This window comes from Cibotium barometz, chromosome 41 (genome assembly GCF_041138505.1).
Source record: "Cibotium barometz isolate CiBa-2024 chromosome 41, ASM4113850v1, whole genome shotgun sequence".
Taxonomy (NCBI): Eukaryota; Viridiplantae; Streptophyta; class Polypodiopsida; order Cyatheales; family Cibotiaceae; genus Cibotium; species Cibotium barometz.
Genome location: NC_141086.1, coordinates 17,814,590 through 17,958,768, shown reverse-complemented (window position 1 = coordinate 17,958,768; position 144,179 = coordinate 17,814,590).

The following is a 144,179-nucleotide window of genomic DNA, read 5'->3' as shown; positions in this document are numbered from 1 at the left end:
GGGATCTCAAAAATTCCACAATTTTAAGGATTTCTTAAGCAACGAAAATGGTGGGACCATACCTACCCTAAACCCCCTACTTTTTTAAAGGGACAAGTGAAATTATTAGTACTGAAAGCCTAGTCTCCCTCCCTATAGCCTAGTCTCCCTCCTATATTCAAAGGAGACCAAATGTGCACAATCCTCTATTCCTATTTTGCTGAGATGTTTAATAAGCCTTTACAAGTGGAGACAATTTTGGATCAGCATCCAGAGTACCTATCAAAACACAGGGAGAGTTTCAAAAAATTAGTATCCAAAGGAAGGCTACTGCTAAACAATCAAGCTTATGTGCATTTTGCTGGATTGTGCACTAAGCAAGAAGGCAAAGAGTTTTCTATATAAGAAGTACCAAGAACTCCCATCTTCCTACAAGCCTTCTTGGTGTACCTTGCACTTAACTGCTGCAGCCTGTTATATGAGCCATTTGGATTCCTCTGCTACCTGTAGTGCCTCTATAAAGAGCTTCCTGAAAAGGGTGAAGAACTACTATATGAAGGTACTATTCAAGATGAAATTTTCCAAGAAGATAGGTTACCCTCCGAGCAGGCAAAACATGAGGAAGAGATTGAGTTAGTACAGGGGAGAGGAAGAGGAGGTGAAGTCGATGGATATTGTTGCTCTTAAGATGTCAACAATACAGAGACCTTTGGATGTAGATCTCTTCAAAGTGGACGAGTGTGGTCTACTATTGCCAGTGCTGCTAGAATTCGTTGTTTGATAACAAACGTTATGTAGTGTTGGCTAACATTTAGAATATTTTCAGCCTTAGAGAAGATCTCGCTTTATGTGCTAGTGCTAATTATCAGGAAGAGGGTAGTGGTTTTGTCTCAGAAGATGATCCAGATGACTTAGCATTGGAGGAAAATTATAATAGTAAAGAGTGTCTCAGTAGTTGTTAGGGCAAAGCATAAAAATTCAAAGAGGATGGATTTGTGCCAGATGATAAAACCTTCATGGAAGTGCAGGCCAAATATGGCTTTGATAAGTTGAATGACTCCACAAGGGTGAAAGTATGTATAGGTGGTACCACTTTTTTCACCTTTTGGTGGTACCACCAATAGCCCCTAAAAGGAGGGAAGTTTAGTGTTTTTAAAATTATGTATATGGAAAATAGTGGGCCATCATAATATTAATTGGGCCCCCCTCTTCAAAGCATGCAATGATTTTGCGCCCCCCTTCTCTTAATATGGAAAATAGTGGGCCATCATGAAAAAGAAAACGGGCCACCCTCCTTTAAGCATGCATTGATTTGGCCTGTCGTGCACGCCCACCTTCTCCCTCTACTCCGTTCCTGCATTCCCTCTCACCAAGCGAGCTTCCTACCCATTCATCCCTCTGCTGCCTCGCATCACTCACGGTTTCACCGTTCACGGCCATGTGTGCAGAGATGAGTGATCCCACCCCCAAGAAGAACACCCCCTCTAGGAGGTGCAAGAGACCCTTTGCGGATGCTGATTCAGTCGTGCAGACCCCTTCACCGATGCCAGAGCAAGGTGAAGCTTCCCAGACAACATGCGGCCCCCCAACAGAAAAGTCCGCTCGGAAAGGTATTGTGCTCCTCTTACGTGTCTACTGCATGCACATATCCTTCTTACACATCTCCTCCATTAGCTTTTGTTTGCACATTGTTTCCCTGTCAATGCATGCTCCCCTTGACAACTAACGTTTGCTTGTTCTCTTATTGACAACGTCATCTGAGTACGTAAAGCTCTCTCATTTTTGCTACTCAATAACTGAGTTGCATGCTGAGTATGGCTTGATGAGCATGGAGGGCAAGCTGCCCAAAGACCTTACTGTCAAGGATTGGCCACCTGAGGAGTGGCTGACTGTCTTCAAAGTTCCCGAAAAGAAAAAGACAAAGGTCTTCTTGCATATGGTGCAGGATCACCTATATGACACTTGTGGTCTTTTGTATCAGAAAGTGTACCAGGCTACCCCCTCTAATGGGGAACTAATGATAAAGTTTGCTAGGGGGTTTACCTTTGAGAATTGTGCAACTGCTAAAGCTCAACCCGAAAGTCACAAGATTGCATGGGCTGTGGTGGTGGGTGGTATGGTCTTGGAGAATGTGAAGGCTCAACGAGGAGGTTTGAATCGCAAAGTGAGAAAGTTCATGTCCGATTACGGTGTTTCCATGTTATATAGACAAAGAGAGTATGTTGTTGACTCCTACGCCTTGATAGTGTCTAATCACCCTGCAAAACCGACTGAGGTTGAATCCCAGCCCCTATACATAGAATGGTTAGGTAGAATTGTTGAAGATCTTGATGGGCAGGCCCATATTGCAAAAGTGACGGTTGGTTCTGCTAAATTGGTCTTAGCAGAGAGGAGGGATTTGTGGCTACGCAAAACGAAGGCACCTTTTCGGCCATGCCCCGATTATAGTAGAGATGGAGAGACTTAAAGAAGACGTGGAGATATTAAAAGCATCTCCCCTAGAAAATGAAGCTCTCATTTTGAAGAAGGAAGCTGAGATAGGAGTGCTGGAGAGGGTGGTCTCAGTGGCTTCTGGTGCTGTGACGTCTGCTACTACAGAGATGAAGGAGGAGGTGTCCACTATGCAGGTACTTTTGAGAACTCAAGCATTTTTCTATCCTTTAAGTAGTGGTCCAAGCACTTGCAAGTGATATATGCACTTGCAAGTGATTTAAGCACTTAAAAGTGCTCATATATTTACACTACTTGCAAGTGTTTGTTTTACTTGCAAGTGCTTAGAGGTCATCGAGTTCATAGAACACTCATAAGTATTGAGACCACTTGCAAGTGCTGTGACCACTTGCAAGTGTTTATACCACTATAAGTGCTAATATCACTAGAGCAAGTGCATAGATATCATGCAAGTTCTTAGAAGTTTAACAAGTGCTTAGACAACTTGAAGGTGCTAAGACCACTTGCAAGTGGTCATATCTTTTGTAAGTGGTCATACCACTTGCAAGTGCTAAGGCCACTTGTAAGTGTTCATGCCTTTTGTTGCAAGTTCCTTGCAAGTGCTAAGGCCACTTGTAAGTGTTCATGCCTTTTGTTACAAGTTCTAAGACCACTTGCAAGTGTTCATACCACTTTGCAAGTGCCTAGGCCACTAGCAAAGTTCAAGACCACTTGCAAGTGTTCATACTGCTTTCAAGTGCTCATACCACTTGCAAGTGCTTAGACCACTAGAAGGTGCTAAGACCACTTGCAAGTTGTCATACCACTTGCAAATGCTAAGGCCACTTGTAAGTGTTCATGCCTTTTGCAAGTCCTAAGACCACTTGCAAGTGTTCATACCACTTGCAAGTGCCTAGGCCACTAGCGAAGTTCAGACCACTTGCAAGTGTTCATACCGCTTTCAAGTGCTCATACCACTTGCAAGTGCTTAGTCCACTTGAAGGTGCTAAGACCACTTGCAAGTGGTCATATCACTTGCAAGTGCTAAGGCCACTTGTAAGTGTTCATGCCTTTTGCAAGTTCTAAGACCACTTTGCAAGTGTTCATACCACTTGCAAGTGCCTATACCACTAGCAAAGTTTAATACCACTTGAAAGTGTTCATACCGCTTTCAAAGGCTCATACCACTTGCAAGTGCTTAAAACACTAGCAAAAGCACAAAGCACATACAATTTCTAAGACTTTTAACAAGTGCTTAGAACACTTGGAAGAGCCACTTGCAAGTGGTTGCATCATTTGCAAGTGCTTAGACCACTTTCAAGTGCTTAGACCACTCACTGGTGTGCTTAGACCTTAGGGCACTACACACACCACTGACAGGTGCTCAAACCACTTATACATGCTTGAAAGTTCTGATGGCTGGTTGTTTTTCATTATGTGCAGGCTTCGATTGAGGAAATGGAGCATGTGTTATGTGAGCTAAGGAGACATGCCTCCTTCGTGAAGGAGGCATGCACTTTCTTGAAGAGAGAGGGGAGAGCCCTTCTAGTGCCTACCCCGCCTGCCAATTCTGTCCTAGGTGCTGACACTGTCCTCATTGGTGGATCCTGTGTGGCCTGTGGCTAGCTGCTATCAAGCAAACATGCGGTCGGCATGTATTATCTGCCATGTGCCCACAAGTACCACCCCTTTTGCTTTTCCATTGTCTGTGTGCGACTGAGCCCAAGTGCAGTTTTCCGAACTGGTCGTGGGAGATACCACTTGTAGCAAGATGTTGGGCACTTGGGAATGCATATGAGGAGTCCATAGGTAAGGCATGACTCTTTCATAGGACAGGATTCATGCTACTTTTGATATGTACAGTAATTGTTTGTTATGTAGTCTCAGGTGAGCCAGAGACTGGCGAGGGGCTGGACCCAGCCGCTTCCACCTCATCCATGCATGATGTGGACGCCCCCTTCGACCTAGATGCCTTGATGATGAAATACAGAAACATGGTGGGTGGTTGTAGTCTGTCTGCTGAAAAAATTGATGTGCTTGGTGATGGAGGCATCCTGAGGGAGACACCTGGTTTTGAGATCACACAAGGTAATTTTGGTTGCTGTAACATGTTATTCTCAAACATTATTATCCATGATCATTGTGATCATATTAACTACTTGTGCTCCTAACTTGATTTCCTATTGCTATCCCAGGTACTGATGTCATTAAGACATTAAGTCATGTTAGTGCTCCAACTGGAGAGCCAAGCCACATCGACAAAGGTGTACATACTGAAGAGGAGTTGGACCCAGATATGGAAGAGACCCTCTAATTTGTTTTGCAGGAGAGCTGTGGAAGAAGAAGAAAAGGCACGTGGAGGATGGGCCTCTTTGGGACCCCAAGAAAAGTACTACCCCAATTTTCTTCCCCAAAGCCGAAGCATGCAAGAAGCTTTAGCTTCTTGCAACTTTGTAGCTTTTTGCTCATGCAAGCCGCATTATTTTGTGGCAATCTTATATATAAGTCCTTTGTCTCAGTGTCTGCGTGTCCTGACCATCTTAATTGTTGTGCATGTAGTTAAAATTCAAGTTGGCTCGAAAACCCTACCACCCACCACTGATGAGGTAGAGCACATTGAGCACTATCCTCCACGCTATCAGTTTCGACGCTTCAATGACTCTCGAGACCTGGCAGTCATTGTTGACTTCAATAAGGTTCTTTTGTGCGTGCACGATAAGCGCAGGACAGAGATTCCCCCAAACGTCTCAACGCTGTACTTTTCCAAAGTTCGTGAGGATGAGAACATCACCTATTACGTATGACAGGATGCAAAGGTGTTCTTACTTGCGTTGAGTCAGGTTGCAGAGGTATTTGTGTGGACCTCCCACAATGGCAGGGAATTGGAGATAGCCATGGATAAGTGCCTGCCTCAAGTCAAGAAATGCATGAGTGGATGGCTATCGCAAACCGCTTGCCATGTTTGCACTTGGCGCTTTGATATTCCTCCTAGGTCAATGTTCTTGAAAAACCTAGATACCTTATGGCATCTTTTTCCAAAATTCAATAAGACAAATACACTTGTGCTAGATGACTCATTGTATAAAATGTACTCTAATGATCCTGCATGCTATGTGATCCTTCTTGAAGTGGAGAAGCAGACTGAGGGGTAGTGGGAAAATTTTCTAAAATAGGATGTGGCTGACTTTGTGTTGCAGTGGGCAGAGAGTGCTGACAGAGCAAAAACTATCAAAGGGTGTCCTTTTGATGTCAGGGATGATGCCTTGCAATGGTCGAATTGGAGAATCGTGCGGAACAATGTTGAGGAAATGAAAGAAATTGAAGCCCCCAACCTGGATCCTAAAGAAAGAAAGTATAAGCATCCAAAGAGTAAAACAGCAAATTAGAAGTGCTTTTGCAGGCATTTTTTCCATTGTACAGAGGGCTACCTGTAGCCCCTTCACTACCATGACACCATGCCCTTACTATGTAGCTTAATGTGCTCTGACACCGTGCCTTTATTGTGTGGCTAACTTCCAACACTCGTTGACATATATACAAACAAAAATGGTTTTGACATTGGAACGATTTTGTGTCGATCTGGTGTCATTTTCTTTAGTTTATATTGTGGTTGCATTTTGTGGACTCTTAAGAAAGTGATGGTTTGAAAGTGCTTGTTAGAGAGACGAAAAACTCTCTCACTTGTAGCAAGAGTAGTATGATCCACATGTAGCTCAATCCAATGGGATTTGCATCCCTTTCGGAGCTAGGGATTCGACCCGTACCGGTGCACAAAAGCTTATCCATTTGATGGAGAGAATGCTAAGAATACTACTACTATTGACATAGACTTAACACACACACAAGCTCAATCTTACTATTGCTCACTCACTCATCATCCCACTCATCCATGCATCCAAACAAGAAGAAAGCTTAGCTATTGCATACACAAGATCAAAGCATTCTTCATTCTCAAATACTCATTTCCCTAGCATGCACACAAACCTTAAAGCTATCAATAAGAAACATGCACACTAGAGAATTGACATGAGAAGAGAGACAAATATCAACTCATTGCATTGAATTAACAAAAATAGAACTTACAACAATGTAGATGAGGAGAGAGAAGAGCTTGTACCTCTATGGGAAAAGAGGGAGAGCTAGTCTCGAGAGAGCTCAAACATGAGTTTGCCCAATGTGTACATAAGCTCTCAAATGAGCCACTTTTTATACAAAACTTCCAAAACTCCCAAAAGTTCCCATGTGGGATTATTGTCAAGCCCACTCCCACACTCATCTACAACTTGGAACTCTTTACAAGAGCCCTAAGTATCTTTTTGTTGCATCCTTGCATTGATCTTCACTCGTCACGCAACACTCCCCCCTTCCTATTTTGCGCACGTCCTCAAGCGCGGTAGAAGCAAGAGCTGCAAAAAACAATGGATACAAGTAAAGCCTTTTATTGAAAAAAAGAAAAGAAAAGAAAAGAAAAAAACCAGCAATGACAATTTCACACGTGAGCATACAAGCGAAAGGCTGATTAGAGTTTTAAAGAGTACTAAAATAGGTGAGTAAAGACTAGTCAAAGTGAGACTAAGTGGTAGATAGTGCTATGCAAAGGCAAGTGTGCTTGCACACCACAGGTTATGACCGCAGTCTCAATGTCCGACAAGTATTTAAGTTATTCCTAAGTGGCAAACCTACTCCTAAATATGAGCAATGGTGATTGGACCTCTTCTTCTTATCTCCCTTTTTGTTTTGTGTGTGTAAAAGATGAATAAAGAGGAAGGTTCTATCCCAAACAATGAGACCCAAGCAATGGCCAAGAGACCTCCGCCAAGAGAATCTAAAGGCCGCTAAGTATCTCAAAGGCGACAGACCCTTTTCTTTCTTTTTGTCATAAGGAGTATCCCATGAAGATGAGGGCATCGGTCTCGAGAGCCCATAATGTACCCCAGCGTCCTACCAACATCTATCAAGGCGATAGTGTCCTTGAAGATTTTTCTTAATCTTTTAGACGTCAGTGTTCACCCCATGGAAACCAAGGCATCGGCCCCAAGGTGCTAAGACAACCTCAGGTCCTACCAAGCATTCCACATGGCTGTAGACACATCATGTCTCGATTCACTTGTATATATTTTTTAAGGCATATTTTTGGTAAATTTCTTTATTAATCCTAGCACCTAGCCCATACCTAAGAGATAGCTACCACTAGGGATAAGTAATATACTTCGAAAGCATAAGAACTTGGCATACTCCATTGGTATATATCCTACACTGTCTTTAAATAGAAATATCTTCTACTAAGTCCTCTAAGAATCTAGAAATCACTCACCATATTTTAACAACTAATCTAAAACTTAAACCATCCAACTGTGTGTGAACATGCAAACAATGTATCCAAAAGTTAAAAGCACATAAAGAACAAAAGATTATGATTTGAATACACCTGTTGTAGTGCTCGTTGTTGATGTTGTGCAGATTGCTTCTCTTTGCTCTTTGTAGGCGTTGCATGTCTCCCCCCTTCCTAATTTGTGTGCACGGTAGGTGGACTATTGGGGTGTGGTTGTATGCTCTTGTTTAGATGAGATCTCTGCAAAATGTTTATTAACAAACAAGAAAAGAAAAGAAAGGAATAAAATTTGCTATTGGTGCCAATCACCGAATATAGCCGAGGGAAAAAACCCAATGGGAGAAAAGTGTCCTAGCTTGTTGATCTTATTGTGGAGTCACTGAGCTTACCCTTGCGCTGGTGGTGGATCCGTGTCCACGTCTGCTGGAAAGATGGTATCAATTTCTTCAGGATGGAGGGACAACCCTTCACAAAAACCGGCCTCTGGAGAAGGTGGTAGAGGAAGGAGTGCTTCCTCGCTAAAATATGGCATTGGTTCTATGGGAAGGTTAACCAGACAATTTCGATTTTGAAACTGCGCAATATAGGTACTCATATTGATCCAATATTGACATGTTGAGGCTTGGGGAAGGAGGGCTTGCAAGATAGGTGGTTGCAAGTCATTTAAGCATGTATCCCTCCATTGTTGTGCTTGAACCTCCTCAGGTAATCTACGTTGATTTGGTCCTCTCTCTGGTATTCTCACATTAAGAAGATTATGGCATTGGGGTGTAATTCCCACAATTTGTTTCATTAAGCCCGTGCCATATCGTCTAAAGTAAGAGCGGCATATCCAACAAATGTGTGAAGCTTCTCCTAATACGAGTCGTGCACACTCTTGACAATGTGAAAATGGGTGATGCTGTTGATAGAATAACGTGACAAAGTGATGCCCAGAGCAATTTTCACCTAAGGGAGCATAGAAGTACCTAGAATGAGTTTGAAAAGGAGGAGCACTATAACCCCCGTGATGTTCAGGTCGAGTACTATCGGGGTCAATGCATGGTGGACATGTATCTTGCCAACAGGAGTTATCTGGACATATAACAATGAAATTTAGAACACTCATATCCATCATTACAATCCCAATCAAAAACATTGTAGACAAGATTATCTCAAAAAGAACACAATCCTCTAAAGACATAAGGAACCACACTATTCAAACATTGATCTACCAAAGAGCTTCAATTGTAGTGTTAATGCCTTATCTTTGGTTTTGGGTATGTCCTTCTTAAGAGGTGGAAAGGTTAGCAATTGTCGAGGAATTTGAGCAAGATAAGAGGATTTAGGCATTGAAGTGCTTGAATCTATGCTCAAAGGAGACTCATGTAAAGTTGGACTTATCTTAGGTACACAAGTTGATGGTGGAATTGTGTAACAAGGAGAAATTGGGACAACTGGTGATTCAATTTTGCACAGGATCTCTACCTGTGCTATTACATAGGGCATTATCGCTTGGGCCACTGAGGCTAAGGTTGTCATGGCTTATGAGAGGAGGAAGGTGGGCTAGTCCTTCAGGTCTCTCACCTTTGCATTTCGTCAGTGCTAGTCCCAACTCCATGTAGGACTCCGGGTTCATGCCAGAGATGGGAGATTTATAGCAGCATTGCAGCATGGTACATCTGGAGAGCTCGATGCAGCAAAGTCATTAAAGACACCCACACTCTACCTGCAGAGTCCATTAGGAGCATCTGGCTCGACATCATTCATATCCTTTGCTGTCACATGCACTCTACACTGTAGTGCATGGTGACAAGATGGCTCATCATCAGTGCTTCATTGTATAGCAGTAGGACCCTTTAGGATATGATATTGTCGTATGCTCTGGTCCGATTGTAATCCTTTATATCTGTTTGTGAATATGCTCATCGACATGTTCGTGTGCATGTTTCTCTACGTTTCTTTTCGTTTGCATGTTTCCTTGTGATCGTTTGTACATCTTTTCTGAACATCCATGATTGTATCTGTTTGTGAATATGCTTCGTGTGCACGTTTCTCTGCTTTTCTCATTTCTTCTACTTCTAAGCAGGGAGTTCAGAAACCTCGTGTGCTACAACAAAGAGGAAAAAGAGTGCAAATACTGTTGGCCCCCCTACTGTACACCTAACCGAGCCATCCACAGTATGTCCTCAGTATCCTACTCCGAACAATCTAAAGATGTTTGAGGTATCAATCACCATTGGAATTGGAAATGATGATGTGAACATCTCTTTGTGGGATAATCTTGTGGAGTTTGTATGTCAAGAGTGCACTTAGGCTATGTTCTCGCTTGAGAGAGGTGGAACTCTGCACCACCTTCATTTCGAGATGGTCACTCGCATACTGTCAACCTCTATAATATCAATAGGTAAAATTGTGAGGCGTTATTTGATGTGGAATGTTAATAAGCTGCCGGGGGCTATTGTCATGTGCCGTGCATTGCACCAGATAAAGATGCATACGTTTGAAGGAATGGTAGGTTATTGTCTCAAAGACTTGCATAAACCTCACTTTCGCTTTCATACACACAATGTTTCTGCTAAAGAAATCTCCCGAGGCTGAACACTGTATGCACAATTTGGGCAGGGTGACTTGAAAAATAGGATTTGTCTCACGCCACTGAATGTTTTTGAGAGGGCTTTTGTATACATGGAAAACTATATACTCAACAAATGGACAATGACCCTTAGTGTTACTCTTCTAAAAATGATGAGAAGTGGAAAATATTTCCCTAGTACTCAATGGATCATTCTGAAGGCAGGCAATGGAATGGATTCTAGCAGAGCTCGTGCGGTGTGGAAGTGCTTGAAGACTCCTAAGCTCACTGACATCTTTGACATAAGAAAAGTGTTCTTCAGAGATCACTACATCGAAGGTGAGTCTGCCAAGTATTTTCTCTCGAAGCCATGTGAAGCATAGCAAGAAGATGATCCAAAAGCCTTCCTGCAGAGTGAAGAGGATGGAGTTCCACTTGGTGGCTGCAATAATCCAATCATCATGGAGGACAACCCTCCTGATGTCAACCTTGCAGAGCCATACATAAATTCCTTTGAAGAGAAAACTGCAGAGTTCCTCAGAGCCATCAGTGAGGGAGATGAGTTCATCTCAGTATCGCCAAAGCTTGGCCTTAGTGGAGAAGCCTTCGCTTTCCTTGTAATGTCCTGCTGGATATTTATGTACACAAATAAAACTTCTGGTGGATCAATAAAACAAAGTTTGCTTTCTTTTTCGTCTTTTCTATTTAAAATATCTTAAATTTCCCGCTGGATTAAGTAACGTGCCAAGTCAGTACATGATATTCAGTATCCTAAGGTACCTGCTAGAAAATAATTCTAAAAAATGCACCAATCACAAAAATCTCAATATATGCCTTTGTCTATGTTATTTATAAGTCTCTTTCTACATATGCGTATTTCTAAAACGCTCTAAATGTATATTTTCTATAGTTGCTTGTGTTCACATTTGTCACCTTATAAGCGTTAATTTTTAGCCCTGGTGATATGGTTTAGTTTCTAAAAGTCATACTTGAGAAGGATGTATCTTTTTTTTTCTCCTTTCTTTGCCTTGGTTTCCTCAATTTCTCGTTTGGGAGTAGCTTTTGTACATTTGTTTCTTTAATGTGAGTTACCACTTAAGAGTTTTCTTGTCTTTCTACATATGTGTGTTTCTAAAACACTCTAAATGCATATTTTCCATAGTTGCTTGTGTGCACATTTGCCGCGTTGTAAGCATTAATTTTTAGCCTTGGTGATATGGTTTAGTTTCTCAAGGTCATACTTGAGAAGGACTTATCTGTTTTTTTTTTCCTTTCTATGCCTTGGTTTCCTCAATTTCTCGTTTGGGAGTAGCTTTTGTACATTTGTTTCTTGAATGTGAGTTACCATTTAAGAGTTTTCTTGTTCTAATTAGGGATTCTGTCTATGATATTACTGCCATTTAAGAGTTTTCCTGTTCTAATTAGGGATTCTACTCTTGGTAGAGTACTAACTTCTGTTTATCCTAAATTTCACTTTCTCAAAATTGGTATAAATATCAAAGTTTATCTTCTTTGGAAGATGGGATAGACTTGTATTGCTTTTCTAGATTTTGATCTGGATAATGTAGGTTGCTAGAGACAAGTTGACAACCTTTGGAGTTTTTGTTATTTCTCCATGGTTGGTATGGTTCGAAGATAGGCCTTAAGGCTGGAGCTTGTCCATCTAAGTTGAGAAACCCCACTTCATCAAGGAAAAATAAGATGTGGGAAAGCATTGATCATCAAAAGTGTTGATAGATATACAAGAAAAAGTGGCTTATAGAGGCCTTTTCACTATGTGAGGATCTCCGATTCACTCTTTTCAATTAATTAATTTTTGTCACGGTCTCTTATTGAAATCAAGTCTAAGGTTCCAAATAAAGTGTAAGGTTTTATTGCGAAGGTTTATATGTAATCACAATTCACTCAAATCATATCATTCAAATCCTTATCACAATAATGGTCCATTAGCCCTGAAATTTCCATCTGAATAGTCCTCCATGGGAATTTCAATTATACAGATTTTTAATTTGTCATCCCTTAACTTGATCCACTGGGTCAAGTGTTAACAATAGTAATCTGCTAGCACAATCCACTAATCTCATAGTGATTTGCTAAAGTCATTATCGTCATTCCAGTTACGAACATCATCACAGGCTCGCCCCATTCATCCTCATAGTGGTTTTGCTCAGCTTATTACATTTTAACCAAAATTCAAGAATCATCATTTTTCAATCAGAATCCAAATCAACTCATCAATTCTCAACCAGAATTTAAAAATCTTATCAACCACATTTGAATTCATCATCTAGATAGCATTTATGCTTCTAATTTCAAGGTCTTAGATCTACTCGTATATACTACCAGTAAAGAGCTATGGTTATACCCTCGGTATATACGGGTAGTCATAGTCCTTGGAACTATAAGGTAAATACCATCATGTCTAGGCCTCAAGCAAGTCAGGGATTCCATATAATTGCAGTACTTCCATCCGAAGAAATAACTAGTTTATGAATTTCAGTCTGAATATCAATTTGTATGAATTTTATTACACAATTACAACCTTTTACTGCTACTTCATAAATTTTTGACATTTTTGGCTTCTCGATTGATCCACATTAGCCAATTTTCTCCGATACCAGTTGAAAGATCCCTATCCCCCCACCACGCAACGAATTCAGGGGTGCTAGTAGCGGAAGTAGCACTTCTTGCTCTGCACGGCAGGGTCCCTCACTCGGGGCCTCGCCCCCACGGATATCTGGACAATAGACTAATCCATCGGTTCTTCCAAAACTGAACCTGGAAAAACTTCCCTTGCCCGAAAAGCACGGGCGATTCCTCGAGGATAATTTTACTCTAATGCAGTCAAAAGCCTTAATTAATTGAATAGATCTGACCAAACTCGTAAGTCCCATAGTCAGATCAAGGAAAAGATTGCACTTGGATCATAGAGACCAACACTTTTTTCCTCATTGAGGGGCACAGCCGTTGATTGTTTTCCATAGAAAATTTTTTATCTGGGATTTACTTCATCCATCGTACCATAACAGAATTGAGTCTCAATTTAGGGATCCATCAGTCAACAAGCCTAGTCCCGTGGGTTAGCCAACCACCCAACAACTGTAATGATGGGATCCATTTAAGAATTTAGTTAGGTTTAGTCCGGGGTACCAGGGAAAAGAGTTCCGAGGCCCCCTAGCCGGATATTCAAGCAAATTAAAACTAGTCACTCCACTTACACACCCAATATGAAATTGCCTTTTTCACAGAATCAGCTGTCTTTAAAACAATCATTTAATGAAACCATAGAGTCACTGATCATAATCCTCAAAATCTCTGATTGAATCCTTAATTCCAATCATTCCTCTGTCGGTGTACCTATGGCATCATTGGCAATTATAACGCTCACCACGTGTCCAGTAAGGGGTTCTTTTGATGGTTCCTAGCTCATAGTACTCCGTAGTATATTCACATATCAAAATGGAATCTCCGTTGAAGATCAGCAAGATCAACCAAGGGATCCATATAAAAGAGCAATGGACTCATCCGTTGAGGACCAGCAAGGTCAATCAACTAGATCCATGCCCGAATTCAGAAAGCAACTCTTACTCCTTGTTGCAATATCTTCCTCGACGCATGCGTGGGTATCGTCAAAACGACCCAGAGCTCGAGCACTGTATGGTCAGCACCCTCTAGGATCCTTCGTAGGTGACCTAGTGCTTCACTCATAGGTTGCTTCCTTGGTCCCTCATCCACCGTACCGGAAGCTCACCATTTTAATCGAACCGAGGCTGGTCAAGACCTCGGCCAAACCTTGCTACGCGAGACGTCCTCCAATGACTCTCAGGTCAGCAGCTCTTGTAACTTTAACAGATTAGGTCTCCACGACCTCATTCATAAGACGGTCAAAATGCTTTCCCAACATTCTTGACATAAAACAGTCATTTAAAAACATGTCATAAATACAGTTTCTATAATGAACTCTCATCTTTCCACATTGTTTCACATCAATCCACATTATTTAAATTACATCCATTTCATATGTATTTCCATTCTCATCACATCGTTTTCTATCTTTTCTCATTTATCCGCATCAGATCTCATCCACTCGCATCTACCCATATCCACATCTCATCACATCATATTCGTTCACATCACACATCACATCACATTCATTCATATCCATCACATTTATTCGTTCATATCCACCACATACATTCTCATAACCATCCCATAACATACATTCTATCCACATTATCTCACATCACTTCTATCCACATCATTTCTCCTTCATACACATCTCATCTCATTCACCCACACTGTCTATCTAATCGTTCACAGGTACGACTTCTCATTCTTTCACATACACATCCACATCCATTCTTTCACATACACATCCACATCCATTCTTTCACATATATCCACATCCATTCTTCACATATACCTTCACATCCATTCTTCACTTAAACATTCACATCCATTCTTCACTTCTACATTCACATCCATTTTCATCACATATCATCCACTCATATCCCATATCATTCATTTACATCCTGATTCACATGATATCACATCCCATCCATTCATTCACATCTATCTGATTCTCATCACATCTCATCACCTCTATTCACATCACATCTATCCATCCATTCATTCTCATCTATCTGATTCTCATCACAACTATCCATCCATTCATTCACATCTATCCATCCATTCATTCTCATCACAACTATCCATCCATTCATTCTCATCTATTTGATTCTCATCACAACTCATCACATCTATTCACCTCACATCTCATCACCTCTATTCACATCACATCCATCCATCCATTCATTCACATCTATCTAATTCTCATCACATCTATTCACCTCACATCTCATTACCTCTATTCACATCACATCCATCCATCCATTCATTCACACCTATCTGATTCTCATCACATCTCATTACATTTATTCACCTCACATCTCATCACCTCTATTCACATCACATCCACCCATCCATTCATTCACACCTATCTCATTCTCATTACATTTCATTACATCTATTCACCTCAAATCTCATTACCTCTATTCATATCACATCCATCCATCCATTCATTCACACATATCTGATTCTCATCACATCTCATTACATCTATTCACCTCAAATCTTATCACCTCTATTCACATCACATCCACCCATCCATTCATTCACACCTATCTGATTCTCATTACATCTATTCACCTCATATCTCATCACCTCTATTCACATCACATCCACCCATCCATTCATTCAGACCTATCTGATTCTTATCACATCTCATTACATCTATTCACCTCACATCTCATCACCTCTATTCACATCACATCCATTCATAGAGTTTAAACATAGAATTCAGGAGAATTCTAATTTTTGATATAAAGATTCTTTACGCATCCATTTATGCATAAAAATCAACTTCAGTGAGAATAACACTTTTATAAAAATCTTTTTACGCATCTATTTATGCATAAATTTAAATTTAAGAAAAATAACACTTTTGAAATAAAATTAAATCCTTTATGCATCTTTCTATGCATAAAATCAATTTTAATGAAAAATACACTTTTCAAATAAAAAAAATCCTTTATGCATCTTTCTATGCATAAAATCAATTTTAATAAGAATAACACTTTTGAAAAAAAAAATCTTTTATGCATCTTTCTATGCACATAAAATCAATTTTAATGAAAGTAACACTTTTGAAATAAAAATAAATCCTTTATGCATCTTTCTATGCATAAAATCAATTTTAATGAAAATAACACTTTTGAAATAAAATTAAATCCTTTATGCATCTTTCTATGCATAAAATCAATTTTAATGAAAAATATAATTTTGAAATAAAAATAAATCCTTTATGCATCTTTCTATGCATAAAATCAATTTTAATGAGAATAACACTTCTGAAATAAAAATAAATCGTTTATGCATCTTTCTATGCATAAATCAATTTTAATGAAAATAACACTTTTGAAATAAAAATAAATCCTTTATGCATCTTTCTATGCATAAAACCAAATTTAATGAAAGTAATACTTCTGAAATAGAAAAAAATCCTTAATGCATCTTTCTATGCATAAAATCAATTTTAATGAGAATAACACTTTTGAAAGAAAAATAAATCCTTTATGCATCTTTCTATGCATAAAATCTATTTTAATGAGAATAACACTTTTGAAACAAAAATAAATCCTTTATGCATCTTTCTATGCATAGAAATTAAACTCAATGAAAACAACACTTTTATAATAAAAAATTTCATTATGCATAGAAATTAAATTCAATGAAAACAACACTTTTATAATAAAAATTTCCATTATGCATCTTTCTATGCATAGAAATTAAATTCAATGAAAACAACACTTTTATAATAAAATTTTCATTATGCATCTTTCTATGCATAGGAATTAAATTCAATGAAAATAACACTTTTATAATAAAAATTTTCATTATGCATCTTTCTATGCATAGAAATGAAATTCAATAAAAACAACACTTTTATAATACAATTTCCATTATGCATCTTTCTATGCATAGAAATTAATTTTAATAATTAATATTAGTGATATCCATGCATATTCATAGGTGAATATGTACATGGATTAAATTAGAATATTTCTTTTAGAATGCACAAACGGTGGGAATTACTCTTTTGGAATAATATAAAAATGAACTTTCTTTTCCACAAAATTCTAGATAATTTTGCAATAACCTCCTTTGTATGGCTGACCATTTCTCATTTTTAACATTATATTTTCTATTTAAATTAACCCCAATTAGATGTAAAGGACTCTAATCTACACAATTTTCAATTTCCAAGAGAGTAAACAATAAGAAAAGTTTAATTAATCTTTTTGTTAAACATTCTAAGATAAAGAAGGGCTGAATTGTAAGGAAGAGAAGGAGAAGACCTTTTCATCAAGGCATAGCATCAGAATTTGCTTTAATCAACTAGAACAAACAAGAAAATCAAGAAAACCATAGATTTAAAATCAAAAGTAAGAAGAATTTAGCTTACATGGAGTTTGTAAGCTTTCCTTTGGCTTGAGGGATTAAGTTTTCTACTCTTGTTTGGATCAAGAGTGGCCACCAATTATTTTGGAGAGGATTAAGTCAAAAACAATTGAATTATCAAGAAAATTCAATGTAATTGGCTCTGGGTAAGAGTAGAGTAACAGTGCATATACACTATTATCCTTTTACAAAGGGGGAGGCTTCTATTTATAGGAAAAAGTGAGCCTCTAACCAAGCAAACTGATTCTATAATTTTTCAAATCAGTTTGGTCAATTTTTGACCATTTTTAGGTCAGTTTAGCTTACTTTTTAGATCTAGTTGAAACAGGAGAGAGGAGAGATAAAAATATCTCATTATTTTTTAGTTTGAAACTCCTCCACACATGTGAAATAGGTGCCTCCTCCATGAGGGGAGATCCACAAGCTGAGGTGTCAAAAATGCATCATTTCTTCTAAATATCTCGTCTTTTTTAACTAATAAACCTTGTCCTTAGTCAACTCTTCATCTTATGTGAGTATTTACTCATTTTTGGGGGATTTTTTTAATTCTTTAATTTTTCTTCTCCCTACATTTGGATTAATCTTATTGGTCCATAGGATCTTAATTGGAGCATAATTCAAATTTTTTTGAAAATTTGGACCCTTAGTCTATGGTCCTTTATACCTATTTTTAATTAATTCCAACTGCACAGTGGAAAGTTCTTTTTGAATTTTTGTTTCAGGGGAAACCATTTTAGACTCTAGGAGGATTTTTATATCCAAAAATATCTCAATTTTAAATTATCTCCCTCTAGACATTTTCTCTCTCCAGGCCAAAACAGGGTAAAAAAGGATCTTTTTTTATTTCTGAGAGGGGAATAATTATAAGATCAAAAGGGGAGGTTCTTACACCTGCACACCTCAAAAGTTGGTGGTGGAGGGAGGAATCTTACAATGGAAGTACTGCATTTGTGTGGAATCCCTGACTTGCTTGAGGCCTAGATATGATGGTACTCACCTTATAGTTCCAAGGACCGTGATTACCCGTATATACCATGGATATAATTACAGATCTTTACTAGAAATTTATATGAGTAAATCTAAGACCTTGAAGTTATAAGAAAAATGCTATCCAGATGATAAATTCGAATGTTGGTTGATATGATTTTAGAATTTTGGTTGAGAATTGATGAATTGATTTGGATTTTGATTGAAAGATGATGATTTTTGCATTCTCGTTAAAAGAAGATGTTGAACAAAGCCACAATGAGGATGAATGGGGAGAATCCTAGTGATGATGTTAATAACTGGAAGACAATTAGAACTTTAGCATATCACTATGAGATTAGTGGATTGTGTTGACAGATTGTTGTTGTTTGACCTTTGACCTAGTGGATGTAATTAAGGAATGACACATTAAGAACCTGCATAACTAAAATTTTCATGAGGAATGTTCAGATGGAATTTCTAGTATGATGGACCATTATTGTGTTAAGAATATGAATGAATTATTCTCTCTGGTAATGAGTTCTATGTGTTCTTCTTATAGAAGGGATCTTTATCCCATGATTCTGTGGGGGGCTGACCAAACTATAAAGAATCCCAAAATCAATTGGATCCAAAGCTAGATTTGAAGTATAAATAAAGTCGTCTTTTCACCTGAGCGTCTTGGTTAATATGGAAAAAAAAGGAGACTTAACAAGAAATTTCGTATTGATAGGATCATGGATTGAGATTGTCGTGGTAGGAATGTTAACCCCCAACTCGATGAGGAAGAGCTCGACCCGGATGTTCGTAAGACTCTTGATAGATTGCAGCCTGGACCTTTCAAGGGTGAAGGGGAAAACTTGGGCGAGGCTGTGAGAAGTGGATCGAAAACAATGAAAGAATGCTTCGATATCACCGGGTACAACAAGAAGAGTAAATTGGCTCTTGCTGCAAGGCTAAAGGTAGTAGAAACATCCAGAGTGGCATCGAGAAACCACTACAAGACAAACCGTCTGGATCAGAATACCTAGACATGGAATAATCTCAAGATTTACCTAAGGAAGAGATTCTGTCCTCCTCGCTTTTTGGAAACCAAGATGAATGAATTCTTAGAGTTAACCCAGGGTAGTAGAACTATTGAAGTGCATCACCAAGCGTTCGCTCTACTCCTCAAGTGCTCGCCAGTTGGATGAAGAACAGTTGATGACCAGATTCATTTTCGGGGAATGAATCCTTGAATACACTGGTGAAGAATGCCAAACTAGTTTCTATGGCTTAAGCCGTACATATGGTGAAGGATTTCGCCAAGGCCTTTGTTGTCAAGGTCCTGCCAAGGCCAGCACCATCATCTTTCAAAAGATTTCTAGCTCCAGAAGGTGATTCCAACTTTCCACCGCCTAAGAGACAACAAGGTCAAACTCAGGATATGAAAAGTTCCAGAATGGAAGAAAGGTTCTTTTCCCGAAACTCAATCCCCTGGAATTCAACTTCAGAAGTTCCACCCTTGAAAACAAAGAATTTAAATGCTATAACTATCAAGGATTCAAACGTCACAGTAGTATGGATTACCCAACTTCTTTTGGATCAATGTTTTCAGGGACCAAGATTCAAGAGAGAGAAGTTCAAAATGAACTTTCCAATGTGCATTAGGAATTAATTGAAAATGGTATAAGGGGCCTTAGCCTAAGGGTCTACATTTTCAAAAAAAATTAGATTATGGTCCAATTAAGGTTCCAATGGGCCAATAGGATTAATCTAAGTGTTGGGATAAGATAAATCCAAAGAATAAAAGAAAATACACAAAAATGAGTAAATGATCACATAAGATGAAGGTACAAGGTTTATTAGTTAAAAACTAAGGTATATTACTAAAAAAATGAGATATTCTGGAGAAATGATGCATTTTTGACACCTTGGTAAGGAGAGGGAGACTCTTGAGGTAGGTGCCTATTTCACATGTGTGCTTGGATTTTTAATTCAAAAAAATTGGATATTTTTATCTCTCCTCTCTCTTGGAGCAAACCAGATCAAAAAGGAAGCCAAACTGATCCAAATCTTGTCCAAATCAGGTCAAACTGAAGCTGGAAAATTCTAGAACCCAGTTGGACTTGGTTAGTGGCCTCCCTCACCTATAAATAGACTCTCATTCCTTTGTATCTCATCTTTGAGCTATATCATGCCAGTATTATCTTAAATTAAGCATATTTTTTATTTTCTCTTAATTTTTCTCTTCTCTTGGGAGCTTGGAGCTTCTTGAATAACTCTTGAAGTTTGCTCTTTCCCTCTTGGTGACCAATTGATTGGCTGGGGGCTTCACTGCTATAATCAAGAATCAAACCAAACTTAGAGGTAAGATTAATTTTTATGTTTTTTTTTTCAATTATCTCAATGACTTTCTTCTTCTCAACCCCTCTCAAGCTTGAGAAGCTTTCAAAATGATGGTTTCTATTCAAGTAGAAAAATTGAGAATTATTAGTAATAGGAGCAAAGCTATGGTAATTTTTCTCAGAAAAAAATTCATATCTTACTTTTATGCATAATGCTAAAAGCAGAATTCCTACCATATTCTAGGTTGTGAGATTGTAAGCAAAAAGAATGATTTTTATCATATTCATAAAATATTACTTTTAATATTTATGCATAATTATTTAATTAAGAGAAAAGATGAATTTTTTATTAAAAAAAATTTATGCATAAGAATTTTGATGTAAAAAGAGGAATTTCCATGATATTTGAGATCCAAACAATAGAATGTTAAAAAGAGGAATTTTTGGCCTAATTTAAAATATAAGTATTTATCAAAAGTGGAACTTTGAGTATTATTATTTTTATTAAGAAATATGGGTAGAATTGATTTTTGTAAATCCCATGAATCTTTTATTCAAAAAGAAGAATATTGAATATATCTAATTAAGAAATTTTAGAAAGAATGTGAAGATATCCATCGAGAAAACTTGGATAATTCTTAATAAGAAAAGGGAATCTGGAATCCCTAGGAGGATCAAGGATCCAATAAGAAAACAAAAGTTTAGATTTAATCCTCATTAATGAAGCTTAAGGAATAAAAACACAATACATAAATGCTCTTTCTAAGTTTTTACAATAAAATTCTCATAAGGTTCATTTCTCCTTTTTAAACCTTCAAACCTTCAACAACACTCTGATACTTCGATTTAATGGGATCGAGGAAAAGTTACCTTTAACTAAGCCAAGCAATTGGCAGAAACTTAAAAAAGTTCTATCAGTGTATCGAAAGATTTGATGAGATGTAATATGATGTGAATGGAGGAAGGATGATGGGAATAGATATGAATGGGTGTGGATTAAAGTAATGTGAATTGATGTAGAAGAATGTCGAATAACGAGAAATGATGTGGAACAATGTGGAAAGATGAGAGTTCGTTAGAAACTGTATTTATGATACCTGTTTTTTAAAGACTCTTTTTATGTCAAGAATGCTTGGAAGCATTTTGACTATCTTGTCGATTATGGCTTTGCAATAGGTGACGGAGAGTCAATGGAAGACATCTCGCATGGCAAGGTTGACCAGCCTCGGTTCGATTAAAATGGTGAGCTTCTGCCGTACGGTGGATGAGGGACCAAGGAAGCAACCTATGAGTGAAGGGCTAGGTGACCTACTACTACGAAGGATCCTAGAGGGTGCTGACCATATGGTGCTGGGGGTCGGGGTCGCCAAAGATACCCACGCATGGGCCGAGGAAGAAAATGGAACAATGAGTTGGAGTTGTTTTCTGAACACGGGCATGGATCTGGTTGATTCACCTTGCTGGTCTTCAACAGATAAGTCCATGGCTCTTTTATATGGATCTGTTGGTTGATCTTGCTGATCTTCAATGGAGAGTCCATCTAGAGTTTTCTAATGTGATTATATTTTTGGGTACTATGAGCTAGGAACTATTGAAAAGGTGCCTGAGTGAACAGGTGGTAAGCGTTGTGGTCGCCAATGGTGCCATAGGTACACTAATGAAGGAATGATTGAAAATTGAAATTCAACCTAGATACTTTGGAAGATTATGATCAGTGATACTATGGTTTCATAATAAAAGATTGCTTTAAAGATAGCTAAATCTATGAAAAAGGTAATTTCATAATAAAAGATTGTTTTAAAGACAACTGAATTGTGAAAAAGGTAATTTCATATTGGGTGTGTAAGTGGTGTGACTATCTTGAAATTTGCTTGAAGCACCGGCTAGGGGACCGGGGAACTCCTTTCCCTGGTACTCGGAGCTAAACATAACCAAAATTCTAAACGGATCCTATCAATACAGCGGTTCGGCGGCGGTTGGCTAACCCATGGGATTGGATGGGGTTAGGCTAGACTGACGGATCCTTGAAATAAGACTAAATTCTGTTAAGTTACGATAGTTGAAGTAAATCACGGATAATCCTTGTTCTATGGAAAAGAATCAATGACAGTGCCTCTTGATGAGGAAAAAAGCGTTGGTCTCTATGATCCAAGTGCAAGTCTCTTTCTTGATCTAACCATGTGACTTACGGGTTTAGTCGAATCAGTTTGGTTAGTTTAGACCTAGACTTGTTAGATTAATTCTCGCATTAGATGATTTTTGTGGAAGAGTCTCTTGTGTCTTCCTAGCGCGAGGGAAGTTTTTTCGAGTTCAGTTTTGGAAGAACTGAGGGATTAGACTCTTGTCCAGATATTCGTGTGCGCTTGGGCTTTTTAATTTAAAAAAAATGTGCTATTTTTATCTCTCCTCTCTCCTGGAGCAAACCAAATCAAAAAGGGAGCCAAACTGATCCAAATCTTATCCAAATAGGGTCAAACGGAAGCTAGAAAATTCTAGAACCTAGTTGGACTTGGTTAGTGGCCTCCCTCACCTATAAGTAGACCCTCATTCCTTTGTATTCTCATCTTTAAGCTATACCATGCTAGTATTATCTTAAATTAAGCATATTTTCTATTTTCCCTTAATTTTCCTCTTCTCTTGGGAGCTTGGAGCTTCTCTCTCTCTCTCTCCAACAACACTTGAAGTTTGCTGTTCTCATCTTGGTGACCATTTGATTGGTTGGGGGCTTCACTGCTATAATCAAGAATCAAGCCAAACTTAGAGGTAAGATTAATTTTTATGGTTTTTTTTCACGTCTTTCTTCTTCTCAACCCCTCTCAAGCTTGAGAAGCTTTCAAAATTATGGTTTTTATTCAAATCAAGCTTTCCCAAAGATTCTTAATGTTTAATTAGAATTAAGTTAATCTTTATGCTTAATTGTAATGCTTTCCTTAAGTAAATCTCTCTCTTAAAAAGAGTAGTCATCTTTATGGCTAAATCTTTACAAAAAGGATGCGTCTCAATGATAGTCTCTTATTTCAAATGTAAACTTAAGGCTTGATGGGCTAGAGAATAAGAATTGATATTTTCATGATTTTGAGTTAGTAAAAATAGGGTTAATCCTTTTTAGATTGTTTATGAGCAGAAAAGAATTACTTAAACTCATTCTAAAAAGGAAGTGAATTATACTAGCAATTTCGGAAAGGAGGAATGTTTAATTTAGCTTAATCAAGGAGAATAATCATAATTATGCTTATAATTTCAGAAAGGAGGAATGTTTAATCAAGGAGAATAATCATAATTATGCTTATAATTATGGTTAAAGTTATGATATGTATACATAGTTTAATTTAAAGCTTACAAGAAGATCTTCTATCATATTTTCATTACAAGTTTTTATTCAAGTCGAGAAATTGAGAATTATCAGTAATAGCAGCAGAGCGAAGCTATGGCAATTTTTCTCAGAAAAAAATACATATCTTATTTTTATGCATAATGCTAAAAGAGAAATTCATACCATATTCTAGGTTTAAAAATTTTAAGCAAAAAGAATGATTTTTATCATATTCATGAAATAATACTTTTAGTATTTATGAATAATTATTTAATTAAGAGACAAGAGAAAGTTTTTATAAAATTATTTTTATGCATAAGAATTTTGATGTAAAAAGAGGAATTCCCATGATATTTGAGATCCAAATAATTAAATGTTATAAAGAGGAATTTTTGGCCTAATTCAAAATATGAGTATTTATCAAAAGTGGAATTCTAAGTATTATTATTATTATTAAGAAATATAAATAGAATTGATTTTTGTAAATCCCATGAATCTTTTATTCAAAAAGAAGAATATTGAATATATCTAATTACCAAATTTGAGAAAGAATGTGAAGATATCCATTGAGAAAACTTGGATAATTCTTAATCAGAAAAGAGAATCTGGAATCCCTAGCAGGATCAAGAATCCAATAAGAAAACAAAAGTTTAGATTTAATCCTCATTAATGAAGCTTAAGAAATGAAAACACAATACGTAAATGCTCTTTATGAGTTTTTACTATAAAATTGTGATAAGGTTCATTTCTCCTTTTTAAACCTTCAACAACACTCTGATACTTCGATTTAATGGGATCGAGAAAAAGTCACCTTTAACTAAGCCAAGCAATTGGCAGAAACTTAAAAAAGTTCTATCATTATCAAAAGTAGAGTAACCGTACTAAATGGATGTGATGAGATGTGAATGTGATGTGATGATATGTGAATGGATGTGACGAGATGTGAATGTGATGTGATGAGATTTGAATGGATGTGATGAGATGTGGATGGATGTGAATAGATGTGAATGTGATGTGATGAGATGTGAATGGATGTGATGAGATGTGGATGGATGTAAATAGATGAGATGTGAATGGATGTGATGAGATGTGGATGGATGTAAATAGATGTGAATGTGATGTGATGAGATGTGAATGGATGTGATGATATGTGGATGGATGTAAATGAATGTGAATGTGATATGAAGAGGTGTGAATAGATGTGATGTGGATCTGGATAGATGTAAATGGATGAGATGTGATGTGGATAGATGTGATGTGATGTGATGTGGACCTGGATTGCACATACAAGATAGCTTTAGAGTAAATTTGTTGAGTTATAACTTAAACATAAAAATCTAAATTCATAGCTGTTACAAGACAAAAAATCATTGCTCAGTACACTTTTTTGAGGGCAAGGACTTTATAAAATTAACATACTTGAAATAGCTTCAAAATTCACAAAATACAAAATCCCCATTAATTGAGCGATATACCATCAACATCCCAATCGAGATCTACCAAGGTCTTTGGCTCTAGTCGTTTTCAAATCTTCCTATTGTTCACCTTGACTTGTGCTTTGATAATATCCTCACCACGCACGATATTGAGGGGATCTCTAATATTTAGGAGACTCCAATGTCTACTTGCACACCTACAACTTCCACTACACCACTGGGCAACCAAACGCATATATTGAGAGGCAAAACAGCTTGTTCATTTGCCTGCATTGGGACCCAACTATTCTTTTTCATCCACCGCTCATAATAGAAGCATATGTGTAGTGTGGCACGAGCTTTGAGATACCAAAATGAGACACTAGATTCTACTATATTGCACTTGAATGTGTCATCCTTATGTATCCCTTCTACAGTCCTCCACTGGTCTCCAAGCAAAGCTACCATGTCATCACCTAATACCTTCTTGCACACAAACATGGTAGGTGTTTGTGAGAAACAAAATTGATTGAACATCTTGCCAAAAAGATGTATTGGGCATACCCAACTAAGACTCACAGATCGAGAGGGCTTTGCAAACTTCAAAGACCCTTGTATATCACAAAGCCTCCTTGATTTCATGACCAAGTATCTGGAATTGGCCATTCTATAGAAGATAGGGGTGGAGATGTGATTATATGTAGCTTACCAAACCCACCGTCCTACTTTGGCACCAAATAGGAGTGCCGGTAAAAGAAGACCTTTTTCTTAAGAAGTTCTGCACTTGTTTTACAAGAAAACATTGCCTGACCAATGTCTGCATGCAATGCTTAAAATGTTCTGGCAAGGCTTTCCATGGTTGCTCCTCTACCATGTTTGAAGGAAAAATATCTTATAAGTTGACTTAGGTTGAAACATCTCTGTCAGAAAATCTCACATGCCCCGTTCTACCTGCGATACTTACAATTGTATGGAAATCGAGTTTGTTGGCAAAGATGGATATCTCGTGCTGTGTAAACATGTTGTACCATGGCCACTAGTTTTCCATTGCTTGCCTTCTTAAAGCCTTGTAAACGACCTTTCCAATGGTGCTCCAGTACATTTCGATGTGTGGTGTGTGAGTGTTGACTAAAAGAGTGGAAAAGGAGTTGCCACATGGATGATATGTAAAGTGGGATAAGGCTAGAAGGCCTATATCATTGTATGGTTCATTTGTAATATACAATAGAGCTTGTGTCTTGAGTGTGCAATCTCTCTCTCTTATGGAGTTCTTAGTGTGGTTTAGTCCACCTTAATTATGTTGCTTAGTCTATATCTATCACCATGATCAATCCCATTTTAGGATTGTTTAACATAGTATCAGAGCGTGGATGGTCTCTTGGTCTTGGTGAATATTTATGTATAGTTTCCATGGTTATGAGTTCCTTGATTAAGCATTATTTTCAGTTTATTATGAAAAACAATTAGTACCCTCATTGTCATTATTATTTCATTTGGAAAGGGATTATTCTCATAGAGATTTAGAGATTATGGTGTTGCCCATGGAAGTTGAAAATGCAGATTTCAGAATGTATGAAGGCTATGGAGTCTTCGGTGTGTCAACAAAGAAGCTGCCAAGAAAAGATTTGTGAAGATATTTTGCATTTTACCTCGTTAATTTTTTGGTTTGAGCATGGAATAATTCTCAATGTAAAGAAGGGTTTTTGATTTATGGGATGAGAGAATCCCATGGCTCTTGCAAGTTAGCAAAGAGCATGCGTGGAGTGAAAGGCTTGTCCAAGCAAGGGGCAAGTATTGTAGGCAAGGAAAGGAGCCCATGAATGTGCACATCAAATGGAGGGATGTTCTAATTTGCTCATGAAAGATGAGCAATGTTTGGTGGAAGAAAGAGGAGGCTTTCACAAGGTATATCACCTATGGTTTCTTGCAAGAAATTTGTATTGAAGCACCCTTGGAAATGGATGCATGCAAAGAAGGGCATGCATATTGGAGCTCAATGGTGAGCTCATGTGGCCATGTTTATGTCTATGGAGTTACCTTCATGGCTATTGGAAACTTGAAAAACAAGAGTAACATTATAGAGAAGGGGCTGTAAGTTGGTATAACGAATGGTACAAATAACCACCTTTTACTATGGAATCTCCACCCCCATGGTCTCACAGGATATCGTTTTCAGAGAGGTCTATGAACAAAGAGGCAACGACACAAGTTGCCATAACAATTACCAGCGTAGCAGGTGTTCCAAGTCAGAGGTTAGCAACCATAAAAAAGAAAGAGAGGAAGTCGTGAACACCAAGCTACTGTAAAGTAAAGAGCCAGTGCGTTCAGCAAATTTAAAGCAAGAAATCTACTCCGAAGGTAGAAGGGCAGCATTGTGTGAGAGAAGCTATGCTTTGAGTAATGTTAACAACATCATCCATGAAGGAAGAGAACGCCACCACACGTAGAGCGCAGCATGGTTCATCTTAGCAAGGCGTCAACAGGTCACTGAGTAGATAGAGTCCATGCAAAGAAGCATAGGCATAGTCCAGCAACACGACTGCGAACATCAGGGTCAACAGAGCTGGATAACTTTGACGACACAACAGACAACTAGCACAAGGAATTATAGCCAACCTGAGAGGAGGAGACGCACAAACAACACTCTTGCAAATGGGTGAAGGTGGACAGCACTTAGCAGTGCACGCGGGAGTTTGGCTAGTCACTATAAGAACATGAAGGTCGTTGTCTATGCCAAATCCATGAAGGTTTCCATCTGTTACCAAATTGTGTAGAGAGTTGTGTTGAGGAGTGCAAGCATGGTTTCCACTGTCAAGCTTGGTGAAAAGGAGAGATGACGAGAGCTAGAGTTGCACAACAGTTGTATCCATCATTACTAGGTCATGACAAAATCACAGGTGTGGCAAACGGTGCAACATATGGGTCCACACCCACCAAAAAATTAATGCCACCATCGTAATTCCAACACAAACATATGCCAGCACATAAACTAACGAGCAAGATGGAAAAATTTAACTGTTTTTTTAATTATTGAAATAAAACCGTAATCAAACAAGGGTTCATTCACACACACACACACACGATGTTAAGAGGTTGTCACATGCTATTGAAATTGAGATGATAGTTTGAAGATGTGTTCATATGAGGGTTTCATGACTAAGAGCTTTGTAATTGTTTATTCTCACCCATAGTAGTTGATGATGGGTAACCATACCCGAGTAGATAAAAGCTTAAAACGAGATATGTATTTTTTGTTATCACCCATTGGTATGAGGGTTTCCTTTTGCCGGAGCTCACCAAGAAGCTCAAAATGGTTGTCGTGATGTGTGCATGAGCGATGCACATGTGAGGTGCATGCGCATGGGTTGGTTCCCAAACAAACTTCTATGTTCAAATCAGACTCAGTGGTTCCGCTGTGTGAGTGAGTTGGCTCTCAAAATGGACTAGGTGTCTAAGATGGTAGACACGCACACACCTGTTTGGTTGATGGACACTCCAATGTATCATTGAGGGGGAGTGTTGAGAGGTAGCGATTGTAGTTGTGCAGTGCTACATTGATATGGGTGATGGGTGAGTTGTGGAACACCTCGATTAAGAAGGGGTGTTGAGTGATGTAATCATGGTGTTGTGTGTGTGTGGGAAAGCACCCTATAGGTGCAAGATATTGTGGTAAGATAAGAATGCCACATGTATGGTGTGTGAGTGTTGACCAAAAGAGTGGAAAAGGAGTTGCCACATGGATGACATTGACATGTAAAGTGGGATAAGGCGAGAAGGCCTATATCATTATATGGTTCATTTTTAATATGCAATAGAGCTTGTGTCTTGAGTGTGCAGTCTCTCTCTCTCTTATGGAGTTCTTAGTGTGGTTTAATCCACCTTAATTATGTTACTTAATCTATGTCTATCACCGCCACGATCAATCCCATTTTAGGATTGTTTAACAAATAGTACACATAATTACTATGTATGTAAGTATATATCCTTAAAGGAGATAGATCCTACATCCATTGAGATGGCTCGTCTCAATACTATTGAGGTAGTGTGTATGATCGAGGACAACTTTCTTAGAATAATTCTCACTAGCCAATTGTATCTTATGGTGCATTTGGTCGAAGAAGTGGTATTATGTGGTGTTGGTCATGGTCAATGGATGTTTTTTGTTGAAAGGTTCATGAAAACCTTAAAGGACTTTGTGAGACAAAGAGCAAGGCCAAAAGCAAGCATGGCAAAGGGATGGTTGATGCAAGAGAGTCTTGTGTATATCTCAAAACATCTATCTCACATAGATCCTACCATGCTACAATTGTGGAGCAATGAGGAGGATAACCAACTAATCACTAATGTGCCTTAGGGAAAAGGAAGGCAATGAAGACTGGATGAAGCATTACGCCACAAGGTGAATACATTCTGCAGTCTAAATAGTCCCATAATGGAGAAGTGGATTAGGAGATACAAAGATGTAATCAATAGACAAAAAGGATGAGAGAAGAGCTTTCAGAAGAGCAAATACACGCTTGCCGTTCTCGCCTAGCTTGGAACCTCTAGCAAATGTGATCAATATAGAATGGCTTTGTATGGCAATATCAATGGCATCGCAAAATGGAGAGATGATCAGAAGAGAATAGCATGAGTATGCAAGAGGATGTAACCCTCAAGTAAGTACATTCTCCATCTCTATCACACGTATATACCTTGTTTAATGCACTATACTAAATTTCATCCTTTTGTATAATGTTAGTAGAAACTATATAATGCAATATGGTCAAAGGGAAGGCACTTTTGTACGGGGCGTGTAGATTCTAAAAGAAACACATTTGATTGTGGTGTGATGGCAACTTTTGTGCAAGAAAGTCAAGCCATAGACATGATACCAATGCCATAAAGGACAACCTTGAGTATTGTCGAACTATTCAGGATATTCTTGAGGTTGGATTTAGAGCATTTAGTTTATTAATCATTGATGTCAAATGGTTCAAGGTGATATATAAAGGTGCTCAAGCAACCGTGAAGAAACATCCAAATGGGTTCTTTCTAATTTATTCCACCAAGTTTTGGAATGATGAGAAAGATACCTTCGTTCTACCTCAACACTGTCAACAAGTTAGTAACCCAACCAATCTCAAATTAAATCTTGATGTAGTATAATAAAAGTGTAACCCCTTTGCTTTGTGATATTAGGTTGTGTTTCATGCCGATCAAATTGATCCAAAGTGGTGGTATGTTATACAAGTGTCCCCTTGTTCAAAACATATCTTTCAAGATCAAGATGTGGAGGCCGAATCTCTGGATGAGGTGCAAGTACTACCTCAAATCGGCTCATTGGAAGAAGATGATGAAGAAAACATTTTGGATGGGGCAGATGAAGAGCATGAGGAACATCAATCGAAAGAAGATGATGAGTTACCTACTATCAATCATGACAATGCTTCATTGGATCATGATAGTGATATTGATATTAATATGGAACCCCATCTTTTCATTGAGCTTCCTTTAGATATAGACATTGATGAAGCAACACATGGATTTATTACCAGCAGATGGGATAGATTCATGATCTTGACATTGTTTCGCTTCTCAAAAGTTTTCAACTATCTTTTTTTTGCTCAAAATATGACTCCAAGGGTTTTAATGGATGATTTTTTAAAGCTATATATCATTTTTTGTGTGTATGTGACGTATTTTTAGAATTCAGCATCCAACAACTCTCTGGAATTTCATGCAGCAAAAATGGTAGCGTAATTTCGCTGCTATTTTCGTTGTTCAACAGCAAAATCACAGTATAGCAGCTAAATTTCACTGCTAAAGACGCTGCTTCACAGCGAAATTTTGTTGTTTTAGGAGTGCTGCTCAGCAGCAAAATTTCACTCTGCGGAGCAGTAAACGGAATCCCCGACATCCCGACAAAAGAAGCGCTACTAGAAAATGCTATTGTGCCCCCGACGTGATGTAGTGATACCTTTTACAAAAATCTAATTCTCTCTCTCTCTATCCCCCCTGCCTTATGATCAGTTTTGTTCCAAGTTTGTTACAAAATATAAATACTTGATCAAGAGATTGCCATGCTTCAGACTTTATGTTCCTTGCGAGGCCATCCGCTTCATGATCTTTCACAGTATTATACAGTACCTTCCATAAGTTGTACTTGATTGTAGAGATATAATGTGTTCATTTTTTAAGATTCTCTTAACCTGTGGCCTTGACAAAAATCTTCTTGCCTTAACACCGGCAATGGATGGTTTGATTTGAACTTCTTTATCATCTGTCAACTTTTCAAGTCTTTAGTAAATTTAACATCACCAGCATGAAGTCCAATGTCTGAAAGTACTTTTTTCAATGCCTTGATTGCCTGATTTCTTTGCTTTTCTAGATGAAGTTTCCAAGAAAATCCAATGTATAGGAATATAAGTATTTCAACAATTCGACATAAAGCATGAAATGTGCTTATGTGTATATTAGATAAAGGAATGTGAGCACAGGCTTGTACTTTGGATCATCCTGATTTCTATTGTGGATTTCTTCCACCACTTTTAGCTCAGCTTTGATGTTGGCTCTTTAAGATATATGCATGGGGACTTTGCGTTACCTCCTTTTCTAATGTTATACATACACTTAAGTGTTTTGAAGTCCCTAGCAAGATGCCATTCAACTTGAAAATCACCTCTCCCTTCTACATGAAGCAATTTACCTTAAACTTGACTTTTTATGATAGACGGTATTTTAGTTTAATCAAACACTTAATTTAGTGTCTCATGATCCTCCATCTTAACCTATAAACATACAAATGACATAAGTAGATCTTCAATAGTGGTCCTAATACAAATAACGTAAGTAGATCTTCAATAATGGTCCTAATACAAATAACATAGGTAGATATACGTCTCAAAAATTTACTTACCTCAGATGATGTTAACCACCATATATTTTTCTCCGATTGCACACTGAAATACTTTGGGCTATCTTCTGGATAGAGCTAGTGCCCTATTCTCACCAATGTGACTGCCACGGTTTCCACCTTCTTTTCCTTTACTATCTCACATCCATCCAATTTGATCACAAACTTAAGAAGACCTTTACATTCTTCAAACATGATACCGTCAAATTCCACCATTGTTTTTTGAAGTTGTTGTAAGTCAAGGAAAATATTATTCTATGCATTATAGATTGTACTACCTTTTATACCTTCAAAAGAACCTTCGATATGGAAACATTCTCCAATATACTCATCCACATACTGATTTAAGGGTTTCTTAGTCTCCATACTTCTGCAAGTGTTTGACATGTTTGATTCTTTCGTCTCCCATTTTTTTGGATACAATTTTGAAATTAGAAGTATATTTTTTTTGCTAACACCACTGTTATCTAATGTTTCCTGAACTGCATAAACATCAACTTTGTTGCTATCAACAAATTTCTACAAAACATTCTTTTACACCTTAAATTTTATACTTTTCAATCATGTCCTTTGCAATACTAGAAGGTACCAATCCTTTCATCTGTTTGATTGGAAGTTGATTAGGATTCACATTTTCTTTGTTTGGTTCCAATACATTCTTGAAGAATAAATTGTATCTAACATAACAGTATCTTACTAATCTATTACTTATTTAAAATTACATTTAATAAAAATTTAAGAAAAATAGTAATAATTCTTAACTTGCATGTCGCTCTCTACACTTGCATCTTCCACTTTGCTTTCAATTCTGTAACATTGCAAACTTTCTTCTTTCTTTGTCATTCGCCTAATAGAGTTTCTTTTCTTCTTGCTTTTTAAAGTTTCTCTTTTGTCTTTTACAATTCTTCAGTCTCACTTGTAAGACATAGTTCCTTCACCTTTGAACACTCAACAACCTTTTCTAATTTTTTTGTTTGATTTTTGTTGATATTAGTGTTTTGTACACATCTGCAACTACCGAGTGACCTAATATATATCAAACATACCTTTGTAACCATACCCTACAAATATTCAGAGTGATTTTGAATAAAAAAAGAGAAAGTGAAGTTTATGATTGGGCATTTGGGATAAATTGAGCCATCACACCATAGATCAATACGGCCTGATGATCACCTCATGTTCTCTCTCTCCATAGCACCAATGCATGGACCCTTTCTCCTTTTCTGAACTTGAGCATAATTTACTTCAAGATCTATATGAAGATAATGAAGCCTCTTTCAGTTTGAAGGTTTACGTCCTTCCAGATTTTTTATTGTATGTTGTTTTGCTGATACAAGAGACCTTTTACTATAGCAAATTAGGATTAATGGTGTAAAACTTGCTTGTTACCGTCTAGAATCTAAAAATTCAATGAATTTAATTTTGATATTAAATAGAAAATAGCTTCAATATGGTGTATACAATAGTCAGTGTTCATTAATACGATGTGTGTAATGTAGTTAATGTCATATATTTCATCTTGAATGCACAAGGATCTAAATAGATCGACCTTTTAAGTACGTGGGGATATTATAATGTTTCAATTGGATCATGTTTTTAATTTTTACACATTCTAAAAGAGAAAAATGAAGAATTTTTTAGAGGGCCCCAAAATGAGTTCCAATTTTCCCTAATTCTCCTCCTTAATTCCATAGACACTTTGTAATGTGCATCTGCCCTGCTAACATCCTCGAAAGGGGTCTCTATTCTAATAAGTACCTAATCTAATAAGTCTAGTATATGAGGCCCATAGATTAGGTGAGGAGAGGATTAAACTACCTTCAATGTCATGTATTGCCAAAGGTATGCCATGCATTGTGCACAATGGAAAGAAAGTCCTTCTAGGTTCACCACTTAGAAGAAGTCCACAAACAATCAACTTGCCCAATTGGGAATGCTAAGTCTAGATGATGCCAAGGCTTCCCCACTGAGGCAAGCAGAGGGGAGGCAAGGAGGCCATGAGAAAATAGGCAATAAAGGGGTATGGGAAGGGAAGGTGAGACGGGTGCAATGACAAGGGGGGAGGGGCGATAGGGAAGCTACTAGGAGGGGAGCTCCGACTTGCAATGGGGATGTTGTTAGAGGATGTTACTATTACATTTACATTTTTTCTAACTCTTATTTAAAATTATAGGTCTATTATATCTTGAGCCCACCAACACCTTCTCGATTCTTAGTGTAAGCTTCTTAAAACCTTTTCGTGATTATTTTAATGAATTGTATCCTCAAGGTGCATGGTATATTAATTTACCAATTATACATAGACTTAGATCATATGAGTTTTAAGTATTTATGTTTATGCATGGGTAGATGGCAAACAACTTGCATCACTATGGTGTGGTGGTCTAGGATGAAATTTTGACTATACATAAATTGTGTATAGGATTTTTAAGTAATTATGTTTATGTATTAGTAGGTGGCAAACAACTTACACTGTGATGTTATACTATGCATAGGAGTTTTAAGTAATTATATTTATGTATGGATAGGTGGCAAAAAACTTGCAGCATGATGTTACACGTGAAGGAGGAGTAGATATCCAAGAAGTATTTGTAAGTATATTACTTCTAATTATACCTTATCTTTTAAGCAAAAAGGTTATCTTAAAATAATATAAAATCAATGTTCACAGGGCACAATAACATTTTTTAGTAGTGTTTCTTAAGGGGGGATTTGGGAATTTTAATGCTAGTGAGTATCGTTTTTTTGCTATGAAAAATGCTGCTTAGTAAATGAAATTTCGTTGCATAGTAATGTTTTTTCTAGTACTGTAAAAATGCCCCTTAGAAAGAGTTTTTATCAGCAAAAATGTTGCTATACTATAAAACAATCAATGTTTTAGTATTATAGCCTGGAAAAACTACTCTTGCTTCTTCTACTATCATGCACATTTTTTCATTTGAATGCCCTAACTTTGATAACTTTGGGTTTTTTTGCAAGCTTATGTCTAATCTATCTCTTTCACCTCTCCTACCCTATCCTTCTTAAGCTCAAGCAAGGTACGTCGTCCATGTTCCTTCATCTCCTCATATGCATACAAGCATACTCTTGCTTTTTTTATTGTCATGCATATTTTTTCATTTGAATGCCCTAACTTTGATACCTTTGGGTTTTTTTTGCAATTTTATGTCTAATCTATCTCTTTTACCTCTCCTACCCTATCCCTCTTAAGCTCAAGCAAGGTATGTTTTCCCTTTTCCTTCATCTCCTATGCATACAAGTGTTCCATGAAAGCTTTTTTGTGAGTATTTTCCTTCTCTTTCAAGTTTTTCTTTTCTTTTATTTCCCTTCTCATTAATGCTTAACCCTAACCCTAGCTTCTTTATAGAAACCCTAATAGAGAGCATTGATGGAGAGTTCTCAATTAGAACTCTCTGTTAGGGTTTCTATGTAAAAGCTAGAGTTAGGTTTAAGGTTCATTCAAAGCTTTGTATATATATTTCTATGTAGAATCTAGGATTAAGGTTAAGCTTCATTGTTGAAGCTTAACCCTAACCCTAGCTTCTACATAAAAACTCTAAGAGACAACTTCATTGTTGAAGCTTAACCCTAACCCTAGCTTCTACATAAAAACCCTAATAGAGAGCTTAGGGTTTTTATGTAGAATCTAGGGTTAGGTTAAGCTTCAATGAGAAGGGAAAAAGAAACACTATAAGGGATGATGGGTTACCAATGGTCATTTATTACCAACGATGACAATTAATGGCATGCAAGTATAAGCGGAGGTACACACCATGGAAAATGGCATATCACATAGCGCCGGTATAGGTGTCGCTATATATGCACCAATATATGCAGGCAAGAAAATAAAATTTATTTCTTTTATACAGACCTAAAAAATATTGAAGTATAGTCAATTTATGTTCTCCCCTTTATCGAATGTACTCAGCTCTCCACCATTAGAACTTCATGACCTTTCCCTCAAGACTAGGTTCATTGTAATTAACTCTTAGATTTCAACATCAAACCTATCATTTGGCTCTTGAGTTTTAATTACACGGGTGCTTAGTTGACTTGGAGAGTCCTCTAACAGTGGTTGTAGTGTTAATCCACAGTTAGACAAGTTGTTGAGGATAGATGTAGGTACACATGCATCACACACTTAAAGGGAAGAAAAAGGTAGACCAATATTTTGTGTCTGATTTTTCAATAAGTCACTAAGATGTGGATTGTGATTTTAGTGGAACCAAGCAGAGCCTTGAGTTTGGCATTCCATCAGTGGTTACTCCTAGTGTGCAAGGAGAACCATGACTATTTTTTAGGACACTTAGCAGTGTATATAGTTCTAAAAGGGTTAGATACCCTATTGATAGGTTGCGATTTGATGGATATATAACCCATCATTATGGTTACATGGTTAAAATACTAAAGAAGTTGAAGCCCACTTGTTTGGAGTAGGCACTTGGAAATTAAAAAAAATAAAAAAATGCCATGAATGTGGAGATGACATCAGTGAATATAAATGCAAAATAGGAGTTAGTAATTTTGCGTAAGGAAAAGAAGGTAAGTGGATGTATAAGATCAAGCATAACTCACATGGATTAATGAGTAAGTATATGACTAGAGTGGTTTCCACCTATGGCATTGACTATGAAGTGACATGCAAACCAGTTGTGCAAGAATGGAAACTGTGAGAGTTATCATTGCTAAGTAGCAAAGGGTTGGTCTTTACATTAGATGGATGTAAAGAATGCTTTCTTACATGGTGATTTGCAAGAAGTATACATGATGGAACCATTGGGTTATGAGAATGATGCTTACGCAAATTTTGTGTACAGATTACCTAAAGCCTTGTATGGCTTGAGGTAGAGCATAGTCATACAAGATTGAGGAGTATCTTGTTACCGTTGGATTTCAGATTTCCAATGTAGAGTTTTCACTTTATGTGAAAAAAGACATATAGAGGGATCATACTATTAGTTATTTATGTGAATGATTTGATTATCACTAGTGATAGTCAAATCATTGTTGGTAATAGCATCACTTGTGTAGTGATTCTAACGTACATGATGTTAGGATGCTTTTGAAGTAGAAGTTTGAGATGAAGGATCTGGGTGAGCCCTTAGGGAGGTCACTATATAAAAATTGTATACATTTCATGCATTTAACTCCTATATATGAATTTGGTAAAAATAAAATGAAGCCATTTTCTTTATATAAACTTACAACTTTTTTCCAAAATCTTTTAAATAATACCCTTATGTAAATATATTTCATCTCAAAAAAAGAAATATAAAAATTCCTTTTGAACTCTCGTGCTATTTCACATATTCTCAAAGTGAAGGTGCGTTGCAATATTTCTTGGCTATAAAGGTGGTTGGAGACGTTATCCAAGTATAGTATGACACATTGTAAGCGTATTTTAGTGCCATTGGAGCATAACACAAAGCTTCCTGTAGATACATGTTAGCTTTTGGAGCAACCCACTACGTACAAGCGCATAGTGGGTAGTTTGACCTATATAACAAGTACTAGACCAGACTTGAACTATGTTGTTAGACTTGTGAGTTAGTTTATGTAGTCCCCTAGGAAGCCACACGTGGATGTGGCTAGACGGATTCTCATGTACATAAAGTCCACATTTAATTATAGACTTTTCTATGAGACTAGCACAAAGATACAGCTACATGGCTACAAAAATCCTGATTAGGTCATAGAGAGAAGATCTACCAAAGGTATTATGTTTTCTTTTGGGAGTGCTATTGTGAGTTGGAGCGAAACAGCCATGACAATTATCTTATATATCGAGTATAGTTCCTTTTAGGTACTTCAAGGATAGTCATGGTTGTGGTAGTGGAGAACCAGAATACTACGACGATGGCCTCAAAGAAGAAAAAGTTGACAAAGAAAATGATGTGCTTAGTAGTGAAAGCAACCCAATGTCCTTGGATAGGAACGATGAAGAAGTAGAATCTCATTTATCGACTGCATCGATAAATATTCTTTTGTGTGGAAGAAAATCCACCTAGTAAATCCAATTATCGAGTCTCATGTTTTTGGGTTCATATAGACGAGAAGGCAAGGAGGATAATATATAAGGTTTCCCATGTGATTTCCAAAGGCTCTTTCTTTAATCTTCAATTTTAGACAGTTTCTTTTACTACTTTTAAATAGTTTTTTTCATCTTTACTAATTAAAAAACTTGTTTTAATTTAAATAATTTTAAATGTGACTTTTTTCGTAATTACATCTAAAAGAACGTCTGATGTTTAATTAGACAGTTTTATATACATAATTTAGACAGTTTTATATACATAATTTCCAACGATATTTTAGATGAAAGTTTGGACAATGTACGGATGTCAGAACGTGTTGTCCGGAAGATAGACATCATGTAGTAGTGCCTCACATAGTGAAAAGGCCTCTCCAAGCCACTTTTCCTTATACATCCTTTTGATGATCAATGCTTTCCCATATCTTACTTTGCCTTGATGAAGCAAGATTGATCAACTTAGATGGACAAGCTTTAGCCTTAAGGACTATCTTCAGACCATACTAAGCATCGGGAAATAACATAAACTCTAAAGGTTGTCAACTTGTATGTAGCAACTTGAATTATCCAGATCAAAATCTAGAAAAGCAGGTACAAGTCTATCCCATCTTCCAAACAAGACAAACATTGATATCTAGACCAATTTTGAGAAAGGAGAATTTAGGAGAAAAAGAAGTTAGAACTCTCCAAAGAGTAGAAAGAGTAATATCATAAGCATAATCCCCAATTAGAACATGAAAACTCTTAAATGGTGTTCAGATTCAAGCTTGATGTCAGCTTGTGCCAGTTGCACTATGTGCTCGCATGTTAGGTAGTAACATGTGTGACACATAAATGACCACGTCCAGCTAGTCATAGTGTGTGGACATTTGTGTGGACACAACACATGTAGTGTGTTGTAGATTATGGATTATGGCTTTATGCATTGTGTGAGATGGGAGATAGCTTCCCTCTATGGTTAGGGTTTACATAATACATTAGGGTTTGCTCCTGTGTGTGTGTCTCCTCTCCCTCTACCTGTTTTTCATCATGGTATCAGAGCCTGGTGCTCTCTATTAGGGTTTATGAGTGAGTGAGAGAAGAGGGAGAAGAAGCTATGAAGAAAAGCTATGAAGCTTGCCATTGGAGCTATGAAGCTTGGAGCACACCGATTTTCATCAAATCTCAGAGCTTGGCCTACCGGGTAAGGACTACAAAACATCCTTGAGCGGATTGCAAGTGTAAAAACACAAACAACACCAGATTTGAGCAAAGAGAAATTTTTGTTTTGCAAGCTCTCAATTGAAGCTTGAGTGTGGTGAATGTATGAGGCAAATAGTTTCAAATCTGACAAAGAATCATGTATTTGGTAAATGGGAATGTATTGGCAACTCATGTGCAAACCCTAAAATGAATTTGAAGCAAATATGATGCATTTAAGTAATTAGAATTCACTAGTTTGAAGCCCTCACAAAAACAGAGAAGAGATGTCCTTTGTGGATGAAATTAAAGATGGTTTTTTGTAAAAATCATCTCATTAATGGATTGGGTACATGCCTAAGAGTGTTGGGAACTCACCTATGCTCTCAATAGCCATTATAAATGTTCCACGGGAACACTCACACGAACACGGATTATCGAAGGAGGCTGGAAGTAATTAATGCGAGAGAGCGGGATTGCCGCCATACATGGGAACATAAAGATGCACATAATTTTTCTATATTTTTGTGCCGAAGTGCAATGTAAATTGTTTTAGGCCAATGTGGATTCTAAGTGTATTAAGCAAGGCTCACTTATGGGGTTGTCCGCCCATGTGTGAAAGAGGCCTAGGGTTAGGGTTAGTGACATCTCTACAAAAGAGATGTTAGCCAAAGAAAGTGGACGTTTTTGGCCATTCTCATAAGCTATTGAGTGAAGCTCTTGAGCTCTCAAGCTATGGCAACTCTCTAACTCTCTCTCTATTGTACTCTAATGAGCATCAAGCTCCAATGAGTATAGCTCCACTTCTTTCTCTTAATCTGTTTTAGCATCATTGAAGTAGATTAATCTATGATTAGTTGAATGCCTCTTTCTTTCTCTTGTGTATGCTGCATGCTTGTAGTGTGTGTGTGTGTGTGTGTGTGTAGTCTCCATTGATGCAAGCTCTTTCCCACTTCATTGGCAATGAGTTATTCATGGATAGACTCTCTCTATGAGCTTGTGGGTTTGTGAATGTTACATTCTATGCTTGCTTAAGCTTGTGGGTTAGTAGATGCACGCTTATGGGTTTGCAAGCATTAGGGAAAGCTAAGATTTAACCAATGTTTAATTGGGATTAAGAGATTGCTATGCATTGCTTGTTCTCTTGATTAGTGTAGTGTATTTAAGGGATTGAGAGATTGATTGAGGTGTTGAATGGTTGAATCGTGAAGTGGTGGTTTGTGTATGTGAGCTCTCCCGCATGGGATAAGCCTTCATGCACTAATCGGGTCGAGTCCTCGGATTGACAATGTGTTTCTTAACACAGTTGTTGATCGGTAGTACTCTATGAGCACTATATTGCACGGTAGAGAGAGCCGCTCTACAATAAACCTCTCAAATCACCCCTACAGCAGGCGACAAAGATAGATGTGAGGTAACAGAGGAGTTTTTTCAATATTTTGCTAGGTACAGGCCAAATTCAAGTCTTGTGGTTGATTAATTCCAAAACCTACTTAGCAATTTTGTGGTACACACACTTGAGAAGGTTTCTATATGATTGGTTGAAGTAATTATGCATTATGGAGCTGATTATGAGCTGGTTAAATAGGCTGTCTATAGTGATTAATGAAACAGAGGGTGATTAATCGGCTAATTACTCTCTCAACTTAAACAATTGGTCTAATTTCTTTTACATGGAGTTAGTAGACATCATTGCTAAGCTACTGAATGCCTAGTCTCTCAATTTGGACAAGAATCAAAGGAATTAGAGCACTTTTACTACTCATTTTTACTGGTTTTTCTCAAAATAGAGAAGGGGATTTGATAATTTTGGTATGTACGCACCTTGGTTGGTGCTGATATGCAACATTGAGCGTGTTTAGGTGTCAATGCAAGTTATCCACACTTGATTGAACCACTACATTACAATTTAAAGCCTTGGAAAGCGTGCCAAAATAGGGTACCTTGGACTACATATGCCAGTTCAATTTGGATGAAATCAATTTGACTTTCTACATCAAAAGTGAAGTTTGTTGAGTATTTTGGAGTATCTGGAACACTTTTTAGAGTGTGGTTGAGCTGAGAAAGGCTGTTTATAGATTTGGATGTGTGCAGATGTGCATTTGCATTGAGCAAATATGTCAGGCAACCCAGTAGTACAGATTGTGGGTGAGAAGTTGGATAGAAAGAACTTCGAGGCATGGAAGTAGAGGATTAAAAGCTTTTTGAAAGGAAAAGGGTTTTGGAACCTTGTTACATATGCGGAGCCAGAGCAGAAACTACCCCGACAACCTACACAACAATAGGTTGTAGCTCATAAGCAATGGTCAGAGAGAGCATACAAAGTTTTGCATTACTTGTCTATATGTATCTCGGATGCTATTCTCATACATATACATGATGCTGAGAATCCCAAGGATGCATATGGGATACACTGGTAAAGCTGTTTGCTCTCATAAAACACCATATTAGTGAATTTGGGAATTTCCCAATTCCCATTTTTGAATACTTAAAAAAGGGGACATGGATAACATGTTTGTAAATTTCTCAAAACCCTATCATATGACCTATCGTTGGAAAGCGCTTGAAAAATGGAATCTAAAGAGCTATAAAGCACTCATTTTGGATTAGTGGTGTTCAAGTTATGGTTAATCCAAACTTTTGACCACGTGTCCCAAACTTGTGGGAAATTCCCATATTCCCCAATATGGTGTTATAAGGCTTAGTTGAGACAACAGATTCATAATGCGAAGCGCAAAGGAAGGAGTATCCATGATTATGTACAAGAGATAAAGAAGTATGGAGATGCATTGGCAACTATCAATGCCCCCATGCCTGATGATGATTTGGTAGACATGCCTTGCGTGGTCTTGGCAAGGAGTATAAGTCTTTTGAAACATCTATCTTTGTTTGGAGTACAGGTTTACCAGATTTTGATGAGTTGGCTTCACTCTTGCTTGTTGAGGAGCGACTCCTTTCATGATGCATCTACTAGCCACACCACCATGATGATAATGGGAGGAATCAAGCTTTCTATTCACAAAGGGGATTTAGAGGTAGGGGGAGATGTGCATCACGTGGTTGTGGTAAAGGCCGTGGATTGCAGGATAGGTCACCACAACAAAATTTTCAGCCTACATATGGTGCTAGAGGTGGTCGTGGATATACACCTCTCAGAGAGGCAGAGGTAATCCTCAAGGTAGAGGACATTGATAAAGCCAACAAACATCTATGCAAAATGTGGAATGCCATTATTATGGAAAATTTGGTCATATCACACGTGATTATTTTCGCAAACAAAATGATTTGAGAGGGGGTAGAGCACAACATGGTGGAAATTATGCAAATGGTGGAAATTCTACATCAAGCAGTAATGATCGCAGTGCAAATCACTTGTTTGGACCTTGTATCCGAGAAGGAGAAGGAACTTCTCAGCACAAATTTTGATGTGGCAGAGTTTAAGGCCTCCACCATCATTGATGAAGGAACATCATCTATCCATGGGGAGTGATTGACGTCCAGTTTTGTCATGCCTGGGCTACCGTCCTTCCTAATTAATGGGAAGTATTACCTCTTCCTCTCCCACATTCAAAAACCCTATAATTTTAGGGAGGATTACTGTCTTACTATAATAGGAGACGGTTGTGAAGCTATGTCCGGTGTTCTCGATGTAGAGAATGAGCATAAGGATGAATTTCTCACATTGGACACAGAAGTGATAGAAAACCTCTTAGAGGCCTCAGAAGCAATCTCCTTGTGCTTTAAAAAAGCCAAGGAGATTGAAGCTTCTCTTCCTTCAGAGGAAGAATTTCAAGCCCTTCATAGCAAGATATGGCCATTTCTGAGTTTGATAATAAGGAACGTGTTCCCAAACTTGACCAAGAAAATGAAGAGGGCTCCATCAACCTTTGGGATGCAGTGAAGTTGGAGGAGGATGAGAACCAGCAAACGGTAAATTATTGCTTCTCTTACAGCTGAATTAATTATTTCTTTAGTTTGTCTGGTTTAATTCTTATTGCTTCAGTCTATTTGAATTATTTCTTACTTTATTTTGTTCCCTCCTGGCTCTTTGTCAATGCAAATAGAGCTTGACGACGTTGATGGATTTCTTGGACAAGGTGGTGCTAGTCGTGCAAGAGTTAGACAAGATGCTGCTCTTGCACACTACGTCTCTTCTATCAACAAAAATATATTTATTATATATTATAGTAAGTACTCCAGGAATGTAGAGATTCTACTCCTTACACTGAAAGCCCTATCTAGGTATACAGGGTATGCATTTATACCTTATAATATACATAAAGTCATGCTTATAGAGAAGTGTGCTGCCATCCATATCTTTGGATACGGCCATGGTTTTTAGCCTTCTCGAGCAGGTTATTTTCTATGTTATTTAAGCTATGTCCTAGGTGGTGCAGGAGTGGAGGATATAAAGTCACTCAAGGGCTATAGTCATAAGTGGTTTTTGCGTTATAGAGGGAAAATGCCTACTGAGAGGGGGAGCAAGAAGAGAAGAGACTCAAGAGCAATTAGCTCTTTTCGTTGTAAATATTTTCACTGTAAATCTTCAATATAATGGAATGGTGCAATTATTTTTTATTTTCAAGTCAAAAAGCTTTACAACTTTCTTCTAAATGTTTACTTTCCTAAGTCAAAAATGTTTACAACTTTATTCTAAATACTTTCAATTTCAAAGTGCTATTTCTACTTCCAAATTCTTCCTATGTGTCTTCATGAAGATCTCCATGCTGTGCATGACATGCTGGTCCTGTGGTGCCAGCTTTCCACTTTAGCAATCTTCTCTGTTTGGCATTATTTCATGCTAACCTTGCTAGAGTACTCATACGTGCCCTTTCCATGGATAATTTTCGCCCAAAAGTGTATCTGTAAAACCAGTTGAACATCTCCAAGGCAGTGGTAGAGGCTATTCTTGGTCGATCGTGGTTAAGTGCTACCAATTGTTCATTAGATTGGATTAATAGACAATACAAATTGCAAATTGATTGTGATTGCATCTTGGGATCTGCTGCTCCACGCGTTTTATCATGTCAAAAGGGTGGTAGCTCTACCTTACACAACCCACTTTCAACATCTGCTCTTCAAGCTCCACGACAAATGATGTGGATAATTGATGAGTCCTCAAGTGAGGGCCATGGCTGGCATGTTCCAACTACTCTAGTCACTGCTCAAAGAAGGCCACGCAAGAAGGAATCATCAATTTGGCTACCCAAAGATGCGTACAAACTTGTACCATCTAGCCTAGTTGCTAAACCTCCTAAAAAGAATATCCTTTCCAAGCCTAAGCCTCAGATTGTTACTCATTGGGTCCCAAAGCATGTTCTTAAAGCACAAGGCTATTATGAGGGTGCAACAGTACTTTGGCTTCCCAAATGCCATGGTTTGCTAGAGCCAGAAGAGTGTATCAATAAGATTCCAAAAGCCACTCTTGGTTTTTCATATCAGTGGGTGCAAAGGAAATCAACACAACCTCTTCAAGATAGGATAGGTGGTTGTGATAGCACCTACAAATCTCCTTGTGTTGACCTTCCCCAAACATGTATTGAATCACCAGTTGTCCCAACTTCTCCTTGTTACACACTTCCACCATCAACTTGTGTACCTAAGACAAATCCAACTTTACATGAGTCTCCTTTGAGCATAGATTCTAGCACTTCACTGCCTAAATTCTCTTATCTTGCTCAAATTCCTCGAGACAATTGCTATCCTTCCCACCTCTTAAAAAGGACATACACAAAACCAAAGGTAAGGCATTAACACTATAATTGAAGCTCTTTGGTAGATCAGTGTTTGAATAGCCTCACTTTTACTAATGTGGTTCCTTACCTTTACAAGATTGTGTTCTTTTTTAGATGATCTTATCTACATTGTTTTTTATAGAGATTGTAATGATGGATATGAGTGTATAAAGTTTGAAGTTTCTAAATTTCATTGTTCTACGCCCAGATACCTCCTTGGGGAGATACATGTCCACCATGCATTGACCCTGATAGTACTCAACCTGAACATCGCGGGGGTTATAATGCTCCTCCTTTTCAAACTCGTTCTAGGTACTTTTATGCTCCCTTAGGTGAAATTTGCTATGGGCATCACTTTGTCACTTTATTCTATCAATAGCATCACCCATTTCCACATTGTCAAGAGTGTGCATGACTCGTATTAGAAGAAGCTTCACACATTTGTTGGCTATGCCACTCATACTTTTTCCGATATGGCATGGGCTTAATGAAACAAATTGTGAGAATTACACCCCAACGCCATAACCTTCTTGATGTGAGAGTACCAGACCGAGGACCAAATCAACGTAGATTACCTGAGGAGATTCAAGCACAACAATGGAGGGATACATGCATAAATGACTTGCAACCACCTATCTTGCAAGCCCTCCTTCCCCCAGCCTCAACATGTCAATTTTGGATCACTATGAGTACCTATATTGAGAAATTCCAAAATCGAAATTGTCTGATTAACCTTCCCATAGAACCAATGCCATATTTTAGCGAGGAAGCACTCCTTCTAGAGAAGGTGGTAGAGGAAGCACTCCTTCCTCTACCACCTTCTCTAGAGGCCGGCTTTTGTACAGGGTTGTCCTTGCATCCTAAAGTGATTGATACCATCTTTCTAGCAGAAGTGGACACGGATCCACCACCAGTGCAAGGGTAAGCTCATCAACTCCACAATAAGATCAACAAGCCAGGGCACTTTTCTCCCACTGGGCTTTTCCCCTCGGCTATATTCGGTGATTGGCACCAATAACAAATTTTATTCTTTTCTTTTCTTTTCTTGTTTGTTACTAAGACATTTTACAGAGATCTGAGCTAAAAAAGAACATACAAATACGCCCCAATAGTCCACCTATTGTGCACACAAATTAGGAAGGGGGGAGACATGTAATGCCTACAAAGAACGAAAGAGAAGCAATTTGCACAACATCAACAATGCATCAATGCAAACGCACAACATCAATGAGCACTACAACAGGTGTATTCAAATCATAATCTTTTATTTTTTATGTGCTTTTCACTTTTGCATATATTGTTTGCATGTTCACACACAGTTGGCTGGTTTAAGTTTTAAATTAGTTGTTACCATGTGGTGAGTGATTTCTAGATTCTTAGAGGACTTAGTAGAAAGTATTTCTATTTGAAGATGGTGTAGGATATATGCCAATGGAGTATGCCAAGTTCTTATGCTCTCGAAGTATATTAGTTATTCCTAGTGATAGCTACCTCTTAGGTATGGGCTAGGTGCTACGATTAATAAAAAATTTACGAAAATCATGCCCTAAAAAATATATACAAGTGAATCGAGACATGATGTGTCTATAGCCATGTGGAATGCTTGGTAGGACCTTGGGTTGTCTTAGCACCTTGGGGTCGATGCCTTGGTTTCCATGGGGTGAACACTGACGTCTTAAAGATTAAGAAGAAGACCTTCAAGGACTCTATCGCCTTGATAGATGTTGGTAGGACTCTGGGGGGTACATTATGGGCCCTCGAGACCAATGCCCTCATCTTCATGGGGTACTCCTTATGTCAAAAAGAAAGAAAAGGGTCTGTCGCCCTTGAGATACTTAGCAGCCTTTAGATTACACACATCCCAAAAAAAAGAAAGAAAGAAAGAAAGAAAAAATCGTCCAATCACCATTGCTCATATTTAGGAGTAGGGTTGCCACTTAGGAATAACTTAAACACTTGTAGGACTTGAGACTACGGTCATAACCTGCAAAGTATACAAGCACACTTGCCTTTGCATAGCACTATCTACCACTTAGTCTCACTTTGACTAGTCTTTACTCACTTCTTTTAGCACTTTTTAAAACTCTAATCGGCCTTTCACTTGCATGCTCATGTGTGAGATTATCATTGCTGGTTTGGGTGGTTGCAAGATCAGGGTGCCCAGTTTTGTCCACTCAGGTAACCTGTAAACAGTAAAAAAACAGGCATTTGTTTACCTTTAGTGGCTAATCTCTCCTAGTAAATGAAGGAATTTCGTTTCAAGTTCTTTTGTTGGAACATCATATTCAAAGTTGGAAATATAGTTGCATAATTTGATTAAGCATTAGATAGTCAAAAGTCCTCATTTTCTTAGGTACAAAGTCAATGTATACACCCTGTCCCAAATTTGAACTGATTCCATAAAATGCTAATATCTTTTACATATAAACTCATATGAGATTCCCACTTTGTACCTTAGATCTTCACATAATATGGAGCTTAACTTGATTTTTTGAGAAAATTTTAAGATATTTGTCTATTTTCTTTAAATATTTCAAGGTCTTTAAAGTGTTATAATATACGCCACTTTTTGTACCCACAATAGCTACCACTTAAAATCCTCAATCTTGTAGATCAAAAGAGTGAGTAGATACTGAGACATTAGTAGAATGTGGTGGTTAGTAAAAATTAAAAATCCAATGGTTGGATTTTTAATGATCTCTTTTTCAAAATTCTTCCAGACTATCAGAAGGCCTGCAAATATTAATAATCTAATTAGTAAAATTACATTTTTGATGTGAATCATCTAAAACCTATAGGGACTAGTGTACTTGTAATGGTGCATCTATGGAAAAATAAATTGGATCACTCTAAGTATGGAAAGATCATTTGTTTATCATTTCATCATATTTTTGATTAATTTTGATTAATTAGACTAATTTATATTAATTTAAGTTATATTGGGTTAATTTAAGGGTAAGCATATTTTCTATTACTTGCTTGATCTCATTTTAAGTACCTTGCCCCCCAAAATTTTCTCTCCAAGCATTGTCCCAGTCCAGCATAAACTGAATAAAACTGGACACCCTGATCTTGCAACAACCCGTTTTTTTTTCAATAAAAGGCTTTACTTGTCTTCCATTGTTTTTTTTGTAGCTTTTGTTTCTATCGCACCCGAGGATGTGCGCGATTTAGGAAGGGGGGAATGTTCCACGGGAACACTCATGGGAACACGGATTATGGAAGGAGGCCGGAAGCAATTAATGCGAGAGAGCGGGATTGCAGCCATGGGAACATAAAGATGCACATAATTTTTCCATATTTTTGTGCTAAAGTGCAATGTAAATCATTTTAGGCCAATGTGGATTCTAAATGAGAGTTCTAAGTGTATTAAGCAAGGCTCACTTATGGGGTTGTCCGCCCATGTGTGAAAGAGGCCTAGGGTTAGGGTTAGTGATATCTCTACAAAAGAGATGTTAGCTAAAGAAAGTGGACATTTTTGGCCATTCTCATAAGCTATTGAGTGAAGCTCTTGAGCTCTCAAGTTATGGCAACTCTCTAACTCTCTCTCTATTGTACTCTAATGAGCATCAAGCTCCAATGAGTATAGCTCCACTTCTTTCTCTTAATCTCTTTTAGCATCATTGAAGTAGATAAATCTATGATTAGTTGAATGCCTCTTTCTTTCTCTTGTGTATGCTGCATGCTTGTAGTGTGTGTGTGTGTGTGTAGTCTCCATTGATGCAAGCTCTTGCCCACTTCATTGGCAATGAGTTATTCACGAATAGACTCTCTCTACTATGAGCTTGTGGGTTTGTGAATGTTACATTCTATACTTGCTTAAGCTTGTGGCTTAGTAGATGCACGCTTATGGGTTTGCAAGCATTAGGGAAAGCTAAGATTTAATCAATGTTTGAATGGGATTAAGAGATTGCTATGCATTGCTTGTTCTCTTGATTAGTGTGGGTGGTTTGTGTATGTGAGCTCTCCCTCATGGGATAAGCCTTCATGCACTAATCGGGTCGAGTCCTCGTATTGACAATGTGTTTCTTAACACATTTGTTGATCGGTAGTACTCTATGAGCACTATATTGCACGGTAGAGAGAACTGCTCTACAATAAACCTCTCAAATCACCCCTACAGCAGGCAACAAAGATAGATGTGCAGAAACAGAGCAGTTTTTTCAATATTTTGCTAGGTGGAGGCCAAATTCAAGTCTTGTGGTTGATTAATTCCAAAATCTACTTAGCAATTTTGTGGTACACACACTTGAGAAGGTTTCTATATGATTGGTTGAAGTAATTATGCATTATGGAGCTGATTATGAGCTGGTTAAATAGGCTGTCTATAGTGATTAATGAAACAGAGGGTGATTAATCGGCTAATTACTCTCTCAACTTAAACAATTGGTCTAATTTCTTTTACATGGAGTTAGTAGACATCATTGCTAAGCTACTGAATGCCTAGTCTCTCAATTTGGACAAGAATCAAAGGAATTAGAGCACTTTTACTACTCGTTTTTACTGGTTTTTCTCAAAATAGAGAAGGGGATTTGATAATTTTGGTATGTACGCACCTTGGTTGGTGCTGATATGCAACATTGAGCTTGTTTAGGTGTCAATGCAAGTTATCCACACTTGATTGAACCACTACATTGCAATTTAAAGCCTTGGAAAGCGTGCCAAAATAGGGCACCTTGGACTGCATATGCCAGTTCAATTTGGATGAAATCAATTTGACTTTCTACATCAAAAGTGAAGTTCGTTAAGTATTTTGGAGTATCTGGAACACTTTTTAGAGTGTGGTTGAGATGAGGAAGGCTGTTTATAGATTTCGATGTGTGCGGATGGTGCATTTGCATTGAGCAAATATGTCAGGCAACCTAGTAGTATAGATTGTGGGTGAGAAGTTGGATAGAAAGAACTTCCAGGCATGGAAGTAGAGGATTAAAAGCTTTTTGAAAGGAAAAGGGTTTTGGAACCTTGTTACATGTGCAGAGTCAAAGCGGTAACTACCCCGACAACCTACACAACAATAGGTTGTAGCTCATAAGCAATGGTCAGGAGAGCATACAAAGTTTTGCATTACTTGTCTATATGTATCTCGGATGCTATGCTCATACATATACATGATGCTAAGAATACCAAGGATGCATATGGGATACACTGGTAAAGTTGTTTGATACAGATACTAATACTCATAAGGCTTAGTTGAGACAACAGATTCATAATGTGAAGCGCAAAGGAAGGAGTATCCATGATTATGTACAAGGGATAAAGAAGTATGGAGATGCATTGGCAACTATCAATGCCTCCATGCCTGATAATGATTTGGTAGACATGCCTTGCGTGGTCTTGGCAAGGAGTATAAGTCTTTTGATACATCTATCTCTGTTTGGAGTAGAGGTTTACCAGATTTTGATGAGTTGGTTTCACTCTTGCTTGTTGAGGAAATCAAACTCAGTGACTCTTTTCATGATGCATCTACTAGCCACCATGATGATAATGGGAGGAATCAAGCTTTTTATTCACAAAGGGGATTTAGAGGCAGGGGGAGATTTGCATCACGTGGTTGTGGTAATGGCCGTGGATTGCAGGATAGGTCACACAATAGAATTTTCAGCCTACATATGGTGCTAGAGGTGGTCGTGGATATACACCTCTCAGAGAGGCAGAGGTAATCCTCAAGGTAGAGGACATTGGAAAGGCCAACAAACATCTATGCAAAATGTGGAATGCCATTATTATTGAAAAATTTGGTCATATGGCACGTGATTGTTTCCGCAAACAAAATGATTTGAGAGGGGGTAGAGCACAACATGGTGGAAATATGCAAATGGTGGAAATTCTACATCAAGCAGTAATGATGTCGTGGGATCTATGATGACAAATGGTGAAAGTGATGACACTTGGTATATGGACTTTAGAGCATCAAACCATATGGCTTGTCATGGCAAATGGTTTGAACATATGAAGCCAATGGATGTGAAAGGCTATGTGAAAACAGGAGATGATTCCCAACATGCTATCACACATGTTGGAAGTGTATCATTGGTTATGCACAATGGTGAAACAAAGTCTATGGTGGCAGATGTCTTGTATGTGCCTTCTATATTACAAAAGTTTGGCCTCAGTTGGTGGTCAAATGGTGGAACAAGGTTTACAGGCTCGTTTCAACAAGCATGGTTGCTTCGTTGAGGATTTCAAAAATGGATGTAGAGTCATTGCCAAAGGCAAGAAAGAAGGCAGGTTATTTAAGTTGGATGCTAGGATTCCTGAGTTGAAATCGACCATGTTCTCTAAAAGCCAAAATGTGGTACAAGACATTGACATGTGGCATAAAAGGATTGGACATGTGAACATACAAAGGTTAAAGAACATGCAGGCAAGAGGCATTGTTAGTGGGCTGCCTGATTCAAGTGTGATGGGAATATGCATGTCTGTGATGCTTTGCCAGTTTGGAAAGAAAGCAAGATTGCCGTTTTTCTAAAGAAGGCAACATGAGTAGCAGGCCACTTAAGATAGTTCATAGTGATATATGGGGTCATGCACAAAACCCATCCATTAAAGGCAGCTTGTATTATGTGACATTGATGATTTCAGCAGAATGACTTGGATTTACTTTCTCAGAGAGAAAAGTGAAGTGTTGGAAAAGTTTATGGACTTCAAAGCTTTTGCAGAGAAGCAATATGGCTCCTGGATAAAATGTTTGAGGACAGATGGAGGTGGTGAATACACCTCACATGCATTTGAGAATTTCTTGAGAAAGCATGGCTTAAGAAGGTAGTTAACTTGCAGGTATACACCTCACATGCATTTGAGAATTTCTTGAGAAAGCATGGCTTAAGAAGGTAGTTAACTTGCAGGTATACACCTCAGCAAAATGGTGTCATTTGTGATGTGGCCAGGGTGATGCTCGATGAAAAGAGCATGCTAGACTATTATTGGGCAGAAGCGTGTGCCACCGCGGTGTATGTATTTAATAAGACACCCAGAGCAGCCATACATGGAAGTATGCCAGAGATGTGGCTTACAGGTTTTAGGCTAGACATTGGACACCTAAAAGTGTTTGGTTGAAAGCTTATATGGATGTGCCTGATGAGAGAAGGAGGAAGTTGGATCCTAAGGCAGAAAAGTGTGTTTTTGTTAGGTATGCATAGGATCGCAAGGTATATAAATGTTACAATCCGCATACTAGGCAAGTGGTTATCTCAGGCCATGAAATGTATTCATTTTTAGATGGGTTCAATGGATATAATTAGGTACAAATAGCCCCGAAAGATTGGCAAAAAATAGCTTTCATCACAGAATGAGGAGCTTTTGCATTAAACGTCATGACCTTTGGCCTCAAGAATGCCTTGCAACATTTCAGTGCATGGTTCAAGATTTTTTTACCGATTTCTTGACCTCATTCATGCGAGTATTCATTGATGACTTCAATTTTTTTGGTAAAACATTTTAACATTTTATGCACTACAGTTGCTTGGCCAAATGCAGACTCGCCAGATTAAGTCTAAACACCCAGCCAAATGTACCTTTGCTATCCAAAGCAAAATGCTACTAGACCACATCATTTCCAAAGAAGGAATAGCAGTTGACCTAGCCAAGGTCGAGGTAATCCAGAAAGCCCCACCTCCAACAAATGAGAAAGAGCTAAAAAGATTTTCGGGACAAGTAAAATGGCACAACCAAATGCTTGGATACCCCACCCATGTAGTAGCCCTTTGAATCAAGACTGGTACAGATCAAAAAAACCTTTGACCACACAATTAAGGTAGGCAAATTTCAATTGGATGAAGGAATATGACATCACATTTTGGCATCTTAAGTTCATGCTGTCACAAAAGCACTAGTGGTCCAACCTCCAAAATGGAACCTGTGCTTTCATGTCTTTGTAGATGCCTCTGATGTTGCAATTGGCAGTGTGCTAATGCAAGAGGCCGAGAAGAAATGGTTGCAACCTGTCTACTAGGCTAGTCGAAGGCTATCTAAAGCTGAGAGGAACTACTCAACCACACACAGAGAAGCCCTTGGCATAATCTAGTCAGTAACCAAGTTTTGAAACTACCTATTGGGTAATAAATTTAACTTTCATGTAGATCACTCCGCCTTGTTGTATTTGGTAGAGTAGAAGAGTCTAGCAGGGAAGAAAGCTAGATGGATATTAATACTCCAAGAATTTGAGTTCACAATAGTGAACACCCCAGATGCTAATCATACAGTGGAAGATTATTTATCCCAGCTTGAGTATAGAGAAGCCCCAAGAGGCATGGCAAATGACCTACCAGATGCTGAACTATTCACAACTCACATAGTCGCTCCCATTCCCTAGACAAGCTAAGATGATATGCTAACATTTTTTGTCACAGGTTCGATGGAGGATAATCTGTCTAGAGATCGGTGGAAGCCGATTGCAATCCATCTGGTACTTTCAAGTCATAGCCGGCCAGCTACACAAGAAGGGGATTGACAAAATCCTCCGGAGGTGTATCCCACCACATGAGTAGGAAGATTTCCTTAGAGAATCTCACCAAGGAATCAGTGGAGAACACTTTGCCAGAGAAATCACTGAGAGGAAAATCCTCCAAGCAAGACTTTGGTGGTCGATAATACTTAGTGATGCCTGTAAATGGGCCAAACCGTGTAACATATGCCAACGTCTTGCCCAGCCACCAACAGACAGAGACAGGATGCCACACAACCCAATCCTTCCCCTAGAACCATTCCAAAAATGGGGCCTCGGCTTTACTGTCCCATTTAAGCCCCCAACCCGTTTCATCGATCACAAGTATATCTTAGTAGCAATAGACTACAGTACCAAATGGGTAGAAGCTCATTCTCTCTGGGATAACATGGCACAATTAACTACCAAAATCCTATACGAGATGATCATATCACTCGTTTTTCGGATGCCTGATCGAGTTAATTAGTGACCAAGGCAAGCACTTTGTCAATGATGTCATCAAAGAAGTGGTCACCCAACAACTCATCATTCATAAACTCTCCATAGTATACTATCCCCAAGCCAATGGTCAAGTTGAATCAACTAACAAAATCCTCAAGAAAATCCTCATAAAGTTGGTCAATAAAAATCACAAATGACTGGGATGAAAAGCTTAATTCAACTTTATGGGCATTCTGCATAACCTATAAGATCTCCACCGAAATGACCCCATTCAAACATTAGGGGAAATTTGGATATATTTTGGCCCTTTTACTAATGAAAGTAATTAGCAATGGACCAATAGGAATAGAGGATTGTGCACATTTGGTCTCCTTTGAATATAGGGAGGGAGACTAGGCTATAGGGAGGGGGACTAGGCTTTCACTACTAATAATTTCACTTGTCCCTTTAAAAAAGTAGGGGGTTTAGGGTAGGTATGGTCCCACCATTTTTGTTGCTCAAAAAATCCTTAAAATTTTGGAATTTTTGAGATCCCCCCAAAAACCCATCTCAAATTTCACTGTAATCAAAAATTTCATTTTCAAGTCCGCTTTCCCTCTTGAATGTCCAAATTAAACTCTTCCTCCCTTTCTCTTCCATCTCTATCTCATTTGCCCAACCCTAATCTAACCATCAAATCCTGAAACCCTAAACTTTCTCCTCCATCTTAATCTCCCTCCCTTCTCGGAGCTCCATCTCTTTCATCCTCAAGACTCCTGTAAAACCCTAGTCTGCACATCTCTTTCCTTTTTACTCTAAACATAACCTTTCTACTCTAGCTTCCAAGAAGACTGTACCAGACATTGCATATAATCTGACCAGGCAAATCTGACCAGGCACCGCCTTAAGTCTATCGTTATTCTCTCCCTCCAACTTTAGAAGGTTTTCTTCCAAATCATCCCTATTGACATTCTCTTCTAATGTCTCCTTTCCTTTCAGATCCTCCCCCTTTACAAGCCTCTTAAGCCCTTGTAGACCTACTGTTCTCACCTCTTCAATAACCACCTTGTCACACAGAAGCCCTGTTCTGCTTCAAAGCAGGGGGAATGGAGAGGATTTTTGCTGCCTTCCTATCCCTGAATGGTAGAGGTCGCATGAATTTATCATACCTATACCTAACTCTGCTTACTAATGTCATGTCCTTGTCCATTAGTGTGACCCTCCTGGCATGGGCAGCACAAATGTTACTATCATTTAATAAGTCTACAAGGAAGTCCTCGCATGACTCTTGAAGACATGCGATGATGCTACTCTGCCATTTAAAGTAACCTTTCCACTTTATTCTGTCGGTTATGGATTTGACAATCCTCAAGAAAGGAGATTTGGGGATGAGGAGATTGACAGCCGCCTGCGCCTTCCTTATCTCCGCAAACATTTTTCTTTGCCTCTGCAAAGTGATCCAGCCTTTGAAATGTTCTTGCTGGTGCTGGGTTTGACATCACGAAGCATAGGTTCACTTAAGACGTCCTGACGCGGTTTGTTTTCTCTAGAATAGCTAGAATTGGATCGGGCACTGGATCTAGCTCTGGCACTGAAACTCTCTTGACGGTCTGTTTTGTGCACGCCATTACAGCACTAAAAAAGAGAAGGCAAAGTAATTAGCCAAGTCACACGACCACCATCCACTGCACGATAAGGAGAATCCGAATTTGGACCAACGATCTTTTCCCACGATGAATGAAACAAGAACATTTAAATAAAATTTTCAGACCCGTCACACGGAGCGATATTCCAACTCAAAAATATGGAGAATAGGTATATCACACGGTGAACAAAACAAGAACTTAAGTATAAATAAAATTTTCAGACCCGTCCATGGAGTGATATTCGAATTCGAGAATATGGAGAATAAATACATCGCACGATGAACGAAATAAGCACTTATCAATAAAATATTTAGACTTGTCCACGGAGCGATATTTCAATTTGAAAACATGGAGAATAGATATATCGCACCATGAACAAAATCTCTCATGAATAAAATTCCCCCAGCCATTCACCACGGAGCGATATGTCGATTCGATTTCACATGGAGAATAGCCATATCGCACCGTGAACGAAATCAGAGAAAGAAAAGGGGAAGAGAGAGAAAAACTTACAAGCACTTGAAACAATGGTTGGGATGGATCGATTGAGCGAGCTACATGAGCAAAGTGTGGAGAAACACAATTGGAAAAAATCGTGAAAAATACCGTGGAAGAAAAGCGTGGAAAAGAAAATATTCCTCCTTTTTATAGAGCAAAACGCAATCATGTGTTGACTGCGTCAACCCTACACGTGGCAATTTGTGAATCGATGATGGCGTAAGCCCTTCGACATGTGGGGTTTGATCCTCAATCATGTGATGTTATCCCTATTATTTGACCTATATAAAGATGGTGTAAGTTTTTTTTTGCTTTTCTCTGCACTCAAAATTTTCTCGCTTTCCATACCGTCCACGGTGCAAGTCAGCTTTTTCCACGACCATACCATCCACGGTGCGATAGGTGCATTCCGACGTTGTTGCTTTCCCCTTATCGCCGCACGGTGAACGGATTCCATCCAGACATTTCATTCAAGGTTGGTCACTAAATCGATTATTACTACAATGCCTTTTTGAGTAAGCTAGTCGTATTTTTTGATCAATGGGTAATCGATGGAATTATCAATGGAACTGGTGTTTTAAGCCTTTTTGGTGGGGAGGGTGCAAAATATGGGGGAAGTGGTAGAATATCTTATTATTCATTTATATTATTTAGTAGAATTATCCCACTACTATTACTAACAGTTGTCGCTTCTCCAGTTACTTAAGAAAGACTCCAATTTGTGTTCATTTCTTCCGACTACTCCTCATCTTCCCTAGATCAGAGAAGCGATGGAGGTTAACTGTTCTCACTTGTATAATGCTGCAGATGATGTGGATGATTTATTGCTGGAGGAGATTAAGGACGAGCCTAGCGCCACAGAGCATCTCTTTGATCAACTAAGGAGAGCTGGGCAAGAGAAATCCCTTTGCCATCATGTAGAGCCAATGTTAAATGTTCCTTTCAGTCTCTGGAGGAGATTATCAAGGACAAGGCAAGGACATCCCTAGAGGGAGAGTGGACAGACTATTGCAGGTTGGTCAGGTGAGGGACCAGGTGAGGGTCCATCATTTTATGGGTCCATTATGTATGTCCACATGTCAAGCCTCACAGTCACCTCATCTCAGAATTCAAGCATGTCGAAGAGGTTGGGCACTTACTCAGATGATCAACGTATCAAGATTTGTGTTGACATGTGCCCAGTGCATGGCAGGAAATGTAGGTTTCTAGAATATCATGTTGGGTTTGTTGCCTATCTCTTTCTTCATGATGCTGATAAGAGGATTACACAAAAGAGGAGCTCAAAGGAAGGACTGATAAATCAGAACAGTCCTTTATCTCAAATGCTCAGTCTGTAGAAGAAGAGGCCCTAGACCTTGTGTCCGAGAAGGAGGAGGAACTTTTGAGCACAAATTTTGATGTGGTAGAGTTTAAGACCTCCACCATCATTGATGAAGGAACATCATCTATCCATGGGGAGTGATTGACATCCAATTTTGTCATGCCTGGGCTACCATCCTTCCTAATTAATGGGAAGTATTACCTCCTCCTCTCCCACATTCAAAAACCCTAAAATTTTAGGGAGGATTACTGTCTTACTATAATAGGAGACGGTTGTGAAGCTGCGTCTGGTGTTCTCGATGTAGAGAATGAGCATAAGGATGAATTTCTCACATTGGACACAGAAGTGACAGAAAACTTCTTAAAGGCCTCAGAAGCAATGTCCTTGTGCTTTAAAAACGCCAAGGAGATTGAAGCTTCTCTTCCTTCAGAGGAAGAATTTCAAGCCCTTCACAGCAGGATATGGGCATTTCTGAGTTTGGTAATAAGGAACGTGTTCCCAAACTTGACCAAGAAAATGAAGAGGGCTCCATCAACCTTTGGGATGCAGTGAAGTTGGAGGAGGATGAGAACCAGCAAACGGTAAATTATTACTTCTCTTACACCTGAATTAATTATTTCTTTACTTTGTCTGGTTTAATTCTTATTGCTTCAGTCTATTTGAATTATTTCTTACTTTAGTTTGTTCCCTCCTGGCTCTTTGTCAATGCAGATAGAGCTTGACGACATTGATGGATTTCTTGGACAAGGTGGTGCTAGTCGTGCAAGAGTTAGACAAGATGCTGCTCTTGCACACTACGTCTCTTCTATCAACAAAAATATAATTATTATATATCATAGCAAGTACTGGGATGCAGAGATTCTACTCCTTACACTGAAAGCCCTATCTAGGTATACAGGGTATGCATTTATACCTTATAATATACATGAAGTCATGCTTATAGAGAAGTGTGCTGCCATCCATATCTTTGGATACGGCCCTGGTTTTTAGCCTTCTCGAGCAAGTTATTTTCTATGCTATTCAAGCTATGTCCTAGGTGGTGCAGGAGTGGAGGATATAAAGTCACTCAAGGGCTATAGTCGTAAGTGGTTTTTGCGTTATAGAGGGAAAATGCCTACTGAGAGGGGGAGCAAGAAGAGAAGAGATTCAAGAGCAATTAGCTCTTTTCGTTGTAATTATTTTCACTGTAAATCTTCAATATAATGGAATGGTGCAATTATTTTTTATTTTCAAGTCAAAAAGCTTTACAACTTTCTTCTAAATGTTTACTTTCCTAAGTCAAAAATTTTTACAACTTTATTCCAAATACTTTCAATTTCAAAGTGCTATTTCTACTTCCAAATTCTTCCTATGCGTCTTCATGAAGATCTCCATGCTGCTGCATGACATGCTGGTCATGTGGTGCCAGCTTTCCACTTTAGCAATCTTCTCTGTTTGGCATTATTTCATGCTAACCTTGCTAGAGTACTCATACGTGCCCTTTCCATTAATTTTCGCCCAAAAGTGTATCTGTAAAACCAATTGAACACCTCCTTGAGGTAATTTGTACGAGTCTTCCCTCCTCCATGCCAGGTTTTTTTAAAATATACTCCTCTTGCTTGATAGTGAGATGTGTGCTCCACATATCTAGAGAACCATACTCATTCATGAAGTATGCACCATGAGCATAAAGAATGTGCTAAGAATGTGTTGCAAAAAAATTAAGAGTCAGTAGTTATTCATACTCATTTCTTAATATCCAGTAGGAAGGAGCAAATGTGTTTACCATGTGGTGCGTAATGTTGGTTTCACCCCATGTATCAACCATGGACTTCGTAAAATTACAAAGCTCGTCTTTAAATTTTTGTTGCTCCTTTGTGGTTGTCCTGCTTTTGGTCAAAAGTTTCACCATTATCTTATTGAAGTCTGACCAAACCTTCTCACGTAGAATTACAAGGCTTGAATTGGTGGTGCAGTCAAATGTTGTACATTTACATAAATCCTTCCACAAGTTGTTCCAAGGCTTGGTTGAGTCCTTGGCATTTTTTGGCTTCTCCAAAAAACATCTTAATGCTTTATTTCCACTCATGGACACTTGTTGTGTAGCCTCATGATTCATGCCAGAGGTCTTCTTGTTAACAGTAATCTGCACATTGCCACCATGGCACCCAATTGAGTTGAGTAGTTGCTCTACTTTATGAATAGCTTCTTCTTGTCGTTCTTTGCCTTGCATGGTAAATGCATAATCTATGTGACTTGAGAAAACGGTCAAATACACGTATGAATGTATGCAGTGTACAAAAGCGGACATTCTTCAGGTCAAATGGAATTATAGGATTTCATTATGGGTCTCTCAAATGCCTATTTGGCATAGCTAGAATGTTGGCATACAAGACACCTCGAACACTCCATGGGATCGTGCTCAATATCTTGATTCTCAAGCATCCTCTTCTTTCCCGACTTTTGTTTGTTTTTCCTCACCATTCTCATGCACCACGGACAAGGATTTGGGATGTTGGCACCTTTTGGACACCCAAGTAAGCACTTTATTGTCTTCAGGTCACCCCCCAAATGCCAATCTACTGTATAAGTGCCCTTATCCTCTACCTCAAGTTTTTCTCCCTGAATCTATGCTTTGATGACAGTGGTAATCCAGGGTATCCTATCAAACATCCAAGCGAGAACTTCATGTGTCTCTTTTGGTACTTCAAATGCCGCAAGCCACCATATCTCTTTCTCAGATTGGACACTGTATGAGGGAAGGTCTAGCTTGCAAATCCTCTCCCTATCAAGAGTTTGGTTGATCTCAGTATTCCCTTCAAATGTTTCTTTACTGAGAAAAGACAATAACTTTGAACTTTTTGCATCTGCCATAGCCTCATTCATGAGTGTGATACTCATTCGCTCTACCCTCTTTCCTTTCACAATCTGACACTCATCCATTTTCAACACAAAGCTAACATTGTTACCTTGCATGGCAAACAAAATTAATTAAGCTTTGATTTTTCATACCACAAGAGGAGGCCTGTAATAACGAAGAAAATGGAGAGCATAGGGAGCTCCCATCTTGGATGCTGTGGATGGGATGCTATCCACACCTACTTTGTAGGTGTTAATATACATATCACTCACTCACTCACTTTTTTTTGGCATAATGGGCATTTCATTTTTTGTAATAATTACTCATGCTTCATGCTTCCAGCTCTATGAGTGGCTACGAGTGGTCGGTTGTGGCATGAGTGATGCAGAGAAAAAGTATACCCTATTATTGGACATATGCCCTTCTCGAGCAACTTGAGCGAGAGGTCCAAAACGTGAATTGGATGGATGTGGTGAACATGGTATACCTCCATATTTTCTAATACATACCTATACATACATATAAATATATATAAACTATCCATAATATGCATATACATATTAGATACATATACATACAGATATATACATATACAAATACATATGTAAACATATATGTACATATATATATGCATACATAAATATATACCTACATACATACACTAAATTATATACTAAATTCCTACATACATACAAAGTTCATGTTACATTTAAGATTTGGCATGCTAGATTTTAAAGAAACATTATTAAGTTTTGAAGTTTATTTTGGGATTTTTTAGAAAATACAAAGGAGATGCTGTCCAAATTTTTTACAAATTTGTACATACGTATACATACACATATGCATATACACATACATATACATGTACATATACATACACACATGCATATACACTTACATATACACATACGTATACATATACACATACCTACATACATATACACATACATATACATATATACATACCTACATACATATACATATACATATGCATATACACATACATATACATGTACATCTACATATACATAGATACATATACATCTACATACATGTACATATACATATACATAGATACATATACGTCTACATACATATACATATACAAAAAGGTCTAGAGATTTTTACTTTTTTACTAAATTATCTTGATCTATTTCTTGAAGAATTTAAGAATTGCCAATCTGAGCTTGAAAGAGAGCCCCCAACTCAAGAAGACTCAAGAATACCTTCCCCGCAACCAACAAACTTGACCCAGTCTCCAGTACTTAGATCCTCGCGTGTGGCCCCAAAACCATCCACACCACTGTCTCACGAGTGCCACAATCACACCAAGAGCATACATCTACATCGTCTCAAGTGCAACGTGAGAGGCGAACAAAGAGACGTCTTGAAATTATGCATGATGTTCAAGAGGGAGACCCCACAAATGAAGATCAAGAGAGAGACCCTCCAGAGCATCTTCAAGAGGGGGAGGTGTTAGGAAAACGTGACATCATGGACATGACTAGTAAGAGTACTTTCCATCACAAATTTATTTTGAGAAGTGTGTGCTTTCGAAATGCATCTCATTTTTTGTCTTGTTTACTTGCAAGTGAGAGATGTTCTTCACACATATTGCTGGTAGACGTCCACACTCTTTCGGAGGGCTCAGATAGGTAAAAATAATAATTTTACCATATAATTAGTTTTCCAAGTTATACTTACCAAAACCAAACATCATAAATCTTTTATGTAGTGGGGAAGAATTCTTGATGAAGATTCCCAAGGCTCTATCTCATAGAGGTGCTCCCTCAGATACAGTGGCTCGCCTCATATGGGCTGACTTTCCTGTAGGTTTATAGGTTGTTGATGTAGATACAGATGGGTGTCCCTCATGGAATCAAGTTTCTTCATCATTGATACGTGCCACACTCAGTTTTGTTGGTTTGTTTGTGTGGCTGATGAGGGTTGGTTTGTGTGTTTGAGTCTAATGGATCAACTTCCTAAAATATATTCCATGGGAAAGAAAGTTGGATTAGTTATGCATCGAACAATGTCTGTTCATGTGGAATCAAGTTATTTGTATGAGAATGGAGAACGGGTAAGTCATAATCTCTCAAATATTTCCCTTTATGTATACATGTTATGTGGTATGGATATCCAAACTTAATGTTTTCTCATTATGGTAGGTGGATACATTGGCGCTTATTATGTTCTATCAAGTAAATTGCCATGTCCCTATTATTGATCGTGAGGCTAGGCAAAATGTTTCACAGAAGTTATTCAACGCTCAACAAAATTTCATTTTTGAGAAGAATAAGAAGCATCCTTTCCAACGCACAATGGTCTTGGAGTGCTACATTCGAGGTAATGCAGAAAGATCTCCTATATTCTTTAGGTGAGACAATTTTCATTCTGTTCATTTTCATAGTAGCTACTTTTTCAAAATACTTAGATGCACGTTTATGATTGTATTTCATTGTAGGTGGCTAGTGGAGACCTTCTCAAGTGAAGGAGATGGTGTCTTGGACGTTTTTGCGGGATGTGGAGGCTTGGGACGTGCACGCCAAGAGTTAAAAAGGCACTATATGGGGATAGAGAATGACATGGAGGTAGCCAAAGGATGTCTGGGAGATTTCTCATTAGGTCGGGAGGATGACACGTAAAAGAATGCTATAATTTATGGATTAAAAGACTTTGTAATCGAGATCGTCATGGTTTGGAAGTTTAAAGATTGATATATACAATTTTGATCTTTAAAAGATTGTGTTATATATTTAAGTAAGTAAGAAAGTATGTATGTAATGTATGTATATATGTTAGTGCTGCGTAGGTAGCTCTTGTATGTATGTATGTATATGTATATGTACGAGGTGCATGAATTTAGATAGGTATATGAATATATGTAATTATATCAATAAGTATGATGTGGATCAAAAGACTTTGTAATCGAGATTTTCATGGTTTGGAACTTTAAAGATCGATATATACATTTTTTATCTTTAAAGGATTGTTTTTTATATTTAAGTAAGAAAGTATGTATGTATGTATGTATGTATATATGTTAGTATGTAGGTAGCTCTTGCATGTATGTATGTATATGTATATTTTGTATGTGTATATGTATGTGTATATGTATGAAGTGCATGAATTTAGATAGGTATATGAATATATGTAATTATATCAATAAGTATGATGTGGATCAAAAGACTTTGTAATTAATATTTTTATGGACTAGATCTTTAAAAGACTAAAATTTATATTGTTGATCTTTCAAAGCTTGTTATTTAAATGTAAGTTCTTGGTCCTTTACAAAGCTCATAGTAAGTTCATGTTCCTTTGCAAAGCTCGCACTAATTGTTCATTGCTCCAAAAAGCTCGGCAAAAAAAGCTCGCAAAAAAAAAATCCCCCGTGCGTGGGGAGTGTGGCTATGTGGGGCTAGAGGCTTGAAGCCTATTGTTAGGCTTGGAGGGAGATCAAGCCTAACAATAGAGGGGAGTGTGGCTATGTGGGGCTAGAGGCTTGAAGCCTATTGTTAGGCTTGGAGGGAGATCAAGCCTATTGTTAGGCTTGGAGGGAGATCAAGCCCCTCCACCAGCTGTGGGTACAGAAGGCTTGTTAAATGACTAAAAAGTTGATTATCTACTAATCTTAATTAACTAGGTGATTAGCAAGATAATGGGCTCATAAATTTGATATTGTTAGGCTTGGAGGGAGATCAAGCCCTACAGAAGGCTTGTTAAAAAATGACTAAAAAGTTGATAATCTACTAATCCTATTTAACTAGGTGATTAGCAAGATAATGGGCTCATAAATTTGATGGATTCTAAGCTAGGCTCTGATACCATGTTAAATTTGCAGCAATGTGATGAGCTATGGTGGATCAAATGCTAGAATCAACATCATTAACAAAGAGATTACATCAAAGGCCTTGGCCAAATCCTTTGCCACCATCCGCACTACTTTGGCCATGGAAACTGGCTTGGCATTCTTCACTAGGATATTCAAAGGTTCGTTTAGTCCCCGAATGATTCTGTCTCAGAGGTGTCTACATCCTAATTATTGTTTCATGTCAGAGGTTTTCTTTTTCATCATGTCTGGTCATCCTACCTATGGACATCAGAGGTTTCATTTCTCGTCCTGTCATCTTATGAGGTTTACTTTCATATCATGTCATCCTGGAGGTTTGATCCAAGTTATAGTTGTCTCATTATCTTGACTCATAATATTGGAGGTTTGATCTTATGTCATAGATTTTTCCCATGGCAAAGATATGATTCTAGCTTTCCATGATATCCTTACTAACTAGAATGAGTGTCATTTTCTGTTTTAGTGTTTATTGACAGGTCAATCTTCCACGTCAACTTCTCCAAGTCACCATATTCTCTTATCAAATCTAGTTCATTTGCCATTGATCGGATGATCTTCCACAAGTCGACATTGCCATGCATGTCCTTGCGGCGGATGGACTGTATTCCTAAGCAACCTTATAATAGATACCTTTATGTCTATTTCTTTGTGTACATCTTTTCGTGTACATCTCATATTTCTATAACAAAATTATGGTTTTCCATTTGTTATGGAGACTTCTTCCATATTACAGGGTTTATGGATCAAGATTGTATTTGGATATTGTTGAGCTTCAATATAGAGAAGAGACTACAAAAATATTATTTGGCATCGTCTTACAAATAGACTCGCACCCAAGCTACATGAATGGATCAAGACAACATGAAGATGGATGACGATGACTCCTTCAAAGCCTTCATGGCTATTGTACACATAAGAGTGATGAAGTATATATGGGAGTGATGTAGCTCCTTCATGGCTATTGTATATATGGGAGTGATGTAGCTCCTTCATGGCTATTGTATATATGGGAGTGATGTAGCTCCTTCATGGATATTGTGTATATGGGAGTGATGTAGCTCCTTCGCAGCCTTCATGGCTATTGTATATATGGGAGTGATGTAGCTCCTTTGAATAATACTTTGTAACTATAAAATAATTTAATATAGCGGTAGGTGTATATAGAGCTGTGGGTTTTTCCCTTGAGCCCCCAAGGGTTTTTTCATCCACAGTTAGAGACCCTTCTTTGAGCAGGGGTGTTGGCTATATATAGAATGTCTCTATATATAGCCCTAGGATCTCCTCTATATATATATACAGTTAGAGACCCTTCTTTGAGCGGGGGTGTTGGCTATGTCTCTATATATAGCCCTAGGATCTCCTCTATATATACTAATCTATTGTGTGTATTCCACACACTTTGGGGATTCAATCTTGTGTCTCGTGTGCTTCTCTCTCATCTCTCTCATGCTTTGCCTCCATCTCCAACAAGACTAAGGCCAGCTGACACTACAGAGGAGGTTCTGCCACCTCTAGCAAAAAGAACCCTAAAACACACAAGGGAAACGCAAGTCCTCTCAAGATACCAGTTAATCAATTGGGACGTTATTATGAAAGTGACGACACGAATGCTACAATCCTGATTTATCATGATGGGTACCAGGCACTTGCTATCTTGGATGGTGGGGCGGGGGTTAGCATCATCACAAAACATTGTTGGGAAAACTAGGGAAAACCCAATTTAAAAAGAGCAGATCTAATCGTGTTAAAATGGCAGACGGAACATCTTCAAGACCCATTGGACTTTTGGAGAATGTGAAACTCAAACTTGTTACATTTAACTACCATCATACATTTGTGGTAATGGACTTCCTGCACCAACCCGACTCATATGACATAATATTAGGGAGACCCTTCATGAGGGAGTCCAAATTGTTGTGCGATTGGGCATTAGATCACGTGTATATGCGTAGGGATTCACAAATTTTAAAGATAGATCTAAGAACGTGGAGAGCACACCCCATGGAAGGGCAGCCATTTGGTAATGATTTGTCACAACAGAGAGTGATAAGATTTTGTGGTGCTCATGCTAGATCAACTATGTGGAGGAGAGAGACTCACAAAATACAAGAAAATATCTTGCTTATTAAGTTGCTCAAATACAACTAGGCTTCTTGCTCCATACAAAATGCCTCCTAGCTTCACCTTTAAATAGATGAGCTAGTGGACCTTAAGTCCCTTCACACACACACCCTTCTCCTCCCCTTTTACATAACCTTACTCTCTTAATACCCCCCCTCAATACCAACTATGAAAGAAATTGGAATAGGTGGTATTGGACATAGGATGCCTTTATAACATTAGGTGTACAAGGTTAGGAATATAGGTGTGGTTACATTGAGGTTTAAAACAATTTCTCAGCGGAGTTAGAGGCTGATACAAAGTTAGCCTCTGACTCTTTGTTAGGACATTTAGAAGTGATATGTACTATTTGTTTACACTTGTTACATTTCATTTTGTTGGGATATTTGATCCAACAATTATTTGCCAAATGACCCACCTTTTTGCAATGGGCACATCTTACTTTGATCACTTGATGTGACAAAGCTTGTTCGATATTCGATGAAGTGGTTGCATTTGAAGATTTAGCTCCTCCCTTTGGCCTCTTTTATTCATCAAGACAAGATTGAATAACTCCTTCAAGGGTGGGATTAGGTATGTTCTTCAGGGTGGTGACTAAGGTAGGGTACACCTTCTTGACTGCTTTTAGCAAAACAGCCACTGCATCATCTTCATCCATTCTCGCATTCACTGATGCAAGTTGAGCCATAAGGCCCTAGAGATGAAGGCTCCAATGCCGTCTCCCTCTTTGAGTTCCAAGCTGAAAAATTCAATTTTGAGTGAGATCTTGGAATTCTTACCACGAGCTCCATAGAGCTTATCAAGCTCATCCCATTTCTCCTTTACAGTCGGCGGAAGCTGGTCCACATGGTGAATGAGAGCCTCATCAAGATGAAGCATGATGATGGCTTGTGTCCAATCATCATCTTCAATATCTTCAGCCTTAGTTCGATCAATAACCTTAGTGCTGGAGATGAATGGCCAAAAACCTTTGGACATCATCTTGTATTTGACAAGGACTTGCCAAGTGTGGAAGCCCTCTCTTGAGAACTTCTTAATTTGGGTGTTGTCCTTTGACATTGGGTATTGAAGGAGGTTACTAGAGAGTAATGGCTGATATATGAGGAGGAAAAAACCAGAAATTTATGATATTTAGGCTTAAGTAGAAAGAGAAAGGCTTATGAGAGTGCAACAACCCTTAATCAAGCCAAGGATGTTGCATACATAGGAGATTAAGATGGTAAATTTTATGGTTTAGCACTTAGGGTTTGTGCCCAACCACTAATTTTGATGGAGATTAACTTCATTAGTGTTAAAGAACACTTTGTTTGGTGATTAAGATCACCATTAGTGTTTAAAAACATGATTAGTGCTTAAGAGCACATTTTTAGCATCTAATGACACTTGCATTGGTGATTAGATTCACCATTAGTGTTTAAGAACACTCTTAGTGTTTAAAAACACTTTGGAATAACTCCCCTTTGTTGGATTAAAAGTCTCATTAGTGTTAATTAACACTATTAGTGCTCATAAGCACACTTTGAAAAGCTTTGTGCACTTGAAGATGATGTTGATGATGGAGCTTGATGAGAATGAGGCTCATGAATACCTCATGGTGTATGGCCACCGCTTCAAAATAAAAAATTAGATCAGCAACAAGCCCTCACAAGAGCACTTAGGTGATTAGAGCAAAGAAGAGGGGATTAGAGCAAGGAAAAACTTGATTTTGAAGCTTTAATGGTGAGCTTCAATGGATTTCAAGAGGATAGCCCTAGTTTTTTCACTGAAGCAAACGCGTCAATGCACCATTAGTGTTGAAATTCAAGCTGTAGAGTCCTGAGACTATGGGCTTCAAAAGCCCTAAGCCCATGGGGCATGTGAATGAGCTGCAGGGCGTCGTATTTCTGTACGACATCGACGGTAGCCAGGGAACATGCACAGGCCTACACAGGCGACAATGCCACGTCAGCGTATGAGGCTTTTTGTCGATTGGCCATACGAACATGTGCATCCGGCTGTCCTCTACATTTTCCTTGATGAGAGGTCGGCGAGTTGTTGCCTCCACGAGCTGTTAGAGCTCCTCCACTGGTCGCACGAGGTTCAACTCCACACAAGAAAAGGTGATAGATTTGACCTATTCTACACCACAAAAGGGCCTAATCAACCAAAGCTCTAGATACCATGATAAGATTTTGTGGTGCTCATGCCAGATCAACTATGTGGAGGAGAGAGACTCACAAAATACAAGAAAATATCTTGCTTATTAAGTTGCTCAAATACAACTAGGCTTCTTGCTCCATACAAAATGCCTCCTAGCTTCACCTCCTTTAAATAGATGAACTAGTGGACCTTAAGTCCCTTCACACACACACCCTTCCCCTCCCCTTTTACATAACCTTAGTCTCTTAATAGAGAGGACCACATCCGTTCAAATATGCCAGCACACAGTGGAAAATTCCAAAGAAGAAGAGGAAACGAAAATGTATGCAGCACTTCCTCCTCTGGACTTGAGTGAAAACTGGATGCATGTGCTAGCTACCATAGATGTGATGCAACCCAGGGGGACCCAATATGTGAAATCTGGAACTATTCTTAAGACCTCTATCTGTATGGTTAATTGGCAAACCATCCATGAAGAATCAAAAGAGGAGGTCTCTAGCATAGAAGGGACTATAACTCAAGGCTGTACCAATGCGCAACGCCTCAGAAGATGGCAAAAACACAAACGATATACTTACCCTGATAAAATTTCCTATTTTACAAAGAAAACCCATGGATGCTTAGTGACTGTGATACCTCAAAGCCACTAAGGTACACGATGAGTTTTCTAAGGATTGGGGTGAGAAATTGAGTAAGATATCACTCGAGGGAAAACATAAGGAGAAAGTCATCCTTCAAGAGCTAGAAACACCTAAGCTTACGAAAGTTGGGCATCAAAAACGGAATAAAGCTCTAGCAAAAGCCAAGCGAGAGGCTAGAAAAGTCATGGCTAAAACAAAAAGTGAGAATGAGGATAAACTAGACTTGCTCTCAGTACGAGACCACTTCAAAACCTACGTTGTTAATGAATGAAAAGTGGTTCGACGGATGGCAAAAAGGGTTAAGGAAGATGGAGTGTCCACATCATACGATGGCCCGATTCAAGTCAACGAAGTTAATATTGTGGGACTAGGGGAGGAAGCCAGACCCATGTATATTGATAAGGACTTAACTTTAGCTGAAGAAGATGAGCTCGTTACCCTCCTCAAGGAATTTAAGGATTATTTTGCCTGGAATTACAAGGAGATGAAGGGTGTACCACCTAAGGTGGTGTAGCATACGATCCCAATCATGGAAGGATCAAGACAAACCAGGCAGAAACCATACCAGATGAATTCTAAGTATGCAGCAATTGTAAAAAGGAGGAAATAGATAAACTCATTGTTGCTGCGGATTTCATCTATGAGATAGAATATACGGATTAGTTGTCACCAATTGTAATAGTGCCGAAAAAGATGGGAAACTTAGGGTATGTGTCGATCTTAAAAAAGTCAATGCAGCTACTAGAGGAAAGACTATTATCCATTGCCCTATATACGGAACATGTTTTGGAGAGAGTGGCTATGAAGTAGCTAACAGCGTCTTGGACGTATTTTCAGGCTACAATCAGGTATCTATAGCAAAAGACAACCTTCAATACAATGTGGGGGACGTTTGCATACAAAGTCATGCCCTTTGGTCTCACCAATGCCCTAGCAACATTCCAACAATTGATGTGCACAACCATCAAATATTACTTGGAGAAGTGGTTGGAGGTATTCATTGATGATCTGTGTGCACACGCTCGCTTAGTAGACCATCTGGCTTTCTTAAGAAAGGTGTTTGAGTGATTTCGATTATATCGTATATCCCTACACCCTTTAAAGTGCCAATTTTGGATCAAACATGGTGTGATATTGGGACACATTGTCTCAAAGAATGGTATATCCACGGATGACAGCAAGGTTAAGTTGATCTTGGAGCTGCCACCAATCACTAATTTTAAAGGTGTGATATTGGGACACATTGTCTTAAAGAACGGTATATCCATGGATGACAGCAAGGTTAAGTTGATCTTGGAGCTGCCACCACCCACTAATTACAAAGGTGTGCAAAGATTTAAGGGCCACGTTGGGTATTACTGCCGCTTCATAATATTCTATGCTAAAATCGCTAGGCCATTGTACAAGATACTCATTATCTTTGAATGGACTGAGGAATGCCAGGAAACATATGATTGATTGAAGCAGGCATTGGCTAGCACGCCAATTCTAAGACCCCCCCAATTGGGACCTCATATTTCATGTGCATATTGATGCATCAAACTTTGCTATTAGATGCGTACTAGCATAGCCCAGTGAGTTCAAATTGGACTATCCAGTCTTCTTCCTCGCTAGTTGTCAATTGAATGATGCTTTCAAAGGTGAATTACACCACCATAGAGCAAGAAGGGTTGGCCATGGTTTACGTTGTTAAGAAAGTATTAACATTACTTATTGGCCAACAAATTTAAATTTTTCGTGGACCATCAAGCCTTATTATACTTGGTGAATAAGCCTTGCACCACGAGAATAATCACACGCTGGTTGCTATTACTATTGGAATTTGACTTTACAATTTACGATAAAGAAAGGGACACAACATGTGGTGGTTGATCATATATCAAGAATTCCAAAGGGGGAACCAGCAAACTGGTGTTGATAATGACCTCCCTGATACTTGTTTGTTCAAATTTGACATGGTACCCGAATGGAGTGAGGAGATATCGGATTATCTAGTTTATGGTTTTCCACAGGTCCTTGAACAAAGATAAAATGCAACGGCTTATCAAGCTTGCTGCACCTTATCAATTAATTGCGGGAGAACTATAGAAGCCAGGTATAGTACTTCAAGCGGGATTATGGTGACCTACATTGTTCAGGGATGCCATAGAATTTGTCAAAAGATGCAATGAAACTCAGTGATTTGCTATCCCACAATAAAGGGACAAGATGCTGCTCACCCCCTATTATTGTAAGACAACCCTTCGAGAAATGGGGGGTAAATTTTGTTGGACCTATTAGTCCAGCGGCACATCCATCAAAAGCCCGATATGTGATTGTGGCCAACGGACTATTTCACCAAATGGGCAGAAGCCAGAGCCTTGAAGCAAGCTGATGTACGAGCAACAAAAAAATTCTTATATGAGAAAATTATCTTGAGATTTGGCTACCCATTAGAATTAGTTAGTGATCACGGCTCACATTTCATTAATGAGGTGATTGATCATTTACTCGCTGGATTCATAGTAATTCATCCAAAATCATCACCTTATTATCCACAAGCTAATGGGTCAAGCAGAGAGTACAAACAAAATTTTGTGTACTATCTTGACGAAAAACTTGGAAGCAAGTCAAATAGACTGCGAGCATAAGCTGACAGTGGCCCTATGGGCATACCGAACATCATATAAGGTAGCAATGGGATACACTCCCTTTCATCTAGCTTATGGTGTTGAGGCAATAATGCCTATGGAATACCTAGTTTCGAGCTTAAGGACTGCAGTGCAAGAATGTCTGATGGAGAATGCATTAGCTGAAAGGCTAATTGATTTAGAGAAGCTTAATGAGAAGCCTAATCGATTTAGAGAAGCTTAATGAGACTAGACTAGTTGCATTGCATGGACTCATGGTCGAGAAACTATGCAAAAATCATTGGTTTGACAAAACTTGAAACAAAAAGAACAAGAAATGAGGGACTTGTCTTCATGTATGGAAGCACCAGGAAAAAAAATCTCAAATACAGAGGCCTAGGACCCTTCCAAGTGTCTGAGATCACACCTCAGGGGTCAATCAAAATTGAGAAAATTGACGGTGTACAGATGGAGGGTATCGTCAATGGAAGAAAACTCAAAAAATATTTTGGACCACTGACCCAAGAGATGCTCTTGCAAGAACATCTCTTAAAATAACAAAAATAGCTTGCAAAGGAAAAAATCCAGCAAGCTCAAGAAGAGGCTAAGGCAAGGGAGGCCAAAGCTAAACAATTACTCTAGAAGAGAATGTTGCACGTAAGCATGACGTCCTTAACTCTCCTGGATGAAGAGCAACTGAACATTGAGCCAGCATGACTCAGGGTGGAACTCTCCTATGGCTAAATGCCATGCAATAAGCATTGCACTAATAGATATGGGATCAAGTCATAACCTGATCTCATATGAGACATGGGTAGCCTTAGATAGATCACACCATGAACCCACCAAAGCACAAGTACGCAGTGTGCACTTGATAACTATGAAAGCTGAAGGATTTTTAAGTGTTAACATTTCCACCAGAAATAATTCCTTGGTTGGAAAGGTGTTTGTCATGCCTGTAGGTTCCATGGAAGAGGAAACGATCCTAGGATGATCCTGGATTTGTTCCAGCAAATTTAATATCAAATGTGAGAAGAGGATAACACTCCTGAACGGGGGCGACAATGTCATGTCCGTACCCTTATGGAGCCTGAAAAACACAGGGAAACATGCCATGATTGAGGAGATAGCAACACTAAGCACGGTGACATCAACTCATGAAGCAAAAAAAAGCATCAGTTCTGCAAACCCTACACAAACAATATCCAAAATCACAGGGTACACAACAATGGGTGCCGAAGGTTCAACTCAGAAACTAGCCCCATAAGGAGGAGAAGGAGGTTAATATGGAAACAATAAGAAGGATTCAAAAGGGGCCAAAAATCAGAAATGGCCTTTATAAATAGGTTAGTAGTACTCCAGATAAACCAACACCCCACAAGGCATTCATAAGCAATGGGTTTGAAAGGATTTACTATTGGCACAAGGATACTACAATACAGCAGTGTGGGTGCGCAAACCCTACCTAGTGGACACCATTACAAACTGCTCCGAATACAAAGGAAAGGGTAGTAAAAGCATGTAGAACCAACTCCCAACTAAAACCAATGCTCAAATTGCACAAACACTAGTATATGGAGGAAGAAGATAACTCAACAAGATGGGTTGAGTATTGCCAAAGCAATACCAGTAACTATGTAAGATTCCTCCCTCCAGTTTTTGAGGTGTAAAGGTGTAAGAACCTTCCCTTATGTTCTTGTAATTATTCCCTTCTCTAAAATAAAAGAGAGATCTTGTTTTACCCTGTTTTGGCCTAGAGAGAGAGAACGTTTAGAGAGAGGTAATTCTATATTGAGATATTTTTGGATAAACAAATTCTCCAAATATCAAAAATATATTTCCCTGAAATAGAAGTTCAAAATAAATTCTCCAAAGTGCATTAGGAATCAATTTAAAATGCTTTAAAAGACCTTAGCCTCAGGGTCAAGATTTTCTAAAAATTTTAGATTATGGTCCAATTAAGGTTCCTATGGGCCAATAAGATTAATCCAAGTGTTTGGATGAGATAAATCCAAAGAATAAAATAAAAAACCCAAAAATGAGTAAATGCTTGCATAAGATGAAGAGTTGACTGAGTATAAGGTTTATTAGTTAAAAACTATGAGATATTTAATTTACTAAAAAAATGAGAGATTTTGGAATAATGATTTATTTTTGACACCTTGATAAGGAGGGGGAAGACTTTAAGGTAGGTGCCTATTTCACACGTGGATAAATCAAAAAAATTATGATATTTTTTTCTCTCCTCTCTCCTGGATCAAACTGGATCAAAATGGGAGCTAAACTAGTCCAAATCTTATCCAAATTCAGCCAAACTGAAGCTGGAAAATTCTAGAACCTAGTTGGACTCATTTAGTGTCCTCCCTCACTTATAAAAAAAACCCTCATTCTTTTGTATTCTCATCTGTGAACTAGACCATGCCAGTAAATATTACATTAAAATACTCATATTTTTTATTATCCCTTAAAAATCCTCTACTTTTGGAGAGAGTGGAGCTTCTCTCTCTCTTCAACCATCCTTGGAGCTTTCCTCTCAACACACTAACCAATTGATTGGTTGGGGGATTCTTCTAAGATAGAGAAGCAAGTAAAATCAAGAGGTAAGATGTAATTTCATGGTTTTTCTCTACTATTCTCAATGTTTTCACTTCTCAACCCCTCTCAAGCTTGAGAAGTTTCTAATTAAGTGTTTATAATGCAAATCAAGCTTTTCTTAATAGTTAATGAATAATTAAGAAAAGTTTATCTTTATGCTTAATTTAGGATATTTTTTTCAAATGATGCTTCTCATTGATAAACTCTCAATTCAAAAATCAAACTCTATGCTAGTTAAGCTAGAGGTTAAAGAAATGGATTTTTAATGCTTATATGTTAATAAAATTATAGTAAACTTATGATTTAAATCCAAAAATTGGATTTAGGTCTAATGATAGTAATTCTATCATAATGGTACCACAAAGTCTTATTCTTTTCAAAAATATTAAAAATTATCAGTAATAGCAATGGAGCTATGGTAAATTTTTTAAGAAATTAATACATAACTCATTTTTATGCATAATATGAAAAGAGGACTTCCTACCATATTCTAGGATTGAATATCCTAGGCTAAAAGAGATTTTCATCAAATTCACGATAAAGTAATTTTTAAGGTTTATGCATAATTAAATAATTAAGAAAAGAGAAAATTTTGGTAATTTTATTTAAATGATAAAAGAAGAATTTCCATGACATTTGGAATTCAATCACTTAAATGGTAAAAGTGGAATTCTTGGCATAATTGAATTAATGGATATTTTATTGAAATTAAAGGAGAAATTTTAGATAAATTTATTTTATGCATGAGAAAATTTAAATGATAAAAGATAAATTCCCATGACAATTGGAATTCAATCATTTAAATGGAAAAAGTGGAATCCTTGGCATATTTGACTAATGGATATTATTATTAAAGAAAAGAGGAATTTTAGATAAATTTATTTTATGATAAAAGAGAAATTCTCATGACATTTGAATGTAATCATTTAAAAAGAGGAATTCCCATGATAATTGAGATCCAAGAAATTAAATGGGAAAAGAGGATTTTTTAGCATAATTCAAATTACGAGTATTTATCAAAAGGAAAAATTTAGAGCATTATTAAGAAATATGGGTAGAATTGATTTTTGTAAATCCCATGAATTCTTTTACTCAAAAGTAGAACATTGAATATATTCACTTAAGAAATTTGAGAAAGAATATGAAAATATCCATCAAGAAAAAGTACCTTTACCTAGGCCAAGCAATTGGCAAAAATTTAGAAAAAGTCCCATTAATCGATATATCAAAGTAGAAAAAGCTACTAAATGTGAACGTGATGTGATAAGATGTGAGTGGATGTGATAAGATATGGCGTGATGTAAATGAATGTGGATGGGATGTGAGGTGGTGTAAATGGATGTGGATGTGAATGATGAAATGAGAATGAGATGTGAGGATATGTGAAAGGATGTGATGTGATGTAAATGGATATGGATGTGATAAGATGTGATGGGATGTAAATGAATGTGGATGTGGATGTGATAAGATGTGATGTAATGTAAATGAATGTGGATGTGATAGGATATGATGTGATGTAAATGAATGTGGATGTGGATGTGATAGGATGTGATGTGATGCAAATAAATGTGGATGTGGATGTGATAGGATTTGATGTGATGTCACAATGAATGTGGATGTGGATGTGATAGGATGTGATGTGATGTAAATGGATGTGGATGTGGATGTGGATGTGAAAGGATGATTTGTGATGTAAAGGGATGTGGATGTGAATGTAATGAGATGTGGATGAAATGAGATGTGATGTAAAGGGATGTGGATGTGAATGTGATGTAAAGGGATGTGGATGCGAATGTGTTGAGATGTGGATGAAATGTGATGTGATGTGATGTGAATATATGTGGATATGAATGTGAATGTATGGATGGATATGGATGTGATGTAATGTGGATAGAATGTATGTGATGGGATGGGAATGCAATGAATGTGATGGATGTGAATAGATGCAATGAGATGTGAATGGATGTGATGGATATGAATAGATACGATGAGATGTGAATGGATGTGAATAGAAACGATGAGATGTGAATGGATGTGAATGTGACATGATGTAAATAGATGTGAATGGATGTGATGTGATGTAATGTGAATTGGGATAGATGTGAATGGATGAGATGTGATGTGGTGTGATGTGAATCAGGATAGATGTGATGTGATGTGATGTGAATAGATGAGATGAGATGTGAATGGATGTAAGTGACATGATGTGAATCGGGATAGATGTGAATGGATGAGATGTGACATGAATGGATGTGATGTGATGTGATGTGGATGTGAATGGATGGGATGGGATGTGAATGATGTGATGTGATGTGGATATAGTTAGATGAGAATGGATGAGATGTAATGAGGATAGATGTGATATGATGTAATATGACATGATTGGATGAGAATGGATGAAGGACGATGAGAATACATATGATTGGATGTGGATTAAGCAAAGTGAGGTGATTTAGAAGAATGTGGAATAATGGAAAATGATGTGGAACGATGTGAAAAGATGAGAGTTCGTTAGAAACTGTATTTATGACCTATTTTTAAATGACTGTTTTATGTCAAGAATGCTAGGAAAGCATTTTGACGATCTTGTGAATGAGGTCATGGAGACCTAAGTGATAAAGTTGCAACAACTGACGGAGAGTCAATGAAGGACGTCTCGTGTAGCAAGGTCGGCCGAGGTCTTGACCAGCCTTGGTTCGATTTAAATGGTGAGCTTCCAGTACGGTGGATGAGGGGCCAAGGAAGCGGCCTATGAGTGAAGCACTAGGTGACCTGCAAAGGATCCTAGAGGGTGACCATACGGTGCTCGGGGTCTGGGTCGCCAAAGATACCCATGCATACATCGAGGAAGAAAATGGAACAAGGTGTTAGAGTTCTTTTCTGAACTTGGGCATGGATCTGGTTGATTGACCTTGCTGGTCCTCAACGGATGAGTCCATGGCTCTTTCATATGGATCTGTTGGTTGATCTTGCCGATCTTCAACGGAGAGTCCATCTGGAATTTTATAAGTGAATATATTTCCAGATACTATGAGCTACGAACTATTAAAAAGGCCCCTGAGTGGACAGGTGGTGAGCGTTCTGGTTGTTGCCAATGATGCCATAGGTACACCGATGAATGAATGATTGGAAATTAGAATTCAACCGGATATTTTGGAGGATTATGATCAGTGATACTATGGTCTCATTAAAAGATTGTTTTAAAGATACCCAAATCTATGAAACACGCAATTTTATATGGTCTCATTAAAAGATTGTTTTAAAGATACCCGAATCTCTGAAACAGGCAATTTTATATTGGTGTAAGTGGTGTGACTATCTTGAAGTTTGCATGAAGCACCGGCTAGGGGGCTTGGGAACTCTTTTCCCTGGTACCCGAGACAAAACATAACCAAATTCTTAAATGGATCCTATCACTACAGTGGTTAGGCAGTTGGCTAACCCATGGGACTGGATGGGGTTAGGCTGGACTGATGGATCCCTAAAATGAGACTCAATTCTATTATGGTATGATAGATGAAGCAAATCCCGGATAGTCTTGTTCTATGGAAAAGAATCAATGGATGTGCCTCTCGATGAGGAAAAAAGCGTTGGTCTCTATGATCCAAGTGCAAGTTTCTTCCTTGATCTAACCATGTGACTTATGCGTTCGGTCAGATCAGTGTGGTTATTTAAGGCTCTTGACTACATCAGAATAAAAATATGGAGGAATTGCCCGTGCTTTCTAGGCGAGGGAAGTTTTTCCAGATTTGGTTTTGGAAGAACCGAGGGATTAGTCTCTTGTCTGGATATCCGTGGATGAGGCCCCGAGTGAGAGGCTCTACCCTGTGCAGGAAGTGCTACTTCCGCTTCTAGCACCCCCAAATTCATTACACGGAGGGGGTAGGGATCTTTCAAACCACTTCGATCAAGGAGCTGGACAAGGACCCTAAAGGGAGAAACAAAGAAGTTCAGCAAAGGGACACGGATAAAAGCCCCAAACTAGAGGACTCAATAATAACATTGTTTAGTTGGGTGAAAGGAAGAATCAAACACTCCCACATGAAGCTAAAATGCCTATATAGTAACACATACGTAGAAGTGCCAAGGTGTCACCTTGGTTCCCATGGCAATAAAAGATGAAGGTATCCATTAGTCACACAATGGATACAAGGTAAAACTGGGTATCATTCACCCATTTAATGCATGTTTGAATGACTGAGCAGCATAAAGAGAAACAGAAGGTGTCAATCTTGCACACATGATCCGAAACAGTTCACACTGTGAACCAATCTTAAAGGGTTCACGTCGTGAAACAGTCACTTATCATGAGCCAATCGCAAGATGCCATGTGGCATTCTTCATTAAGGCAGCCATCCAGTCCGACGGTTGTGCTATAAATTCAAAAATCTTTCCTTTTTTTGTCATTGTCTTCCATCGTACGCTCAAACGCAAATTGTCTTCCATCGTACGCTCCTGCAATCAATCTTGCATCGCATCCCCGCTTATTTCAACTCTAATCGACATTCACTTATTGAGATGTCAACCTCAGACCCCGAAGCCACAGGGGGATTTTTTTTGCGAGCTTTTTTTGCCGAGCTTTTTGGAGCAATGAACAAGGAGTTTGAGCTTTGCAAAGGACCATGAACTTACTATGAGATTTGTAAAGGACCAAGAACTTAATTACATATAAATAACAAGCTTTGAAAGATCAACAATATAAATTTTAGTCTTTTCCATAAAAATATTAATTACAAAGTCTTTTGATCCACATCATACTTATTGATATAATTACATATATTCATATACCTATCTAAATTCATACACCTCATACATATACACATCCAAAATATACATATACATACATACATGCAAGAGCTACCTACATACTAACATATATACATACATACATACATACATACATACTTTCTTACTTCCTTAAATATAAAAAACAATCCTTTAAAGATAAAAAATGTATATATCTATCTTTAAAGTTCCAAACCATGAAAATCTCGATTACAAAGTCTTTTGATCCACATCATACTTATTGATATAATTATATATATACATATATCTACCTAAATTCATACACCTCGTACATATACATATACATACATACATACAAGAGCTACCTACGCAGCACTAACATATATACATACATTACATACATACTTTCTTACTTACTTAAATATATAACACAATATTTTAAAGATAAGAAATGTATATATATCGATCTTTAAACTTCCAAACCATGACAATCTCGATTACAAAGTCTTTTGATCCACAAACTATAGCATTCTTCTATGTGTCATCCCGACCTAATGAGAAATCTCCCAGACATGCTTTGGCTACCTCCATGTCATTCTCTATCCCCATATAGTGCCTTTTTAGCTCTTGGCATGCACGTCCCAAGCCTCCACATCCCGCAAAAACGTCCAAGACACCATCTCCTTCACTTGAGAAGGTCTCCACTAGCCACCTACAATGAAATGCAATCATAAACGTGCATCTAAGTATTTTGAAAAAGTAGCTATGAAAATGAAAAGAATGAAAATTGTCTCACCTAAAGAACATAGGATATCTTTCTGCACCACCTTGAATGTAGCGCTCCAAGACCATCATGCGTTGGAATGGATGCTTCTTATTCTTCTCAAAAATGAAATTTCGTTGAGCATTGAATAACTTCTTTGAAACATTTTGCCCAGCCTCACGATCAATAATAGGGACATGGCAATTTACTCGATAGAACATACTAAGCGCCAATGTCTCCACCTACCATAATGAGAAAACATTATGTTTGGATATCCATACCACATAACATGTATACATAAAGGAAAATATTTGAGAGATTATGACTTACCCGTTCTCCATTCTCATACAAACAACTTGATTCCACATAAACAGACATTGTTCGATGCATGACCAATCCAACTTTCTTTCCCATGGAATATATTTTAGGAAGTTGATCCATTAGACTCAAACACACAAACCAACCCTCATCAGCCACAAACAAACCAACAAAACTGAGTGTGGCACGTATCAATGATGAAGAAACTTGATTCCATGAGGGACACCCATTTGTATCTACATCAACAACCTGTAAACCTGTAGGAAAGTCAGCCCATACGAGGCGAGCCACTATATCTGAGGGAGCACCTCTATGAGAGATAGAGCCTTGGGAATCTTCATCAAGAATTCTTCCACACTACATAAAAGATTTATGATGTTTGGTTTTGCTAAGTATAACTTGGAAAACTAATTATATGGTGAAATTATTCTTTTTACCTATGTGAGCCCTCCGAAAGAGTGTGGACGTCTACCAGCAATATGTGTGAAGAACATCTCTCACCTGCAAGTAAACAAGACAAAAAATGAGATGCATTTCGAGAGCACACACTTCTCAAAATAAATTTGTGATGGAAAGTACTCTTACTAGTCATGTCCATGATGTCACGTTTTCCTGACACCTCCCCTTGTTGAAGATGCTCTGGAGGGTCTCTCTCTTGATCTTCATTTGTGGGGTATCCCTCTTGAACATCATGCATAATGTCAAGACATCTCTTTGTTCGCCTCTCACGTTACACTTGAGACGATGTAGATGTATGCTCTTGGTGTGATTGTGGCACTCGTGACAGTGGTGTGGATGGTTTTGGAGCCACACGTGAGGATCCAACTACTGGAGACTAGGTCAAGTTTGTTGGCTACGGGGAAGGTATTCTAGAGTCTTCTTGAGTTGGGGGCTCTCTTTCAAGCTCAGATTGGCAATTCTTAAATTCTTCAAGAAATAGATCAAGATAATTTAGTAAAAAGGTAGAAATCCCCATACCTTTTTGTATATGTATATGTATGTAGATGTATATGTATCTATGTATATGTATATGTACATGTATATGTATGTGTATATGCATATGTATATGTATATGTATGTAGGTATGTATGTATGTATATGTATGTAGGTATATGTATCTATTTATATGTATATGTATGTAGGGATGTATATATCAAAACTTAACAACATTTCTTTAAAAGCTGATATGCCAAACCTTAAATGTAACATGAACTATGTATGTACGTATGTATGTATGTAAGTACAAATTTGTAGAAAATTTGGACAGCATCTCCTTTGCATTTTCTAAAAAATACCAAAATAAACTTCAAAACTTAACAATGTTTCTTTAAAATCTAACATGCCAAATCTTAAATGTAACATGAACTTTGTATGTATGTAGGAATTTAGTATATAATTTAGTGTATGTATATAGGTATGTATTTATGTATGCATATGTATATGTACATATATGTTTACATATGTATTTGTATATGTATATATCTGTATGTATATGTATCTAATATGTATATGCATATGGATAGTTTATATATATTTATATGTATGTATAGGTAGGAAGGTTTACATATACATATACATATACATTTACATGCATATAATTCAGTAGAAAGCAAAAAAGTACCTTTGTCTAGGAGCTCCTCACTTGGAGGCACATGATTTAGAGGATAGTCTCTTATATTCCCAATCACAAACCCCTCTCTCAACCCATTCCTTCGGGTCCATTGTTTCCAAGGAATTCGGATCTACCCATTCTTTGATTGCTTCCATCTCTTTGTCCATTAGACCTTGGCCAATGAGTAGCTGCACCCACCTACATACCCAAAATAAAACAAATAGCACTAAAATATTTTTTTAATGCATATATGTATTTTTTACAAAAATAGAATGGCATTAGAAGATATATACCTGTAGACAACCCTCTTTGCGGCATTCTCCACCTCAGGTTGCTTTTGGCCTTCCTTCACTTTTCCAATCTTTGCCCACACCTCATGGAAGGCCCATGGTATGTGTTTGGATCGCTCCTCTTGCACCCATTGCATAAATGGTGGGATGTAGATAACATCATCATATACCAATAAACCCTCCAAAATAGAGTCTGCCTCCCCTATTAGCTCTTCCTAATACAACTCTTTCTTCATATGTAGCAACATCTTTTTGTTATCCCCAAACATCTCCAAAATTACCTTGTCTTTTGCCCTCCCGGTCATAAGCATTTGAAGCAATTCGGTCTTCCTATTTCAGCATCATACCAAAGCCATAAGAGATTAGATGTTAAGGTTAGTTTATGTTAAGGGAGGTTTATTGACATGTGACATACCTTTGAGTTGAAATCCAAGATATGGTGACTGTGTAGAGCTTTTCTTTGGTCAGAGCAACCAATCCCTTCTTAGACCAATCATAGTTATATACGAGTTGAAAGAATGCATCACCATTGGATGGGCTTGCAATTATGAGCATCTTGTACGCTCTATCTCAAAATGTTTGCTCTACACCACGTCTGGCTTTCTCACATTTTGTCTCCTATTCTTGTAACCCCATGGCATGTCTATCAATGCATGATATAGCTTGCTTCACCGCATTTTCAAACGATGTCTATGTATAATGAAAAGGACTCATTATCACTCACACGATTAAAAAACATTGATAATCCGTTTATTAATAAAAGATGGAAAATGCAAACACTACCTTCCACACAAGCTGTGCCAAGATTATAGCTGGAGCATTGTACCATTTCTCTCCACTTCGTTGCTCCAAACTAAGCTCCATTAAAGCCCACCTCCTTACTTCTTCACCAAGGTAGTCCAATATGGATGATTTGTCCGCCATTCCAAATCGTTGAAACATGAAGATCTCATGTGACAATGTGGGTGTAACACTAGTGTGCACCAATCTGTTGTAAAGAGTCACAATGAGCCAAGAACTTAACAATGACTTCACAATGTCCGTAATTAAGTAGAGAGAGATCACTTACTCATTTTGAGATTGCAAAGCCAATAGCAATTCTCCTTCTTGCTTCTTGTCCACAACCAAAAATTGATATTTGACCCGAACATGGCGTGAGGGGCTATGAGACCAAGCTAGAGAAAACAAAATAAAGATATTACAATATATTACTTTTAATGTTGCATAAAATCACTCTATGTCATTCAAAAGAACATACCTTCGTGCACTCGAGAAATCCATGCCTTCACACGATGATTGCCATCCCAAACAAGAAACTTCTTACCACTGAGATCCTCCCACTCAGTTCCTCTGATTTCATCCTCAAATCTGTCATGTTGTACCACCCAGTTTGGTCCCCATTCTTGCAAGTCTATTTGTGTGACCACGAAATACATAGAGCTTCCGGGACGTGTAAGTGAAACTAAAAAAGGAGGAGATGCTTTGGCATAGCCATGGCAGTCAAAGGAATCACGAAACACCTCAAGTTGGCTAGAAACTGTACGGATGGCTTCATTTGGAATCAGTGTGCATAAAGAGACCAATGGGGTAGAGGAATTGTGTTGCACAAAAAACTTAGTGAATACATCACCAAGTAATCGCAATTCAATAGATTTTCCAAGAAGCCTTCTATGGGTCTCCCCTTGACCAGTACTAGATTCAAACATCTCCGTGTGAGTTGGAGGAGGTGAGCTCATTTCGTTCTCCAACACAAGCGTTTCTTCCTCATGAACAAGAGAATTATGCGCTTCTGTTTCCTCTCTAACAAGAGATACATGTGAGGACACAGTCCGTGATTGAGCTTCCTCACTAAGAGTCAAACAAACATGCCCAGATCTAAGTGAGTATCCCCTGTTGTTTGTAAGACACACACACCAAGCCCAAAACATATCTAAAAACATTAAAACACAACCTCAGTAGAATCTTGGCTATTCACATCATCTACCTTTCTTAGTCTTTGCCTGTTGTTTTCTTGCTTTTCTTGGAGCCATCTCTCTCTCTTTTGCCCTGAATATGAGTAGCAAAAAGTTTGAGCTGAATGACAGATAGAGATGATCAACCTCACACATAAGCCCTACTTCATGTCTATAGGAAAACATCAACCTCACACACAAACCTTACTACATGTCTAAGAAAACATTCAGGATGGTGAAAGCTCTAGAGTCTAGCACACAACTTCAAAGAGTAGATCAGTAAGCTCACAAGGCCGGATACCAAATCCAAGATCGGGCCGTAACTATAGGCCCTATTCAAAGAAACCTCTAGGAAAGAAACATTCACCCATCATCAACTAATGGGCCCCACTGTGCTGGATCCACCATGCCCAAACGAGCCCCAATAGTGCCAGGCCCATCTAGTTTTTTGGAAACCATAGAATTGGACTGGACGTAGGGAGTATTAGATTACTTGAATAAATGCATGACAAATGTCCCCAAATAAATGTCCAAACTACAATGATAAGGAAAAAAGATGTGGCATGTTCTTAGAGCACAAAGTCACAGAAGAATTGAGGAGCTAGCAAGAACCACTATAGGAAGAACTGCACAATCTTGAGGAGAGCATAAGCCAATCAAGTGGAAAACCTACAAAGGCAACTAACAGAGATCCAAGAGGCCAAGAAAGGGCTAGGACAAGAGGCCTCCTCCCCCTCACCATCGCCTCATCTCCATCCTCCACCTATAGTAGCCGAGGGATACTACTAGGGGAAGAGTCAAATATGGGTACCAAGGAAGGGGGGTGACATTCATTTTTAAAGGTATCCTTATAAGCTTAAATAAGGGCCTGTTAGTGAATCCCTCGTGATCTCATCAGATCAGTCTTGAGTGAAATTGTCCAAGAGTAGGATTGTTAAGCTTAGTGGAATCACTGAGTTGAGTGGGATTGTCATGATTTGAGTTCACAGAGTGCTACGATCCTAGAAAATAGAATCTTTATGGAGCTTAGATTTAAGAGGGTGCTCAACGCAAGTTGAAAAAGGCACGACACTTATAATGCATGGCTATGATTATTGGATATATCATACACTAATGCTGAATAAAAAAACAATACCTATCTCTGTACATGTGCCACAGCAACAAACTTAAAATCATAACAGAACTGAGCATTGTGCAATATACCCCTTTCAATATTTTGTCTACAGTGCAAGACTATGCCCGAATAAGGTTGAAACATGTTCTACATACATTGACAGGAGGTTAAGCTTCAATGTTAAAATAAAAGCCACACAAATAAACAAAACATTGCAAGTATGTTCAGCTTATAGTAAGAGCGCACATAATATCAACATTGGCTTGCAGCATCTCTGATCAAACTCTCAACCACAGTAACTATGAATAGCAGATGTAAATAACCGTGAAGTGCTTGACCAGTTTTCCATATGCAAAAAACAAAGTCATATATCTTATATGTCCACCTCTTTAATCTCAACCATCCTCTCCAAGCACCACTTCATTTCTTGAAATGGGAGAGCCTTCGGAAAAGTGAAAAGATCCTCCATTCAGTGCCACTTCATTCATAAAATCCTCCAGTGCCACCGCCTTCCACCTCCAGCTCCGCCCCGCAGGCGGGCTCTCAAAGTGCCACCTCCATCCATGCCTTGCCCCTGTTGCTTTGGCCTCTCCAAGCCCCCGACAGAGCCGGGGGATGCCTTGCCCCCGTTGCTCAGGCCTCTCAGGGCCCCCGGCAAGGCATGGATGGAGAGGCCGGAGCAATGGGAGCAAGGCATGGATGATCGGGGCCATCTTCTCCACCGTCGCCACCTCCAACATAGCCGTCGGCTCTGCCTCCAGCACCACCTCCTCCACCTCTACCTTCATAAGCACACTCCCTCACCATCCTCTCCACCGCCGCCCTCCACCTTTGTGTCTGTCGACACCCGGTCCATATTCTCCACTATCGCCTCCTCCAACATAGCCACCACCTCCGCCTCTAGCGCCGCCACCACGGGCTCTCACAGTGCCGCCTCCAAGCCTCCCTTGCCCCCGTTGCGCCGGCCTCTCCAGGCCCCCGACAGAGCCGGGGGCCTGGAGAGGCCAACGCAATGGCGGGGGCAAGGGAGGCTTGAACGACCGGGGCAATCTTCTCCAATGCCGCCACCTCCAACACCTCCTCCACCTTCATAAGCACACTCCACCTCCAAAACCTCCTCCAGCGCCACCTCCAACACCTCTGCCGCCACCTCCAACACCTCCTCCAGCGACACCCGGGCCATCTTCTCCACCGCCGCCACCTCCAGCATAGTTGCCGCCGCCGGCTCTAAATTTAACAAAAAAGAATAGCAGAGAGAAATGAAATGAAAAAGAACATACCTCTTTTCCTTCGTTCCTGAGTTGAGAGTATCCACACCCTAACCTCTTTTCCTTCACAGCAAAATACAAAAATGAAATGAAATACATGTACCCTAAAATATGTGTACCATATATGTGTATGTGTGGCCTAAAATATATATAGCCTAAAGATAGATACATACATACACACACATATATATGGCTAAAAATGTATTAAGTTATATGTATTTTATTACACACACACACACACACACACACACACAATTTCAATAACATAAATAATAGAAAAGTTTTAAAAAATTATGCCACACATATTGAACCATTGAAAGACAATTTCAATAACATAAATAATAGAAAAGTTCTAAAAAAGTATGCCACACATATTGAACCATTGAAAAATGTGTATGTGTGTGTGTAGCCTAATAGATATATAGTCTAATATATCTATATATCCTAAAATAGATAAAAGGCTAGTATCTTTGTAAATACACACACACACATGTATTTTAGTGTGTGTGTGTGTGTATTTACAAAGAGACTAGCCTTTTATAAAAATAATACTTAGAACCAATAAATGTATATATTTGTATATTTTTTTATATATTTGTAGATACATATATATTTGTATATTTTTTATTAAAAAAAGTTTATCGTGACCATTCTCAATCGTGATTGCTCCACCTTGTTTTATCATTTCAACCGCCTTCATTCTCAACCGTGATTGCTCCACCTTGTTTTATCATTTCAACCGCCTTCATTCTCAATCGTGATTGCTCCACCTATTCCTTCATTTTTATATTTTCATCACATTTTCGTCTCTCCTCTCCTTTCTGCATCTTCGTATTGCCTTCCCTATGGAGCACACTGCTGCAGCAAAAAATCTCAAACTTTAATACTTCTCCACCAGACCATGCTTGTCAGTCATGGATATCTACAAGGGTTTCTACCTTCATCACACGCCCTTCTGGAGTGAAAGCTGCTAGGACCAATGGAAGCCTACATGAAATCATCGCTCATTATGATATGGAGAGCAATAAAAACTACCTTGTACATAGATATTACTCGAAGTAAAACATATATGCTACAATGTCGTCCTCTCTGTGCTGCTGATAGTCTTGATTCTAGTGCTAATGACATTGCCCAAGATGTCTGACATTTGGAGACTTCAGTGGAGAAAGAATTAGGGACACAAAACACCCATGTTCATATCTCAAACTCCTCCTCTGAGAGTGACTTGAATGGCTCAGCAACTGTTTTGCAACCAAGTGAAGGCACAAGCAATCCAAAAGGTTCAAAGCACAATATCTCTGAAGATGAATGTATTGCTTCAGAGAGTATACTTTCAGGTCTTCGTAAAAGAAGGAGAAACCTTCTCTTCTACGTTCATTGTTGGAAAAAGTTACTCGAGTCATCCAAGTCCAGGAGGTGATTAAATGGTAAAAGTAAATTTTTTGATAAATTTATTTTATGGAAAAAGAGGAATTCCCATGACAATTGATATCCAAGTAATTAAATGGTAAAAGAATTTTTTTTGGCGTAATTCAAATTATGAGTATTTATCAAAAGTGAAATTTTGAGCATTATTAATTATATTGGGAAATATGGGTAGAATTGAATTTTGTAAATCCCATGAATCTTTTACTCAAAAGAAGAATATTGAATATATTTCACTTGAGAAATTTGAGAAATAATAATAAAATATCCATCGAGAAAAAGTACCTTTAGCTAGGCCAAGAAATTGGCAAAAACTTAGAAAAGTCCCATCGATATCGAAAGTAAAAAACGGTACTAGATGTGAATGCGATGTGATAAGATGTGAATGCGATGTGATGAGATGTGGATGGGATGTGATGTGATGTAAATGGATGTGGATGTGAATGAAGAGATGAGAATGAGATGAGAATGATATGTGAAAGGATGTGATGTGATGTAAATGGATGTGGATGTGGATGTGATGTGATGTAAATGGATGTGGATGTGGATGTGGATGGGATGTGATGTGATGTAAATGGATGTGGATGTGAATGTGATGAGATGTGGAATGAATGTGATGTGATGTAAATGGATGTGGATGTGGATGTGATGGGATGTGATGTGATGTAAATGGATGTGGATGTGATAAGATGTGATGGGATGTGATGTGATGTAAATGGATGTGGATGTGATAAGATGTGATGTAATGTAAATGGATGTGGATGTGAATGTGATGAGATGTGGAATGAATGTGATGTTATGTAAATGGATGAGGATGTGGATGTGATAAGATGTAAATAGATGTACATGTGAATGTGATGAGATTTGATGATATGTGAAAGGATGTGATGTGATGTAAATTGATGAGAATGAGATGTGATGTGATGTGATAGATATGCATGTGAATGAATGAATGGAGGTGGACAGATGTGAATGTGAATGAATGGATGGATGGATGTGGATAGATGTGAATGTGAATGAATGGATGGCTGTGGATGAATGTGAAGAGATGTGAATAGATGTGAATGTGAATGAATGGATGGCTATGGATGAATGTGATGAGATGTGAATGGATGTGATGAGGTATGGATAGATGTGGATTTGATGTAATGTGGATGGAATGAATGAGATGTGAAGTGAAAAGATGTGGACGTGATGTAATGTGGATGGAATGAATGTGATTTGATATGGATGGAATGAATGTGATGTAATAAGGGTAGATGTGGATGGAATGTATATGATGTGCCACTGCTAGCACCCTCGAATTCGTTGCCCAGAGGGGGCACGGATCTTTCAGCTCGTATCAGAGCGAATTGGCTAAAGTGGATCAACCGAGAAGCAAGAAATGTTTAAAAATTATGAAGTACCAATAAAAGATTCTAATTGTGTGATGAAATTTACAAATGCATATTCAAAATGAAGATTCATAAATTAGAAATTGGGTGTTTAGATGGAATGTACCGCAATTATATGGAATCCCTGACTTGCTTGAGGCCTACATATGATGGTATTTACCTTATAATTCCAAGGACCGTGACTACCCGTATATACCATGGCTATATCTGCAGCTCTTTACTGATAATATATACGAGTAAATCTAAGACCTTGAAACTATAAGCAAAAATGCTATCCAGATGATGAATTCGAATGCTGGTTGATATGATTTTAGAATTCTGGTTGAGAATTGATGAGTTGATTTGGATTCTGATTAAAAGATGATGATTCCTAAATTCTGGTTGAAAGAAGATAAGTTAAACAAAGCCACAATGAGAATGAATGGGACGAATCCTAGTGATGATGTTAGTAACTAGAATAATGATTATGACTTCAGCAAATCATTATGAGATTAGTAGATTGTGTTGACAGATTGCTATTGTTAACCTTTGACCCAGTGGCTCTAATTAAGGGATGACAAATTGAGAACCTGCATAACTGAATAGTATTTATCAAAAGTGGAATTTTGAGCATTACTAATTTTATTGGGAAATATGGGTAGAATTGATTTTTGTAAATCCCATGAATCTTTTACTCAAAAGAGGAATATTGAATATATTTCACTTGAGAAATTTGAGAAAGAATAGTAAAATATCCATCGAGAAAAAGTACCTTTAACTAGGCCAAGTAATTGTGGCAGAAACTTAGAAAAGTCCCATCGGTATCTAAAGTAGAAAATGGTACTAGATGTGAATGCGATGTGATGAGATGTGGATGGGATGTGATGTGATGTAAATGGATGTGGATGTGAATGAAGAGATGAGAATGAGATGTGATGATATGTGAAAGGATGTGATGTGATGTAAATGGATGTGGATGTGGATGTGATAAGATGTGATGTGATGTAAATGGATGTGGATGTGGATGTGGATGTGGATGTGGATGTGGATGAGATGTGATGTGATGTAAATGGATGTGGATGTGGATGTGGGTGTGGATGGGATGGGATGTGATGTAAATGGATGTGGATGTGGATGTGAATGTGATGAGATGTGGAATGAATGTGATGTGATGTAAATGGATGTGGATGTGGATGTGATGTAAATGGATGTGGATGTGGATGTGGATGTGATGGGATGTGATGTGATGTAACTAGATGTGGATGTGGGTGTGATAAGATGTGATATTCTGTAAATGGATGTGGATGTGGATGTGGATGTGAATGTGATGAGATGTGGAATGAATGTGATGTGATGTAAATGGATGAGGATGTGGATGTGATGAGATGTAAATAGATGTGGATGTGAATGTGATGAGATGTGATGTAAATGGATGAGAATGCAATGTGATGTGATAGATATGCATGTGAATGAATGGATGGATGTGGCCAGAAGTGAATGTGAGTGAATGGATGGATGTGAATGTGAATGAATGGATGGATGTGGATGAATGTGATGAGATGTGAATGGATGTGATAAGATATGGATAGATGCGGATAGATGTGAATGTGAATGAATGGATGGATATGGATGAATGTGATGAGATGTGAATGGATGTGATGAGATATGGATATATGTGGATGTGATGTAATGTGGATAGAATGAATGTGATGTGATATGGATGGAATGAATGTGATGTGATAAGGATAGATGTGGATGGAATGTATGTGATGTGATGTGATGTGGATGCAATGAATGTCATGGATGTGAATGGATGTGATGGATGTGAATGGGTGTGATGTGGATGTAATGAATGTGATGGATGTGAATGGGTGTGATGGATGTGAATGGGTGTGATGAGATATAAATGGATGTGAATGGGTGTGATGGATGTGAATGGGTGTGATGAGATATGAATGGATGTGATGAGATTGATGTGGATGCGATGAGATGTGAATGGATGTGAATGTGATGTGATAATATCTGAATGGATGCGATGAGATGTGAATGTGATGTGATGATATCTGAATGGATGTGATGTGATGTGAAAATGATATGATGAGATGTAAATGGATGTGAATATGACGTGATGGGACGTGAATGGATGAGATGTGATGTGAACAGATGTGATGAGATGTGATGTGAATCGGGGTAGATGTGAATGGATGAGATGTGATAAGGATAGATGCGATGAGATGTAATATGATGTGATGTGAATGGCTGAGATGTGATGTGAATCGGGGTAGATGTGAATGGATGAGATGTGATGTGAATGGCTGAGATGTGATAAGGATAGATGCGATGAGATGTAATATGATGTGATGAGAATGGATGAAGACAATGGGAATACATATGAGATTTTTAAGTTTGATTATTAAAACTCCACTGATTCCAGCCTAACCCCATCCGGCCCATGGGTTAGCCACCACCCTACCACTGGAATCGGTGGAACCAACAAGTACTCACCCACCCATAATTGAAATGCCTTTCTTAACTTTAGCTTTAGAAAATAGATACGCACACACTCCTCTTTAAAACTTTAATATAAAAATAATCCATTGACAAAACAGATATGATCACAGATTTCCTAATTCAAAATTTCCATTCAGTCCCTTGTTCACAAAAAAGAGTACCACTCTGGATTCTCCGTTGGGACCAGCTGGTCAGCAACGAGATCCAGTACAATAAACATTGGTCCATCATATAATATCTTTCCCGACATACGCATGGATGTCCTCGGCACCGCGAGCCCGTGCATCTCCTAGTCAGAACCCTCCAGGATCCTCCTTAGGTGTCCTGGCACTTCGCTCAGGGACCGCTTCATCGGCCCTCGTCCATCGTACCGGAAGCTCACCATTTTAACCATACCGAGGCTGGTCAAGACCTGGGCAGGCTTTGCCGTGTGAGCTGTCCCTCGAACACTCCCCGCCAGCTGTTGCAACCGAACTTCCCATAGATAAACATATATACCAAATGCTCCCTCCAGCATTCTGGCGTAAGAAAGTCTTTTAAGAAAACAAGGTTTCTATGCAAGTTTTCAGTTTAGATTTTGTTTGAAAACCATGAATAATCTTAAATCCGTATCCCAATACTTCTAGATCCAGGTCTGAATTCCAAACAGAATTCCTCAAATTCTGTTAACTTGATCCTCAAATCAAAATCAAAAGTCTTAACTTAGTTTCAGATTCGGTGGAGGATTTGAGTACATTTTTCCTGAATTGGGCACATCGTCATTGATTGAAATTGAGGAAGGAATTATGTCTTGGTCAATAGTCTGAATCAGAGTTTGGGTCTGGAAAGGTTCCTCCTAAGCTATCTTTCTTGAAAGGTACTATTTCAATTTCTCTTTTTGTAAATTTCGTTCGAATATTTACTTTTACAGATTTCTATCTTATGTGAGGAATAAAATAATCATTTATCTCGATCTCTGACTTCGATAGTTTAATTGAACTTTCTCATTACCATCTTAGTGAATATGAAATGGTAGCATTTCTTCTCACAGATTATCTACTTATTCATTTTTCCAATTTTTGTGGAAATTAAACTGAGGATTAAGGAGAACCCTTATTTTATCATAAAGATTCTATATGCATCCATTTATGCATAAAATCTATTTTTGATGAAAGTCACACTTTTATCATCGTAAAAATCATTTATGTTGAAAATCGCTCTTTTGTCATGATTTCTTTTATGCATATGTTTATGCATAAAAATCATTTATAATGAAATTCACACTTTTAATATAAAAAATATCTTTTATGCATATGTTTTTGCATAAAAATCATTTATAATGAAATTCACACTTTTAATATAAAAATATCTTTTATGCATGAAAATCAATTATGATAAAAGTAACACTTTTATAATTAAAAAAATCTTTTATTCATACTTTTATGCATGAAAATTAATTATGATAAAAGTAACACTTTTATAATAAAAAAATAATCTTTTATGCATACTCTTATGCATGAAAATCAATTACGATAAAAGTAACACTTTTATATATAAAAAAATCTTTTATGCATACTTTTATGCATAGAATTCAGTAATGATAAAAGTAACACTTTTATAATAAAAAAAATTTCTTTTATGCACAAAAATCCATTTTGATGAAAGTAACACTTTCATAATAAAAGAAATTATTTCTTTATGCATAAAAAATCTATTTTGATGAAAGTAACACTTTCATAATAAAAAGAAAATTATTCCTTTATGCATAAAAATCTATTTTGATGAAAGTAACACTTTCATAATAAAAAGAAAATTGTTCCTTTATGCATAAAAATCTATTTTGATGAAAGTAACACTTTCATAATAAAAAGATTATTCTTTTATGCATAAAAAATAATAATAATCAATATGTATCTTCTATGCATGAAAATGACACTTTTAGAGTATAGAATTGATAGGGAATACTCTTTTAGCATAATAAAAGATAACACTTATTTCCAAAAAAATTTGCCATAACCTCCTTTGTATGGCTGACCATTTTTCAAATTTTTCTACTTAATTTGTCTTAAAAATTAACTCTAATTGATTTAAAGTAATCTATACTAATCAAAATTCACTTATAAAAGAGAAAACATTATAAAAAGTTTAATTCCAATAATTATCACTTAACTAGGATAAAGAAGGGTTGATTCTAAGAAGAGAGAGGGGAAAAGCCTTTCGATCAAGACATAGCATCCATTTATCACTTCAAACAATCATAAACATTAGAAAAACACAAAATCAATAAAGAAAATTACAAGAATCTCTACTTACATAATTTCTTGGAGCTTTCCTTTGGCTTGATGGTTTGAGGGTTCAACTCTTGTTTGTAACAAGAGTGGCCACCAATCTTTGGAAGTGGGAAATGTCAAAAACTAGTGAATTATTAATAAATTCACAGTTCTTGGCTTGGGAGGAGTAGAGTAACAGTGCATAAACACTATTGTTTTTCAACAAAGGGGGAGGCTTCTATTCATAGGAAAAATTGAGCTCCTAACCAAACAAACTGATTCTAGAATTTTCCAATTCAGTTTGGTCAATTTTTGATCATTTTTAGGTCAGTTGAGCTAACTTTTTGGAACTAGACTTGAATTAGGAGAGAGGAGAGATGAAATATCTCAATTTTTTGAAGATTTAAAACTCAATTGCACATGTGAAGTAGGCGCCTCATTCATGAGGGGGGAATCCCTCATGCAGAGGTGTCAAAAATGCATCATTACTTCTAAATATCTCCCCTTTTTAACTATTAACCTTGTCCTTAGTCAACTCTTTATCTTATGTGAGTATTTACTCATTTTTGGGGGATTTTTCTTTTATTTCTTCATTTATCTCCTCCCTACATTTGGATGAATCTTATTGGTCCATAGGAACCTTAATTTAAAATTTCAAAAAAATCTTCACTCCCAGGATAATGCCTCTTGAATAGATTATACTTAATTTCTAATGCACCTTCTGAATATCTTTTTGAACTTATATTTTGGGAAAACTTATTTTAATAAGGAGAGTTATTTTTTCATCCAAAAATATTCAAAATCTGAATATTCTCTCTCTAGAATATTTTCTCTCTCTAGGCTAAAACAAGTAGAAACAAGATCTTTTATATTTCTGAAGAGGAAATTGATTACAGCGGAAGATGCTGGACATCTTGAGAGGCTAGGGAGGAATCTTACATTCTCTCCCACTTGAAAAACGCGAGATGTCCTCATCTCGCAAATTGGGGGTAATCAACAGATCGACTTCTTTCTCCCAGGTGCATCTTCAAAAGGATAGAACTTCCATTTGACCAATAATTCTCTCAGAATTCCGTTCCTGAGAATCTTTTCTTGAACATCAAGGATTTCTTCAAGTTGGAGTTTCATCTGCCCTTGGGTTGAAGAAGTTAAGATTTCATCATCAAGCACATGATTCGGGCTTGGTATATACTTTTTAAGAAGGATGACATGAAAAACATTATGTACTTTAAGATGAGGAGGCAGAAGAAGCTCGTAGGTTAAGTCACCTACTTTCTTTGTAATCAGATATGGCCCACAATATCTGGGGAATAACTTCTTGTACTTCCCAAGAGATAGAGAACTTCTTTTGGGGCGTACTCGAATGAAGACCATATCTGCTTCTTTGAATTCTCTATCTGTCCTCTTCTTATCTGCATACTGCTTTTGTCTATCCTGGGCATTTTTTATATCTTTACGAATTGCTTGCATGTGCTGCTCCATGTCGTCAAGCATCTATCTGGACATCTCGACCCTAATCAATGGGTCGGACCAAGTTAATGGAGTTAAGCAATCTTGTCCATACAAAGCTTTGAAAGGGCTCATCCCAATACTTCTGTGATAAGAAGCATTGTAAGCAAACTCGACTAGGTGCAAATAGCTTAGCCACTTTTTGGGTTCCCTGCCACAGCATGACCAAAGTATATCTTTGATTACTTGGTTTACCCTTTCAGTTTGACCATCGGTCTCAGGGTGATAAGCTGTGCTGAGATCCAAGAAAGTTCCCACTGCTTCGAAAAATGCAGTCCAGAACCTTGAAGTAAACTTGGGATCTCGATCACTTACTATTCTCCTGGGTAGGCCATGTAATCTGAAGATTTCCTTAAGGAACACTCTGGCCACATCCACTGCAGTGTAGGTTTCTTTTACTGGAATTAGATGGCCAACTTTGGTTAGTCTGTCGACTACCACGAAGATGGAGTTGTAACCTGATTGCACTGAAGGTAATCCAGTAATGAATTCCATACTAATACATTCTCACTTCATCTGGGGTACCAATGGATGTAACTTCTCAGGCATTTTTACTCTTTCAGCTTTGACTTTCTGGCATGTTAGACCGTTTGATGTACATGATTCAATACATCCTTTTTCAGACCAGGCCAAAAGAAGCTTTTCTTTACAGACATGTAGGTTTTGATGAAACCTGGATGTCCTGCAATAAGGCTGTCATGGGCTTCATTCAGAATTTGTCCTTTGGTTCCCTCATCATTGGGAATGCATAGCCTGCGATTATAATACATAATTCTATCATCCCAGGCTGTACCCTTGAACTCGGTTCAACTCATGTGGAGTTTTGCTTTCGTGCATGAGTAGGGTAGCAATAGGGCCAAAGAATCTATCCTGAATGATTTTCTCTCTTGCTTCAATAATCAAAGGATTTGACACTACAGTAATTGCAAGCAAGGAGGCTTTCCTGCTGAGGGCATCAGCTACCACATTTTCTTTGCCTGGGCGATACTTGATTTCAAAATCAAATTCCTGCAGGGTCTGCATCCACCTTCTTTGGCGCATGTTGAGATCCTTCTTAGTGAAGATCCACATTAAGCTCTGATGATCAGTCTCATCAAAGTGAATCTTTGACCCAGTAGGTAATGTCTCCACAATTTCAGAGCATATACTACTGAAAGTAGTTCCAAGTCGTGGATAGCATAATTCCTTTCATGCGCTCTGAGTTTTCGGGATTCATAGGCCACTTCATGACCTTCCTGCATGAGTGCACCTCCCACGGCAAAACTCCCCGGGCAAAACCACTAGCATCAGTTACTACCTCAAAGGGTAGAGAGAAATCTAGCAGCTTCAGAATGGGATTGAAGGCAGTCTTTAGCTTATCAAAAGCACTCTGGCACCTGGCAGACCATTGAAACGGAATATTCTTCTTGAGAAGATTAGTCAGGGGGAAGCTATGAGAGCATACTTTGGTATAAAAAATCTATACCAACCAGTCAATCCCAAGATTCCTCTGACTTCTTTCACTGTCTTTGGTTCAGGCCAATCTATGTGACTGCTTGGACTTTTGCGGAATCTGGAGAAATTTCATCTTTTGATACCAAAAAGCCCAAGTATTCAACATGGTCGGCAGAGAAAGTGCATTTGATCTTTTTGGCAAAGAGTTGGTGCTTCCTTAGAATCTCAAGAACTTTTCTGACATGAGCTTCATGGTCAGCTGCATTCTTTGAGTAAATCAAAATATCATCAAAGAAAACAAGAACAAAATCATCCAAGTATTCTCTGAGAATGTCCTGCATTAAGCGATTGAATGTAGCTGGGGCATTTGTCAATCCAAACGGCATGACAGTGAATTCATAATGATCATACCGAGTATTGATGGCTGTCTTCGGGATATCTTGCTCTGATTAATCCTTATCTGATAATACCATGATTTGAGATCTATCTTTGTGAAGATCTGGGATCCACTTAGCCTGTCTAGAAGCTCATCAAATCTGGGGATAGGATACTTATTCTTAACTGTCAGTTGATTTAGACCTCTGTAGTCCACACAGAGTCTTAGCGTTCCATCTTTCTTTTTCTGAAAGAGAACTAGCGCACCCCAAGGTGAAACATTTGGTCTTACAAACCCTTGTTCGAACAGCTGTCTAAGCTGTTCCTTGAGCTCGATGGCTTCAGGAACTGGCATTTTGTACGTGCGCAGAGCTACTGGCTGAGCTCTTGGGGTCAATTCTATCACATGATCTACTTCCCGTATTGGAGGCATCTTTGTTAGCACTGCTGGGAATAAATCATCATATTCACTTAACCATTGAGGTACTTTAGCTTTTAACTTTGAGTCTACCGGATTCATTTTGACAAGATAAATGCGCTGTTTCTTTCTAAGTCCTTTTAGTAACTTAGAAGCCTTTACTAACTGCAAACTTGGGGATCCTAAAATTTCGGTTCCTTGAACTTTGTTTCCATGAAGGTCACAGAAGGAAATGGTTCCATTATGACACTGAATGTCAGCTTGATTTTTGTGGAGCCAATCCATTCCAAGGATCCCATCAAAAACTCCCAAAGGTATAACTCCGAACTGACAGTTAGTTAAATTCCCATCTAGATGGAACTGAATACGATCTGTCTCAAGGTGAGTGAAAAGAATCTTCCCACTTGCCAATTCAACTTGCATAGATTTTCATGATTTCTAATCTAAGACTAGCTTATGCAAGCATCCAGGGGAAATGAAAGAATGAGTACTGCCTGAATCAATCAAAAGCTTAAAATGCTTACCTTGATACTCAGCTGGAGTATTGATGTGACGGAGAATTGACGATTTGGCCCTTGATTTTCAATTGCTGCATAAATCTGGCCTCTTTCTTCTTCCACTACTTCTGCTATTGTGACTACTTTGGCTGATGCAGTCTGAGGCGAAATTCTTTCTCTTTGGTTGCCCCAGTTCTGGGAAGGAGTTCTGAGGCTACTCTCTAGAGAGAGGCAGACGGCTGAGCTAGAGTTCTCCTGGGATTTTCCTGATTCTGGCGTGGGGGACCTTGATTGGACTGATAAGAAGGAGTCTATCTCGGAACTCTGGGACCCTGGCTTCCTTGGCCCCACAGAAGGAGATGGGTAGTCCTTGAGCTGGTGCCCAAGACCTTGACATCCGAAGCATATGATCTTGCTTCGAAGGTCTTCTCTTTGCATTTTGGAGAGAGCCGGAGTTTCGGAGAATGTACTTCAGGGGAAAGGACTCCCTTCATTTCTAAAGTTTCCCGTCTCCACATTCTGGTTAGGACCTTGGAGTCTCTTTGGAGGCGAAAAGTTGGAAGAGCTTCCCGGTGTCTGAAATTTCTTGAAGGATGAGGGAGCTGGATTTGGCGGAACTTTTACGATGAAGGCTTTGGCAAAGTTCTTTGCCATTCTAACAGCTTTAGCCATGGACACTGGCTTGGCATTCTTGACCAATGTGTCCAAGGGTTCATTCATTCCCCGAATGAACCTTGCCATAAGTTGCTCTTCATCAAGAGGAGGTGAATATTTGAGTAGAAGAGCAAAAGCCTGGTGATATTCCTCAATGGTTTTGCTCCCCTGCTTTAGCTCTAAGAATTCGTTCATTTTGGTTTCCAAAAATCCAAGGGGACAAAATCTCTTTCTCAAATAGGTTTTTAGGTTGGTCCAGGACTGAGTATTTCTGTCTAGATGTCACAGTGGTTCCTCCATGCTACCCGGGATGTTTCCACTATTTTCAGCCTGGCAAGAGCCATTTTGCTCCGCTCATTGTAACTTGTGACATCAAAATATTCTTCCATGGCTTTTACCCATTTCTCCACAGCCTCACCTAGGTTCTCCTCTTCTCCTTTGAAGGGTCCTGGCTGAGTCCTATGAAGAGCCTTATGAACATCAGGGTCAAGCTCATCATCTTTAGAGAGAGGGTCTGGCTGACGGCCACGGTTTCCTCGTCTCATGATTCTGCCAAAAATTATATATTATTAAATTTTTATATTGATATCGTCGTGAGATCCTAAGACTTAAGAGGTTCAGAAATCAATTTCTTAAACAAGACAATGATCTTATTGGAGATCTATGACATATGTCCGATAACAGATTTTTCTTTATCAGATTGTCTATAAACAATTACTTATACAACAGGGAATTTTTTCTCCAGAAAACATTTCTTTTTTTATATATAAGTTGCAATATGTACATAGAGCAGCTCGGCTCCAGAATTCAAAATCTCCTCGGTAGACGCATATGACGACGGTACTGGGCCATAGCCATGCCGCCTTGATACAAACGTCCACTTACTGACAAGGGAGCTATTATCTTCCACTTAGGAATAAAGCAACTAAAGAATCGGTAGACTTGACATGAAAGTCTGAAATTTTGAGGCGTCGAATGATATAGAATGACACCACGTACCATTTTCAGCTTTAACAGAATCATTGCCAATGAGAGGTTCTGCTTGAACATTGTATGCCGATCACAAGAGGCCTGGACATACTGTCCTGCAAACCACTTATGCTGTCGTCTCTCCGTTGGGTCAGGAAAATATAATTCCTCGAAATGGCTTGCGAGTCTTGCTTGGCTTGTTCGAGTTGAAGCGAAAGAGATGAGATGCTCGGCTTGTTCGAGTTGAAGCAGAAGAGATGAGATGCTCGAAGGCGAACGCAGTCATATCTTGTGATTGGGTGAGGTCGGGAATACCAGATAAGTATGGAACTTCGATCTATAGTTTCCAATTCAATTTATAAGTTTTCATTTTTTTTGAAGTTTACTCAACATAATATTAGCAAGCAAAAAACATTATTTCTCAAAATTTTAAGCAATTTGCTATTGTTCTGTAAATTTTACAACAGCGCTCTGATATCAACTGTGAGATCCCTCTGCCCCATTTGTGCACCGGGACTCCCGGTAGTTGACACAGCGGAAGCAGCCCCCTCATGCGCGGAGCTGGGATTCTCACTCAGGGCCTCGCCCACGAATGTCCGAGCACGAGACTAGGCTAGTGGTCACTCCAGAAACCGAAACCGGGAAAATTTTCCATGCCCGAAAAGCGGGGACGATTCCACCTTTTTGAATTTTTCTTAACGAGTTTTCTAACGAGATCAAAATCTAAACTATCCTCCACCTGAATAAACCAGATAGAAGGAAACTATCACTGATATAATTTGATCATCTGAGCAATTCAACGCTTTTTTCCTAATCAAGATTAGGCACAGCCGTTGATCCACTCACTTGAGAAATTTATCAGGGAATTGATGCAACTGGACCTTTAATTTTCTTGAAGAGAATAATCAAAAGACTCATAAAAATTATATCAAATATCAAAACAACTACTTGAATTAAATTGAAAATTAAAGCACATATCAAAACATAGAGCAAGAGAAAGAAATACATCACCATCAACACAAGGCAACAAAAGACTGGGTGCAATCTTCCCCCCCAACGTGAGTGTCTTCTCCTCGTGTGGGTATTTTTGATATATTCCCAAAAGTAGGCTTTCAGCCAAAAATAAAGTATACATCCATATTTGGACTTTTGCCATTTAATTAGCCTTTGTCCTCAACTAACCTTTGTCCTCAAACCTTCTAAGGTTTGCACAATTTTTCTAATTCAATAATCTAACTTGTGCACATATGCACATTACAAAATAAATCAACTAGTGCTCGTACGCACACTGTACAATAAATTGACGCATGCACACACACACATCACACTGAGCCACAAAATATTGTGAGATCGGTCCACACGCCATGACTCAATCCACCATCCGTGCGACAGCTAAATCGGTACCCTCGCACTGTGCAACACCTAAATCGGTACCCTTGCACACCTCATCACCTAAACTCATAAACATAAACCACGTCAGTAGTAACAATCAATTGACATCACATCAATCAATCCTAACGTGTTCATGAGAAATAGGCATCATAAAAAAAATATAAATCAAATATTAAATGACCATGATTATCATTCAAATAACATGGGTCATAACAGTCCCCCCTGTTGGGAATCAACTGTCCTCAGTTGTGGAATCAATGAGTGGATGGCTTCATGGCACAAGTGGAGGACAAGATCATCACATCAAACAATTTCTAAAAATAAAACCAAACAAGTGAACGCATGTGAAAAGGATCTAAGTGTCCCATACCACATAGGTACCTTCCACATAGAAACACTCGTTGGTGAAAGATAGAAGACATAGATATGTCTGGGGTAGGCATGTAAAACCAATCTAATGTCCCATACCATAGATTAATTCCACACGACACTACCTTAAGAACAGAAGTTTGAGACGAAGTAGCTAATTCCCTCTGAAACTTTCATTCCGACATAACTTTTCTCTATCCTCAAAATTAGACTACAAGTCTTATTCCAAAAATGAATTAGGTCGAAATGGAAATTCTTATCAACTTAAGATTGAAGAAATAATCACTTACATTACTGTCAACTTGATGAATTCTGGGGATTTGTTCTTGATCTTAATCTTGTAATTGTCTAAGTAAATTCAAAAATTATAATCTTTGAATAGGTATATAATTCTTGAGTTTGTGAATCTTACTTGTAAACAATGAAATCTAAAGATGATCTTGATCTTAAGCTTAATCTTAAACTTGAAATCAAAACTTGAATAAAATTAGACATCTTGTGCCCTAGTTGATAGCAAGAACTTGATGTACTAGTAATGAATCTTGGCTTAGATTAAAAATACTTGAATAGACGAAAATTGAGAGATTAGTCTTTAATTCATCATAATTGCAATTCTTGAATAAATCTTGTTCTTAAGGGGTTTAAATCTTATGGTTGAATATATCTTTGACTTAGAGTAATTCTTGGTCTAGAAATAATCTTGTACTTGGATAGATCTTCAACTAGAACACTTGAAAATTTAGATAAAACTTTACTTGAATTGATATAAACTTCGTAATTGTGATTGGTATACAACTTAAGCTTGGTTTCTAGTCACTTAAGAGCTATTTCTTTACTTTTCTCATCATCACTAAATTCGATGGTGAAGCAATTGATAACTTGAATCAAAGATTGGAGAAACTTGCTTGGTTCTTGAATTCTTCAAATTGGTCTTAATCTTCTATGAAATGTCTAGCAATCATTTTTACTTGAATTTGGGCAACTAGATCTTGAAGATAACTTTAATCTTGTCTCGATCTTTCTAGTTAAGTCACGGTATCTAAAATTCTTTTCAGGAGCTAAAGTTTTTCTAACTAGGTCTAGAAGGAAATAATATTGAGAAAACAGATACAAAAGCAAACAATAAATTGTATACAATAAATAATTTTTTTACACATACCTCCACCTTTGGTTAATGTGTCGAGTGCGTTAACCTCTTCAGTGTCAAGCTGTTCCTGAAATAGTACGATGAATAGTATGATGGTGCGGATATTCACCCATTTCTTGACAATTTAAAAGGAATAGAAAAAATTAAAAACAAGAGAAAAGATAGGATTTCTTATCTCATATGGAACGTCGAACTGGATGTGAGTCCTGCCAAGTTAGCTCAATACACAAATGCATAATTTTTCAAGAAATAATCCATGTACTCTTTAAAATTAGAAAACTAGTCGTAAGTTAAAGCAACATTTTAATAATATCTTCACTAACAAGCTGTTTATATTATTCGAACTTCATGATGATTTAGAAAACAACATTATTCACAAGAATTTGACAACTCTCAAAATTTCTCTTGAGGTAAATTCTAAAAATCTGTAGAAGAAATCCAAACTAACTATATGTACATGAGATTCTTTTCGATGAAATGAAAAATAATAATAGTAATAATATGAAGCTTTTTTTTATTAAATTTTTCTATTAAAATTATTATAAAGCTTTATTTCTATAAAGCCTTGTTAAAGCTTCAGTACAGTAATAAAAATATATTTATATATATTATTGTGATTCTTTATAAATTTAAACTATCAATCCTCTCTTCTTGAGACTACCCGTGCAGCGCGCAGTACAAATTTTAAGCAAGTAAAATTCAGCGCATCTAATATAAAAAAAATAAACATAAATATTGTAAGCTTATAAAGCTTTTAGCTAATATAAGCTTTGTAATAATCAAAGCTTTTAAGCATCACTAAGCACAATTAACGAAATTAGAGTCTGAAAATTTCCCCCCTCCAACCTGAATTCGCAGCCCTTGGCGCCGCTTTGCACAGCCGGATGGAGATAGAAGCGCAAAGCGCGCTGCCACCTGGGTTGAAGGAGGGAGAGAGAGATTGGGAAATTATATATATATATATATAAATCTAAGCTTGCGCCCAACACAGTAGAGGAGGAAATTTAAATTAAAAGTAATTCTTTTTTTTGAAAACAACTTGAATAATTCTCATCCTTCTATTATAGAAACTGAGCAAAGGGAAGGTTTAGCAATTCTGATTATGGCTCTCCATGCTCCTCTGCTTGCTCTTTCAATCCGTACGGACAGATTAAGAAGAGGATTAGTGAAGAGGAAGGTGGTTTTATGGTTTTGAGAAACCCACTAGTGGTTTTCCACCTAGTTTTACCCTTTGGACAATAGATTGATGGAGATTAATTACCCAGTGTGGTCAGAAACAAGCTTTATTTCATCCATACATAAACAAAAATCCTTAAACGTGTTCTTCTTCAATTAAAATTCAAGAAAATTACCAAAATCACCTCTGTTTTTGTCTCTTTCACCTCTTTTGACTGCCTTCAAGAAAATTAAATTACACCAAAGCTCTGATACCACTCAACCGGACCTTTAATTTTCTTGAAGAGAATAATCAAAAGACTCATAAAAATTATATCAAATATCAAAACAACTGCTTGAATTAAATTGAAAATTAAAGCACATATCAAAACATAGAGCAAGAGAAAGAAATACATCACCATCAACACAAGGCAACACAAGACTGGGTGCAATCTTCCCCCCCCAACGTGAGTGGCTTCTCCTCGCGTGGGTATTTTTGATATATTCCCAAAAGTAGGCTTTTAGCCAAAAATAAAGTATACATCCATATTTGGACTTTTGCCATTTAATTAGCCTTTGTCCTCAATTAACCTTTGTCCTCAAACCTTCTAAGGTTTGCACAATTTTTCTAATTCAATAATCTAACTTGTGCACATATGCACATTACAAAATAAATCAACTAGTGCTCGTACGCACACTGTACAATAAATTGACGCATGCACACACACACACATCACACTGAGCCACAAAATATTATGAGATCGGTCCACACGCCATGACTCAATCCACCATCCGTGCGACACTAAATCAGTACCCTTGCACACCTCATCACCTAAACTCATAAACATAAACCATGTCAGTAGTAACAATCGATTGACATCACATCAATCAATCCTAACGTGTTCATGAGAAATAGGCATCATAAAAAAATATAAATCAAATATTAAATGACCATGATTATCATTCAAATAACATGGGTCATAACAATTGACTAGCTACTCGAATCCTAGCGTGATCCTAAGATTTTTCAGTTTGATTATTAAAACTCCACTCATTCCAGCCTAACCCCATCCGGCCCATGGGTTAGCCACCACCCTACCACTAGAATTGGTGGAACCAACACGTACTCACCCACCCATAATTGAAATGCCTTTCTTAACTTTAACAGATAGGCACACACTTCTCTTTAAAACTTTAATATAAAAATAATCCATTGACAAAACAGATATGATCACAGATTTCCTAATTCAAAATTTCCATTCAGTCCCTTGTTCACAAAAAGAGTATCACTCTAGATTCTCCGTTTGGGACCAGTTGGTCAGCAACACGAGATCCAGTAACAGATTACAATAAACATTGGTCCATCATATAATATCTTCCTCGACATACGCATGGATGTCCTCGGCACTGCGAGCCCGTGCATCTCCTGGTCAGAACCCTCCAGGATCCTCTTTAGGTGTCCTGGAACTTCACTCATGGACCGCTTCGTCAGCCCTCGTCCATCGTATACCAGAAGCTCACCATTTTAACCATACCGAGGCTGATCAAGACCTGGGCAGGCTTTGCCGCGTGAGCTGTCCCTCGAACACTCCCTGCCAGCTATTGCAACCGAACTTCCCTTAGATAAACATATATACCAAATGCTCCCTCCAGCATTCTGGCGTAAGATAGACCAACTGAGGCACATATATATATACCAAATGCTCCCTCTAGCATTCTGGCGTAAGACAGACCAACTTTTTGTAATAGAAGGCACATACAAGACATCTGCCATAGACTTTGTTTTACCATTGTGCATAACCAATGGTACACTTCCAACATGTGTGATAGCATGTTGGGTATCATCTCCTATCTCCACATAGCCTTTCACATCCATAGGCTTCATATGTTCAAACCATTCGCCATGACAAGTCATATGGTTTGATGCTCCAGAGTCCATATACCAAGTGTCATCACTTTCACCATTTGTCATCATAGATCCCACAACATGTTTCATGGGGCAAACAAGTGATTTGCGCTGCCATCCATTACTGCTTGATGCATAATTTCCACCATGTTGTGCATAATGTCCACCATGTTGTGCTCTACCCCCTCTCAAATCATTTTGTTTGCAAAAACAATCACGTGCCATATGACCAAATTTTCCACAGTAATGGCATTCCACATTTTGCATAGATGTTTGTTGGCCTTGCCAATGTCCTCTACCACAAGGATGTGATAAGGATGGATGTGATGAGATGTAATATGATGTGATTGGATGAGAATGGGTGAAGACGATGGGAATACATATGACTAGATGTGGAATAAGCAATGTGAATTGATGTAGAAGAATGTGGAATAACAAGAAATGATGTGGAACAATGTGGAAAGATGAGAGTTTGTTAGAAACTGTATTTATGAAACTTGTTTTTAAATGACTGTTTTATGTTAAGACTGCCAAGAAAGCATTTTGACCATCTTGTGAATGAGGTCGTGGAGACCTAAGGGATAAAGTTACAACAACTGATGGAGAGTCAAGGTCGGCCGAGGTCTTGACCAGCCTCGGTTCAATTTAAATGGTGAGCTTCCGGTACGCTGGATGAGGGACCAAGGAAGCGTCCTATGAGTGAAGCGCTAGGTGACGTGCTGCGAAGGAGCCTAGAGGGTGCTGACCATATGCTGCTCGGGCTCTGGGTCACTGAAGATACCCACGCATGCGTCGAGGAAGAAAATGGAACAAGGAGTTAGAGTTAGAGTTGTTTTCTAAACTTGGGCATGGATTTGGTTGGTTGGCCTTGGTGGTCCTCAAACGGATAAGTCCATGGCTCTTTTATATGGATCTATTAGTTGATCTTGCTAATCTTCAAACGAAGAGTGCATCTGGATTTTTATAAGTGAATATATTTCTGGGTACTATGAGCTAGGAACTATTGAAAAGGCCCCTGAGTGGACAGGTGGTGAGCGTTCTGGGTTCCAATGATGCCATAGGTACACCGATGAAGGAATGATTGGAAATTAGAATTCAACTTGGATATTTTGGAGGATTATGATCAGTGATACTGTGGTTTCATTAAAACATTGTTTTAAAGACAGCTGAATCTCTAAAACAGGCAATTTCATATTGGGTGTGTAAGTGGTGTGACTATCTTGAAGTTACTGGAAGCGCCGGCTAGGGGACCTGGGAACTCTTTTCCGTGGTACCCTAAAATGAGACTCAATTCTATTATGTTACGATAGTTGAAGTAAAATCCCAGATAACCCTTATTATATGGAAAAGAATCAACGGATGTGCCTCTTGATGAGGAAAAAAGCGTTGGTCTCTATGATACAATGCAAGTCTCTTCCTTGATCTGACCATGAGACTTACGGGTTCGATCAGATCAGTTTGGTTAGTAAAGACCTTGACTACGTTAGAATAAGATATCTTGGAGCAATTGCGTGTGCTTTCCAGGTGAGGGAAGTTTTTTCGGGTTCACCTCGGTTTTGGAAGAACCGAGAAATTAGTCTCTTGTCCGGATATCCGTGGGAGAGGCCCTGAGTGAGAGGCTCTGCCCTATGCAAGAAATGCTACTTCCGCTACTAGCACCCCCAAATTTGTTGCGTAGAGAGGGGAAAGGGATCTTTTAGCTCGTATTAGAGCGAATTGGCTAAAGTGGATCAACCGAGAAGCAAGAAATGTCAAAATTTATGAAGTACCAGTAAAAGATTATAACTCTGTGAGATGAAATTCATACAAATTGATATTTATAATGAAGATTCATAAGTTAGAAATTGGGTCTTCAGATGGAAGTACCACAATTATATGGAATCCCTGACTTGCTTGAGGCCTAAATATGATGCTATTTACCTTATAACTCCAAGGACTGTTGACTACCTGTATATACCATGGGTATATCTGCAACTCTTTACCGATAATATATATGAGTAAATCTAAGACCTTGAAATTATAAGCAAAAATGCTATCCAGATGATGAATTCAAATGCTGGTTGATATGATTTTAGAATTTTGGTTTAGAATTGATGAGTTGATTTGGATTGTGATTGAAAGATGATGATTCTTGAATTTTGGTTGAAAGAAGATAAGTTGAACAAAGCAAGAATGAGGATGAATTGGAGGAATCCCAGTGATGAGTTAGTAACTAGAATGACGATTATGACTTCAGCAAATCACTATGAGATTAGTGGATTGTGCTGAGAGATTGTTGCTCTTAACCTTTGACCCCGTGGCTCTAATTAAGGGATGACAAATTGAGAACCTGCATAACTTAAATTCTCATGGAGAAATGATCAGATGAAATTTTCGGTTTGATGGACCATTATTGTGTTAAAGATATGAATGACATGTTCGGAATGAATTATTCTTTGATAATGAGTTCTGTGTTCTTCTTGTAGAAGGGATATTTATCCTAGGATTTTGCGTAGGTTGACTTGACCATAAGGAACCCCAAAATCAGTTGGATCTTAAGGTGAAAACGTTTATCCTCCAGACATCTCGTATTTTTTAAGTGGGGTAGGATGTAAGATTCCTCCCTCTAGCTTTTTAGGTGTAAAGGTGTAAGAACCTCACCTTTTATTCTTGAAATTATTCCCCTCTCTGAAATAGAAGAAAGATCTTGTTTTACCCTATTTTGGCCTAGAGAGAGAAAATATCTAGAGAGAGATAATCCAAAATTGAGATATCTTTAGATATAAAAATCCTCCTAGTGTCTAAAATGGATTCCCCAAAAACGAAAGTTCAAAATGAACTTTCCAATGTGTATTTGGAATTAATTGAAAATGTGTATAAAGGACCTTAGGCTAAGGGTCTACATTTTCAAAAAAATTTGGATTATGGTCCAATTAAGGTTCCAATGGGCCAATTGGATTAATCCAAGTGTTGGGATGAGATAAATCCAAAGAATTTAAAAAAATATCCAAAATGAGTAAATGCTCACATAAGATGAAGAGTTAATTGAGTACAAGGTTTATTAGTTTAAAAATTATGAGATATTACTAAAAAAAGTGATATTTTGGAATAATGGTGCATTTTTGACACCTTCGTAAGGAGATGGGGACTCTTGAGGTGGGCGCCTATTTCACATGTGTGGAAGGGTTTTTAATTCAAAAACATTGTGATATTTTTATCTCTCCTCTCTCCTGGATCAAACCAAATCAAAAAAGGGAGCCAAACTGGTTCAAATCATGTCCAAATTGAGTCAAACTGAACTTGGAAAATTCTAGAACCCACTTGGACTTGGTTTAGGTTTCTCACAAATTAGTCTCACGGCTTAAGAACCTACACTTTCTTGATTTAAGCCTCAATCAAGCTCAATGTCAACTTGTGCCAGTTGCACTATGTGCTGGCATGTTAGGTAGTAACATGTGTGAGACATAAATGACCGCGTCCAGCTGGTCATAGTGTTTGGACATTAGCTAGGGTTAGCTGTGTGTGGACACAACACATGTTGTGTGTTGTAGATTATGGATTATGGCTTTATGCATTGTGTGAGATGGGAGATGGCTTCCCTCTATGGTCAGGGTTTACATAATACATTAGGGTTTGCTCATGTGTGTGTCTCCTCTCCATCTACCTATTTTTCATCATGTCATCAGAGCCTGGTGCTCTCTATTAGGGTTTATGAGTGAGTGAGAGAAGAGGGAGAAGAAGCTATGAAGCTTGCCATTGGAGCTGTGAAGCTTGGAGCACATCGATTTCCATCAAATCTGAGAGTGTAAGATTCCTCCCCAACCTCTCAAGATGTCTAGCATCTTCCCCTGTAATCAATTCCCTCTTCAGAAATATAAAAGATCTTGTTTCTACCTGTTTTAGCCTAGAGAGAGAAAATATTCTAGAGAGAGAATATTCAGATTTTGAATATTTTGGATGGAAAAATATCTCTCCTTATTAAAATAAGTTCCCCCGAAACAGAAGTTCAAAGAGATTTTCAGAAGGTGCATTAGAAATTAAGTAAAATTTATTCAAGAGGCCTTATCCTAGGGGTCCAGATTGTCGAAAAATTTCAAATTAAGGTTTTGAAGGGCCAATCAAATTCATCCAAATGTATGAAGAAGATAAATAGAAGAAATAAAGAAAATCACCCCCAAAAATGAGTAAATACTCACATAAGATGAAGAGTGGACTAAGGACCAAAGGAAAAGCTAAAAAAATGGATTTTTGACACCTCACAATGGGCCAATCAAATTCATCCAAATGTATGAAGAAGATAAATAGAAGAAATAAAGAAAATCACCCCCAAAAATGAGTAAATACTCACATACGATGAAGAGTGGACTACGGACCAAAGGAAAAGCTTAAAAAATGGATTTTTGACACCTCACAATGGGGATTCCCCCCTCATGAATGAGGCGCCTACTTCACATGTGAAATTGAGTTTTAAATCTTCAGAAATTGAGATATTTCATCTCTCCTCTCTCCTAATTCAAGTCTAGTTCCAAAAAGTTAGCTCAACTGACCTAAAAATGGTCAAAAATTGATCAAACTGATTTGGAAAATTCTAGAATCAGTTTGTTTGGTTAGGAGCTCAATTTTTCCTATAAATAGAAACCTCCCCCTTGGTTGAAAATTAATAGTGTTTATGCACTGTTACTCTACTCCTCCCAAGCCAAGAACTGTGAATTTATTAATAATTCACTAGTTTTTGACATTTCCCTCTTCCAAAGATTTGTGGCCACTCTTGTTACAAACAAGAGTAGAACCTTCAAACCATCAAGCCAAAGGAAAGCTCCAAGAAATTATGTAAGTAGAGATCTTGTAATTTTCTTATTGATTTTTATGCTTTCCTAATTTTTATGATTGTTTGAAGTGATAAATGGACACTATGCCTTGATCAAAAGGCTTTTCCCCTCTCTCTTCTTAGAATCAACCCTTCTTTATCCTAGTTAAGTGATAATTGTTGGAATTAAACTTTTTATAATGTTTTGTCTTTTATAAGTGAAATTTAATTAGTCTAGATTACTTTAAATCAATTAGAGTTAGTTTTTAAGACAAATTAAGTAGAAAAATTTGAAAAATAGTCAGCCATACAAAAAAGGTTATGGCAAAATTTTTTGAAAATAAGTATTATCTTTTATTATGCTAAAAGAGTATTCCCTATCATTTCTATACTCTAAAAGTGTCATTTTCATACATAGAAGATGCATATTGATTATTATGAATTAGAGTTAATTTTTAAGATAAAATTAAGTAGGAAAATTTGAAAATTGGTCAGCCATACAAAGGAGGTTATGGTGAAATTTTTGGAAATAAGAATTATCTTTTATTATGCTAAAAGAGTAATTCCTATCAATTCTATACTCTAAAAGTGTCATTTTCATGCATAGAACATGCATATTGATTATTATTATTATTATTTATGCTTAAAAGAATAATCTTTTTATTATGAAAGTGTTACTTTCATCAAAATAGATTTTTATGCATAAAGGAATAATTTTCTTTTTATTATGAAAGTGTTACTTTCATCAAAATGGATTTTTATGCATAAAACAATATTTTTTATTATAAAAGTGTTACTTTTATCATTATTGAATTCTATACATAAAAGTATGCATAAAATAATATTTTTTATTATAAAAGTGTTACTTTATCATTATTGAATTCTATGCATAAAAGATTTTTTTTTAATTATAAAAGTGTTACTTTTATCATAAATGATTTTCATGCATAAAAGTATGCATAAAAGATTATTTTTTAAATTATAAAAGTGTTACTTTTATCATAATTGATTTTCATGCATAAAAGTATGCATAAAAGATTATTATTTTTATTATAAAAGTGTTACTTTTATCATAATTGATTTTCATACATAAAAGTATGTATAAAAGATTATTATTATTTATTATAAAAGTGTTACTTTATCATTATTGATTTTTATGCATAAAAGTATGCATAAAAGAATAATTTTTTTATATATTAAAAGTGTGATTTTCATCATAAATGATTTTTATGCAAAAACATATGCATAAAAGATATTTTTTTATATCAAAAGTGTGAATTTTTTTATAAATGATTTTTATGCATAAACATATGCATAAAAGAAATTCTTTTATATTAAAAGAGTGATTTTCATCATAAATGATTTATATGCATAAACATATGCATAAAAGAAACTCTTTCATAATAAAAGAACGATTTTCAACATAAATGATTTTTATGATGATAAAAGTGTGACTTTTATCAAAAATAGATTTTATGCATAAATAGATACATATAGAATCTTTATAATAAAATAAGGGTTCTCCTTAATCCTCTGTTTATTTTCACAAAAATTGGAAAAATGAATAAGTAGATAATCTGTGAGAAGAAATGCTACCGTTCATATTCACTAAGATGGTAATGAGAAAGTTCAATTAAACTATCAAAGTCAGAGATCGAGATAAATGATTATTTTATTCCTCATAAGAAATTCATGTTTTTAGAAATGTGTAAGTAAATATTCGTCGAACGAAATTTAGAAAAAGAGAAACTGAAATAGTACCTTTCGAGAAAGATAGCTTAGAAGGAACCTTTCCAGACCCAAACTCTGAGTCAGACTATTGACCAAGATCTAATTCCTTCGTCAATTTCAATCAATAACGATGTGCCTAGTTTAGGAAAAATGTACTCAAATCTCCCACTGAATCTGAAACTAAGTTAAGACTTTTGATTTTGATATGAAGATTAAGTTAACAGAATTCGAGGAATTTTGTTTGGAATTCAAACCTTCATCTAGAAGTATTGGGATACGGATTTAAGATTATTCATGGTTTATCAAACAAAATCTAAACTGAAAACTTGCATAGAAACATTGTTTTCTTAAAAGACTGTCTTACTCCAGAATGCTCGAGGGAGCATTTGGTATATATGTTTATCTAAGGGAAGTTCGGTTGCAACAGCTGGCAGGGAGTGTTTGAGGGACAGGTCACGCAGCAAAAACCTGCCCAGGTCTTGACTAGCCTCGGTATGGTGAAAAATGGTGCACTTCCGGTACGACGGGCGAGGGCCAGCGAAGCGGTCCCTGAGTGAAGTGCCAAGACACCTAAGGAGGATCCTGGAGGGTTCTGACCAGGCGATGCACGGGCTCGTGGTGCTTAGGACACCCATACGTATATCGAGGAAGATATATATGTATGTTGACGAAGTGATTATTGTAATCTATTTACTGGATCTCGTTGACCAGCTGGTCCCAACGGAGAATCCAGAGTGGTACTCTTTTTGTGAACAAGGGATTGAATGAAAATTTTGAATTATGAAATCTGTGATCATATCTGTTTTGTCAATGGAGTATTTTTATATTAAAGTTTTAAAGAGGAGTGTGTGCGTATCTGTTTTCTAAAGCTAAAGTTAAGAAAGGCATTTCAATTATGGGTGGGTGAGTACTTGTTGGTTCCACCGATTCTAGTGGTAGGGTGGTGGCGAGTTTTAATAATCAAACTGAAAAATCTTAGGATTACGCTAGGATTCGAGTAGCTAGTCAATTCCCTGATAAATTTCTCAAGTGAGTGGATCAACAGCTGTGCCTAATCTTGATTAGGAAAAAAGCATTGAATTGCTCAAATGATCAAATTATATTAGTAATAGTTTCCTTCTATCTGGTTTATTGAGGTGGAGGATAGTTTAGATTTTGATCTCATTAGAAAACTCATTAAGAAAAATTCAAAAAGGTGGAATCATCCTCGCTTTCTGAGCATAGGAAATTTTCTCGGTTTCGGTTTTCGGAGTGACCGCCAGCCTAGTCTCGTGCTCGGACATTCGTGGGCGAGGCCCCGAGTGAGAAACCTTGCCCCGCGCATGAGGGGGCTGCTTCCGCTGCCAGCTACCGAGAGTTCGGTGCGCAGAGGGAGCAAAGGGATCCCACAGTTGGTATCAGAGCGTTGTTGTAAAATTTACGTAACAATAGCATAAATTGCTTAAAATTTTGAGAAATAATGTTTTTCGCTTGCTAATATTATGTTGAGTAAACTTCAAAAAAAATTGAAAACTTATAAATTGAATTGGAAATTATAGATGAAAGTTCCATACTTATCTGGTATTCCGACCTCAACCAGTCTCAAGATATGACTGCGTTTGCCTTCGAGCATCTCATCTCTTCCGCTTCAACTCGAACAAGCCGAGCAAGACTCGCAAGCCATTTCGAGGAAATATATTTTCCTGACCCACGATAGCATAAGTGGTTTGCAGGGAAGTATGTCCACGCCTCTTGTGACCGACGTGCAATGTTAAGGCAGAACCTCTCATTAGCAATGATTCTATTAAAGCTGAAAATGGTGCATGGTGTCATGCTATATCATTCAACGCCTCGAAATTTCAGACTTTCATGCCAAGTCTTTAGACTCCTTAGTTGCTTTATTCCTAAATGGAAGATAATAGCTCCCTTGTCAGTAAGTGGACGTTTGTATCAGGGCATGGCTATGGCCCACCAGTACCATCGTCATATGCGTCTCCCGAGGAGATTTTGAATTCTGGAGCGGAGCAAAATGGCTCTTGCCAGGCTGAAAATAGTGGAAACAGCCCGGGTAGCATGGAGGAAGCACTGTGACACCAAACGTCTGGACAAAAATACTGGACAGAAATACTCAATCCTAGACCCGACGTAAAAACCTATTTAAGAAAGAGATTTTGTCCCCCTGGATTTTTGGAAACCAAAATGAACGAATTCTAAGAGCTAAAACAGGGGAGCAAAACCATCGAGGAATATCACCAGGCCTTTGCTCTTTTACTCAAATATTCACCACCTCTAGATGAAGAGCAACTCATGGCGAGGTTCATTCGTCGGGGAATGAATGAACCCTTGGACACATTGGTCAAAAATGCCAAGCCAGTGTCCATGGTTGAAGCTGTCAGAATGGCAAAGGACTTTGCCAAAGCCTTCATCGTAAAAGTTCCGCCAAAGCCATCTCCCTCATCCTTCAAGAGATTTCAGACACCGGGAAGTTCTTCCAACTTTCCGCCTCCAAAGAGACTCCAAGGTCCAACGAGAATGTGGAGACGGGAAGCTTTAGAAATGAAGGGAGACTTTTCCCCCGAAGTACATTCTCTGGAACTCCGGCTCTCTCCAAAATGCAAAGAGAAGACTTTCAAAGCGAGAACAGATGCTTCGGATGTCAAGGTCTTGGGCACCAGCTCAAGGACTGCCCATCTCCTTCTGTGGACCAAGGAAGGTCCCAGAATTCTAAGACAGACTCCTTCTTATCAGTCCAATCAGGGTCCCTTGCGCCAGAATCAGAAAAATCCCAGGAGAACTAGCTCAGCCGTTTGCCTCTGTCTAGAGTAGCCTCAAAACTCCTTCCCAGAACTGGGGCAACCAAAGAGAAAGAGTTCCGCCTCAGACTGCAGCAGCCAGAGCAGTCACAATAGCAGAAGTAGTGGAAGAAGAAAGAGGCCAGATTTATGCAGCAATTGAAAATCAAGGGCCAAATCGTTAATTCTCCGTCATCAATACTCCAGCTGAGTATCAGGGTAAGCCATTTAAGCTTTTGATTGATTCAGGCAGTACTCATTCTTTCATTTCCCCTGGATGCTTGTGTAAGCTAGTCTAAGATCAAAAATCAGGGAAATCTATGGAAGTTGAATTGGCAAGTGGGAAGATTCTTTTCACTCACCTTGAGACAGATCGTATTCAGTTCCATCTAGATGGGAATTTAACTGACTCTTAGTTCAGAGTTATACCTTTGGGAGTTTTTGATGGGATCCTTGGAATGGATTGGCTCCACAAAAATCAAGCTGACATTCACTGTCATAATGGAACCATTTCCTTCCATGACCTTCATGGAAACAAAGTTCAAGGAACCGGAATTTCAGGATCCCCAAGTCTGCAGTTAGTAAAGGCTTCTAAGTTACTAAAAGGACTTAGAAAGAAGCAGTGCATTTATCTTGTCAAAATTAATCCGATAGACTCAAAGTTAAAAGCTAGAGAACCTGAATGGTTAAGTGAATATGATGATTTATTCCCAGCAGAGCTAATAGAGATGTCTCCAATACGGGAAGTAGATCATGTGATAGAATTGACCCCAAGAGCTCAACCAGTAGTCCTGCGCACGTACAAAATGCCAGTTCTTGAAGCCATCGAACTCAAGGAACAGCTTAGATAGCTGTTGGAACAAGGGTTTGTAAGACCCAGTGTTTCACCTTGGGGTGCGCCAGTTCTCTTTCAGAAAAAGAAAGATGGAACGCTAAGACTCTGTGTGGACTACAGAGGTCTAAATCAACTGACAGTTAAGAATAAGTATCCTATCCCCAGAATTGATGATCTTTTGGACAGGCTAAGTGGAGCCCAGATCTTCACAAAGATAGATCTCAAATCAGGGTATTATCAGATCAGTATTAATGAGCAAGATATCACGAAGATAGCCATCAATACTCGGTATGGGTATTATGAATTCACTGTCATGCCGTTTGGATTGACAAATGCCCTAGCTACATTCAATCGCTTTTTAATGCAGGACATTCTTAGAAAATACTTGGATGATTTTGTTCTTGTTTTCTTTGATGATATTTTGATTTACTCAAAGAATGCAGCTGACCATGAAGCTCATGTCAAAAAATTCTTGAGATTCTAAGGAAGCACCAACTCTTTGCCAAAAAGAGCAAATGCACTTTCTCTGCCGACCATGTTGAATACTTGGGCTTTCTCGTATCAAAAGATGGAATTTCTCCAGATTCCGTAAAAGTCCAAGCAGTCATAGTTTGGCCTGAACCAAAGACAGTGAAAGAAGTCAGGGGATTCTTGGGATTGACTGGTTGGTATAGAATTTTTATACCAAAGTATGCTCTCATAGCTTCCCCCCTGACTAATCTTCTCACAAAAAGAATATTCTGTTTCAATGGTCTACGAGGTGCCAGAGTGCTTTTGATAAGCTAAAGACTGCCTTGGTAACCAATGCTATTCTGAAGCTGCCAGATTTCTCTCTACTCTTTGAGGTAGTAACTGATGCTAGTGGTTTTGCCCTGGGAGGTGCACTCATACAGGAAGGTCATGCAGTGGCCTATGAATCCTGAAAACTAAGAACGCATGAAAGAAATTATGCTGTCCATGACTTGGAACTACTTTCAGTAGTATATGCTCTGAAATTGTGGAAACATTACCTACTGGGTCAAAGATTCACTTTGATGACTGATCATCAAAGCTTAAAGTGGATCTTCCTCAGAAGGATCTCAACATGCGCCAAAAAAGTTGGATGCAAACCCTGCAGGAATTTGATTTTGAAATCAAGTATCACCCAGGCAAAGAAAATGTGGTAGCAGATGCCCTCAGCAGGAAAGCCTCCTTGCTTGCAATTACTGTAGTGTCAAATCCTTTGATTATTGAAGCAACAGAGAAGATCATGCAGGATAGATTCTTTGGCCCTATTGCTACCCTACTTATGCAGGAAAGCAAAACTCCACAGGAGTTGAACCGAGTTCAAAGGGTACAGCCTGGATGATGGAATTATGCAGGCTATGCATTCCCAATAATGAGGGAACCAAAGGACAAATTCTGAATGAAGCCCATGACAACCTTATTATAGGACATCCAGGTTTCATCAAGACCTACGTGTCTGTAAAGAAAAGCTTCTTTTGGCCTGGTCTGAAAAAGGATGTACTGAATCATGTACGTCAATGTCTGATATGCCAGAAAGTCAAAGCTGAAAGAGTAAAAATGCCTGGGAAGTTACATCCATTGGACATCCCCCAGATGAAGTGGGAATGTATCAGTATGGACTTTATTACTGGATTACCTTTAGTGCAATCAGGTTATAACTCCATTTTCGTGGTAGTTGACAGACTAACCAAAGTTGCCCATCTGATCCTAGTAAAAGAAACCTACATTGCAGTGGATGTGGCCAGAGTATTCCTCAAAGAAATCTTCAGATTGCATGGCCTACCTAGGAGAATAGTAAGTGATCGAGATCCCAAGTTTACTTCAAGGTTCTGGACTACATTTTTTGAAGCAGTGGGAACTTTCTTGGATCTCAGCACAGCTTATCACCTTGAGACTGATGGTCAAACTGAAAGGGTAAACCAAGTAATCGAAGATATACTTTGGTCATGCTGGCAGGGAACCCAAGAAGGGACTAAGCTATCTGCAGCTAGTCGAGTTTGCCTATAGTGCTTCTTATCACCGAAGTATCGGGATGAGCCCTTTTAAAGCTCTGTATCCATCGACAAGATTGCTTAACTCCATTAACTTGGTCCGACCCATTGATTAGGGTCGAGATGTCCAGACAGATGCTTGACAACATGGAGCAGCAGATGCAGTCAATTCGTAAAGATATTAAAGCTGCCCAGGATCGACAGAAGCAATATGCTAATAAGAAGAGGACAGATAGAGAATTCAAAGAAGCAGATATGGTCTTCATTCGAGTACGCCCCAAAAGAAGTTCTCTATCTCTTGGGAAGTATAAGAAGTTATCCCCCAGATATTGTGGACCATATCTAATTACAAAGAAAGTAGGTGACTTAGCCTACGAGCTTCTTCTGCCTCCTCATCTTAAAGTACATAATGTATTTCATGTCAGCCTTCTTAAAAAGTATATACCAAGCCTGAATCATGTACTTGATGAAATCTTAACTTCTTCAATCCAAGGGCAGATGGAACTCCAACCTGAAGAAATCCTTGATGTTCAAGAAAAGATTTTGAGGAACAGAATTCGGAGAGAATTATTGGTCAAATGGAACTTCTATCCTTTTGAAGATGCCACCTGGGAGAAAGAAGCCAATCTGTTTGCGAGATTATCCCCAAATTGCGAGATGAGGACATCTCGCGTTTATCAAGTGGGAGAGAATGTAAGATTCCTTCCTAGCCTCTCAAGATGGGAGAGAATGTAAGATTCCTCCCCAGCCTCTCAAGATGTCCAACATCTTCCCCTGTAATCAATTCCCTCTTCAGAAATATAAAAGATCTTGTTTCTACTTGTTTTAGCCTAGAGAGAGAAAATATGCTAGAGAGAGAATATTCAGATTTTTAATATTTTTGGATGGAAAAATATCTCTCCTTATTAAAATAAGTTTCCCCAAAACAGAAGTTCAAAGAGATTTTCAGAAGGTGCATTAGAAATTAAGTATAATTTATTCAAGAGGCCTTATCCCAGGGGTCTAGATTTTTGAAAAATTTCAAATTAAGGTTTTGAAGGGCTAATCAAATTCATCCAAATGTATGAAGAAGATAAATAGAAGAAATAAAGAAAATCACCCCCAAAAATGAGTAAATACTCACATAAGATGAAGAGTGGACTAAGGACCAAAGAAAAAGCTTAAAAAATGGATTTTTGACACCTCACAATGGGGATTCCCCCCCTCATGAATGAGGCGCCTACTTCACATGTGCAATTGAGTTTCAAATCTTCAAAAATTGAGATATTTTATCTCTCCTCTCTCCTAATTCAAGCCTAGTTCCAAAAAGTTAGCTCAACTGACCTAAAAATGGTCAAAAATTGACCAAACTGATTTGGAAAATTCTAGAATCAGTTTGTTTGGTTAGGAGCTCAATTTTTCCTATAAATAGAAACCTCCCCCTTGGTTGAAAATTAATAGTGTTTATGCATTGTTACTCTACTCCTCCCAAGCCAAGAACTGTGAATTTATTAATAATTCACTAGTTTTTGACATTTCCCTCTTCCAAAGATTTGTGGCCACTCTTGTTACAAACAAGAGTAGAACCTTCAAACCATCAAGCCAAAGGAAAGCTCCAAGAAATTATGTAAGTAGAGATCTTGTAATTTTCTTATTGATTTTTATGCTTTCCTAATTTTTATGATTGTTTGAAGTGATAAATGGACACTATGCCTTGATCGAAAGGCTTTTCCCCTCTCTCTTCTTAGAATCAACCCTTCTTTATCCTAGTTAAGTGATAATTGTTGGAATTAAACTTTTTATAATGTTTTCTCTTTTATAAGTAAAATTTGATTAGTCTAGATTACTTTAACTCAATTAGAGTTAGTTTTTAAGACAAATTAAGTAGGAAAATTTGAAAAATAGTCAGCCATACAAAGGAGGTTATGGCAAAATTTTTTGAAAATAAGTATTATCTTTTATTATGCTAAAAGAGTATTCCCTATCATTTCTATACTCTAAAAGTGTCATTTTCATACATAGAAGATGCATATTGATTATTATGAATTAGAGTTAATTTTTAAGACAAAATTAAGTAGAAAAATTTAAAAATTGGTCAGCCATACAAAGGAGGTTATGGCAAATTTTTTAGAAATAAGAATTATCTTTTATTATGCTAAAAGAGTAATTCCTATCAATTCTATGCTCTAAAAGTGTCATTTTCATGCATAGAAGATGCATATTGATTATTATTTTTTTTAATGTATAAAAGAATAATCTTTTTATTATGAAAGTGTTACTTTCATCAGAATAGATTTTTATGCATAAAGAAATAATTTTCTTTTTATTATGAAAGTGTTACTTTCATCAAAATGGATATTTATACATAAAAGAATATTTTTATTATAAAAGTGTTATTTTTATCATTATTTAATTCTATGCATAAAAGAATATTTTTTTTTTATAAAAGTGTTACTTTTATCATTATTGAATTCTATGCATAAAAGATTATTTATTTAATTATAAAAGTGTTACTTTTATCATAAATGATTTTCATGCATAAAAGTATGCATAAAAGATTATTATTTTTATTATAAAAGTGTTACTTTTATCATAATTGATGTTCATGCATAAAAGATTATTATTTTTATTATAAAAGTGTTACTTGTATCATAATTGATTTTCATGCATAAAAGTATGTATAAAAGATTATTATTTTTTATTATAAAAGTGTTACTTTATCATTATTGATTTCTATGCATAAAAGTATGCATAAAAGAATAATTTTTTTATATATTAAAAGTGTGATTTTCATCATAAATGATTTTTATGCATAAACATATGCATAAAAGATATTTTTTATATCAAAAGTGTGAATTTCATTATAAATGATTTTTATGCATAAACATATGCATAAAAGATATTTTTTAATATCAAAAGTGTGAATTTCATTATAAATGATTTTTGTGCATAAACATATGCATAAAAGAAATTCTTTTATATTTAAAGAGTGATTTTCATCATAAATGATTTATATGCATAAACATATGCATAAAAGAAACTCTTTCATGATAAATTTTCAACATAAATGATTTTTATGATGATAAAAGTGTGACTTTCATCAGAAATAGATTTTATGCATAAATAGATGCATATAGAATCTTTATAATAAAATAAGGGTTCTCCTTAATCCTCTCTTTAATTTCCACAAAAATTGGAAAAATGAATAAGTAGATAATCTGTGAGAAGAAATGCTACCGTTCATATTCACTAAGATGGTAATGAGAAAGTTCAATTAAACTATTGAAGTTGGAGATCGAGATAAATGATTATTTTATTCCTCATAAGAAATTCATGTTTTTAGAAATCTGTAAATATTCGTCGAACGAAATTTAGAAAAAGAGAAATTGAAATAGTACCTTTCGAGAAAGATAGCTTAGAAGGAACCTTTCCAGACCCAAACTCTGATTCAGACTATTGACCAAGACCTAATTCCTTCGTCAATTTCAATCAATGACGATGTGCCCAGTTCAGGAAAAATGTACTCAAATCAAGACCTAATTCCTTCGTCAATCAATGACGATGTGCCCAGTTCAGGAAAAATGTACTCAGATCCCCCACCAAATCTGAAACTAAGTTAAGACTTTTGATTTTTATCAAGTTAACAGAATTCAAGGAATTCTCTTTGGAATTTAGACCTGGATCTAGAAGTATTGGGATACAGATTTAAGATTATTCATGGTTTTTCAAACAAAATCTAAACTAAAAACTTGCATAGAAACCTTGTTTTTTAAAAGACTAACTTACATCAGAATGCTAAAGGGAGCATTTGGTATATATGTTTATCTAAGGAAAGTTCGGTTGCAACAGCTAGCGGGGAGTGTTCGAGGGGGAAAGCTCACGTGGCAAAAACTTGCCGAGGTCTTGACCAGCCTGGGTATGGTGAAAAATGGTGTGCTTCCGGTACGATGGGCGAGGGCCCACGAAGCGGTCCCTGAGTGAAGTGCCAGAACACCTAAGGAGGATCCTAGAGGGTTCTGACGAGGCAATGCACGGGCTCGCGGTGCTTAGGACACCCATACGTATGTTGAGAAAGATATATATGTATGTTGACGAAGTGATTATTGTAATCTGTTTATTACTAGATCTCGTTGCTGACCAGCTGGTCCCAACAGAGAATCCAGAGTGGTACTCTTTTTGTGAACAAGAGATTGAATGGAAATTTTGAATTATGAAATCTGTGATCATATCTGTTTTGTCAATGGATTATTTTTATATAGTTTTAAAGAGGAGTGTGTGCGTATCTGTTTTCTAAAGCTAAAGTTAAGAAAGGCATTTCAATTATGGGTGGGTGAGTACTTGTTGGTTCCACCAATTCTAGTGGTAGGGTGGTGGCTAGGCCGGATGGGGTTAGGCTAGAATCAATGGAGTTTTAGTAAAATCAAACTGAAAAATCTTAGAATTACACTAGGATTCGAGTAGCTAGTCAATTCCCTGATAAATTTCTCAAGTGAATGGATCAACGGCTGTGCCTAATCTTGATTAGGAAAAAAGCATTGAATTGCTTAGATGATCAAATTATATCAGTGATAGTTTCCTTCTATTTGGTTTATTCAGGTGGAAGATAGTTTAGATTTTGATCTCGTTAGAAAACTCGTCAAGAAAAATTCGAAAAGGTGGAATCGTCCCCGCTTTCCGCGCATGGGAAATTTTCCCAGTTTTGGTTTTTGGAGTGACCACCAGCCTAGTCTCATGCTCGGACATTTGTGGGCGAGGCCCTGAGTGAGAAACCCTACCCCACACATGAGGGGGCTGCTTCCGCTACCAGCTATCGGGAGTCCGGTGTGCAGAGGGGCTGTGCGGAGGGGGTAGAGGGATCTCACAGAGAGCTTGGCGTACCGGGTAAGGACTACTAAACATCCTTGAGCGGATTGCAAGTGCAAAAACATAGACAACACCAGATTTGAGCAAAGAGAAATTTCTGTTTTGCAAGCTCTCCATTGAAGCTTGAGTGTGGTGAATGTATGAGGCAAATAGTTGCAAATCTGACAAAGAATCATGTATCTGGAAAATGGGAATGTATTGGCAACTCATGTGCAAACCCTACAATGAATTTGAAGTAAATATGATGCATTTAAGTAATGGGAATTCACTGGTTTGAAGCCCTCACAAAAACAGAGAAGAGATGTCCTTTGTGGATGAAATTAAAGCTGGTTTTTTATAAAAATCACCTCATTGATGGATTGGGTACATGCCTAAGAGTTTTGGGAACTCACCTATGCTCTCAATAGCCATTATAAACCTCTCAAATCACCCCTACAGTAGGCAGCGCAGACAGATGTGTGTAGAAATAGAGCAGTTTTTTCAATATTTTACTAGGTGGAGGCCAAATTCTAGTCTTGTGGCTGATTAATTCCAAAATCTGCTTAGCAATTGTGTGGTACACACACTTGAGAAGGTCGCTATATGATTGGTAGAAGAAATTATGCATTATGGAGCTGATTAAACAGGCTATCTACAGTGATTAATGAAATAGAGGGTGAGTAATCGGCTAATTACTCTCTCAACTTAAACAATTGGTCTAATTCCTTTTACATGGAGTTAGTAGACATCATTACCAAGCTACTGAATGCCTGGTCTCTCAATTTGGACAAGAATCAAAGGAATTAGAGCACTTTTACTACTCATTTTTACTGATTTTACTGGTTTTTCTCAAAACAGAGAAGGGGATTTGATAATTTTGGTATGTACGCACCTTGGTTGGTGTTGATATGCAACATTGAGCTTGTTTAGGTGTCAATGCAAGTTATCCACACTTAATTGAACCACTACATTGCAATTTGAAGCCTTGGAAAGTGCGTCAAAACAGGGTACCTTGGACTGCGTATGCCAGTTCAATTTGGATGCAATCAGTTTGACTTTCTACATCAAAGTGAAGTCTATTGAGTATTTTGGAGTATCTCGAACACTTATTAGAGTGTGGTTGAGCTGAGGAAGACTCGTTTACAGATTTGGACACGTGTGCGGATGGTGCATTTGCATTGAGCAAATATGTCAGACAACCTAGTACAGATTGTGGGTGAGAAGTTGGATAGAAAGAACTTCCAGGCATGGAAGTACAGGATTAAAAGCTTTTTGAAAGGAAAAGGGTTTTGGAACCTTGTTACATTTGCGGAGCTAGAGCCGAAACTACCCCGACAACCTACACAACAATAGTTTGTAGCTCATAAGCAATGGTCAGAGAGAGCATACAAAATTTTGCATTACTTGTCTATATGTACCTCAGATGCTATATTCATACATATACATGATGCTGAGAATCCCAAGGATGCATGGGATACATTGGTAAAGCTGTTTGATACAGATACTAGTGCTCTTAAGGCTCAGTTAAGACAACAGATTGATAATGTGAAGCACAAAGGAAGGAGTAAATTTTAGACACTAGGAGGATTTTTATATCCAAAAATATCTCAATTTTGGATTACCTCTCTCTGTAGACATTTTCTCTCTCTAGGTCAAAATAGGGTAAAACAAAATCTTTCTTTTATTTCAAAGAGGGGAATAATTACAAGATCAGAAGGGGAGGTTCTTACACTTGTACACCTCAAAAGCTGGAGGGAGGAATCTTACATCCTACCCCACTTTAAAAAACACGAGATGTCCTCATCTCGTAGGTGGAGTTTGATCTCTTTCATCTTCTTCCTCTTCTTCAATCACTTCCAGTGTTACTGCCTTGGAAGTGGACGGTCGATTTGGGAACATCTCTCTTTGACTTCCCCTATTCTGAGGCAGAGGTCTTGCATTACTTTGGATTAAAACTGTGGGTTAGTTAGAGGGTCTACCTCTGGGATTTCTCTGATTTTGGCAAAAAGAAACCTGATTACTCTGGAAGGAAGGAGCTAGAGTCTGGAATCTTGATCCCTAATTTTTCCATCTTGAAAACCTTGTTCTAAAAGGAGTTGGGCAATCCATACAGCGATGTCCAAATCCTTGACAGTTATAGCATTTCACTCCCTTGTTCAAGGGTGGAAGTTCTGAAGTTGAATTCCAAGGGATTGAGTTTTGAGAAAAGAACATTTCTTCCATTCTGGAACTTCCCATATCCTGGGCTTGACCCTTATATCTCATAGACGGTGGAAGGTTGGAATCACCTTTTGGAGCTAAAAACCTTTTGAAAGGTGATGGTGCTGGCTTCAGCGAGACCTTGACATTAAAGGCCTTGGCAAAATTCTTTGCCATCCGCACTGCTTCGGCCATGGAAACTGGCTTGGCATTCTTCACTATGATATTCGAAGGTTCGTTTAGCCCCCCCCCCCCCCCGAAATGAACCTGGCCATCAGTTGTTGTTCATCTAGCCGTGGTGAGTTTTTGAGGAGGAGAGCAAACGCTTGGTGATATACTTCAATAGTTCTGCTCCCCTGGGTTAACTCTAAGAATTCGTTTATCTTTGTTTCCAAAAAGCCAGGAGGACAGAATCTCTTCCTTAGGTAAATTTTGAGATCATTTCATGTCTGAGTGTTTCGATCCACACAGTTTGTCTCGCAGTGGTTTCTCCATGCTACTCTCGCTGTTTATACTATCTTCAGCCTTGCAAGAGCTATTTTTCTCTTCTCATTGTACCCGGTGACATTGAAGTACTCTTTCATTTCTTCGATCCACTTCTCCACAGTCTCACCCAAGTTTTTTCCTTCAACCTTGAAAGGTCCAGGCTGCGATCTATGAAGAGTTTTACGAACATCCAAGTCGAGCTCTTGCTCAAGTTGGGGGTTATCATTCCTACCACGACAACCTCAATCCATGAACCTATCAATACAAAAATTCTTGTTAAGTTCTTTTATTTACAATTCAAATCTGACTTTAGATCCAACTGATTCTGGGATTCTTCAGATTGGTCAGCTCTCCACATAATCATGGGATAAAGATCCTTTGTATAGAACTCATTATAAGATAACAATTCATTCAGAACATATCATTCATATTCTTAACACAATAATGGTCCATCATACCAAAAATTCCATCTGAACATTCCTCCATGGAAGTTCAATTATGCAGGTTTTTAATTTGTCATCACTTAATTGGATCCACTGGGTCAAGTGTTAGCAATAGCAATCTGTCAGCACAATCCACTAATTTTGTAGTGATTTGCTAAAGTCATAATCAACATTCCAATTAATATCATCATCACTAGGATTCGTCCCATTCATCCTCATTGTGGCTTTGTTCCACTTCTTTCAACCAGAATTCAGGAATCATCATTTTTCAATCTCTTTATGCGCTACCTTGTGTTGGCTAATTTAGTTTTTAGCCACCAACGCTCTATAAAACACATGCCAAGGGGATGAGGAAACTGTCATGGCTCTTCTTTCATGCATCTCTTTGTGCATTACCCCGATTATTCAATATCCTTATTGTGCAGTCTCTAGCCTAGTGGTTAGTAAAACACTTGTTAAGGGGATTAGGAAACCACTCATGCATGCATTGGACAACATAGGCAAAATGTTTGTCTCTCTATTTACCCCATGATTGGAAGGCATTATTATATGTTTGATTCACCACTTGGCGGTAGCTATAGTAAATCCTCCTCCACTTAGAATCGTAAAAGTGGCACCATCATTGTTGAAAGTATAATAAATATTACCATCCTTGGACTCCTCATTTGTCATCACACGTAGATGAAGGGGACCACTCATCTGGTCCAAAACGACCAAGGTACCCCCAACTACCACCTACACTAGAATGTTGATGACTTTGTGAACCACTTGCACTACCTTGCCTAGGTGGCAAGGTAGAGTGGTGAAGAGAGGGGGTGGAGCCATATGCAAGACACTCACATAAAATGCATTGATGTGAGCGAGGTGTTGCAGGAAGTGGGAGGACCAAAGGGGACAGGGGTCAGGGTAAAAATTAAGATGCCTCCATGAATATATAAGTGTAGGTGGGTTGGTGAAGAGAGGGGGTGGAGCCATATGCAAGACACTCACATAAAATGCATTGATGTGAGCGAGGTGTTGCAGGAAGTGGGAGGACCAAAGGGGATAGGGGTCAGGGTAAAAATTAAGATGCCTCCATGAATATATGTGTATGTGGGTTGGTGATTATTTCTCCTATATAAATCTACAATTATAGAAAATGGGGTAAATGTTTTTAAAAAATTCCCCAAAATATCCAAAAGTGGGAGAATATTTTCTAAAACCCTTCAAAACAGCCAAAATTTGGGTGAATGTTTAAAGATACCCGGCATTTTTTTGTGGAAAAATCCAAAAAATAAGCCAATTGGCAAAGATTAGCCCCTATTTATTTTCCTTGGTAGGGGTGTGTCAAGTTTTTGGAGGAGAGGAGGGGGAAGAGGAGTCAACATAGTGGATGTGAGAGGCATAGGAAGAGAGGTGAGCCTGTAAAGGCTAAGAGAGAAGAGGGGAGAGGAGTCAAGATAGCGGATGTGAGAGGCATAGGAAGAGAGGTGAGTTAAAGGCTAAGAGAGAGGAGGGTAGAGGAGTCAACATAGTGAATGTGAGAGGCATAGAAAGAGAGGTGAGGTAAAGGCTAAGAGAGAGAGGGATCTATGGATGTGAAGAAGTGTCTAGCCTATAGGCCAGTAAGTATAAAAGAGGGATAAGCTAGAGCCACTTTTCTCCATACCACTAGCTCAATCAATTCAAAGATCTATCACACTAGTAGTGGACTCAACATCATCATCACCTTCATCATTATGCTCGGATTCAATTCCTTCCACATTACCTTGGATAGGGATACCTTCATCTTGATTAGTTGCTTGTATCTCGCATTCTTCATCTTGTACTTGATCCTGTGCGTGTTCATTTTTTACTGCCACTTTGTCCATGAGCTCTTCAACATCCCTATCTTGAAAATTTCTCTTTGAATGAGAAGTGACTTGTATGACATACCACCATTTCTTGTCATTCATATCTGTGTGAAACACAACTTTGTAAGAAGAAACACATCAAGTGTAAAATAAACATGCATAAGGATAATATAATAAAAGCTCTTGCTAAAATTTTGTGGAATCGATCACCATAAATCCATTTGGATGCCTTTTCATAGCTGCTTGAGTGCCTCCACACACATCCTTGAACCATTGCACGTCCAATATAAGAATTTGGAATGTCCCCAAATAACCTTTAGGATGTTTGGAATCATGCCACAATAATAAATCATTGCTCCACTTTCTTGCTCAAAGTCCTCCATAACCCCTTGGGTATTTCTCTTTGTATCTATAAGTTGACTACTGAAATGCCTTCCTTTGGACCACATGGCATTATATACTTTATACTACCACCAACAAAAAATGAAATATATTTATGATATAGAAAAACCATATCATGATATTCTACTTGAATAAAAAAAGAGAAAGTAGAGATGCACTTACATGAGGCTCATATCCTCTTGCGTACTCCCACTCTTCTTCTGCCACCATCTCTCCATGTTTTTTGGCCTTTTCCATTTCTTTATAAATCCAATCAATAGTACAATCTTTTGGAAGTGATGTAAGCTTCGGAGAAAAAGGCAAGCCTCTCAAACGTATCCTAAACTCTCTTCTCTCCTCATATCGGTTTCTCCTCCACCTCTTCATACCTTGCCACCAACCTCTTCATAACTTCACTTTTGAGAATACAACAGGTATTCACCTTCTTCAACATTGATGTGTCCATTCTCTTTTCTCTTCCTTTTCCTTGTGGTATGTGGTACATCATGTGCTCATCTTCCACTCATTACTCCACAATCGTGGCATTGTGGGATCCACTCGAGAGAGATACTCTAAAATGTGGACACATGCACTAACCAATCCTCTGCCATGCTTCCTTTTGGCCCAGCTCTTTTTCTAACGAAATCCTTTAAGGCCTTCATGAAATGCTCAAGGAAGAACATCCACCAAGCATGCACAACATCGCACAGTGACACTTCATCTATCAAGTGTACCACAAGATGTAACTGACTAGTGAGGATAGTCCTTGGGAGGTTTTACTCTATCTTGCACACTACCTCCATTGCCATTATTCAGACTGCATGAATAATAGTGGATGGATATATCTCCTTGGAGATTATATACCTAAGATGGAGTTGAGTCCATTAAATTAGCATGACATGTCTCATAAACTAGTGCAACAATAAAATAAAGCCATGTAATAATTTTAGTTTTTTATACCTCACCACACCGCCCCCATTTTGCAGATGGCCTCACACACTTTTTGATCTCCATAACTGCTAATGCATATGGGAACAATGAACTATGTAACACAAAACATTGCAATCAATATTATGTAATTACAATGAAAGATCATCATGAAGCTTATAAAAGTAAATTGAACATACCTGAAACATCTTGTGCCAATCATGCAATTTTAGACCATACAATTGAGTTGCTACTTTCTTCCTTGTTTTTGTGAATGCCCTCTCAAATAAAAGGAGGAAATTTGGTTCTCCTTGTTCTTTTTTAAGATCCAAGGTGTTGTAGGTAAAATTACCTTACCATTCAACTATTGGTCAAGTGATCCGGAGGCATTCAATCAATCTCAAGTCCTCTTGAACTATTTAAGAGTCTCTCTTGCCAATTATGTGGTCCCAAATATTTGATGTTACATTTTTTATGATGTGCATCATATCTAGAAGATGATTAATTATTAGCTTTGTCCAATATGGGAGACGAAAGAAGATTGAGTACCTTGTCATTACCAAGCGGTGGCATTACCTCTAAGAGTAGGAAATTGAAGAGATTGGAGATTCTCTCTCTCTTCAATCTTCCTTGGAGACTTCATCAACATACCAAACAATTTGATTGGTTGGGTGCCTCTACTTTTATCAAAGAAACAAGCAATCTAGGAGGTAAAATGTGGTTTATGGACTTTTTTTCTTTAATCTCCAAATGTTTCTCTCTTCTCAAGCTTGAGAAGCATTTAATTGAATGGCTTTTTAATACAATTGAAGTTCTTTAATGAATTGTGGTGATAAAACACATTAATTTTGATGATAAAACACATTAATTTCATTCAATTGAATGGCTTTTTAATACAATTGAAGTTCTTTAATGAATTGTGGTGATAAAACACATTAATTTTCATTTATGCTTAAATTAAATATTTTTTTAAAGCATGTCTCTCTCTCCCCCAAAGAATGGTCATTCCTATGACCTATTCTATATTCAAATGAATCTTCTCATGAAGCAATTCTCTAATCTAAAAGTAAATTCTATGCTTGTCAAATTAGAGGCCAAATAAGTGGCTTTTTAATGCTTTTATGCTATTTAATTTATGGAAAAAATTAAGAATCAAGTCCATAATTGGGTATTGATCCAATTAATCGTTATTCTAATCATAGGGATATTACTAAACTTTATGCTTTCAAATTTTTGAGAATTATCAATAATAGCAGCGGAGCTATGGGAAAATTTTTAAAAAATTAACACATAAATCAATTTCATTCATAATATGAAAAGAGGACTTCCTACCATATTCTAGGATTAATCATCCTAGATTATTTGAATGATTCCTATAATAATGAAAAAATTGATTTTTATGTTTATTCATAAATAGTTAATTAGGAAAAAGAGGAATTTCTAGTAATCCATTTTTATGTCAAAAGAGTAATCCCCATGAAAATGGAAATCCATGTATTCCAATGAAGTAAGAGAAAATTTGGGATGCTAAAATAATGTATATTTTGTTTAAAAATTAAAGAAGGATTTTAGTTAAATTTATCTTTTTGCATAGATAAATTTAAATGTTAAAAGAGGAATTTTTATTTCATTTGGAATTCCATCATTTAGATGAAAAAAGAGAAATCCTAGCATATTGAAATTAATGAGTATTGTATCTAAATTTAAAGATGAAGTTTAGATAAATTTATTTTATCTATGAGAAATATTTAAATGTTAAAAGAGGAATTCCTATGACATTTGGAATTCCATCATTTAGATGGAAAAAGAGAAATTCTTAGCATATTGGAATTAATGAGTATTGTATTTAAATTCAAAGATGAATTTTAGATAAATTTATTTTATCTATGAGAAATATTTAAATGTTAAAAGAGGAATTCCTATGACATTTGGAATTCCATCATTTAGATGGAAAAAGAGAAATTTCTAGCATATTGGAATTAATTGAGTATTGCATTTAAATTCAAAGATGAATTTTAGATAAACTTATTTTATCTATGAGAAATAATTAAATGTTAAAAGAGGAATTCCTATGAATTTGGAATACCATCATTTAGATGGAAAAAGAGAAATTCCTAGCATATTGGAATTAATGAGAATTGTATTTAAATTCAAAGATGAATTTTAGATTATTTTATCTATGAGAAATATTTAAATGCTAAAAGAGGAATTCCTATGACATTTGGAATTCCATCATTTAGATGAAAAAAGAGAAATTCCTAGCATATTGAAGTAATGGGTACTTTATTTTAGATGAAATTACTTTATGAGAAATATTTGATGATAAAAGAGGAATATTCATGACATTGGAATGCAATTAATTAAATGCAAAAAGAGAAATTTCCATGGTAATTGAGATTTAAGAAATTAAATGGGAAGAAGAGAAAATTTTAGTATAATTCAATTAATGATTATTTAACAAAAGTGGAAATATGGATAGAATTGATTGTTGCTATAGATCCCATGAATTCTTTTATTCAAAAGAGGAATATTGAATATAATTCAATTGAGAAATTGAGAATAAATATGAAAATAGTCATCGAGAAAAAGAACCTTTAATTAGGCCAAAGAATTGGTAGAAATTTAGAAAAAGTCCCATTATTGGGATCAACCTAGAAATTTAGAAAAAGTCCCATTATTGGGATCAACCTAGAAAAAGCTATTAAATGGGAATATCATGTGAATGGATGAGATAAGGTGAAAATAGGATGGAATAAGATATGTATGGGATGTGATAGGATGTGATAAGATGAAAACAAGATGCGATAGGATGAGAATGGATGTGATAAGATGTGTATGGGATGTGATAGAATGTGAATGGATGTGATAAGATGTGTATGGGATGTGATAGAATGTAAATGGATGTGATAAGATATGTATGGGATGTGATAGGATGTGATAAGATGAAAATAGGATGTGATAAGATGTGATGTAATGAGAATGAATGTGGATGTGTATGTGGAAGAATAAATGCGGATGTGTATGTGGAAGAATGAATGTGGAAGAATGGAAGTGAAAGAATGGATGTGGATGTGTATGTGGATGTGTATGGAAAAGGATGTGATGTCAATGTGAGTGAATGAATGAGATGTGATGTGATTAGAATCAGGATGTGAATGAATGTGAGATGTGATGTCATGCGAATCAGATGTAAATGTATGTTATGGGATGTGAATAGATGAATGTGATGTGATGGATGTGATGTGATGTGAGTCAGACAAGTATGAATGAATGATATGTGATGTGAATGCATGAGATGTGATGTCATGTGAATCCGGATGTGAATGAATGATATGAGATGTGATGTGAATGGATGTGAATAGATGAATGTGATGTGATGGATGTGATGTGATGTGAGTCAGACAAGTATGAATGAATGATATGTGATGTGAATGACATGAGATGTGATGTCATGTGAATCCGGATGTGAATGAATGATATGAGATGTGAAATCAATGAGATGAGATGTGATGTAAATTGAGATAGATGTGAAATGAATGAGGTGTGATGGGATGTGAATATGGGTTGATGCGAGTGGATGACGTGTGATGAGAATAAATGAGGAAAGATGTGATGAGATAGAAAATGATGTGATTGGATGAGAATGGAAAATGATGTGATTGGATGAGAATGGGTATACATATGAATTGGATATGGATTAAGTAATGTGGACGAATGTGGAACAATGTGAAAGACGAGAGTGCTTATGACTTGTTTTTAAATGACTGTTTTATGTCAAAAATGCTGGGGAAGCATTTTTGACCGTCTTGTGAATGAGGTCGTGGTGACCTAACTCATAAAGTTGCAACAGCTGACAGAGAGTCAACGGAGGACGTCTCGGGTAGAAAGGTCGGGCCGAGGTCATGACCAGCCTTGGTTTGATTTAAATGGTGGTGAGCTTCTGGTACGGTGGATGAGGGAAGCGACCTATGAGTGAAGCGCTAGGTCACCTGCGAAGGATCCTAGAGGGTGCTAACCACACAATGCTCTGGCTCTGGGTCGCGGAAGATACCCACACGTGCATCGTGGAAGATATTGGATGAAGGAGTAAGAGTTGTTTTCTGAACCTCTTTCTCCCTCTTCTAAGCTCTCCATTGCTCTGCAGAAACTCCATACATCTCAAGCTCTACCTCCTTGTCAAGTTCCCTCACTCTCAAGCTCCCTCTTCCTCTTTCTTCCTTTTCTAAGCTCTCCATTGTTGCAGAAACTCCCTCCCTCTCAAGCTCTCCTTCCTTGTTAAGCTCCCTCCCTCTCAAGCTCCCTCTCTCTCCCTCTCTCTCTCAAGCTCCCTCTCAAGCTCCCTCTCTCTCTCTCTCTCTCTCTCTCTCTCAAGCTCCCTCCCTCTCCATTGCTGCAAAAACTCTATCCTTCTTTAGTCTACTCTAGATTCAGGAAGCCTATTCTCAAACTCTAACCCTCTTTTAAGCTTTCCATTGCTGCACTGAAAACCCTGAACTTTCTCTCCTCTCCACTCTTCTGTTGTAAAACAAGCTTTTCTTTTCCCTTCTTCTCTTTTCTTACCACCATGGCTTTTTCCAGTAATGTGAGAAGTCCTAGGGAGAAGGTGGAAGAGCTTGTGCTGCATAACACAAGAGATGAGAATGGAGTTTGGGCTCCAACAAGATTCAGGGTTGGGGCTTGGGTCTACATGCAGCCAAGCTGTAAGGGACCACATTGAGTGTATCAACTGGGAAATATGCTACATCATTGGAAGGGGCGACTACAAGGCTTCAAGCATACTAAGAAGGAAGGATTGGTTGCCATAGTGCAACATGTGTATACCCTTGGAGACCTATACATTCAAGGCCAACGACCAAGGTTTCCTTCAAATTGTTAGTGTAACATAAACACAGCTTTAACAACATGCTAATATTGGATTTTTTGTTTCAAATTTTCTTATGATTCTCCATTTTCTTCTGTCTCTACAGATATTTCCCCTCTAATTATGTTGAGGAACAACCACTCCAAAGCCTCACTGGAGTTTTCTGCATCCATTGGAGAGGCAATGTTTGTATCTCAAAGCCCAAGTGATCTTGTACAGAAGAATATCTTTTTCTTTTCTCACTCATATTTTGTAGATAAAAAGCCAGGTTTATTTGGCAAGCTCCCAACCCCCCTCTTAACAATCCCGAATGGCCCAAACCTGATGATTGGACCATCTTATGCTTAAAGTTTAAGATGGTAAGTGATATCAAGACATCACTCGAGTTTTCAAAGGCATCTAGGTCAGTAGGGCTAAACTTTTGGTTTTGTCCTTTACATGCTTTTGTGCACATGTTCAATTCCATGCCAATGCACCAAACAAAAATAATGTATATTTGTAAGGAGGTACCTCATTCAAGGATTACTAGGAGAGGGTTGTGAGGTTAATGAGAGGTCACATCAAGGTGATGTGTACAAGTGCAATGTAGTAGATTCTACAGTGTCTTTCAGGTTCTTGAAGGCACGCTCTATTTTGTACATGCGTCTGCACTAACAAAGATGGATGCAAAAGCACGGGACGTGGATCCCACTTCAAGCCTCAGAAGAAGAAATTATGCCTATTAAGGTAGCTGTGATGATGCAAAATGGATGGATTGAGCAAGTAGCAGCAAGCTAGCATTGGAGCCTAGCAGAACCACGTCAACACTTTAGCATCATGGGCTTTGACAATGTGGAAGAGTCAAGTTTCAAGTTGATGAGAAGAAAGGTATATCTGATTCCACTACATGTCTAGAGTTAACCCTTACAGTTTCTGGTTATTGTGCTACTTTCTATATTTTTACAGATTGGGAAGCGTAAGGAGGGGACAACCATGGTCTCAGAATCATGGCAAATGGGAGACCTTGAATTTTCAGCTAGGCAAGGTGAATATCCCTACCAACACATGTAGGCATGTGGAAGAGCTTGAAGATGAACTGAGTATATGGGAAAATAGCCTCTGTTTTGATGCACGTGAGGGGCAAGAGTTTCAGGATCGAGGTGAAGGCAATGAAAAGCTTTCAAGTCAACAAGGAGATGGAGATCAACATGAAGTAAATGTCACAAGAGGGGCAAAAAATGAAGACATTATAACAATTTTAGATTAGATGACATGCTTGTAATTTTGTAGCAGTATCTTTTTTATCCAGTCTTTATTTAATTGAAATCTTAATATTTTTGTAAACTATAATTTTTTTATCTAGCGATCTAGTGTGAAAAGGCCAAACTTTAAATTTTAACTATAAATAGTCAAAGGTGCCTTCTTTCTCATTTTCACGACGCGATAGAAACCAAGCACGAGCTCACACTATCTCTTTGCATTCACATGGCTACCCACTTTGACAACTTTTGTGAGTTCCTCTCCACCACCCCGTGGGCGGGCAAGAGTGAGCTCTTTGTCATGTTCTCTCGTGAAGTTGACTTTGAAAAGTTGCTCGCCCTTGCGTCCCAACATTATGAGACACAGATTGCATACATGGAGAAGTGGGGAGCCATACTTGGCTCCCCACTCCTTCTCCTTTCTCCATTGCCCCAATGATTGATGGGTGCTTGTTGAGCTGCTTAAGTACATTCAACAATATGCCCGCCCCTACGCGAGTGCCTTGAACGCTTCATCGACATCTACATCCCCGCGCAGGAGCTTACTGTACCTTCAATAAGCAGGAGGTGAAGAGGTTGGGGAACTAGGTTCCTCTCGTGGCTTGCCACTTTTGCGTTCCTCAAGTGAGCGAACGATGAGGATTCAGATGAGGAGGTAGAGATGCCTGCATTGCAGTTAGCACGGTATTTGAGGGATGACAAGGAAGTGAAGGCAGTAGGATCGAGTGCTGGTGTAGAAGAGTAGCTTGCATCAGAGCACTTTCCAAAGGAGGGTGCACAATCTGCACAGCTGAACAGCCCACTGTAGTAGAAGATGCGGGGCCATCTTCCCCACACGAGGAGAGCAAGGTGATGCCAGAGCTTGAGATCAATCTCTTGAGCACCATTATGGTGGAAGGTGAAGAATACTTATTTCTTCACATGACCTTGAAAAGAAAGCTGGCTTGAGAATGGATGAATGCTTGGGCATTATATACACGCGATGTGAGGTGGACCTTGATACGTCCAACCTCAGTCCTCACCTAGATAGTGCTATATTACCCCTTGGAGAATCTATCGTCATCGCAGAGACAGTTGCTTTGGTCAAGGAAACTGTGGTTGAGACTACGGAGCAAGCCGTAGTTCCAGAGGAGAAATTAACAACCTTACATGACAAGCTAGAGGCTGAAAAGGATACCCTTACTATTGGAGTAATGGAGGAGACCAAAGCACCAAAAAAAGATGAGCCTGAGTCCTTGATTGACCTCTCCGCCCCCACCAACACTTTGGCAAAAGAAGACATTGACCAAGAGGTAATAATCGACCTTTTATAACCTAGAAACATTTGTAATTATGTTTAGGAAAATATTTTGATTTTTCCTTTGATTGCAGAGGGTGGTTGAAATTGACGTATTTGCTGGGAGAGGTGACGACAACAGAGACCAGGCCAAGGTCCATGGACATGATGCTGCGTTGGCACACTATCTTAGTCGACTTCCTATGGATGGCATTGCCATTATCCACGGGGACTACACCCCTCAATCTACATTCACTCTCTTCTTTTTGAAATCCCTCTCTAAGGTGCTCTATGTAGCCTCTATGACACAGAGCACCAAATGTATAGTTCTCATTAAAAAATCCCTTTCCTTTGATGTTTTTGTTTCTGGATTTAGATGTAAGCTTCTTGCTCGTATAGGTATAGCCAAAAGCATAGGCATAGAGGATCCTTAAGAAATAGTCCAATCACTCCTTGAGCACACTCTGCCCATAAAACAAGAGAAGGAAGCTCAATATTGTAAAAAAGCTTTTGTAAAGATGATGTATCATTTCTTATTATGAATACAATATAATTTTTGCAAACTTATTTTCATCAAGTATATCATTGTTTTTTCTAGTTTGTTTCATCAATGTTTTTGTGAATGCATCAGAAATGACCCTGGGAGCCTGGGGGAGTAGTGCCAGAAGAGTGCGAATTTGAGCCTGCACCGCTGCTGCACCGGCCCTTTAGGAGCAATTCTGATGCATTGGATGATAAATAATATATTTTTACACATGATTAAAGGTATTTTATCTTGTAAATTACTGTTTCTCATAATCAATGTACTCAACTTGATTAATGCATCAAAAATGATTCTGAGTGGCTGGGGGAGTAGTGCAGAACAGTGTAAATTTTGAGCCTGCATCGCTGCTGTAGAGCCCAAATTCGCACTGTTCTGGCATAGCTTCCCCAGCCCTCCAAGAGCAATTATGATGCATTGGATGATAAATAATGTATTTTTATACATGATTAAAGGTATTTTTATTTTGTAAATTATTATTTTTATAATTAATATACTCAACTTCATTATAAATGCATAAGAAATGATCCTGAGTGGCTGGGGGAGCAGTGCCAGAAAAGTGCAAATTTTGAGCATGCACCGCCGCTGCATAGCCTAAATTCACACTGTTCTGGCATAGCTTCCTCAGTCCTCCAGGAACAATTCTGATGCATTGGATGACAAACAATGTAATTTTACACATGCTTAAAGCCCTTTTTATTTTATAAACTATTATTTTTTACAATTAGTGTACTCAACTTTATTATAAATACATCAGAAATGATCTTGAGTGGTTGGGGGAGCAGTGCCAGAATAGTGCGAATTTTGAGCCTGCACCGTCGCTTCAGAGCCTAAATTCGCACTATTCTGGCATAGCTTCCCTAGTCCTCCAGGAGTAATTCTGATGCATTCGATGACTAACAATGTAATTTTACACATGATTAAAGTTGTTTTTATCTTATAAACTATTATTTCTCACAATTAGTATACTCAACTTCATTATAAATGCATCAAAAATGATCCTGAGTGGCTAGGAGAGTAGTGCCAGAACAGTGCAAATTTTGAGCCTGCACCGCTGCAGAGGCTAAATTTGCACTGTTCTGGCATAGCTTTCCCAGTCCTCCAAGAGCAATTCTGATGTAGTGGATGACAAACAATGTAATTTTACACATGATTAAAGCTGGTTGTATCTTATAAACTATTGTTTCTCACAATTAGTGTAGTCAACTTCATTATAAATACATCAGAAATGATCCTGTGATGAGTGGCTGGGGGAGCAGTTCCAAAATAGTGCGAATTTTGAGCCTGCACCGCTACTACAGAGCCTAAATTTGCATTGTTCTAGCATAGCTTCCCCAGTCCTCCAGGAGCAATTTTGATGCATTAGATGATAAACATTATATTTTTACACATGATTAAAGGTGTTTTTATCTTATAAACTACTATTTCTCACAATTAGTGTGCTCAACTTCATTATAATCAGAAATGATCCTGAGTGGCTGGGTGAGGCAGTGCCAGAACAATGCGAATTTTGAGCCTGCAGCACGGCCGCTCTGCAGCGACTGCTGCAGAGCCTAAATTCGCACTGTTCTGGCATAGCTTCCCCAGTCCTCCAGGAGTAATTCTGATGCATTGGATGATAAACACTAAATTTTTACACATGATTAAAGGTGTTTTTATCTTATAAACTACTATTTCTCACAATTAGTGTGCTCAACTTCATTATAATTGCATCAGAAATGATCTTGAGTGGCTAGGGGAGAAGTGCCAGAACACTGTAAATTTTGAGCCTACATCGCCATTGCAGAGGCCAAATTCGCACTGTTCTGGCACAACTTCCTCAGTCCTCCAGGAGTATTTCTGATGCCTTGGGTGACAAACTGGCACATGATAGACACTCCATGTTAAACAAACATGATGACACCGAGACATTGTAAGAGAAACTTAAAATTTTAATTTTATCAAAAGGTTACAAATAAAAGCCAGATAGGCTTGTTACAAAGGGGGGTTTGAAACAAAAGAATTGCTTCAAAAAAAAGATTAACATCTAAGATATCTAGATCGTGTCTCTCTACTCGAATGCGCCGAGCTAGTTGCATGTCTTTGGCAGATATGGTAATCCTCTTTGCATGTATTACAAGGAGGTTGGTATCTTCAAAAATCCCAACAAGGTAAGCCTCGGAGGCTTCTTGCAATGCTTCAAGGGCAATCCCTTGCACACGGAACTCTGTTCTATATCATTGGAGAATCTCCTTCACTGTGCAAGCAAAAGGGGCTCTTCTTATCAGCAACTCAGTGTTCCTCTGATAAAACTTGATTTCTTGTAGAGCCCTACGCCCTTGGTGCATCCTTCTAATTGGAGATCTTTGTGTTGTGTTAGTGCGTTGGTGAGGTTGGGACTTCCTTGGCTTGAAGAGCTTGACCTTTCTACGCTTATGCACACTTGTAGGAACCTCCTCTTGGTCTCTCTCATAGTCTGAATCCTCCTCCTCCTATTGCTATGGTACCTGTGTATCAAGTTCCTCCCAGGTAGGTAGGGGACCCTGTCCTGGTAGTAGGGTCTTGCCACCTATGGTGCTGCGCAATGTAGGAATATTTTCCCCAACCCACTCGAACTACTCATCATTGGCCTCTTTGTCTTGATCTCTGGGGTGGCTGTATTGTGGGGTCTTCTTCACACGCTTGCTCCCACTAGAAGGGCCTACATGTGTGTGCACTGGTGTTGTGGGAGGAGGGTTGGACTTTGGTGATCCCATTGGGCATGTCCTAGAATCCAAGGGGTCACTCTCTTCGTTCGTGTCGCCAGTATGTGGTCGTTGGGTGCCTTGCACTGTGTTTTATGAAGGCATGGTAACACATGCGGTGTTCTTGGTGCGTGCCATATCCATGTACGACTATGCTAACGTGGTGATGTGCTGGTGTCCTTACGTGGGTGTCTACGCAGATCTTGAGCTCAAGCTCTCTAAAAAAGTGAAATGAAAATGAAGTGGGAGAAGGAACTATTAATAGTTTTTTTTAAGGAAAAAAAACCTAACTAAACTTATTTTCTTAGCCTTATTATATATAGATTTATGCTGGTGCTTGCACAACCCAATGCCTCCCTTGTCTCCTCATTCGTGCATGCCAAGCACCATGCCTATGGGGAGCATTGGTCTGCAACCATTCAAGCCGAGCATGACTTTTTGTAGGCTTGCGTGCCTCTTGCACAAGCTTAGATTGTTGGGCCCGCTCCCTAACCAATACGCTTCTAAAGGTTGTGCGATAAAACCAATTGAACATCTCTTGTAGATAGTTTGTACGTGTTCCTCCTATAGAAGCTCCACCTTGTTGAGAGATGTAATCGCGATGTTGTGTATGTGGGAAAGTACCCTAGAGGTGCAAGATATTGTGGTGAGATAGGAATGCCACATGTAATATTGAATGGTGTGTGAGTGTTGACCAAAAGAGTGGAAAAGGAGTTGCCACATGGATGATGATGTGTAAAGTGGGATAAGGCTAGAAAGCCTATATCATTGTATGGTTCATTGTGATATGCAATACAAGTGAATAGAGCTATTGTTGAGTGTGCAATCTCTCTCTCTCTCTCTCTCTCTCTCATGGAGTTTTTAGTGTGGTTTAATCCACCTTAACTATCTTATGCTTAATCTATGTCCTTCACCATGATCAATCCCATTTGTAGATTGTTTACATGGTATCAGAGCTTGGGTGGGCTCTTGGTCATGGTGTTTATTATGTATATTAGCTTGGTTGTGTTTCTTCGATTAAGCATTATTTTCAATTTATTATGAAAAAAAATTATGCACACTCATATTATCATTTGGATTTGCATTTGTGAGGATTTGAGAGAGATTTGGAACTACCATTCTCAAGTTTGAGAGGAGATTTGCAACAAGGAGGTTGCATAGAAGCTGCCCAAGAGAGTTGCAAATGGAGTTTTGCAACATGGAGAGCTTGCTCATCATCATCGAAGCTGAAAATGGAGATTTCAGCATTATGAAGGCTATGGAGTCTTCATCATCGTTAAGGAGAAGCTACCAAGAGAAGATATGCTGCTGATTATGCCTCAAGAAGGTTGGTTTTGTGAATTTTTCCCTCAAAGTTTTGTGTTTGAGCATGGAAAAATGCTCTATGAAGGGTTGCTATGTATGGGATTTGTGTATCCCATGAATCTTGTGTGGAGGTGCATGCTTGTCACACAAGATGATGGCAAGTGAGATGGTGAACTCAATGGAGTTCACATGTGTGTGCATCAAGAAGAGGATGCACTTGTGAATGTTTGCTCAATGAAGGAGAGCAAAGAAGGGGATGGAAACCTTGACAGTTTCCACATGTTTATGCACCTATGGTTTCTTGCGAGAAATCTATGTTGAAGCATCCTTGGAAATGGATGCACGCAAAGAAGGGCATGTATATTGGAGCTCAATGGTGAGCTCATGTGGCCATGTTGATGGCTATGGAGGAGATAACTCTTCTTGGAGGTTTAAGGAGGCAAAGATCAAAAGTATGCATGTTAAGGGCTAAATATTGAGCCATAGTAGCCACATTGATGGTTGTACAAACCTCATGAAGGGGGTTTGATTATTGAGGTAAGAGGTTGGAAACACATAAGTTGTGAAAGAGGAGATGGGTGCCTTTGATTAAGGATGGCATTTTTTTGGGTGTACACAAAAGGAAGACTAGACAAGAAAGGTGGTGGCCAGCGCAGGAAGCAGCATCAAAAATCAACGCTGGAGAGAGATAGCCATGGCAGAGCTGCAAGAGACGTTGAAGGCGCGAGGCTGCAATTTGTAAGCATGAGGAATGCTCTTAGGTGCAAGCGAGCTGCTTGAAATAGAAAACTGGCGCCCTCACAGCAACATTAGCATCCAACTCAATGAACAGTCAGTTAGCCACCAATATTTATTTTGGGTGGCGAAGCAGCAGAGATGAAAGGCGAGCAAACCCACAGTAGCATGAAGGAGGCAACACAAGCATAGGCATCATAGCGAGTAAAGAAGAAGGCGAAAACAGTACAAGAAGTCAGGCGCACAGTCAGAGAAAAGCTTTAAGCATTCGGCTATGGCAGCCATTGTGCACACAGTAAACATTAGAAAGAGGTTGAAGAAGATGAGCCAGAGCCCGAGGGTGCTAGCATGCGGAGTGTAGAGGTTATGGCGGAGATAAAAGTGCAAGTCGATAATGCTAATCGGCAGTCTGTCAAACGTGCAGAGATCGACAAACATGACAGAGTTGTTTAAGTGCATTCACGCACGAAATACAAAGCATTTTTTTTCATATACTTATAAAGCATAGTTAAAACCTTTGACAAGGAATTGTTTCATACACACACGTAAGGGTCCGCTGCCCGGCTTTGGCCAAAAAGGCTTTGTTATTTTATTTTTCACCCAAATATGATGATGGACAATCGTCCATGAGCATGCGTGCTTAAAAACAACAAAATTTTTTGTAATCATCCATGGTATGAGGGTAACCATGCCCGAGCTCACCTAGAAGCTCGAAATGGTTGTCGTGTGATGTGTGCATGAGCGATGCACATGTGAGGTGCATGCGCATGGGTTGGTTCCCACCCGAACTTCCATGTTCAAATCGGACTCAGTGGTTTCGCTGTGAGCGAGTTAGCTCAAAATGGACTAGGTGTCTAAGATGGTAGACACGCACACACATGTTTGGTTGATGAACACTCCAATGTATCATTGAGGGGGGAGTGTTGAGAGGTAGCGATTGCGTTTGTGCAATGCTACATTGATATGGGTGATGGATGATGGGTGAGTTATGGAACACCTCGATTAAGAGGGGGTGTTGAGAGATGTAATCGCGGTGTTGTGTATGTGGGAAAGCACCCTAGAGGTGCAAGATATTGTGGTGAGATAGGAATGCCACATGTAATATTGAATGGTGTGTGAGTGTTGACCAAAAGAGTGGAAAAGGAGTTGCCACATGGATGATGATGTGTAAAGTGGGATAAGGCTAGAAAGCCTATATCATTGTATGGTTCATTGTGATATATGCAATACAAGTGAATAGAGCTATTGTTGAGTGTGCAATCTCTCTCTCTCTCTCATGGAGTTTTTAGTGTGGTTTAATCCACCTTAACTATCTTATGCTTAATCTATGTCCTTCACCATGATCAATCCCATTTGTAGATTGTTAACACACCTCCATGTCTTGTATTTTTGAAATAAACCCCTCTTTCTTTATAATGTGATTTCTCCATCCCTTGGGTACTCCACATGTCGAGCGATCCATATTTGTTCATGAAATATGCACCATGTGCATAAACTATGTGTTGTACACATGACAATAGAACTTAATTGGAAAAAGTCAAGGTTAAAACACCAGTTTTTTTTATTGTACAACTTACCATATAGTGTGTTACTTTACTCTCTACCCAAGCACCTAGCACACTTTTGGTGAATTCTATGATATGTTGTTGGAATGATGCTTGTTCTTGGGCAGTTGTGCTACTTTGATTCATAATGCAAACCATGTTATTGAAATTTATCCAAAGCTGTTTGCGCATATTTACAAGAGCTGGCATTGGACAATCTACATATGTGGTGATTGCACTTAGGTCTCTCGAGAGTCCCCAAGTCTTCTTTGAATTCTCTATGTTTGCTAGCTTCTCCAAAAATCTCCTTGCCTTTGATCCAGTCATGTGGAGACATTTTGAGCAACCTCATATGACATGCCAGAGGCTTGCTTATTCACTCCAATTTTCACATTTTTTCCATGGCAGCCCTAGAGAATTCAAAAGATGCTCTATTTTACCAAGGGCTGCAACTTTCCTCTCTTGTGTAGGCATTGTGAATTCATAATCCATATGGCACTTAAGCAATCGATCAAAGATTCTCATGAATGCATGAAGTTTGCAAAAGTGAATATTCTTTAGTGGAAAATTAATGATGGGGCTCCAATTTGAATTCCTGCTTGGTTCTCCTAGCATATCACGAGACATAACACCTTCCACCCATCTTGCATTTGGTTGTTCCTCATCTTCATCTTTAGTTGACTTGGTTGGATCTACTGCATCTTCTTGTTGCTTCTTCCCTTTCTTGGGACCTTTCGAGGCATCCTTCCCAATAGTACCAAAGGAATTGCCTGTGCTTTTAGGGCGAGGGATGTTTTTTTCGAGTTTGGTTTTGGAAGAACCGAGGGATTAGTCTCTTGTCCGGATATCCATGGGCGAGGCCGCGAGTGAGAGGCTCTACCCTGTGCAAGAAGTGCTACTTCCACTACAAGCACCCCCGAATTCGTTGTGCAGAGGGGCCAGGGATCTTTTAGCTGGTATAAGAGCGAATTGACTAAAGTGTATCAACCGAGAAGCAAGAAAT